At 36.8% G+C, this 144,179-nt stretch overlaps 2 protein-coding genes across 2 annotated transcripts in view; both read right to left on the bottom strand.

The window, feature by feature from the left end:
- Positions 1 to 45,003, bottom strand: part of PPP4R2 (protein phosphatase 4 regulatory subunit 2) — a 48,622-nt gene extending 3,619 nt beyond the window's left edge. Inside the window, exons 1-7 of the mRNA XM_031954026.1 lie at positions 44,897 to 45,003; positions 44,249 to 44,330; positions 12,328 to 12,498; positions 3,423 to 3,516; positions 2,437 to 2,474; positions 379 to 453; positions 7 to 150 (exon numbers count right to left, since the gene is read on the bottom strand). Of these exons, the coding sequence (XP_031809886.1) occupies positions 7 to 150; positions 379 to 453; positions 2,437 to 2,474; positions 3,423 to 3,516; positions 12,328 to 12,498; positions 44,249 to 44,330; positions 44,897 to 44,930 (638 nt within the window). The 5' untranslated portion in view covers positions 44,931 to 45,003. The remainder of the gene's footprint in view (positions 1 to 6; positions 151 to 378; positions 454 to 2,436; positions 2,475 to 3,422; positions 3,517 to 12,327; positions 12,499 to 44,248; positions 44,331 to 44,896) is intronic.
- A 24,629-nt stretch (positions 45,004 to 69,632) lies between these two features.
- GXYLT2 (glucoside xylosyltransferase 2) lies at positions 69,633 to 143,837 on the bottom strand. Its single transcript, XM_031954020.1, has 7 exons — positions 143,366 to 143,837; positions 117,528 to 117,717; positions 114,209 to 114,340; positions 90,575 to 90,826; positions 88,958 to 89,081; positions 75,340 to 75,512; positions 69,633 to 71,319 (listed from the first exon to the last, which is right to left on the bottom strand). Exons 1-7 carry the CDS (start codon positions 143,650 to 143,652, stop codon positions 71,134 to 71,136), a joined length of 1,344 nt encoding a protein of 447 aa, XP_031809880.1. The 5' UTR covers positions 143,653 to 143,837; the 3' UTR covers positions 69,633 to 71,133.
- Between the last annotated feature and the right edge of the window lie 342 nt (positions 143,838 to 144,179).

Below are 144,179 nucleotides of genomic sequence, written 5' to 3'. Positions count from 1 at the left end.
ACAAACCTGTGGTTTTTCTCCTCAGTTAGTTGTAAATTTGACTCTTTACCTTCTGTGTTCTCAGGCAAACCATTTGTTGTCATGGGGGCTGACAAAGAAACCTTTGGTCGATTTACTGGTCTGGGGGTTCCAGGACCATTTATGTTAGACCTACAACAAAGCATCATTATTATTCTGATGAAAATTAGTTCTGCCCCAGATAAACACACATATAAATTCCCAAAAGATAAAATTTTGTCTTCCAAGTCTAAACGTCAAGAAATAATACTTTTTCTGTTTGCTATTTGTACATTCCCATCAGAAGCCTATGTTTTAAAGCATAGGATCCACTTTCCAAGAAGGGAAATGCTGTGCCTTTTGTCACTAAAACCAACTTACCTGTCAGTGTAACTTGGTGAGTTTCCAGGAAACATAACACCATTCATCCGGTTTACGCTGTTAGAACTGTTTTTCCTATGAGAAATGAAAACATTCTGCTATATAACAAAATTCTGAAATTCTTTAGTTTTGGTAATGAAAAAAAAGTAGAGGGTTTTTGTGACAGTCAACATGTGGTTTTAATATACCTAGGAAAAATGTGTCCATATTTCTTCCAAATGTAAATACCTGTACTTAAAATATATGTGCATTTACAAAGAATCATAGCTAAAGTAGAGCATTGACTAAGAGAAGTAATTTTGGGGATGTATTAATAAGGAAAAACTGCATATTTCATAAAGCAAAACTGTTTTACTAAGTCTAAAGTTTAATTTTTTTTCACCTCTTTTTCAAAAATATTCCCCGTTTCATATATTACACATAAAATTCTAACTGAAAAGGTCAAATCAGCAAAATCTTGAGTTACCAAAACACTGAGGTGCCTTGAACTTTTCATCTTCAGACTTAGTCTTATAGTACCAATATAATTACATTACTTAGATTCTAAAGTTAAATAAGCAATGTCATTTATATTATAGACTTGTTTATGCCCTTAACAATGGGTTAAAAAAGATTATTATCTATTTTCTGTAAAGGGCTGAAACTCTTGAGTTAATGCACTGAGGTCAGCCAAAGGAGCACTTAAGGCCAATTACTAATTGGACAATACTCTATAAGAATATGCTTGGAAAATGGCCCTTCCCACTGTTCTGTGGTGGCTCGATAATTGGTGTATACAGAGAATTGTAGGAGGGACTAAAGGGTAGTGTAAGACTAGCCAGAGTCACTTCTGGACAGGAAACTAAGAGGAGAGGTCATGGAGATTCTGCATTCATCCAATTCACTCCTATCCCTAAAGACTTTTGTTTATCCTGACTCTGGCTGATTCTAAGGTATTCAGGGCGCTAAAATGGTCTTCACAATTTTCTAGTTTTTTTGTTTTGTTTTTTCCCAATAAGTACAGTGTTCTATTTAAAGTGTGATTGTATTGGAACATTTTGCTTTAAAACTGCCATGTTCCAGAAAAAACTGTCAAGCAAATTAAAGCTAATCAATTCCTTGACCCTGAGGTAGACCCTCTTATTTACACCAAATCTTAAAAGTTAAGCAATACTGCAGTCATAAAGCACAGAGCTTAAATATATAAGATGTTCATTACTCTAACTATTCATCTCCTGGGAGATGTTCATAAATCCTAAATCAACTTTTATTTAAAATATTTTGATTAGTAAGATTTTGATCTTAAATATTTTGATAACTACATTCCAATAGATTAAGCTTTCTTTGTATCTCATATTTAATGTTACACGTTTAACAATAAGAGCTCTATAACCAAAATAAATAGAAAATAAATATCCTTTGCCTTAAAGATATTTTGAAATGGGGATGCCTAGTGGGCTATTTCTCCCAAGTTTCACAAGCAGTATTTCATCTGTCAACCCTTGAATAAATCAACCATAGGCACTCCATGCTTTATGACGGACAAAGAAAATATTATTCTGCATGCATTGGGCATCTCAACCAAATAAGGGGCAAATTCCATGCAAGAACAACAAGTGAACATTATTGATCCCCTCCTCTCAGAACACTTGTTCAGAAACTAACATGTCCTTCCTACACTAAAATAATCCGAAATCTTAACTCCTTCAATCCCTAAATGAGAATCTTTGTAGGAGTAGATACAGAATAGGGTTTACGTATATATTTTAAAACAAAGAGTTTGTTGAAGAAACTTAAGTAACTTAGGAACATAAAAATTTAAATGATTTAGAAAATATATGCCAGATTTATTTATCTATTCTTTAGATTCATAAATCTGAGATTTTAACATATGTTTAACGCACTGGCACTAAAAATACAAATCTAGTAATGCCCAACTTTCTGGTGGGAGGCACCACAAAACAAAACTATACCAACCAAATTAATGAGGCTAGGAAGAAGCAGTTGATGGAAGCATAAATTCTACAATGCTAAAAGGAAAGAGTACTTTTAAAGCTAATCCAAAAATTTTATACTTACTCTGAAGATGGATATACACAGCTAACAACCATCACATTCTGCAATAACAAAAATTGATAATTTAGTGCTAGAGTAAGACGATACACTGCTGTTTAGCATTCTTACTGTCACAACCATCCTGAGGTAAAGTCTTTATTCCTGCTATTTTACGAATGAAAATACAGTGGTACAAATAAATAATAAAATCAAAACCCTTAAGTCAGGGCCAAAAATCAAGCTTTTCCCCAACCATAAACATTAATTACTATAATTTGTTTCGTGGAAACAAAACCCATCAAATTTTCTTACCCTAAATATTGTCAATTTCTACTAAAGTTCTATTTCAATGTTCCATCATGATGTGAAGGTGAGTCTAGGCTTTCAAAGACTATGCACAGTAGAAGACAATCTCTGGCAGCTCCTACATCAACCTAGAAAGGCATTGATGGAAGGAGTATTCTCAGCAGTAAAATCATGGACCTTTCAATGTAATGAATACTTTGGAAGTCTACACTGGTGGGGAGAAAAATACTGGCAATGAAGTTCCGGAGATGGAGGGCAGGCCCTGTCAATAAAACTTCCCAGGCAGGGCAAGAAAACTGATAGCACTGCTGAGTATAATTCCCAGTTTGGGACCTAGTAAACCATGGAGAAAGAGATGGGATATGAAGATGGATGAAAAAGGGAGAATGAAGTGATCAAAAAAAATTAACATGGAACCCTATAAATCACTAATATCTCAAATCCCTGAGGATCTGGGACTAAAAGAATTTAATTCAAATTTAATCAGAATTTTTAGATTAATTCTAAATATATGTGCTAATATATTCCCAAATAAAGTTAATACAGGTAAGGACTGACATTACAATTAGATATAACTGATAAACAAAATAAAAGGATAATTTTAACAACTTCTAACAAAACAATTATACCAACTATCTCTCAAGGTCTCTCAATCAGTCCTATTTTTCTACAAGTATAATCCAATTCAATTAGGGAAAAAATACCTTTTCTACTCCTCTGAGAAATTTGTCTGTTCCTGTATAGTTCCTCCTTGGGTCTGTTAGCAATTCACAAAGTCGCTGAATAGTAAAAGGAATACTGTAATAGAATACAATTTTATAATTAAGAAATTGTGTTATTAACATGCAAAAGCACTGAGAACATTAAGTTAGGGGCAAAATTTTCACTGATATTATGTCCTAGGGTAATTTAACATAGCTGTGACTTTCAATGATAGCATTCAAAACTGACACATCCTTTCAATACTTCAAAAATCAAACTATTCCCCCCATCTTCCTTAATTAAAAAAAAAAACACAAATTAGCACAAAAATAAAAAATAGTCTAAATTAAAAGTAATTTCAACTCACAAAATTTAAGGATTACATAAAATGTAAGTAATCCTGTACCTACCTCACAGGGTTGTTGTGAGGATCAAATGAGAATATATCTTTAGCATTTAGCACAGCATCTAAATATTTATTCCTTTCTCTTCCCCATACTTGATCAAGGTACCTTAGTATTAAGTTTTATGTTTTAAAGTTTTAAAAAAGAACTTTTAAAATTAGCAACAGAGGTCATAGTCATTTCATTCTATAAATTCAATTTAATCCTTTACCTTAGAGCAAGGTAAAAGTCTTAAGAAACTTGTGACTTTTCATTACAACAGGCTTTAAAGGTGAATTACTCTTGACTGCAAAGAGTGCACCACATGTAATTATAATTTCGAATGAAATTATATCCTTTATATCTAAAAATGCTTTGACCATATTATACGCATAATTGTGTGCATATAACTCCCCCAAATTGACAAGAATCAAATGTGCCCAAATTAGCAAATACATTTTTTTATTATTCGTAATAGAATGATCGTACTAAAATACTTCGGTCCTACACCAACCAAAGAAGGAATTGTCATTAAAATACTGATCTAATACCTCACCAGTGCAGGGTGATATTTCAGGCTTCCTAGAGACTATCCCCAGAAAATACAAGCTTTGGCAAGTCTTATACCAAACTGGAAAAAAAAAAAACAAACGAAAACAGGCTTCCCAACGATACTGTTATTTTTAAAAGACCAACCTAGCTAAAAATATGGAAAGTTCATCATCAGAAAAATGGCCAACAGGGGAGGAATTTGGGAGGCAAAAGCAATTAATGAAGATCATTTGTTAAGGCATAAAATGATGGCCCCTCTGAACCAATAAAAGAAATACCTACATCCATGGAAATAAACATTGATCCACAAACTTATTGTAAATACAATTACACACAAAGAAAATTTTATTTCAACAGAAAAAACAAAACAACTCCCAACATGATGCTAAGATCTGTAACATGACCACATATTTAATTATATGTTCCCTGGGTATACAGGCAAAAATTATAATAGTTACAAAACTCTGTCCTTTGAAAGTATCTGGTACACAAATGTCTACATCTCCAGTACATCTTAAAAGTACATTCTCTTATAAGCATTACAATATGATAAAGAATTTAAATTTTAGTTAAGACATCAAACTTAAGATCAACATTGAGACAGAAATACTTATTCATATAAAATGAAAAGGCAAATTGAAATGTAACAAAGCAGGTTAGACATCTTTAAGACATAAAATTTAGTGTGTGTGTGTGTGTGTGTGTGTGTATAGTATTTAACATAAACTTTTAGTTAGCATATTTAACATGTATGGGACTACCTGCCATCTAGAGAGGGGATGAAGGGAAGGAGAGGAAAAGTTGAAACATAAGTTTTTGCAAAGATCAATGTTGAAAATTACCCATGCATATGTTTTGTATGTAAAAAGCTATAATAAAAATAAATAAAAAACATAAAATTTATACTAATTATTTTCTAAAGGAAATCATTGAATATGTATTCAACTTTTTAAAACTATAAGCACTGCTAACAATACCTGGCATCTAAATTAAACATTTCATAACATATCTTTAAAGGGTATGGTGACTTTAAGCAAATTATTCATCAAAAATTTAAGTATTCTTTTAGTCACTAATGGTAAACATAAATAATGCCAAGAAATGTTCCCAAATTAGCATATTCTGTGAAATCAATACAAGTTAAAATACAGCTATAGTACAAAAGAAGCATATACTAAATTATTTGAGAATTACTCTTTTAATTATCACAAATATAGTGGCCTTAAAAAAAAAAAAGCAGGAATGGAACAAAGATTCATTTTTTGATGAACAAGCCAATCCTTTATTTTTCTCCATTTTATAGAAACTGAAGTAAACTTTAAAAATGAGCTCAGAGGGAAGGAATGGTTAACAAACTAGATGATACATCACTACATTTTCTCTCAAAGCAACATTGTAAGGAGCCAAAGACAAATAACTTTTACATTATAACGAACACAAACTGTTTTCTATTATTCAAAAGGGGAAATGTTACTATTATTTCTTCTTGAAGTCCTCAGGTTCTGTTGTCTACTTTTCTCCCATTTCAAAAGTATTCAGTGTCACTTGTGCCCAGGAGATGGCAGTATATCATTTTTTTTTTCCTCTCCCATCTCTTTTCCCAAAGGCCAAAAGATTTCAAAGAAAAGGTTCTTCTCCCTTTTGGAAAGATGCCTTTAAAAAACTGACTTTGAGAAATCATCCAAGACAGAGAAATAACTATGAAATTATATTACATTCATATAGTTGGCAATTTTCTAACCAGAAATAAATTCAAAGTAAATAGCAATTCATTAGACATTTAATTTTAGAAAAAGGATCTGATACTTGCATCAGAGAAAAAGAGGTGAAGCACAAGTATGAAGGACAGTCTAAGTTATCTAGAAATCATAAGGATTATGCTAGACTAATTTTATATTTTATGAACAAAACTAGCTCATCAACAATTTTAATGATAGAAATCATTAAAATTTTAAAATATTAATTTTGCAATCAAAATGTAGTTCTTTTTTCATCCTTTATTTTCCACTCTCCCTTACCAAAAACAAAAAACAAACCAAAAAATATGTACTTTCAAATATTTGAGAACCTAATAGGCCCTAACAAATTCAGTTACTTAAATTTCCAGGAATATTTGGCTCACAAATGAAAAAATTCCTTAGAATAAGGTCCAGATCTCTCTAAAAACCCCAATGTAACTAATTCAAAAATTACAGCTAAATTTTATTCACATTAAACAATTACAGATCACAGTAAACTACAGAAGAATAAACCTTTTCAGACTCAAACCTATGAAAGCTCTTTATTTCATTAAAGTTCTCCAATGTACAATATATAAAATTGATTTAAGAGTAAAGTGAAATTCAAGATACTAGAAACTTGATTTCAACAATAGAAGTGCAACAGAATGAGAATTAAGCAGATTACTAGGAGTTAAATAAAGTCAGTGTCTAGCTGCTGATCCATAACAAATAAGATTTCACAAAGGGGGGAAAAAACTTCTCCAATGCAGCTACTAATGTTCTTATGTTTTAAAGTTGCAGCATAAATAGTTTAACTGTGTGTCAGTTAAGTTTCAAATCCTAAGCATTCTTAATATATACAATGTATTCAGGTTGAAAGAACTAAAGAAAAAAGCAGAAATATATAATCTCTTTGATACAATTAAAGCTTTGAACTAATTTGCCACTAGGGAATTCAGAACTGTGCTTAAACAACTACCTTTGTAGATAAGCTTAGCAACAGAAATCTCTTAATACTCAGTAGGTAACTACTGTATTCAACCAAATTAAAAAATTAAGAACAAAGTATTTCTACATAAACTATTTAGTTCCCATCATCTTTACAAAAGGTAAAAATGATGAAAATGGTAAATGATTTTGAGGAACGTTGGCTTAATGATAGGAGGGTAAGTCAAGAAGCACTGAATTCAGGTGCTACCTCTGACCCATACCATGAAATCGAAAAAAATCATTTAACTGCCCCCGTAGCATTCGCAAAGCCTCAAAACATTAGGAAAATTGCTAATATGCTAGAAATTTCTTAAACTGATCAAGAAAACACATTTCTGGACAAAGTTCCCTACAACAGAATGAAGTTGGCACTATAATCTATAGAAAGACATGTCCCTTTCTTCTACAGGAAGAGGCGAGATACAGCCCTATTTTAGAGCTATTAGTACTGATTAGAAATAAAAAAGAGAAAAGCAATCTCTGAACCAACTGGGAGCTCATTCTAAAGTTTTTTTATATAGCATTTTATTTTTCCAAATACTTGTAAAAATACTTTAACATTTCTAAATTTTTCTCCCTCCTTCTTTTACTTCTCCCCTTCTCAAGCAAGCAATCTGATATAGGTTAAATATGATTAACACAAACTCTTAAAAACTGGATTATTGCCTAATATTTTTTTTTGACATTGCCTAGTTTTAAGGCAGGTACTACTTAGCATAAGGAAGCATTTAAATTTGAGAACTGCAGAAATATCACTGTAAATAGTTTTCTAAAAACAGGACCTAATTTGTATCTATAATTCTATTAAGTGAGTAGAGACAAAACTTTTCTTTTTTGTGCCCCAAAAATATTTAAATTAAAATAAATTCAGCCCTGTAATTGACTCAGAAAAGCATAAAACAACGGGATATCTTGGAAAATACAGAAGGAATTGAACTCCTCTAATAATCTCAATGAATTCTAAACTACTGGCAGTGACCAGTAACTACATCACAAAAAGCAAAACTAAAAACCTCATGACATTAATCAAAAGCTTTTCAAGTCAAGTCGTTCTTAGGGACTCTACAAAGCTGATATTCTTCTTAATTTGCTCTGTTTAAAAAAAAAAAAAAAACTAAATCAACTTACTGCTTGGTCCACTGTTTTTCCATTTCAAGAATCCTAAAAGTAGAGCAAAATAACCTGTCACATTAAACCACACTAACCAACTAATTAACTTGTCCTAGAGGAATTTGTAAAAATTACATTCTCAGTTATCTATTCTAATGGGGGGAAAAACACAGCAAAAATAAATGGACTGTAAAGCAAATATTTTAGTTGCTATTTATAATGACTTCACCTCCTACCTAATGACTAGGATAAAGGGATAAAGGGGCAAAAGAAATGAGAAAGATACTGAAACAGTTACTGAACAGACTACAGATAACAGAATTTTTAAAAAGATCATTTTCCACTGACAGATTTTTCATTTTTATAAGAAGTATTTACTTCTGGTCTCTTTTTTAATTAAAAAAAAAAACACTTTTTGTACATGCTTCAAATTAATCAGAATTTTTATTCTCAAATATAGTTCCTATAAAGGTTATATATTCCCTTCATGTTTTATTCAATAAATATTTAGTGACTGCTTATAATGTGTAGAGCATTTAGGTAGGCATTACACACATATATACATATCTTATTGGCAAAGAAAAATGCCAAGTCAGCTGGTTACTTAAGTACAATCAGGATTCCTGAATCCCTGTATGAAAAGTACTTTTGGGAAGAAATATAAAGGCATAAGAAAGGACACTTGTAAGACAGCTGTCACTTTTGAAACAGACTAGAATCACTGATTTAGAGTTGGGAAAAATCTTGGAGACTATAGAGTCCAACTCCATCATTTAACACATAAGGAGACTGAGGAAAACGGACAATAAACACTCTACCGAAAATCACCTGGGTAAAGTAACCAAGCCAAGATCCCTGACTCAAAACCACACACTCCTTTTACCATTCTACAGGTCAATTATTGAGGTGTGTGACTGGTTTATAGTTTTAAATAACCACCACAGTAGAACAAGAAACAATACAGATTTGTGGCTCTTTAGAGATGAAGGGATTACATAAATACTATTGTTTCCCATAAAAAATATATGGAGATGCTAGATTATGACTGACATATAGATACACTGCAAACAGCTTAATTCTAATACCTAAAAAAAAATTGTTTTTTTTATTCCCCTAATAGGCGAACCAAAATTAAAGGTTAACCATTTTCATAACTTTTAAATAAATGGTTTTTTTAAAAACTGCTATCAATAAGATCTATGAGTCCTAGCCATTCAGAAAGTACCTTTTTCTATCTATTACCCCAACAAGTATTATGTGCTATTAGCATATCTCAAATAAAAAAGTCTAAGTGTAGAGGCTATGAGTAGATAATTATAAAACTACCTCTCTAAAGTTCTTAACTTGGAGTCCCATCAATTCAGATTCAGGGAATGTATCAAATTGGATGGACGAATTGGTGGAGTGAGTGACATCTTTTATTTCAATATCAGTGGTTCCCTTCAGCAATTCTATATTATTTTATTTTATGCATGTTAAATGATTCAGAGAACAGGCCCCCATATACTTCAACAAAAAAGTTACATACTCCTTACTCCCCTGTTTTGTTTTTCCTATTTAATCTTAAACGAGGAAAGAAAAAAGAGAAGAGAAAGGGAAAGAAATGGAGGGGGGGGGAAGAAATGGAGAGGGGGGAAGAAAGAAAGGGAGAGAAATAGATGGAATATGTACCGCGGGAAGGATAAAAAACTATCATTATTGCCTTAATTTCTTTTAATTTACAATTCTGATACTTTTACCTGAAATGACAGGTAATACAATGAGTGGCAAGTAAAAAAACAAAAGTGACAAAATCATTCTCCTAATGCTCTATTTTTGTCTTATCTGTTTACTTCATTAAAAAGAGCAACCATTAGTTTCTGAACTTATCATAATTTTAAGTGTCCATAAATTAAAACATAAGAAATAAAAGCAGAACTTTAAGTAAAAAAGAGTAATGACCTGCAATACAAATTTACTCAAATATGAAAACAAGTAAAATTTACATTCTCATTTGCAAAGGGAGGGGAAACATTTTTTAAATATACAGACATCAATGTTTTAAAAAACATAGTATTGGATGTTTGTATTTGTTTGTTTCTTTAGAATAGACCAAAATGCTTCTTAGCTGTAATTTCTAAATAATCAGAAAAATAAGCATTTAACCAATGAATGGCTCATTTCTGATAAGTACTAAAAAACACAAAACTCAAAAATAAATAAATCAATCAATCAATCAATCAATCTCAGGCATGAGGTAACTAGACCACAGGAATAAATCTGATTACAATAAAGCATATAAGACAAAAAACTGAAAATTTAAAGTCCTAACAAAAAACAAACAAAACAAACAAACAAAAAAAAAAACCCAAACCTTTAATTTATCAAAGATAAAAGATGTTGAGTTTACCTGGCTAAACAGAAAACAAAGGGGAAAAAAATGTTATATGGTTTATAACTCAAATCAAGTAAGTCCTATATAAAAGTCCAAAATATTTTAGAACCTAGTTACATGTCATTATTTTAAAAGATAAATATTCCTTTTTCTTTCAATATATCCCAGAATTTAATTAAATCAATCAGTATTTTAGACTCATTTTGTGTAACAGTCCAGTTTCATAGTATATATGATATGTGCATGTTTCAGACCTGATTAATTTGACAAATTCAAAAAGCAAATTTGCAATAGCTTATATCTTCACAGTATAACAATAAAGTACCAAATAAAATTTAAATATTTCATCTTATCTCAGTATTTAAAAATCACAATGATATAGTTTGGTGAACTTAAAAATTGAACTGCTATGAAACGTAAATGCTCATTTTTTTTATTTATTTCAGGAGTTCATCTTCTAATTCATAGTTTTAGTTGGTTTTTATTTCTGAAAGTGACATTAAACTATTTTTTTAGTGTAAAAATTCCAGTTTAAAATTCAACTAAGTTTTCTTACTTCTAAAAGGTTCATGAAAATGTTTTTTATAACTTACAACATCTTAAGTTTTCATTTTTTTAAGAATTAAAACTTTGTACCCCCCTTCCCATCTCACCCAAAAGCAATTTATAGTTTTGAAACAAAAAACAACACATGATTAATGACAAATATAAACCAAAATTTTTAACAAACATGAGAGTTCAGAGAAGATCAGTGTTATAATCAAAAGTTCAGGAAGATCAGTGTTATAATCAAAGTCTCAAAATTGTTTATTACCTAAAACACATTAAAGGACATTTATACTCCATCAACCATCCTCACAGATGAAATCTCTTTCAATAACTACCCCCAGGTTTGAATATAACAATTCTATAATTTATCATAATTATATTTTTAAAACATAAAGTGCTGAGTATAGTTCTGTACAATTCAAATTTCTAAATTTTTTATTATTTCACAAGCCTTTAAAATGCTGGTAGAGGAAATTTAAATTTTCAGTACCAAATAAAAGAGAAGACATCCATTTTTTAAAAATCAGCTTTATTTTAACAAAATATGGTTTCAATGAAACTTCTCACAAAGCAACAAATAGTATATGTAATGTGCTTTTTAAAAATGAGATCAAAAGTTGTCGCCTTCCAGAAAAGTTATTCTGGAAAATTTTTAAACACATTTAAAATTTATAATATTAACTCTGTTGTAAGGACGTTTTGCCATTTACAAATATGTCGCTATTAGTTAGCTATAAGTTCTATATAAACTATAAAAACATTAAAGATACAGTACCATTTAAGAACAAAACCCTTTAACTTAAATACAACTTAAATAATTTGTTTATGCTATTGTTTCATGAATACATTTTGTAAAAATCTAACTTCATAAAAAAAGGTCATGATGCATTTTGGAGTAAAATGAGGAGGTAAGTGCAAATATTTTTAAATTAAACGGTCCATTAGCCAGAAACTACTTAATGGAATAGGACTGCATAATGATAGTCCTTAATAGGACTTCCCGCCCCCTCCCCCCAAAAAAAGTCATTAACATTTGTTTTGAAATAAAATTCATACATTTTGATATTCATGTCAGGTCATTTGTGTGAAGCTACTCTAAAGAGCAAAATCTAGAATTCTAAACGACACATATAACTCCCCTACCCCAAAAAATTTAAAACATAGCAAAACTTAACAAAATAGTTAACATGAATTCAATGTTTAAAAATAGTATTTTAAAAATGCATACCCATTGAATCCAGTGACAATTTTCAGAATTCTTTCCTTCATTTCATCAAAGGGAATATATTCAACATTAGGGTTCGGAGGACCTCTTGGTTCAGGAGCTGACGTTCTGAAATCATCCATTACTTTCTCCAATTTAAAAATAAAATAGCCTTTAAATTGGGACCACTGGATCCTATAAAAATTAAAAAAAAAAAAAAAAAAAAAAAAAAAGACCAATTAAAATATATTTCTTTACTAGGGATAAAACTGCATGTTGCCAGTGATTAAATGCAAATGTTTACAAAATAACAAGAAATGATAAAGATTTCTTTAAAGTCAAGTAAAATGTAACAATCCAGTCCAAACCAATTTGGTCAAATCAGACTGCAGCTTCTAGGCTCCCTTTATCTGATAATCCGAAACTTTATCTGACTCAGTGTTCCAAACTTCTTCAAATCAGGTTCATACAGATACAAATATTTTTCAATAACTATAATCTCACCAATGCAAGTATTTAGCAATACTAAGCAACAACAGAATTAGCTAATTTAAAATTTTTATTTAACTAATGTGTGGTAAAGAATTAATGGTAAATTATATAATCCATAAAATAACACATAGCTTCATTACTAACACATACCTTCATTACTAACACATACTTCATTACAAACAAACATGTTTGTTTTATTCAACAAATGTTTCTGAAAATTCATGTATAAGACAAAATGTGAACTCTATAAATTATGGTGTCACTTGCAGTCTTTACTAGCCAAGTAGTTTTACCTCATGCAACATTTTGTTTTTTAAAAAATGGGTATATCCCCTTTGATCCAGCAGTGTTACTACTGGGATTATATCCCAAAGAGATCTTAAAGAAGGGAAAGGGACCTGTATGTGCACGAATGTTTGTGGCAGCCCTTTTTGTAGTGGCTAAAAACTAGAAACTGAATGGATGTCCATCAGTTGGAGAATGGCTGAATAAGTTGTGGTATATGAATATTATGGAATATTACTGTTCTGTAAGAAATGACCAACAGGATGATTTCAGAAAGGCCTGGAGAGACTTACATGAACTGATGCTGAGTGAAATGAGCAGGACCAGGAGATCATTATATACTTCAACAACAATACTATATGATGACCAGTTCTGATGGACCAGGCCATCCTCAGCAACGAGATCAACCAAATCATTTCCAATGGAACAGTAATGAACTGAACCAGCTATGCCCAGAAAAAGAACTCTGGGAGATGACTAAAAACCATTACATTGAATTCCCAATCCCTATATTTATGCACACATGCATTTTGGATTTCCTTCACAAGCTAATTGTACAATATTTCAGAGTCTGATTCTTTTTGTACAGCAAAATAACGTTTTGGTCATGTATACTTATTGTGTAGCTAATTTATATTTTAATGTATTTAACATCTACTGGTCATCCTATCATCTGGGGGAGGGGGTGGGGGGGTAAGAGGTAAAAAACTGGAACAAGAGGTTTGGCAATTGTTAATGCTGTAAAGTTACCCATGCATATATCCTGTAAATAAAAGGCTATTAAATAAAAAAAAAAAAATGGGTATATCACAATGCTAATTATCAGAACTCACCCAGACTCCTCTGCTCAATCTCCCCAACCCCAACTCCAAAGTATAATTAGCTCACTAGACTACAAAAGGCATCAAAGGTGGTTTTGGAGTCCCAGCTCTCACTTGGTTTCCTTTTCCTATTTGCTGTTTCTACATATTCCAATGACCCCAGAACTCCTTTCTCACTTCTTAGAACCACTACCATCACACCTCCTCTTTCTTCATTTCCCCAGCAGTTAATCCCTCTCCTTCGAAAAACAATCAGTTTATCTTCCTGCAGTATATATAAATATATATACTGTATAAATAAATGCATCTCTTCATAAAATATAAACTCCTTGAGGGAAGGATCTTTCTCAGTTTTATTTATAGTTTTTGTGCTTATTTAGCATTGCCAGAAAAAAAGGGCTCTTAAAAAAATTCTTATTGATTTATTTGCTTCAAGAGATGGCATACCACAACCTATACTAAAAGTTGTCAGAATCAAATGAAATATTGCATGAAAACCCATTTCATAATCATAAAGCACTATATAAATGTCAGCAATGATAATTATAATCTAGGATCTTCTTTACAGCACTGAAGATCTATATAAAATTTCAATTGTTACAAATAATTGCCAGTAATTTTCTCCAACTAATAGTTTTTCTCCCTTAGTAATTCTCTTCTTTGTATCTTTGACTTCTTAACCATACTATCACACTGAACCTAGGTCTCCTCTAGCAGGACACTTCACTTCTCAGGCTTTGCACATGAAAATAGCATAATAGCCTAATAATGTCCATTTGGCTGCCTTCCAAGAGTGAACATTTTCTGCTCAAAATTTCAATTCCTTTAAAAATCAACTAAGGTTACTCATCTTACTCATCTTAGCCTATCTCAAAAAGAAGACTGCATTCTTAACTTCCAAAGAACTATCATGCCTACTTTCCCTGAGGGTAAAGGATACTATTTCCTAAAAGGTTGTGTAACTTGTACTTGAAAGCCACCCATTAACTGTTATACTAACATTTATTCCTCCCTACTCCATATGTCTGACATTAAGATGTGTTTTTATTGCTTAAAAAGACTTTATGTCTGTATCAATTATCTTTCCACTTTGCAAATGTATACCTATGTCTTTTTATTTCTTCATTTACTTACACTCCACAGCTGGATTTATGAAGCAAAAAAAAAAAAAAAAAAAAAGTCACTGAATTCTAAAATGAAGGACCATTTCTTAAATCCCTAACTCTACTAATCTCTATTCTTGATATGGAAAATAAGAGTCTGGAAAAATAAACCAAAATCAAGTAAAGGAGCAGTAATGGTATCCACATCTGATAGTTACACATAGTATACATATAGTATACACATATATACACACACACACACACAAAGATGCCTAAAATAAGGAAAATATGCTGTTTATTCTCAACTTGGACAAGATTTTGCATAAGGAGAAAGAAGAATAAGTGTTCTGAATGAAGTGAGCAACAGGAAGATAAACATGCAAAAAGTGTTGATCTATTATATCCAAGAAATCATGATGGGTATTGAGACTACAAAAATCTTTTAACTAAATGTTTACATTCTACCAGGGCTAACAACACAATATATATGGATAAATAAATAAAAGGCAATTTAAAGGAAAGAGAACATTAACTGAAGAGTTAAAGGCTTCTTGGAGGTGAAGTCCCTAGAACTGAAAGTTGATGTTAGATTAAAAACTCTCAAAGCCTCAGAAATGCTATGTGGAAGCAGGAAGTAAAATGCCTAACACTAGGTATAGGCCAAGTCAGCTGCAATGGAGTGTGTGTAATAGGAAGTAATATAATGTTAAGTCTAAAAACACTGGTGGGGGAGGGCGGGGAGGAAGGGAAAACAGAAGGAGAGGAGAGGAGAGGAGGGGAGGAGAGGGGAGGGGAGGGGAGGATTCTTGCAAATCAATGACTTTATAGCATTATAGAAGACAAAAAAGCTTGGACTGGACAGAAAGCAAGCCTTCAAAAATAGGGAGGTATCTGGTCTCACTATGTACAACATCTAGAATCCTGTTTTGTTCTGAGCACTGTGGACTGTTTGTGCTCAATCTGTGAAAGAGTCTTCCAAAATCATATTGGTCTGATCAGGACCACACTATTGCCATGAACCTTATATGTGATGTCATTTTGATCCTCCTTTTAGCACAAAAGACAACAACAAGGAAAAGGATAAACTGAAGGACATCCAGAATGGTCAAAGGCCTTAAATCAGTATCAAGAGAAGTCTAAGAAGAAACTAGGTAGATGCACCCAAGAATCTAAAAAACTAATATAGAAAAGGGATTAATTACACTTATTCTATTTGGCCTCTCCAAGTAAAACCAGGAGTGATCAGCAAAAGCTGCAAAGAAGCCAATTTTAGGCTTGAAGTAAGGAAAAAATTCCTCAGAATCAGAGCTGTGCAAAAGCAGAACTTGATGGAATAATTGGTGAATCCCCACTCACCCTGAGTGGGGATCTGGAAGCAGAGGCTGGTTGTCCACTTAAGGATGGGGATTCTTGTTTAGTATGGACTAATACCAATGATGGCCAATGCCACTTTTCAACTAGAAGTTTTTTGATTCAGAATTTTTCTTTTATCTTAAAAGTAATAATCCATTAGATTTGATGAGGTTAGTGGCAATGCAGAGTTGTGGGAACCCCTCTTGGTCAGCACAGGTTCAACATGAAAAAACTCATGAACCCGAAATATTACACTGGCAAAAGGAGGCTTATTGGCACTGAGAAGTCAGCTTTTGTTAGGAGACTGATTTCTTCAGTGGCAAGGTCCTAGCAGAGAAATCTTGGCAGAGAGATAAAGAAGGGTTAATGCTAAGAAAAGAATGTCTTCCCAGCAGGCAGGGGTCCTGGCAGGCAGCTATGCCAAAAAGAGGTCCCTCGGCATGGCATGATTCCTGCTTTTAGGCCTCTGCAAAGAAATGAGACCCCAAATTGCCTTTTAAATAGGAAATCTGAAACTGAAGTTTCAACTGAATTAAACTGCTTCAATGTTGTCACTGCCCCCAAGCGTAGATTTTGGGTTGAATGAGACCACTTACTAGGAGTAGTCACAGGCCAATTTTCAGCTCAATAGAAGGTGTAGCTAGTCCCACCCAGATAACAGAATGAAACAGCTTTATCTTTTATTATTCCCTGAGGCAGGCCTCTCCCAGAGGAGTTTCTCTAGAGTTCAAGCAGAGTTTTTCCCCCACTCAAAGTCAAGGCAATTTCAGGGTTCCCTCTATCAGATTGAAAGATTCTTGAGGACAGGGAAGAACGAGAAGCATTTCTTTTGCTTTTCTTTTTGTAACCCCCAACATTGAGCAACAGTCCTTAGCAAATAGAAGGCTCTAAATAAATAGTTTTGACATGATCGGATTTATGCATCACGGGACAGCTGGTTTGACATCATCTCTGAAGAATGGATTGGAACTTATAAGGTAAGAGCATTGCTGAATTAGTATAAAAAGGATAATTCTGACTTATTTTAAATTTAAAATTTCGAATAAAACCTATGCAAGCCAAGAATAGAAGGAATGAAGAAACTCAGGGGGAAAAGGTCCCAGACAATTTCGGATAGGATGTTGCAATACTGCTAAGGTAGAGGAAATGATGAGGTGGTTGATTTAGAAAAATATGAAAATACTTGGACTTATGAAGGAAGATGCTATCCCATCCTAAGAAAACAAGATAGGAGGAAATAAGCACAATATGGCCTTAAATATAGATATATATATATATATGTATATGCATGTTTATAAATAAATATATATAATAAGCACAAACACAATATGCTTAATTGTATCCTTCTTTGGGGTGGTGACAGAAAGAAAAGGGGGAAAAGATGAAAAGCAGAGAAGAAAAGAAAACCAAAGAAAAACTGGGCAGCCTTTTTGTAGTGGCTAGAAACTGGAAACTGAATGGATGTCCATCAGTTGGAGAATGGCTGAATAAATTGTGGTATATGAAAATTATGGAATATTACTGTTCTGTAAGAAATGACCAACAGGATGATTTCAGAAAGGCCGAGAGACTGACACGAACTGATGCTGAGTGAAATGAGCAGGACCAGGAGATCATTATATACTTCAACAACAATACTAGATGATGACCAGTTCTGATGGATCAGGCCATCCTCAGCAACGAGATCAACCAAATCATTTCTCATGGAGCAGTAATGAACTGAACTAGCTATGCCCAGAAAAAGAACTCTGGGAGATGACTAAAAACCATTACATTGAATTCCCAATCCCTATATTTATGCACACATGCATTTTTGATTTCCTTCACAAGTTAATTGTACAATAATTGAGTCTGATTCTTTTTGTACAGCAAAATAATGTTTTGGTCATGTATACTTATTGTGTATCTAAGTTATATTTTAATATATTTAACATCTACTGGTCATCCTACCATCTAGGGGAGGGGGTGGGGGTGGGGGGGGTAAGAGGTGAAAAATTGGAACAAGAGGTTTGGCAATTGTTAATCCTGTAAAGTTACCCATGTATATAATCCTGTAAATAAAAGGCTATTAAATTAAAAAAAAAAAAAAAGAAAGAAAAGAAAAACTGGGCAGCTTTGAAAACAATTTATAATATTTATTATATATGTTTTCTTGAAATGGAAATTTATTGTTTTATATTGAATCCTCTCTTGGAGTCTGCTGTGTACATGTTAATTTTTTTTCCTTTTCTCATTTTGTATTTAAGTCTAAAATAAAATCTCCCTCCCCCCAAAAAACAATAATGAAACAGTGAAAATGGAAGAAATTATTACAAATTTTAAAATTCTTTACAGATCATTTTAACTAATTCTATTTAAAAACCAATTTCCCAAAAGACAAAAAAGTTTTGACTGTACTTTTTCTTTTTTCCTGGTCCAAGATACAAGTCACAATCTGTGACAACTTCTTAAAGTTGCCTGAAGTTCAGAAAAGCTATGTTGACTTAGCTATTGTCACATAGTTAATAAATGTCACTAGCAGATTTAAATACGTCTTCCTCAGTTTTTAACAGTTTATATATTAAATGTAATATACTTTCATAAATTCTAATAATTTAAAAATTAACCAGAAATATCTTATCAACTGCTATAATGAAAACTTTCTAAAAATGGATCAGTAAATAAGCAATTCTGTACTCATATATTCCTGATTTACCAGTGTCCCTTATGAACCAATAATACTAAACAGACTTATGAACCACAAACTCTCTTTTCCTCCCATATTACAGCCAACATTGAACAGATACATCCTTCTCCCTTCCTAGAAATAAAACTCTCTTAATATGAATTCCAAAGAAGCAATGTGATATAGTAGATTCCCCCAGATGCCAGTTAATCTCTTACCAATGAGCAACCAAGACAATGGTTGTATATTAACAGAGTAAGTTTCTTTCCAGAATTCCCTAAACCAACTTAACTCTAGATGCGGTCTCTACCAACACTACCAATTCACACACCATTCCCCTTCCACTACTGCCGCCCCAACCATGGTTTCTCAAGTCTTTCACACCTCAGTTTTAAAATCAGAGATCCCTATTAAAGTGATATCAATATCAGCTAGAATTAAGAGAAAATTTGTGACTAGTTTGTATGTAAGAATTTTGTAAACCTTAAAACATTCTATAGATATTAGCTATTGGTGGTATTATGATTACTAACTATACTCTTAAACTCCCAATTCCTCCAGTGTCCTTTTCTGACATTCTTGCTTACCCTGCCAAATGCTATTTTTTTCCCCTATCTCTACTTTCTACAAGCTAGAACTTGTCCTGGCAAACAGGAAAAGAAAAAAGGAAGGAAAAGGTCAAACAACCTGTTTTAACTCTTTGTGACTCATATATAGCTACCCAGAATTCTTATCCCTGGTTTTCATCCCCAGGGTCCCCATCCTCCTTCCATCTTACCACTATTTTCTGCATCCTCCCTCCCTTCAGCTCAATACCAGATTTTTCCACAATATCTTCATTCCCCCTCCCCCCTTTCAAGATTTCCTTTCTCACAGCCTAACCCAAGAGATACTACTATCTCTCTCTTTAGGAGAAGCATCATTCCCACTTGTCCGTAAGATAAAGAAACAAAGAGACGAGTTCTTGTACCAGGGTGACAGAGTGGGGTAAGAGGTAAGAAGGGAATGAAGGAAACTTGTAAGAAGAGCATACAATTTTGCAGTTAAGCCTCAGACTGAAATCCAAAAGTATTGGGGGTACCATTTTGAAAATATAAGCTAAAGTCACAACCTCTTAGGGCTTTAGGTTCTTTGTTTATAAAGATACTGGGCTAGCCCCCCAGCTTCTTAAACTGTGGATCATGACCCATGTGGAATCTCCTACCTGAATGTGGGAGGTCACAAAATTATGATTATTAATAAATGTTTTATTTGTATACCTATTTTATATACCAATGTATCTGGGGTAATGTAAATATTTCTTGGGCAAAATGGAGTCACAAAAGAAAAACCGTAAGAAACCTTGGTCTACATGATTTCTCAAGTCCAAATGGAAATACTGACATTCAAACCTTGTAACTCCAGAGGTACTTGTCCATAGAAACAATCTTATAAATTAATGATGCTTAGATTCTATTGTATTACATTTCAATTATATTATGATAATTTGCATTTTATCTGATAATAGGTACCTTAAAACTATTTACAATTGAGTGAATGAGTAAAATATAGGCTTTCCAAGGTCTGCCCAGGAAATCTCATCTCAAATCATTTCTTTATGAAACATGGTCTTTTAGCAGTTCCCAAACAACCTACTAAGAAGGAAGAAAAACTATTTTTCTACCCTAGTAATAAGACAGATTACAATAAATTTAGAATTTAAGGGTTTTTTGTTTTTAATCATACAGTAGTATCACAGACATTTTGATGACTGAAAGGAACTTTGAGGATCACATAGCCTCACTCACTTAATTTTACAGATGTTTCTTGCCAATCATGAATCTCTATTATATAGTATCTATAAGACAAAAATCACAATTTAATTAGTACCTGATGTTACTGAGCACTATCTTAAAGACAAATGCATATTTGTCAACAAATTTATAATTTATTAAACAAAAAGAGAAACACAACTGAAACAATTAGAAATAAGTTATTTTAATACAATAGTGAAATCAGATACTTGTCTAAAAGTGGGCTTACTGAATAGTCCATAAATGACACAGGGCTTCAGAAGTGTCTTTAAAAAATAAAGGCTGGATATTGAAAGAAATGAAAGCCAAAGCATGAAAATAAACATGCCTGCAGAAAAAGCAGTATGTAGGGAGACTGGACAATAATTTAGTACATACAAGATTATGTCAATATAGACTGGTGTGAAAAACGGACGGGCATTTGGTTTCCACAAATTAGAAAAATGAAACAATTAGAAAATTGAAACCCACAAGGACATCAAAAAATAATCAGGGGTAGAGGTTTTAAGATTTGAACAGGAGCCCTTTGAACTTTGTCTCCTTAAGAATCTAAGTTCCTTGGAGGCAGGGACTGGCTTTTGTAATTAGAGGTGGTGCACTGAGATTTGAAAAAGAATCTTTAGGACTCTGGCCCTACCTGCTTATCTTTCTCCTAAAGAAGGTAAGCTCCTTGGGAACAGAGACTGGATAGAGAAATGGAGATTCACAATCACAAACACCTAATTAATAAAGAATGGAGGTGCGAGTGCTCTTCAATATAGGAAACTATACTGCTCTAAAGATGTGTCTACTAACTTAGGCACCTATTCCTGCAAGAATGTAAAACAAATCTTTCCTGCATTCAGTGAATCAGTGGAATTCTGGGCAAGATACTTTACACTGGCCCACTCCCCCTTTTTGTTAAATATGTCTGAAACTATACTGAGAACATTTCTTTTGCACACATCACTAGTAACATGCTAATAGCCCAATGCCCAAGAGGCATCTTTCAATTCCCTTTTGGTCACTTCTAATTTTGATTGTTCAAAGACATAATTCCATAATTTATAACCATATAAAAGCAAATGGAAAATACAAATATTTAGGAAATGGAATACAAGTCAGTGGAGAGGGATTTAAACACTTAAGAGAACAATTTGAATTTGATCTGGAAACAACATGAATGGAAGGAAGAGGAAAGATTGCTGCCAGGAAACTATTTCAACTGCAGAAATAAGAAAGGAATACAAATCTGAAAACAGTGAACAAAGAGATACTGAACTGGAAAACGAATGCCTACAGAGGAAGGTGAAGTTTTTAACGGGTGACAAAACTGTAGGTCATCTACAAAATAGAATGGCAGAGGTTAAACAATGAGTTGTATCTTCAAGCTGTTGAGCTTTCGATGGATGAATTTCAAGACATTTTAGAATATAAAACCTGAGATCAAGATACAGATGGAGGTGCAGATTTAAAATTATCCAGAGAGAATGTCACAAAAAGCCAAAATGTTGGTATAGAAGGTATATCAGCAAGTACTGAAATTTAACATTTTGTTTTCTTCTACAAATTCAAATGCAGATTATTTTGCTGACCAAATTAGAAAGAATTTCCATCCTTCACTTGTATCTTTTTCAAGCATTTCTACAACAAAGTTCTTGAAACTTTATCTTTCCTCCTAGAAGATAGCCCATAAAAGTCTGTGAAAACTATATAAACACTATGAGGATGCTTTTTTAAATCCTATTTAAATTTGTCAACTTCCAACAGACAGCAACACTATTATTGCATGCCTGTCCAAGGCAGATAGGGTGTAAAAATAACTGTCCACAGAATGAGCCAAAAGGTAAGAAAATAAAGGTTCTTGTCCTAAGTAACAAAGTGCTTAGATTAGCAAACATATTGTCCTCTGATGAAACCAAGTATCTGAATTCAAAAAGACCCTAAAAAATTAAATATAACTTCTCCCAATCCACTAGTATTTCTTGATAAGTACTATATAATAAGTATGCTTACTGTATATAAACAGCACTTACAACAATATGAAAACATATCATGTTAAATAAATAAACCTTTAAGATACAGCTTCAACTGATAATACGGAAAAGTTTTTAACAGAAACCATTGAACAAAACCAATGAAGAAGCTTATAAGTTTTGCAACTTTTTAATGATTCACGTCTTAGCAATTATTCACATCTTTTTAAAAAGTTAAATATTTAATGAAATTCCATAAATAAGATTAGCATTTTATTTTTTTCCTGTCTGTGATTTTAGCCTTGATGCCAATAATATTTACTAATAAAATGATTAATACATCTGTACAGTGGTAAAAATATATATGAATATGATGTGTATTAGAATCTAAAAATAAGAAGCACAAATAATCGGAAACTGCTCAAGCTTTACTAGTTTCCCTTGAAAACCACATGATACTAGTCTCTGAACAGTCTGATAGAAAGAATCCATTCTCCAGCTCAAGACAGATTGGAAGGACTTCAAGAAAGGTCAGTCTCATTGGAATAAAAATGGTGTTCAGCCCAGCTCAGAGATGTCCAGGAAAACCAGTGAGAGGATCTTAATCACAGCAGATCAGCAACTGAGACATGGAGTCCTGGCTCAATAGCAGAACAAAGCAGACGAGTGGAGCAGCCATCCGTCCCAGTGCAAAAGGTAAATTGCTAGACTAGGAAACCTGGCTATTGCCTGGAGAGAGTAGATAGAGCTATCTCCTACTGTGAGCAAGCCAAACGCAAGGGTCCTCTGTGCTCAAAGCCAAGGCGCAGAGTTGCACAGGAAACTTGGGACAGTGCCTCCTTTATCCCAGGAGCAGAGCTCAACCATAAAAGTCACAAAAGAGGAAACAAAAAACAAACAAACAAACAAACGAACAAAACCCAGAAAAGAATTTTAACTAGAAAGCTATTATGATGACAGGGCAGACCAAAAACACCAACCCATAAGAGAACAAAATGACTACATAGGAAATCTGAAAGGGTTATATAAATTGGTCTCAAGCCCAAAGAGCTTCTTGAATTAAAAGAAAAAAAAAGTATGAATGGAAAAGTGGTCAAGTGTCAGAAATAAACTGACTAAATTAAGAGTCACAAACACAAGGAATGATCTGTTTCCATTATTTCGTTTATATTGCACATTTTTCTTCAAGTATTAACATATTATAATTCTGTTATATAATCCATAGATCAAGCACTTATTTCTCAACCCCCTTTTCTAAAAGTGGGGCAGCTAAGTACAGTATAATATAGCCATAGCAATCTCCTACAAAATAGTTTTTAAAAACCTTTAGATTATTGTTTCTCATACTGTGCTGCAAGAAATCCTGAAAAACCCAAGGTGTTGGGGTTTTTTTTAAATGAATTTTCTGTTGACTGTTAATTTTTCTAAATTATTTTTAAATTAACAAATTTTAGGGGGCTTTATTATAAAGCTTTTGGCAGTTTAAAGGATTGAAGGATTCCATCATCAATTAAAAGTTTGAAAACCACTGGCTCTCTTCAAAAATATTGATTTAGAATATATTTTTCATGATTTTTCTTAGTAATAAAATTAAGCACTAAACTTTTGATTGCAAAGGTCATTTAGAGTAGTAAGTATGAAAGGCTAGAATCTAGCATATATGAATGAGAAAGTGTATCTACAGCTTAGCACATAATATATATTTCATTAAAAGTTTAACATGTTCTAAGCACTGGGCACACAAATACAAGACTTCATTTAATTCTTGTTCTCTCACACTAATGAAGCGGAACAACATAAAAGAAAAGGCATTTGTAGGTAGGATGAATGGAATGGTGCAGAAATATTTGAGGTTGTTGAAGGGATCTAAAACTGATCTGTGTATCAGATGATAGGATTGAGGGTCTCCAAAACTAACTAGCAGGCAATGTAATGGTGAGCCTGGTGGTACAAATCTTACTGGATTTGTTTTGTGTCCATCTCATCCAAGTAATGGATCAATTATGCATTGCTCATGGGTTCAAGGCCTAGGAAGTATTAAAGGGGAAAGGAAAACCAGAGGGACAGGAAAAATGGGTGGGTGGGGAGACAAGTTGAACCACAATGCTGACAATAACTGTGGGGCCTAGGCAAATCATTTAGTTTCTCAGTGTCTCAAGAATTTTTCCTAAGACAGTAGAGTTGTAATTTCATAGCTTCATTTGTAGATAACAGTGAAATCATAGGCATCTATCCCTTGCCTCCTTCCTCCCTCTCATTGGAGGGGGGACATTCGAAAACGTTTTTATTTTTCTAGATTATTCTCAGAGCCTCTGTGATCTTGCAGCATTCAAGCAACTTAAAAGTTGCTTGTTCTTACCCTCACAGAATAACACACTTATGGGTATATAGAATTATACAGATTATCTCTCCTTGTCTCCTTAAGAAAAGTTCAGAAATTATCCTAGCTGCTTGTCATTGTGTGGAGAAAGGAATGATAAAAAATTAAAATGACGCAAAAGCATAGTTTATTCACTATTGTAGTGTTATTTCTAGACATTTGTTCAGTCATATGTGACTTTAAAAGCTAGAAAGCAAAGAATATCACCTAAAGATATAAATATTATAATATTTGCATTTAACTTTAATATGAAAGAAATAACAATTTAATAAGAAAGAAAAATATTCTTATCTTTACCCACAATCTTTCTTCAATGAAGGCCTATTTTAATGCCTAGTAATTCAATAAAAAGAACGTAGGTTAAAGTATATGCCAATATTCTGGTTCTTGTAGGACTTGCACAAAGCTCAGAGCTGAGATTACTAGACCAATAATATCTCCTCTGTTACCTAACGACAAGATCATCCTGGTTCAGAGAAGCTCATAACCAGACTGACCCCAAAGTAAAATTCTGGGTCAAAAAATCATAATCATTTAAGTTATAAGAAAGCTACAATCTGTGTCAGTGGAAGTGATATTCACATACTAACACCTTTTAAAAAAATAGCCAACTTAACTACCCAATTATGTTACCACTAAAGATAACAATACTCCACAACCAGTCACTACACAACATAGGATAAATTCATTTCATCACAGCTCTAAAGTAAAAAATATGATGAAAAAAATTTTAATTATGTATTTTAATAATTTTAATAGGAAGAAAAGCTTGATATTACCAGATCTTAAACTATATTTCTAACCAGTAATTCTCAAAACTAAAATTTTACAAAGCAAAAAAGATTCTCCAAATAGAGCAAGACAAGAAAGTAAAAGCTACAAACAACTGTACTCTGCAATCTAATGTCCACTGAAAGAGCAAGAGATTCACTCAACTTAAAAAAAAAAAAGGAAACTGAAGATCAGTTTATAGAAAAATTGGTCTTAGCAAAATAATTGTATGGACATGTATACATATATTGTATTTAACATGTATTGGTTAACCTGCCATCTGGGGGAGGGGGGAGGGGAAGGAGGGGAAAAATTGGAACAAAAGATTTTGCAATTGTCAATGCTGAATAATTACCCATGCACATATCTTGTAAATAAAAAGCTATAATAAAAAAAAAAAATTGGTTTTGAGAAACATCTCTTACCTTATTTCACAACAAATTAATTCTAAATGAGTAATTTATCCAAAGCAACATCATAAAAAAATTCAATAATAGAATGAAATGCACATATATAATATAATTACAGAAAGGGATGAATTCATGACCAAAGGATAGACAAAAGATACATCTGATAATGTAAGAAAACTTTTTTGTACAAGTAAGATCAAAGCAGATGCCATCAACGGATATGAATTAGAAAGAATATGGACCACAAAGTTACCAAAATATAAATTTTTTTGATCCAAGTTTGACATCCAGCAATTAAAACAATGGACCTCCCCCACCCCTTCAAAAAAAAGTAAGAAAATTTAGATCATACAATAAAATTTAATAAATCATTCATATTCCTTGACCTACAAGTCCCACTAAAGGGTCTATATCCAAAAAAGGTCATTGACAACAAGAAAATATATTTATAGAAGCAATTATTTGTGACATAAAAAGTTGGAAATAAAATATATCCACCAATTGGAGAAAGACAATGTATTCTTTGTAAAGCAAAAAGCTCTATATAAATGCTAGATATTAGTAGCAGCAGCAGAAGCATATTCATGTAATGGATTATCAAGCCACAAAAAAATGAGTTATGAAGAAGTCATGAATCCTTGCATTCAAAAAAAGATTTGAATTTAAGTTCAAAAGAGCCCATCACTGAACACAAAGAAAAATAAAACTATTCTTAGTCATAATGAGCCTACATTCCAATGGAGATAATACTAACAAATATAAAATACAAACTAGTCAGACAGACATTTTGGTGGGGACAGAGGAAACAGGCAATTGGAAAGGGATTAGGATAACTGAAAACTAATTACAAGAGTCTTGAACTTTCTACAAAGTGGTACATTCCAAGAATAGGGAAGAATCTGTACAAAGAGATAGAGATGAAAGACAGAAGTCAGAGGAGAACAGCAAAAAGGCAACTTAGATACCAGGAGAGTCAGAATAACATGCTTAAAAGCAATAATTTAAATTGCACTAAAACGTCTCTCAGATAGCCTGTACAGGCTGGAGACAGAACATGACAAGCTTTAAGAGTCCAAGAAGAGAGTTTATATTTTGTCCTAGAAGCTACTGGGAAACACTGGAGCTAAAAGAAAACCATTGATGATGACAGTAACAATTTTAACAAGAAGACACAATAAAACTAATGCCATTTTTAAAATCTCTACTATAAAGTAGACAATAGGTGCTGGGAAAATTAAGAGTCCCTCTCTAACACAAGGATGTTTTAACAGTATTTTTACTGTCCACATTATCAGAGAAAGAATATCTTTCTTTGGAAAAGAAAAGGAAAAAGGATCTGAAGAGGCAAAAGAAAATTTTGCTCCATGTGTTTTGCCTCATGTGGGCAGATGGAATGTTAGAAAGGATTTTTTTTTATAAGGAGGGGTAGCTGGATGGCACCCTGGAAAGCGGACTGGTCCCGAGGACCCGAATTCAAATTTGACCTCAGACCCTTACTAGCTATGTGACACTGGGCAAATCACTAAACTCCAATTGCCTCACCCAAAAATAAACCAAGTTTAAAATAAGGAACATGAGGAATATGAAGAAACCTGGAATACAGACACAAAAACTAATGCAAAATGAAGCAAGCAGAGTTAACAATAACTTTTAATACAAAAAAATGTAAATGAAAAAACACAAAATAATAAAAAATTAATACTAATAAATACAGAGTACAAGCCTGATCACAAAAAGATATATAAGGTTATTCACCACGGGAAATCTTCGTTAAGTGCAGAACACTGCATGTAACATAAAAGTGGGTTTTTTGGTTTTGTTTTGTTTTTGCACTATATACTGATCAAGTTTGCAGAAATGTTTCGTTCTCTTCCTTTAAAATAAAAATTTCTATTCGAAGGGTCACTGGGAAGATTAGGAGGAATAGGGGAAAATCTAGGCAATAAAAAGAAAACAGTAAAAATCTACTTTTGAAAAAAGGAATCAAAAGGACCATTAAACTTTTGGAAATGTATAGTAAGAAAGAAAGGGGATCTTTCTTCAGAAGAGTAAACAAAATTTCAAGAAAAAGTGGTCTCCAGTGTTCCAAGGAATAATAATGTATGTTAATACTGAAGAAGTAGTTGTGGGAGAGTGGTTCAAAATGTGAAAAATTCACAATAGGCATTATCATAATCACAAGGGCCCCTTCCAGTCATAAAAAGGGTCAGGGGCAAAAATCAAAATTATTTTAGCTGTGAAAGAATCTGTTTTTTAAATGTCAAGAGGAAGGGGAGAAAGAGATGAAAAAGAAAAGTAGAAAAGGCTGGCAAATGCCTACTGAAGCAGTTATGACAATTAAGAGGTTTGTTGTCTTCTGGAACACATATCTAAGACAAAACATACAGTGTCACAATAAGTGCCAAATTTGGCAATGAATGGTTATTTGGCTTCAAATAAAATCCTGGAAAAACCATCTTTACTTTCTGAAGGTTATATTACCACGTTAACTCATAAAGCAAAGAAAAAGATAAAATGGCCCTCAGCATTTTTAAGTATCCACAGTGACCATGTTTCAGTGCATAGACAAGAAGTAAGGAGGTGCTCATCATGACTCAAATTTGTTCTCTCATGTTCTCCCCTCAGCACTCTGGGCCATCTCATCCCAGTATATCCTTTATGGACATTTTTCTGATGAATGAGTTCCTTCCAAGGATCTAGCCCAGGTTACCCATACTTCATTATCCTCTCGGTACTTTGCCACTTTTGTGAGATCCGGGTCCTTCACCACACTTTTTAGTTTCCTTTGAATTTTCTTTCCCCCTTCAGAATGTGGTACCTACTTTTAAGGGCAGGAACTGTCTTTTTACTTGTATTTGTATCCTGAGTGCTTAGCCCAGTGCCTAACACATATCTGTTGTTTTGTCTATCACGTGGACTAACAATCTTTCTGGAAGTGTAAGCTCACATAATCTATACCCATATATTTGGATATTGATATTCTATTTGTGAACTCTATATCTACTAATTAATAAGTGAATATATCAGAGGATATATTACCAAAGGAAGTCGATCTCAAAAATGTTGACATTCTCAACATAAACAGAACCAGATAACAGTTGCAACAAAAAGAATGATTGTTTATGGGTTAAGCAAAGAAGCTAATAACAGAATTAAGCTTTTAGCTTGATTGAAAATGCAATGAGGAACAACATTCTATGGAACATTTGACATTTGATCATACTATGTTGTTGGCCAAGTTACTAAGACTGTGAAAAGTCCACCATAGAATAGTGATAGCTTGACTGCAGTTATCCAGACATCTGTTGGAATTTTCTCTATGCTAAAAACAAACTATTTGGCAATGTGTAATTTGCTTTAATTTAATAACTTCATCCTTCAAAAGGTGAAATACCCAAATAGGAAGCTGTGTTGGACCCAAGTTTGATCAACTAGGAGGAATGCTTTTGCTGAAACAGTCATCAAATTTAGAATTCGAAGAACCAATCATTTGCAACCAAAAAGAAATCACTATGATAACATATTTAGTAAATCCAGCCTCTGATTAAAGATCTCCAAACAGGAGGAACAATATACCATGTCTTGGGACAACCCTTTCCATGTGAGGTCAACTCTTAACTTGTAATTTTTTCTTGAGTACCACTAACTATGCCATTTCCTAATATCTTTTTCTTTTTTCTCTTGATTCTGCTCTCTCAGACCAAAGTCTTCTACTTAACAGCCTTTCAAAAACTTGAAAACAGCTTTAATGTTCCTCTGAATCTTGAAGGCAAAAAACCATTTCATAATAGACTCTTACTAGAACAAGAGAAAAAAGTCAGGCATTATCTGACATTCCCACAAAATTTTGGGAAAAACCACTTTGAAAGAGTAAAGCATAAAGAGGATTTGCTGGCCTAATTTGTTGCAGAGGTTAACCCAGGTGGAATAAGAAGTTCTGAAAATGCAATTCTGAAGACACAAGAATCTTGAGAAATAGAGAGAAGAGCTATTATCTAAGGATAACATTGATCTTAGGGACTTGATGGACAAATTAGATATTTAAAAGACAATTGCATAGAATGGAATGGAATTACAAAATAATGGAAAGTAATGGAGGATATATACAAAAGAAGAATAATATGGTCTTTAGAGAACTGTCAAGTTTAATTGTTGTTTAATCATTTAGTCTCATAAATGAAAGATAATGGGAGCACCTGTGCTAAGGATGGATAAAATCAACCAGTGATAATAAAAAGCTGAAATGCTGAACACTTATTTTGCTTCCGTTTTCTTTTACAAGAAGGCTTCTCTGTCTTTGTACTGTGAAAAACAGGACAAAAAAGATTAGCAAGGAATGGACAATCCAGGAAAATGGAAAATCTACAAGAGATATGTAGGAACTGATGATAGAATGAGATGAGCAGAATTTAAAAAGAACTAAACAAAAATTGTAACATAAATGGAAAAAACACCGAAGAAGAAAAAGGAATTACATGATCAAGCTCAGCTCCAGAGAAGACATAAGAAAATGAGCTACACTTCCTTCTCTCTAAAAGAGGGGCATAGACAGCAATTGAACTATAGTTAAGATTTAATTAATGAGCTGCCTTTCTTCCTTTTTGTCAACTATCACTATCATAACACCCATACAGGTGATTCCATACCTCTACTTGAAAGTTATGAAAAGTAGGAAAGGAGATAAAGAAGTAAGCATTTATATGATTAGTTTATAAAAGACACTGCTTAAATGATTTACAAATATTATCTTATTTGATCCTAACAACAACCCTATGAGATAGGTGCTATTATTCATTCCCATTTTACAGTGGGAGACAGTCAGAGATTAAACAACTAGTACATATCTGAAGCTTCATTTGAAGCTTTTTAACTCTTAACACCTTATCGATGAGCCAAATAGCTGCCTCTAGAGAAAAGAATTTTTATTCATTCATTCCTTCATTCATTCATTCATTTATTTATTTATTTTTGCTGGGGCAATTGGGCTTCAGTGACTTGACCAGGGTCACACAGCTAGAAAGTGTTAAGTGTCTAAGGTCAAATTTGAACTCAGGTCCTCCCGACTTGCTCTATTCACTGTGCCCCCTAGCTGCCCCAAGAATTCTTTAAATTACAGGAGTCCTCAAACTTTTTAAATAGGCCAGTTCGCTGTCCCTCAGACTATTAGAGGGCAGAACTATAGTAAAAAACAAAAACTTTGTTTTGTGGGCCTTTAAATAAAGAAACTTCATAGCCCTGGATGAGGGGGGTAATCGTCCTCGGCGCGGGGCCATTGTTTGAGGATCACTGCTTTAAAAGATCAGAAACTCAATGCTACATTTTGATTGTGGCACATTAAGATTTCCAAGAAGAGTACAGACAGAAAGAAAACTACAGACCAATTTTCCTAATGAATACTGATGCAAAAATGTTAATTAAAATACTAGCAAAGGACAGCAATATATCAAAAATGTTGAACTGGAACCAAGAATGGAGGGCTGGTTCAATTTTGAATTATAAACATTACTTACCATATCAAAAAGAACATATCAACAGTCAAAAAAAGATGCTGACAAAAATGTGATGCCTATTTCTATTAAAAACACCTAATCACAGGAATAAATGGGAGTTTTTCTTAAAATGATATAATTAATATCTTTCTTAAACCATGAGCAAACATTATCTGCAATGGGGATGATAAGAAGCCTTTCCAATTTTCAATTTTTACTAAAATGCTAGCTATAGCAATAAGAGAAGAAAAAGAAATCAAAGAAAGTATTTTAAAAAAGAAACAAAACTATCATTTTTTGCATGATATGATTGTATTCATAGAGAATTATAAAAAATCAAGTTAAAACTGAAATAATTATGAATGATAGAAAAGTTGCAGGACATAAAATAAATCCACACAAATCATCTTTTTATTTATTACCAACAAAATCCAGCAGAAAACAGAGATGTCCATTTAAAATGATTGCAGACAGTATAAAATACTTAGAAAGAAGTTTACCTGTCAAGATACTTACAGGAACTATATGAACACATTACAAAACACTCTTCACACAAATATCTTTTGAAATGTGCAGAAATATTAATTGCTCATGGGTATTCTAAGCCAATATAAAACAGACAGCTGAGCCCAATTTATAGGAATAAGAGCCATTCCCAATTGATAAAAGTTAATGTCTATGAACAGTCAATCTCAAAAGACATCAAAGCTAAAAATAGTTATGTGAAAAGATGCTCTAAATCACTAATCAGAAAAATGCAAATTAAAACTCTAAGGTACCACTTCACACCTATCAGACTGGCAAAGATGTCAGAATAAAAAAAAAAAATGGCAAATGCTAGAAAACATAGAGAAAAATAGATAAAATGGAAATAAATTGCTGGCAGAATTGTGAACTGGTCCAACCATTCTGAAGAACAATTTAGTGGATCTATGTCCAAAATTGTGAATACCCTTTGACCCAACAATATTGCCACTATTCTCTATGTGCCAAAGAGATCAAAGAAAAAGAACAAGGATCTATATATTCAAAATTATTTATATTAACTCTTTTTGTGGTGACAAAGAAAAAGAAAGTAAGAGGATGCTCACCAACTAAGGAATGCAATGTGACTTGATGAAGTAACATTGTACTATAAGAACTGATGAAAAAGTTGGTTTAAAAAAAAATCTAAGAGCTATATGAACTCAGCCAGGGAAACAACATATACAGTAAGACCAATATTGTTACAATTATAAAGCAGGGAAAGGCTTAATAGCAATTTTTATCAATGCAATGATCCAAGACAACTCCAAAGGAAACCTCCCCCTAGAGAACTGATGGAGGACTAAGATAGGAGCATATTTTTTCCTCTTTATTATTGTTTGTTTTTCCTCACAACAAGGCTAATGTTGAAATGTTTTTGTATGAATTCATATATATAAAATTGATATCATAGCAATAGTTGGAGAAGAAAAATAATTTAGAACTAAAAAATATTTTTTTTCAAAGATTTCATTTCCATTTTTTCCAAGTCCAGTTTGGAACATTGTTATTAAGTCTGCTATTGTGCTTATTTCACATAGATCACTGAAAAAAGTCCATTTGTAAAGCATTATGAGGCAATTATTTGGGAGGTAAATAGAAAAGGGAAGAAAATTAGAAAAGGATGCCATTTTTTCTTTTCAAAAGTAAAGCTATAGCTTTTAAACAAGGGTTAGGGATAAACAAAGGACAAGCAACTTCAACAACATAAATCGAAATGCTTTTGCACAAACAAAATCAACTCAGGAATTAGAAGGGAAATGCTGGATCAAACTTCTAATAAAGATCTGATATCCAAAATATATACAGAAATAATTTTAAAACAATGAAAACCATTCTCTAATAGACAAAGCATATGAATAGATTTCAAACAAATACAATTTAAAAAAATAAGGAATTCAAAAGAGAACTTATACAACAGTAACTAAATATGTACTTTATGTCACTATTAAGAGGAAAATTAAATTTAAGCAATTTATTGTTTCTACCTGAAACACACCAAACTGGCAAAGATGATTTTCAAAAAGCAAAATAGCAAATGGTGGCAGAGCTCTATGATGAGCATGTTAAAGTGACTTTTCCAGCTCCTTTTCAATTTGATTTCACACTCCCCAGTAAACTCACTACTGGGAAATATCACTCAGCAAGATCCAAAAAACCAGACAGAAGGGGAGTCATGAACTACTCAAATTCTCTTTAAGAAAAGGAGACTGGAGACATCTTTTCATATCCAACTTAATGGCACTCAGAGATTAAGTGACTTGTCCAGGGGTCACATTTGAATTCAAGTCTTCCTGACTACAGTCCTAGTACTCTATTTACTGCACTACCTATGTACACAAAGTACACCTAATGTACACGAATTAAGTCAAATTCATGTATAAAATTTATAGGAACAGGAACAGATTAAAGCAAACGCCCATATAAGGAAATTCCCTCTACCAATGCAGATCAATGATTTTCGCCAGAGTCACAGACCCAAGTATGTGTCAGGTCTTCCTGGCTTCAAGGTAATTACCTCTCCATTCTGTAACAAATCTACCTCCACTTGACCACGTCCTCTTATAAATTTCCTTCTGTAATTTTTCTTTGTTTTATTGACATTCTTTTCTTTCATTTTTGGTAAAGTGTTACTATCACTACCCATGCCACACTGTCTATCATCTTGGTTATAAATCATTTATCTGTTTCAAGAGGGTTTGGAGATAGGAGAAATGACAGTCTAGATTTGCCTTCAACAAAGGCAAATGAGGTGATTAAGATTTCCAGACTTCTTTTGAGATCAAGCCAAGATTATCTGGTTTGCCTAACACAAAGTTACATTTTGATAAAAATTTGGAGCTAACTCAGAATCCATATAATTAAGAAATTTTGAAACTTTTTAAAAATTTTTTTAAATCTTACACTTTTTAAAAAATTACACTAATACCATATATAATAAAGACATGATATGCATATGTACATGTATGGGTATGTGTGTTTACATGTATCTCAAAACATTGCTGATGAATAAATGCTCAACAGTCGATCTCATCACACCCTGAATTCATGAGAATTGTCCTTTTATAGAACATGCTTCCAATTCTGTCCCAAACTTTTGTTTTTCCCTATCATTCCAAATAACTATAATCTAAAAACAAAAAGCATTAATTTCAACTTGTTTTGCACTTGTTTTTTCTACCAATAAAACAAAGAAAAAAGTAGAGAAACAATTGATAAGTTTCCATAATTAAATCAGGCAAAGAATAAAAACAAAACCTAAATTCCATACAATTGGATTTTTTACATTTGTGAATTCAAAATTTATTAAGATTCAAAAAGCACACATTACACTTCTGCCAAGGGAAAAAAAATCTCTTAAATATCTTAATAATAGTAAAACCAAAATGCCCATCTTCCTCATCGGCACTGTATGCTTAAATTACAAGGGCAGCATTAAGCCAAAGTCAACACAAAACCTAAGTAAAGCACTTATATAAAGGAGACTCAGAAAAAAAAAAAAAAGTACTCCATATTTTGTGTTGCTCCTTCAGGTATAACCAACCACCCCAACATGGATATTCAGAAGGGATAGAGCTGTTAAGAGGCAGAAGAGGTTCAATCAAGTGATCTAATGGCTCTAGAAACTTTAATTATTATTTCTCAGGGTTATTTCAGGTCCATAGGTCCATAGATGTTTTGGATTACTATCCAAAAGAGAACTATAAAAAAAAAGGGCTGTAAACTATAAAATCAAGTGAACCATGAAATTCTTCTTATATTATACATAGCTAGTTTTTTTTTGTCTCTTCATACAAAATTCTGGTTTCTAGGTTCACCATCCTTACAAAATATATGGCTATTAAAAGACAGAAAGGTTAAATAAAAATTTTTTTAAAAACTTATGAAACCATGCAAAAGCACTTTGCAAACTTTAAAGCACAACATGTGTAAACAGCTGATGCTAAAGAATAAGTTTTTGCTATTTACACTGAAATATAGTACTCAGCTTAGGTGAAAGTGACTCCTAACAATGACTCTAAATCCAGCAATAAGGACTTCTTTCATTTCTGAGCAACTATCCACATATATCTATCATGTAGTTACATAAAAGACACCTTTTTCCTAGACAGACAGAAAGCAGAAGACAAATCATTTGCAAGCTCATACAAATTACTTGCCTCATAACACTTGCCAGAAAATCTTTCTTTTTATCCCTTCAAAATGCAGAGACAAAACAACAGCCTAACAGGTCCTGTGACATATCCTGGCTAGCATCTATGGACGGTAATGTCAAAGCAAGAGATGTAAGAGTAACAGATATGTGAGCAACTAGGGACAGTGACACAGAGAAACAGTCACAAGTGAAGCAAGTAATAGAGTCTCAAGACTGGTTTCTATGGGGGAAAAAAATCATTGCACAATTCCAAACTGAGCTTCAACGTATTTTGAGCAAATCATTAGGAGGTAAACATGAGAATAAAGAAAAGAGGAGGAGTAAGTCAACACTGAGGATTTCAAAAACAGTACTTCCACCTGAAAATCCCCAAGTAATTAAAAGCACAGGTTAATCAACTGTAGGCTACAATTGTTAAAGCAATCACTCAAAACAGGCAGAACTGAAAATGGAACTTCTGAGAAGCTTTTTAGAAAAGATTACAGTATGCTTAAGAGGCCACAGCACTGAAAGCAAACAAGCCTGGAAGAATCAAAAGAAATCCAAAGGGGGGGGAAAATGGAACTCAGATAGACAAACACACAGAGAGACATGTATACACACACACAAATACATACACACCCATAAATATGTATGTTTACAAATAGAGGTCTGACTAGAAAAAAAAAAATTGCATTATATGCAGCATGAGAAGTTAAACATATATATGGCAGCCTGATAAGATTTGAACAGGTAAGTAGTGACTATATTAGCCTTAATTTTAGAAGCTCCAATTCAGAAATTTTATAGTATTCACATGTACCAAATAAAATGTTTGGTTAAATAAATGGAAATTATTCCACATTAAATGTTTCTCTGTACTATGAAACATAATATTTTTCCACTAGTTTTTTTAAAGCCATATTTGCATTAAAATTTATGTAGGCATTTAAACACAACTTTACTGCTAAAATCTGAGGGAAGTAGAGCTTTTTAACCCTTTTTTATGTCATGGATTCTTTTGGAAATCTAATGAAGCTCATAGACTCCTAAAATTCAAAGGATTTCAAAGGGAAATAAGTATACTGAAATAGTTATTAAAACATTGTAGACCCCAACTTAATAAACTCTGAGCTAGATTAAATTTTTAAAAGATTTAAGAGTTAAAAAGGACCCTGAAAATTACCTGTTCTACCTCTATTTTTCAGATGAGGAAACTGAAACCCAAAGACATAAATGACTTTTCCTAAAGTTACAACATGCAGTAAGCAACAGAGCTGGGATTTGATTTACAGTCATATTTTTCTGAATCTTTGTTGATATTATAAGTTTAATAAAACAAGTGATTGTCTCAGGGACCTCAGAAACCAACTAGTCTAACCCCTTCCTTTTTATAGATGAGGCAACTAGAACTTAAGTTAGTTGGCTACAGAAACTCAAGAGTAGATCAAAGGTGAAATGTGAATTGAGGTTCTTTGAGGGCATAATTTCTCATGCATCTCTACCCTTAGTGTGTTCCACCTAGAGTACTAGATACAAATTAATGGAGGAAGAAACATTTAAGGCTCTACCCTATGCTATATTAAGACAGAAATGAAACAGCTTCTGCCTTCAAGTTTATATTTAATGAGGAAAACAAAACCTCACCTAAAGTTGTACCAGACATACATCTTGGAGGGGAGAGATAAGTTCAGAAGACAGAGTAATCTACCTGTCTAAAGCATAGTATATGTGTAAAAAGGAGTAACCTGAGAATGAAAGTAAAAGGCCTATCCTATAATACAATGCCTGTCCCATACATTCTAGTACTTTATAATAGATTTTACTTTTCTCTTTCACTGTAATCATCTCTCTAACCGTACAATAAAATGAAAGGGGGATAGAATGGGGTCACATAGTTTATTATCTTCTACACATAATCTTTTGTTGTTCAGTTGTGCCTGACTCTTTGAACGCTATTTGGATTTTTGGCAGATAGTAAAGTGATTTTGCCATTTCCTTCTCCGGTTCAATTTACATACAAGGAAACTGAGAAAAACGGGGTTAAATGACTTGCCCAGGTCAAAATAGCTAGATGAATAGAAGATGAATCAGCCTGACAACGAGCACTCTTATCCACTACTCCACTTACCTACCCATAAAATTTATACTGGGCAGTTCAATTGTATTGCAACAAGAATTAAATTGAGAATTTAGAAATACACACTAACAATCCAGTCCAGTTGCACATAATAAAGGAAATATAAATTAAGTAAAATTAAAGTGAGAATTCATAGGAGACCCTATTGTCTTATTTCTGTCTACTAAGTTTTTAAAAATAAAACTCAAACAATCTATCTTCCCCCTAAATTACGATTTGAGATCCTTTTAGGTTAAATCCTTGTGTTAAAATTCCACTCCTTTGTTCTTTCGATTCAATGAACAAGCTTATTTAAGATCCTATGTATATGTTACTAGTCCTTGGGTAGATACAAAATGGAAGAAAAAATTCAGAATATTTCTGTACATTATGGAGATATATGGCTATGCAGATACTGAGATATATTCCTAGATGGAAAGTAAGCATGTACTTTTTGGTCATCAAACATCACTGTGAAGCAGTTAAACCTTTTTTCATTTGAATGAACTTTTAAAATACAGTGTTACAATTCAATTCAATCAATATTTACTATGTTGCCAATCACTGTTACTCATATTTAATAGACCAATCATGTACAGAAATTCTCAATTCTTAAATAATCTATTCATTCAAAGTTTTCTGTTTCATGCGAATAATCTTTATTAAAAGTACCAGAATTGGAAAAATTAAAAGAATTGTCTACCCCATTCCAGTACAGAAAGACATATAGTAAGTTTCTTAAAAACTAATCTAGACCAACTAACATGATGGTATGTTTCCCAGAAAGTCAGAATAATTAATGTACCTCTTCTGAAATCGTAAATATACTCTAATATATAGAGGTCTCCTCCCTAATTTCATACCTTGAATTTGGAAACCATTTTCAATATTCCAGAAGAGAATCCTAACATCTTCCTACAACTATAAAGCACTCTGGGCAAGGGGGACAAGGTTAAATTTGGAAGTCAGAAAGGCCCCAGAGTTTGAATTCAGTTTCACAATATGAACCTGGGCAAGTAAATTAACCTAGTTAAATCTTGACCATAGATGACTACTCATCATTGTGCACCTTTGTTCCTAACACATATGTTGCTGTGCTAAGGTGGAGGAAAAAAAACACACAACTCTTCTGATGTGCTCCATCTAACTTTACATTGCTTATCATCAGCTGGGCCCTCACTACTATTGAACAATTCTGCCTTATCAATTCACTATCCTGTGGTGGTTCTTCCAAATTTTTTCCTCTTTCCCAAATCTCTCTCCCTCTCCCTAAAGACTCACAAATTTTCTACTTTCATTTACTTATTTTAATACATATTGCTTTATGAATCACATTGGGAGAGGAAAAATTAGAAAAGGGAAAAACCATGGGAGAAGGGGGAAAAAAAAAAAAAAAACAAAGTGAACATTCTAGCACCAGCCCTGAGGTCAGGAGGACCTGAGTTCAAATCTGGCATCAGACATTTAACACTTCCTAGGTGTGTGACTCTGGGAAAATCACTTAACCTCAAGTGCCTCAGCAAAAAAAGAAAAAGAAAAAAAAAAAAAAAAAGTGAACATTCTAGCACCAGCCCTGAAGTCAGGAGGACCTGAGTTCAAATCTGGCATCAGACATTTAACACTTCCTAGCTGTGTGACTCTGGGGAAATCACTTAACCTCAAGTGCCTCAGCAAAAAAAGAAAAAGGAAAAAAAAAAAAAACAAGTGAACGTTCTGCTTCATACTCTATACAGAAAAAACCTGGTCATTGACAGTAAGCTCCCTCCTCTTCCTCATCTATCTCTCAGATGCTATCCTTATGCCACTCTCTCCTCCACTATCCCATCTCACATGATAAAAATGGTCTAAAAAAGGCTAACCTCTCTACTTGTTCAAGCAATCCCAATCCATTAGAACTCCTCCAACAGAATGCCTGTCATCCCAACCAGCTTAATCACTTTACTGCCTACAAACACACCTATTTCTCCCTCAAAACCTCCAATGTCTCTTCAATACCCACCTGTTTTATCTATCTTCTACCCTTTGCAACTAAACTCTGAAAAGATTGCCTAAATCAAAGCTAACTATAGTCATATGGAAAAAATGCTTTAAATCACTATTGACTTGAGTAGTGCAAATTAAAACAACTCTTGAGATACCACAGCATATCCATTAAATTCACTAATATGACAGAGAAAAAAAATGACAAATGCTGGAAAGGGTATGGAAAACTTGGGGCACCAAAGCACTATTGGTGGAGTTTTGAACAGATACAACCATATTGAGAGAACAATTAAGCCCAAGGGCTATAAAACTGTCTACCCTTTAACCCAGCAAAATCTGCTTTAAAAAGGCCAGATTCTCCCACTGTATCCAGGGACATCACCAGTCCTCCTGATCTATATCTTACCCAGAGGGACCCATATGGCTCTGAGGAGGGAATAGAACTGGTGACTTTGCACAGCCCACCCTAACTCAGATCCAATTCATTTGTACATATCATGGAATCACCTCCCTGTGTCATGATCCACTCTGTGAAAGGAGGACAAACAACTTACATAGACAAAAATATAGTAGCACTTCTGTGGTGGCAAAGAATTGGAAATTGAGAGGATATTCATTAATTGTGGAACAAGCTATAATGATGCAATGCTACTGTCCCATAAAAAATGGCAAGACAATTTTAGAATTTCAGAAAAACCTGGAAAGACATATAAGCTGATATAAAGTAAAGTGAACAGAACCAGGAGACACTGTACAGAGCAAGTGTAATAATGTCTCACTTTTCTGATCAATATAATGATCCAAGACAATTCTGATGGACTGATACTAAAAAATGCTATCCACCTTCAAAGAGAAAACCAGGGTCTGAATAGAGATGGAAGTAAAAAATTTTTCACCTTATTTTTCTTGTCTTTTTTTTTTTTTTTTGCAACATGGCTAATAGGGAAATGTTTTACAAGATTTCACATGTATAACTGGTGTCACATTTCTTGCCTTCTCAATGCAGGGGTGATAAGGGAAGGAGGGGGATTTGAAGGACAGGAGGGACAGAATTTAGAACTCAATTTTTTTAATACTAAAATGAGGGCCTTTTTTTTTTAAAGGCTGTCTGATCTACAATAAATGCCTCCACTGTCTCTCCTCTCATTCTCTCTTTAATACTTTATAATTTAGCTTCTGATGTTATCATTCCAACAAATATTCTCCCCAAGTTAGAAATGATCTTTTAATTGGCAAAACCAATGATCCTTTCTCCATTCTTATTATCTTCTCAATCTTTTCTTCATACTTTGACACTGTTGATCATCCTCTTTCCCTTGAACACTCTCTTCTAAGTTCTAAGAGTTCAGTATTTTCTCCTGGTTCTATCTATCTAACTTTTCCTTTGCTGGATACTCATCCAGCCGGAACTTGCCTTCTAACAGTAGGTGTTCCACAGAGGGCCCTCTTCTTTTCCTTTATATTACCTCACTTGGTGATCTCACCAGCTCCCCTAGATTTAATTACCATCTCTATGATGAGGAGTCTCAAAATCTACCTATCCAGTACTAACCTGACCTCCAATCTCCAGCTACCTTTCAAATATCTCTAACCAGATGTTCAGTAGACATATTAAACTCATTATGTTCTAAACTGAATTCATCATGTTTCCTCTTAAGCCCGCTAGCCTAACCCCCAATAATGTGCCATATTGTAAAGATCAACACTAACCTCCCAGTGCTTTAGGCCCCTCCCCATTCTCTCCCCACCCCCATTTCCAAGCTGTTGCCAAGGCCTGTTGTTTTCATTTTTGCAACATTTCTAGAATATAACCCCCTTCTTGACTATGAAACTGACCCCGATTTGGTGCAGGTCTTCATCACTTCAAAGTCCTTCATAACCTAGTAATGCCTTTCCTGTCTGGCACATAGTGGGTATTTAACCTCCAAGACTTTGATGATTTCTAAAATGGGAAATAGTAATATTTCACAGGCTTACTTGGAAGTGCAAGTAAGACAATATTGGCAAAAAGTACATTGTAAAATTTTAAAACATGTTTAAAAATGTCAATTATAATAAAAAATGACCTTTAAAGGCTGATATTAAGTAAATCATCTCTGAATTTCACTCTAAGTTTTTTTTTACTATTCTCTTACTTATTTACCTGCATCTTTTTATGTCTTAATGAAAATACTAATGATCAAGTTTGAAATTCTTTTCTCACAAAAACTATGTGCAAAAACATCTGAATTGCTATTTTTGCATTTTTCTTTCCCCAGCTGCAATATCAAAACCCTGACAAACTAAACAATCATAAAAATATGAAGGAAAAAGATGTACAAATATATTAGTTTCCCTTTCACTACTAAAAATTAATCGATAACCGCTTTGGAAAAAAACTAAATGCTACACTAAAAGTATAATAAACATGACTTAGTTGTGTGGCAAGAAGACAAACTAGTGTTCCAAAAACTTAAAACCTTTAAAATAATGATTATTTTAATTCATAAATATTTATTGTGGTAAATAAACTCATTTAGATTTCCCATTAAGACTAAAAATAACTTCCAAGCAAATTAGGCATATTCAACTGTTGAGTCAGTGAAACAAATTTTCAAAGAACTGCCTACTGGCCTCTTTATCATATTTACAAATTTAAAAATTCAAAGATCACCATATATCATTCAAATGGGTTTATTGGTCTGCTTATATATTTACTCACAGACAATGTTGGTACCAATTATTTATTGGAAACTTTCAAAAAGTTTTGAGACCATGAACCAGGCCACTGTTTTCCTCTGAATGTTCTGCTGAGTTAAACATATCATAACTGTTGGTCAATCTTTATAATAATTTAATGATTAAATGTGAGCCTTTACAATGATATTTTTAAAAATCAAAGTAAACAAAACTTTAAAATTTTTTTAGGTTTGTTTGCAACTAAAGCAATAATTTTTTAAAAAATAAAAAACTAATTACTTTATACTTATTTTTCATTACTTCTCAAAATTACAGTACACACAAAGGCCAAAATAGTCATTAGCATTTAACACAAATATTTTTCTAAATAAATAGGTCACTTTTTAATTGATTGGCACATTTTTAGCAGAATATTGGAAAGGTTAACCTTTTAGAACATGTCCATTAATTTAAACAACAGGGCTTTTTCTCTTTAAGATTAAACTTCCTAAACATAGAGCATACAAGTACAAACAAATCCTTTATGAAATCAGAACTTGATAAAAGTAAGACCCTATCACTTGCTGAAGCTTATAATCTTGTACTAGGCCTCAAATCAAGAACTGAGTAGGGAGCCAGAAAGAGAGCTTATTCACTAGTATGGCACCCAAAGAACTCTTTCCCCTTCCTGCCAAAAAGTGAGACAACAAGGAAATCATCAATGTATAGCTCAGCTTTCCAGAGATCAAATCCTTGTCTCACACACCAACACAACACTCGGTGGAGTGACAAAAACGCATTAATTCTTAAGGTGAATATGAAGTTTCTAGGATTCATGAAATGGGAGCAAATGGCACTCATTGGATACCCGTTTCTTCCCCCAACCCAACAAAAAGTCAACAGAAATGGGGCTTCACATATTTATCAAATTACACCAGGTTGGCCACCAAGTCTGAAGAAAAACGATAAACACAAAAGAGAAAATCAGAACCACAACATTTTAAGAACCGGGGTTCAGAGAACGCCGATGCCTTTTTTCTTTTCCTTAACGTCACTTGGAGGTTTTTGTCTCAGGACCTCTAACTCAGTGCTCAGGGGGGAACTGCCTCCCCTCGGGAAAGGAAGCCCCTCCAGGCCGCGGCTCACAGCCTCAGAGTTACAAGTCTGGCTCAGGACCCCACGGACCAATGGAACCGGCTCTGCCCCGGACTCCAAGGCTAGGCTTCTACGCTCCAATAGTCCGACTTAAAACATACAGGACTAAACGCCGAGAACCAGAAATCGGCTTCGAGGGCAGAGGAGAAACGCTCCAGACACCAAACTTAATTCTGAGGCTCAGCCCCGTTTGCCAGGTCAAAGTAAATGCGTTCTAAAAGCTGGGGTAAAGCGAAGAGATGTCCGAGCCTCGCTTTCTGAGCGTTTGGCTTGTACTTCCCCAGCCCTAACTCACGAACAAGGTTCGACGTCCATTCCCTTTTACCAATCAAAAAAAGAACATTTGTCACTCACATCGTCTCTCCGGTCTTGGCTACGTGACAAAGAAACTGATCCAGCACCGGACAAACTTCCTTCTTGCCCCTCTTCTCAAAGTCTGGCAGGGGATTTAAAAAGAGGAGTTAGAAGCGGCCCCCCCGGGAAACCAGGCGGTTTTTTTTTACTTCGGCTCCTCCCAGGGGGTTCCCGTCCGCCCCCCGCCTCGCTCCCCTTCACCGAACAAACTTTTCCCAAGTCCCTGCCACTGTCGCTCGAACCCCGCGGAGGACCCCCGGCCAAAGCAATGGTCCGGGCGGCCGAGGGGCCCCCGGGAGCGACCCCCCACTCCCTAGCAACCCGGATTTCCAGGCTGCGGCTTGGAACGCGAGAAGCCCACGGCTCCCGTGACGCCCCCCACTCTCCGGGTGCGCAGCCGTCCGAAAAGTTCCCGGCCCGGCGTCCAGGAGGAGGTCAACAAGTGGGGGGCGGGGGACGGGCGCCACTTTCCCTCTCCCTCCGTCCGGGTCTCGGGGAGGGGGGGGAGAGCCCGCCCCCCCCCCAGCCCCGACGGCTCCCGACACAAAGCCCCCGGCGGGCGGGGCGGGGCTGCCCCGGGCCGGGGGAGGGGGTACGCGTGGGGGAAGGGAGGGGGCGGCGCTGGGACCCCCCTCCCCCGGCCCCCACCTTTGAGCGCCTCCTGCAGCCTCTCCATGTCCATGGTGGCCCGCGTCCCTGGCCGCCGCCCCCGCCGCCGCCGCCGCCGCCTCCCTCCGCGGAGTCCCGAGTCCCCGGGCCCGGAACGCCGCCGCCGCCCCCCCGCCGCCCGCACACGCGCGCCCCCACGCAGGCCGCACACACGCAGGCACACGCGCGCACCCTCGCGCCGTCCCGGCCCCCTCGCTCTCACGCACACACACGCGCGCACACTCGCCCTCACACTCACGCCCTCAGACACCCTCTCACGCACACCCCCACGCACACACACACCCGCGCGCACACACACACGGAGGCGACGGCGGCACCGGCGGCGAGAGAGGCGAGCGAGCGAGAGAGCACCTCCCGAGCGCCCACAATCAGCTCCCCAACATGGCGCCCGGCACGTCACCGCGCGCACGCTCCCCGGGCCGCCGTCCTCGTCCCCGCCGCCGCCCGGCGCGGCCCCGCGCCCCGGCGCGCCCCCGCAGCCTCTGGGCGGGGCCGCGGCCCCGAGGCGGCCGGAAGCGCACCTGGGAGGCGGGGCCGGGGGCGGGGCCTGGGCGCCGACGCTCCGCCCACGGAGCCGGAGCCAGGCGGAGAGCGCAGGGGGGGGGGAGAGGCTGGGGGTTTGGGGGGCTGGGGCCCCGCCTTCTTGTGGAAACTGAGGCCCAGCAGGGGAGCTCCCACCTCGGATCCCTTCGAGTCCGAGCTCCTCCCGAGCAGGCGCTGTCCTTGCTCTTAGTACAGTGCCTGGCACATAGTAGGGCGCTTAATAAAGGCTGATCAGTGGATCGATTGATTGATGCCTAATCAATTGTTACCCTGTAAACAGAATCCCTCCGGAGTGCCTCTCACGCCATTCGCCCAACGAGGGCACTTTGGACTAGGAGACAGATGGCCCTTGAGGTCCCTTCCCGATCCGTTATTCCTTCCTTCAATAAATATTTGTTAATTGCCTACTGTGTGCTATCACAGAGCCATAGATGCAGAGGGAAAGGGACCTTGCGAGTCCACGCCTTTAGCCAGACACAAGAGGGACCCGTCTTTAGGAAGGGCGCCACGTTCAAATCTCCCCTTTGACTCCTAAGTCTTGTGTGACTCAGTCTTCCTGGGCCTCAGTTTCCCCACCTGTCAAACCAGTGGGTCCGACTAGATGGCTTCCTCCTAGCTCTGGCGGTGCCTAAGTCTATGCTCTGCAGCCAGGTCGGGCACTGACGGCCGCCTGGTCCTCACTGATCCATGAAGGCATCTCTCTCCGAAACCTGATGTTTGTGAGAAGTGCAGAGAGCCAAAAATAGCAAGAATCGCTCATTTAGGGTTTTTAGGTTTCTCTCTCCCCGCTGGAGATGTAGGTGCCATGAGAGTATAATATCCCTTAATCCCCCTTTGTCTCAGTTTCCTCATCTGTAAAATGGGGATCATAAAAGCTCCTACCTCCTAGACTTGTTTTGAGCATCAAATAATATAATACTGATTTAAAAAAAAAAAAAAAAAAGTGCCAGGACAGTAGCTGGTACTCAGTAAATGCTACAATATTAGCAACCATTTCTGTCCTCAATGGGCTCACATTTCAAAACTGGAAGATAAAACACATGAAAAGAAGTTAAAGAGATCATTGTGAACTTCCTCTGCTGGTGACTTGTCTTCTCAGCCTGGACTCACCTCCCATTTATTTAACCATTTCTACAATCTCTGAAGGAAATAAATAAATTCACAATAACTAGAAGAGAGAAATCAGTAACCAAAGGGGGATAATAACCAATAACCAACCTGAGCCGAACCTTGAAGTCAGGGGAATCTAAAAGAAGAAGAACGTATTCCAGCCATGCAGATACAAATGCATGGAGGTGGTAGATGGACTGCAGGCCAGTTTGAGTGGAGACTCCCAGCCATATTATCAATAGATATATTGATACTAGGTGACTTCAGTGGGAACAAGTAAGCCAATCTGGCTGGAACATGGCATGTGTGAAGAAGACTACTGCGAAAGAATTCTAGAAATGTGGTCTTTTTAAATTCATTTATTCAATCAGTATTCATTGAGTGCTTACTCTTTGCACAGTGCCTGTATTCTTTCCTGAGCCAAGATTCAGAATTCATGACAATAAAGGACCAATAAATACCCTTTCACTGTCGTTTGTCCTTGGTTTTTGAAGATCAATGACATCAGGAAGGTGGTGCTTGACTTGCAGGTGAATTGTATTTGAGTGAAACCTTTTTAAAATATTTTCTTTTCTTCAAATCAGACTCCCTCAGCAATTCTAGGAAATATGATTCCAAATCACTGGATTAGACACTCAGGAGGATAATAAAGATGACCAAGACAGAGCTCTTCTACATAAGGACTTTAAACGAGTTTAATGGGATAGATAAGACATGTGACAGAAATAAAAATAATTTAATAATAGTTAACATTCATACAAGCACCCACTATGTGTCAGACACTATGCTACACACTTTTTGGAAATATTATCTGACTTGATTTTCACAACAATCCTAAGAGGTAGGTGCTATTATCCCCATTTTACAAATGAAGCAACTGACACAGACAGCAGATATATTTCAGTCTGCCTTTGAATTCAGGTCTTCATGACTCCAGGCTCTGTCACCTAGTTTCCAGTACAAATGCAAAGTAAAGTGTGACAAGTTTGTCAAAGAGGTTCCTGTTCAGAGCCAAGAAAGATTCCTTCTAGGTGGAGAGGATCGAATTTAATTCAAATTCAAGAAATATGTTTAAGTGATTATTATATTCAAGGAACTCTTGTCACATACAAGAGATATCAAGAAGGAAATTGATGCTCAGTCCTTGTCCACAAGGACCTTTCCATCCAGTATAGGAATTGAGACATGTATACAACCATATTACAAATTAAAATTTAATAAATAGCTAAAACGAGAGGAAGCATCTCAAATAGGCTTTGAATGAGCTGAAGAACAGTGCTACAAGGAGACTAGAGGAAAGGAGATGGCTATTTTCTCAAGTAGGGGATGACAAGTCCAGAGATAGAAGTATTGGTGGGGCAGCTAGGTGGATCACCAACTAACATTCAGAAAGCACAAAAATCAGTCAAAACATGAAATACATTTTGGAAAACTTAAGGTTTGTTACCTTTCTCTAGACAACATAGAAAATGAGACATACAGTTTAGGACAGAGTCCATACATAAGATTTTGTTTTGCTTGACGATGCCTATTTATTATAAGGGCTTTTTTTTTGTGGGAAAAGAGAGAAAGGAAAATTGTTAAACATACTTAAGTGGTAAAATGATAAAGAACAACAACTGAAAGAAAATGAGAAGGAACAGAAAGGCAGGAGAGAGAGCAGATTGCCAAAAATGAGGATTTTTCAAGTAGAAGGGAATCTGTGCAAGTATATGCAAAAACATGCAAATACAGCAGAACTATAACAGAGCACCAAGTGGAAAGGCCATTGGATTTGGCAAATAGGAAGGCCCTAGAGAGATTAGTTGTACTTTCAATTAGGACTTTTTCCATCAAGGAGCAAAAACAACCTTTGTCTTGCGTCCTTTATGAGTCTATAGCACTGGCGGCTACCTTCAAGTGCTTTTGCTGTGAAAGGAGCATCCCCCTTCTCCAAACATGACCATATTGTTGAACTGTCCTCAGAAGCAGTGTGCTACAGTGATTAGGGCACCAGGAAGCCCTTCTTCAGGTACTTCCTGTGTTACCTTATGTTTTCTCCTCAGTTTTTGTATCTATAAAATACTGTCTAGGTTTCACAGAAATACAACAATAGGGTCAACACAATGGCTCTGTCAGTCTAATACTTTGCTTTGGAGCTTCCCAAACACTGAGTTAGCTCTGGCAATACAAGTGTCAATCTCATAAGGTGGATACCTGGAAAGTATACTCCCAAGGTAAGTGAACTCAGCCTCAGCATTCATAACTTCACCATTCACTATAACTGATGGTTCCACATATAAATGGTGTGGTACTGACTGATGGAGGAATGATAGGTATTATCATTTATTGGAAGTTCAGTAATAAAGGCAAAGAATGAGAATAGGATATTTGATGGAATAATGGGGTAAAGGTGAGGCAATTTTTTAATACATCTATAAAATCATGGAGAACTCCCTCCCCTGAGTCTTCTTCCAGACTCATAATGAACATCATCAATATGGCTACTGGGAGCAGGTGTGGTATATAACTCTGTCCCTTATCTGATCACAACATGGCAGAGGCTGAGAATTCACACCTGTCCTCCACCTCTGGTCACAGCCAATACCCTTTGTCTTCTCCTGAAGAAAATTTCCAGAGCCACAGACTTTCTTCTCACAAAGTCAAAAATCAGAAGTTTCCAGTTGGTCTCCAGTGTGTCTACTACACAAATATTCCTTAGAAAGATAAAGTTTTAGCTAAAATCCCACCCAGTCCAATAGGCAAATGAAGCACAGAAATCATGGCAAAGAAGAGTCTTTTTAATGCTCTAATTCTTAACATCAACTCTTTTATAAGCATTTATTGAGCCCCTACTGTATGCCAGGGACTGTGCTAGGCATTAGGAATTCAAAGACTCAAATGAAAGAACCCTTGCCCACAAGTTGCTTACATTCTTTTTTGGGAAACAACAGGAAAAACAAAATTAAGCAAAATTAATACAAGGTAATTTGGGGAGGGAGGTGGTAAAGAATGGGAAGGGAGAAGGGAAGGAATACAAGACAATTGAAAAATCTTCATCTAGTGCCTACAATGGAATTTCTACCCAAAATGATAAGTCCAATCTTTGATTTTTCATTAATCCTGCACACTATTTCTCACTGTCAATGTCTACCTTGATGATTTCCCAAATTACTTGCAAGTACCTTCTAAGGGAGTAAGTAACATTTTGTATAAATAGGAGACCAGTTTGCATTATGCCCACCATCCAAACAGGGAGTATTTGAAAATAGGGAAAGTTGTTGAATAATAGGAGTTTTTTGCAGATGAGGAAAGGTGAAGGTATTTGCTTAAAGTCACATGCAGAATACATAGCAGGCTAAGAATTTGAACTTAAGACCTCTGACTCCAAATCTCTTTTTCTACTACACCACTGATCAGGTTTCATAATCTCTAGTAACCATAGTAACCAGTAGACCTTCTTGGAAATTAGGAAATAGAGTAATATAGTAACAACAGGCGGCTGGGTAGTGCAGTGGATAGAGTGCCAGGCCTAGAGCCAGGAAGATTCATCATCTTGAATTCAAATCTAGCCTTGGACATTTATTGGCTGTATGACCCTGGGCAAGTTATTTAACCTTGTTTGCCTCAATTTCCTCATCTGTAAAATGAGCTGGAAAAAGAAATGGCAAACCATTTCAGAATCTTTGCCAAGAAAATCTAAAATAGGGTCACGACGAGTCAGATACAACTGAAAAAATGAATAAAATGGTAACTGAATGCACTGGCATTGAAGAATTATTCAAAATAAATTAAATATAATGTAATAACACTAATGGCCTAGTTGTGTTCAATGATGTTTTTAGCAGATGAAGAGCGCATTGCTGATGGTATCCCCAAAACATCCAAATGCTCAGCAAATTGAATAGGTCCTACATGGATGATTTATGGAAGCATATAGAGAATAATTGCAAAAAATTAGAGGATATAAAAAGGTTCTGAAGATTCTGAATTTGTTGAACTATTGAAGCATAATTTATTTTGACTTACATTTTTACTTCTAACACTTTTTTTAAGCCCTTCTTCAGCTCCGTGATGGAGGAGTTTTGTGATGGAGGACAATTGTTCAAGCACAGACAAGGATGGCCAGTGTGATGAAATTTTTTATTATAGTGTAGAGGAGACATCCATGGACTATTCATTTCCTTTATTTCTTGAAACTGAAAGGATTTCCTTACTCAGTAGAAGTAATTACCTCAGCTATATATTTTAGATAATCTTTTATGAGCCCATCACATGTAGCATCTGTGACTGTGAACTTGGATGGGGACAATGAAGCTCCACTTTTCAAGCTTTAAAAAACAGCATCATTGGAGCTTGAGCAGTCTTCCAAGATGCAATGTCAGGCAAAAATGGTGTCTATAGGAGAGAAGTGGGCATAAAACAGATTGAGGTTGGCACACTAAAACTCGGGTATCTCTTGAAGACACTGGCTCTGAGAAAAGTCAACACTCTCTAGATTGTTGCACTGAGATGAGATGGAAGTCAATTAAGTGGAGCAAACTTTCATGTTCAACACCAGTGCCATGACCCTCTTACTATATTGGGAGAGTAAGGAATTAATGGAGGATTGACAGATGCTGGAGACATTTGGAGCAACTGCAGAGGACTTCTACAACCTGATTCTATTCCTTGTTTTCATTGAACATATTTAAGTCTACATTTGTTTGTGACATGACCTGGCATAAATATATAATGATAGGGTCTGGAGCTCTGGATTTGAATAGGTAATGTCCAAAATAGTGCCATAAACTTTGTGAGTCATTCAGGGGAATGGGATACTAAAATAGCAGCTCCTGAAAACATTAATTAAGGAATTGTGGTACACATGAATCAAGAAGTACCCACTGATGAAATGAATGCGCTTTTGATACATTGAAGAGAGAAGACCTGAAACAACTGGAAATATGGCTCCATTAGTCAGTCTTTCCATGAAGCCTTTCCAGAGCCCCACAGCTAGAATAAAACAATCTTTTCTCACATTTGATCTTAATGTTTTATTTGTGGCTTTCTCAGGACACTCATCCAATTCTGCCTTGCATTATAATTGTTTGGGTATTTATCATTTTCTCCCCCCAAAAATCATAAACTTGAGAAGGCTGGAAAAAAAATTTAAGTTTCCTGCCAACTCTTCAATTTTATAATTTTGAGTTAGGAAAAGTTTGAAAGTGCTTTGCTTTCAAACATGTAGCCCAGCACCTTGGCACAATATCTATCACCATATGTTATTGAATAAACATTTTTTTTAATCAAGGTACAAATGAAATCTTACTTTCTCTGTGGTATCCTCCTCACCTTCTTTTTGAAATGCCTATTATAATTTACACTACACCATTTAGCCATTCTGTATTATAGTTGGGAAGTCAATAAGGTTTCTTCCTGGCTAGAAAAAAATTTCTGAAGGCAGAGCAAACCTGTGATCATTCATTCATAATTTGTCCTTGAAAATGCCCAATCGCTCAGACCTTATTTGCTTATTGGGTTTTGCATCTTGAGGTTTCATTCCTGAAAGATATTCTTAATAAAGACAGTAATATGAGCCAGATTTGATGAATGATGATGACCTTGACTTCTTTATATGGTTTTTGCTGGGGCCATTAGCTTTACCTACATAGCAATCAAACAAAACCTCGGGACAAGATAAGCCTCTGTACCACAGCTTTCACACAGCTCTTTTTTCTTTTGTTTCCTTTTTTTTTTTAACTTAATAGTATTTTTTTTAATTACATGTAAAGATCATTTTCAACATTAGTTTTTGTAAGATTTTGAATTCCAAATTTTTCTTTTTCTCTCCCTTCCTCCTCCCCAAGACAACAAGCAATCTGATAGAAGTTATACATGTACAATCATGTTAAACATTTCCATATTAGTCATGTTGTGAAAGAAGAATCAGAACAAAAGGGAAAAACCATGACAAAGAAAAAAAAATGAAAACAGTATGCTTTAATCTGTATTTAGAAGCCACAGTTCTTTCCCTTGATGTGTATAACATTTTTTTTTTTTTTGGAAATTTTTTGGAATTGTTTTGGATAGTTGTATTGCTGAGAAGAGCAGTCAGTGATAGTTAATCATCACACAATGTTGCTGTTTTTGTGTATAGTGTTCTGAATTCTGCTCACTTCACTCAGAATCAGTTCATGTAAGTCTTTCCAGACTTTTCTGGAATCAGCCTGCTTATTATTTTTTAGAGAACAATAATATTCCATTACATTCATATACCACAACTTGTTTGTTATTCCCCAATTGATGGGCATCTCCTCAATTTCCAATTCTTTGCCATCACACAAAGAACTGCCCTAAATATTTTTGTACACTTAGGTCCTTTTCCCTTTTTTATGATCTCTTTGGAATATAGATCTACTAGTGGTATTGCTGTTATCAAAGAGTATACAGAATTTTATAGCCTTTTGGGCATATTCAAATTACTCTTCAGAATGTTTGGATCAGTTCACAACTCCACCAACAATGCATTAGTGTTTACATTTTCTCACATTTTCTCCAATATTTATTATTTTTTTCTGTCATATTAGCCAATCTGACAGTTGTGAGGTAGTAGCTTAGAGTTGTTTTAATCGGTATTTCTCTAACCAATAGTTATTTAAAGCATTTTTCTATATGACTACAGATAATTGTTTTCTTCAACTGAAAACTGCCTGTTCATATCCTTTGTCCATTTATCAACTGGGGAATGGCTTATATTCTTACAAATTTGGTTCAATTCTCTATATATTTGAGAAATGAAGCTTTATCAGAAATAGTTGGTGTACAAAAAATTTCCCCAATTTTCTGCTTTTCTTCTAGTCTTGGCTGCATTTGTTTTGTTTGTCACGTGCCTTCTTTTTCAAGGCTCCAAAGATTTTCAGGAATACAAACTCACAAACAGTTCATTAACAGGAATAAAACAGATTTTTTTTCTAAACCAATCAAATAGTTGTCGGAAGGCAAGGACTGTGAGTTTTTAACTGAGAAAAGCAATCCAAAACTGGACAAAAGCCTAAGGGAGTCTGACAGATTTTGTTGGCTGCCTTAATCACAGACTCAGTTAAGTACTAAAAGAACGTTAGCATTGCCCCAGCAGTTTCTAGGCATTCCACCTCAGTCCTGAGCAGTAGCAAATAATTGAATAACACCTAGCAGATGATAGCAAAGAACAGCTTGGCAAACATAATCAATCATTCAAGAAATCAACAAGTATTTTTATTTATATATACTTCATGCTATGCTTAAGACCAGCAGAGACAAAATAGGAGAGAAGGGATGGAACAAAAATGAGGCAATGGCCAGTGGAAAGTTTTGGAAGTAGCATTTCAACGGCATTACTGGAGGATACTGATAGTTCTGCAGTGTGGGAGGTGTGCCTTGAATTGGTCACAAATTATCCTGGTCACGTTTTCCCCTGTGTGCCCTCTAAGTGTATGCTCTGGCCACATGAGTACCCAGTATGTGTGCTTTCCATATTTTTCCTGGGCACAATATTCCCTTCATATGTTACCACTGGTCATATATCTTTTCTCTCTATATATCCTCCTCCATTGATGTGGGTGGGGAATCTTTTTTAAAAAAATCACTTGATTTGTTTTGAATTAATTTGCCAATCTAGTCTACCCAGCCTAAACTTCTTTGCAGATACTAGACCATTTGATTGAAATACTAAAGATAACAAAAGTCCTAAAGACATACTTCCCAATTAGGTGAAGAGCCATCCCATCTTCAAGAGCAATTAGAAGAAATTAATCATCAGGACAAAAGAGAGCTGGGCTTCTGGCCAGGACATGATCTTCAATCTAAAAAGATTTGCCTTATGTTTTCCTCCTCCTAGAACTCTTCTAAACTTTAGGTACTTCAACACTCTTGAGTTCTCCAAGCCTCCACTGTTGTTGGAACAGATATTTCTGGGTAATTTCATGTCATTTGTCCATTAGTTATATTCTTAGAGTGGAGTGGTTTTTAAAGATGAATAGACAAATATAAGTAAAATGGGATATGAAAGTAAGGGAGGTTGAATAAAAATAAAGTGAAACTACATTGGTATTCACAGTTTTGTTTTAGGGAAAGATCATAGAATGTGTCATCATTACTTATTGTGTGCATAATACTGAATTAGATGGTATTTTGATTATAGATCCCTTTCAGATAGGAACTGTGGCTTTTATTCCTACAGTGTGCTCCAGGTTCACTTCTTAGGGGCAGAAATATAAAGTTGTAAGAGGCAGTTTCTGCTTTCCAAAAGCTTATAGTCTTGGATAATATAGCAAGTATTTAGCAAGCAAACTACCTGACACAAAGTAGATGCTTAATAAATGCTTCTTTATTTGATAAAAAGGGTAGTGAGTTGGCCATGATCATATCCTTTTAAGTATGAAATAATTGAGTATGATTCAGTTACAGTTGAGCTTACTATTATGATACATTCTAGTTTATATTAATAAACATTTGAAGAAAAAAGATGAAAAGAAGAAAGAAAAAAGTTATAAAAATGTAAGTTGTTTACTAGATGGGTAAAAGGGGAAAAAAGGAAGGAGAAAAATAGAAAAGAGATTACAAAGGAAAAGGAAGAGAAGGATCATAAGAGTAAATGAGAAGAAAACCGAGATCGAGAAATATGAAGGAATTTATTCCAAATCACAGAGATGGTAAATAAGGAAGACAGAAGGATAGGGAAGGAGACAGAGAGCAAAAGTTGGGGAGGACAAGGAGGAAGGACAGGAGGGGGAGAGAAGAGAAACACAAGAGAGGAAGGTAAGAAGGGAGGGGAGAGAGAAAGGAGAGACAAAAAGAGGAAGAAAAGAGAAAAAAGAAGAGAAGGAAAAGAATGAAGGAGGAAGAGGGATAAAGGAAAAAGCCTGAATCTTTGACCTTTTCTTTTACTCTTTTTCCTATTCTAAGTGAAGAAAGTGGAGTTTCTGATCTGGATCAGGAGTCCAAGCCATACCCATCCGGAAATCCAGATCATGTTTTAGAGTCAGATCAATAGCAATTATCCTCAGGGAAAAAGGTCCAGGGCTAACCCAATAGAAGCTAGTAACCATGTTCTAGGATCATGCTGTATAGGAGGTAAGCTAAATAGTAAACCTAATTCCATCCCTAGAGAACGAAGTGGTATAAAGAAGATTACTTGTGCCCCTTAGTTGTTGAGGCAAATGTTTGTACTTGGACCTGGCTAGATCTCTGAAATAAACAGTCCTTTGTAGGAACTGCACTGTTAGTCAATGGCCCCCCTAAAAATGGGAGGAAGATAGCCGGGGGGTTTGATAGGATATCAGACAAGAGAGACACCCCAACTTCCTCTGACCAGTCCATGTTGATGAGAAATGGTGGGTGTAGTGGGCAGAGAGAAACCGAAGAATTGCTAAAAATTAAATTGTAGCCTGGAAGAAGGCTAAGTTTTGATAGAGATAAGTTTAGTTCTGGGGTCATACCCTCTGTGGACATAATCCAGTCAGACATCCAATTTATATCAAGTCCCTGAGGTTAAGTTTTCCCTTTAAACAACTTAGAGCCCGTGGCTTCAGCTACTGTCTTCAGTTGGGTCAGTCCTTCATTGCCTCTCGGTGTCTTTCCCCTTATACCCCTTTCCCTCCCCAGCCATGTGGTATCTCTCCCAACTCTACTATGCTCCTGACCCCACTTCTCCTTCTAGCTTTCATATTTACCATTCCTGCTGTTTATTCTAACCCATCATTCTGTCTGTAATCTCTTCCCTAAACAAACCTGCCTTTTGCCAAAGAAAATGGTCACTGTGAATTTTTCACACAATGAACCCCAACTTTGGGTGTTTCTCCTAAAGCACATCATCTGGTGCCTAAATAGCAATATTTGGTGCTACATCAGCCATATCAATGACACATTTAGGTGCTTATAGGGAAGAGGGAGAGAATTCCAAAAGGGATCCTAACATAGTAAAGGCTTAGATGGCAGGAGGAGCACTATATACCCAGTGTCCAAGAAGAGACTAGCCATTGGAGTACAGAGTTTATATTAAAAAATAGTGGTATTCAAGTTGGACAGGTGAGATTAAATTGTGTAAATACTGGAGATCCAGAATGAGGGATCTGTGGTAAGACAGAACTAAAACATTCAGGCATAAATGAACCCAAAAGCTACACCAGCTTGTGTATACCATCAGTCAGTAGACATTTATTATGTGCCTATTATGTTCCAGGCTCTGGGGCATGTCCCCACACAGATGCCAGGATCTCTCAGAAGGCTGTGCACAGAATCCGTTAGGTCCTATTCTGCTTTAGATCATGGAGGCACTCCTTCTAGCACAAAAAATTTAAAGACTAGACAGTCTTGAGATGGGCTATGAAGGGGACCAGGTTGGAGAAAGGAGAAAGACTAGAATGAACGGCAACTCCACTGAGACCTTGCTGAGGTGGGAGAGGGTGGACTGCAAGGTCTTAGAGCCAACATGGAAACAGACCAAACTCTGATGGCGGGCCATCATTAAGCATCTGATGGCTAAATCAGAGGGATTCAGTCCCAGAAAGGGAGGTGCCATTGTCTCGGTGGACCAGCACTCTATTCTGTGGGACTAAAAGGAATTAGGCAGTGAGTTTAGCTACCTGTGTGCTTTCTGTGACATAGACAAAGAAACGGAATGTCAGGCTGGCTTCCAATATTCTATTAAGGAATAGGCAGGAACTATTGCTGAGTATGGGGGCCCTGAGTACATGCTTAATTCCTTGTTACTACAAAATTATTGTGAATGGCTTTCCCTCTGAACTCCTCTCTTCTGGTTTACTCTGAGATAAAGTGGGCGACAACCCATGAGCTAAGGATTTTACAAGAGGGTAAGTCTAGCTTTCAGGGGAGACTGCTCTGTTGAGAAGACCACTAAGTCTAAGTTCCATTTTACATTCAAAACGAATCCTCTCTCTCCTTCTTTGTTTCTCTAAATCAGGAATTCTTAGCCCTAAGGGGTAATCTCTCACGGAGAGGACAGAGAGTTCCCTGCCTTCAGAATCCTTTCCTCCTCTGATTGGAGGATAGAGCCATGAACTTCCAACTTGCATTTACAGAGAGTTCTGCTCCAAACAGCCGATTATTCACCTGGAAGCTTCTCCTCCTCTTCTACATGCTTTTTTGTCTTACCTTCCTCCATTAGATTAGAAATCTCTCTTATTTCCTATGGTCTATCCAGTACCTGACACTTAGTGAGTGCTTTATATACATTTGTCAACTGACTGGTTTACTGAGTATTTCCTAGCAGGGAAAAGTGTGAGAGACAACTCTCCTAAGAATTAAATTCCTCTTAAAACATTCTATTGAAGCTTTCCTAGTAAGGATTTAGGAAAAAACACTTGAACTTTTTCAGTATTTTTTAATACGATCCAGTAGAGTTGTTTTCACACACAAGCTATACTTTCTTCCTGTTTTGCTACCAGCCAGCAATACCAGTAGTTTCCAGCTGGACACCCAGACAACCTATTTCTTTCCAAAGTAAAGACATGATGATACAGTTACACAAAAAAGTCATCAGAGGAAAAGAAAATGCCAGCCCAAAAAATAGAACTCAATAAATAAAGTGTGGTTGAAAGGGTGTTTCCCTCCAACACCTGTCCTCAAAACCAGATGTGTTTCCAGTTCAATTCATAGCATCATAGATCAAGAACAGAGCTCAGAGGCCATGCAATAATAGTAACAATCACTAGCATGGACATAGTTTACTATGGACTTGGTTTACAAGTGCTTCATCTATTATCACATTAGATGACATTAATATCTGAGCAGTAGATGCTAATGTCATCTCCGTTTGAGGAAACTGAGACAGATTAAGTGATTTACTCAGGGTCACTAAGTAACTGAGACAGCAATCTGACACCTCATTATTGATTGCAGTAGTGGACATTTATACAGAACTTAAAAGTATACAAAGAGCTTTATGTTCCACAATTCTGTGAGATAGTCACTAAAATGTCATTATCCCCATTTTTCTGATGAGCAAAATAAAGCTCTAAAAAGTTAAATGAGAAAGGAATTAATCCTTGTTCAGTTTGGATCCAAAGGAAAGCTAGAAGAAAACAATTGGGTGGGAGACATAAGAAGGCAGCCTGAGACTGAATTTCATGAAGTTTCTTATTAGAGCTGTCCCCAAATGGACTGGGCTACTCTGGAAGATAATGGGATCCTTCTTCATTGGAGGTCTTCACCAGAGGCTGGATAGATATTTAGGGAATTATGCTGTAGTGGAGATACTTTTTTGGAGAATATAGATTCCTTCCATTTCTAAAATTCTATGATAGTCTGTCATCTGTCCATGCTTACATCTGATAAGCATTAGAAACTGAGGGTTTACCAAGACTAGAAGTACTATAAAATCAAAATAATTTGATTCCCAAGACCCAACATTTATGAACATTTTCACAGGAGCTAATTTAAAAGTTATCTTTTGTATTATGTATTCAAAAATTTGGGAATCAAATCAATTATGTAAATGAAAAAAAAAGGAGAAGTGATCCAATTATTTAAGAGAATATTACTTGTTCAAAAATATTTTTGTATCAATACCACCAAATAACTGATAAATTCTTAACTTTCAATGAGCATTCAAAAGTATACCAAAAAAGTCTGCAAAAACATACATGTGCACAGACACATATACAAACCTAAGCCTTCAAAAAACAAGAAATGGAACCTAAATATTGAAAAAAAAAGCATTTTAATATTATTTTAGATAATTATGTATTTTTATCACTAAAAGAAACAAGCCTATGTATTAACTTATTTTTATTGTCCCTTTTGTATTTCAAAAATGTCACCCTCTTCAGTGTGCCTCTATTCTTAACAAGATTTCAAAAGAAAAGAAAAAAAATTCAAATTTAACTGATCCATTCTGTAGGATCATAAATTCAGAGCTAGAAGGAAGCTTAAAAGCTATTTAATCCAATCCCCTTATGTTCTTGATGAAGAAACTGAGGCCTAGTGATGTCTCAAAGGTAATAAATAGCAAGGAATCAACTAAACAAGCTGACGATATTTTCAATGTTCCAACCCATAGTCTCTTGCCTCTGCAAGTAAGGGAGACACATTTTCTCAATTCTTCTTGGGCCAAGCCTGGTTATTATATTGTTATTACATCCGATTTATTATTCTTATTCTTATTCTTTCCTATCCTAGAGGAAGATGGGTAGTGCAATGAGCCTAAAAGACCTGAGTTCAAATCCAGTCAGATATCTCCTCACTGGGCAAATCATTTGACCTATATCTGCTTCAGTTTCCTCAACTGTAGCTCATAGGGTTATTGTGAAGATTAAATGAAGTATTTGTAGAGTACTTAGCATAGTGCCTGGCAAATAGTAGGTACTTAAATGCTAGTTCCCCTTCCATTTACATTACTTTTGTGCTTCTGCTTACTTTGTCTCTATTCATATAAGTTTTCCCATTTTTCTCTGAATTCTTCATAAAGATCACTTGTGAAGTATTCCATTATCACAATTTGTTTAGTCACACTGACTGGCTAAATGGCTAAAATGGATTTGTTTCCACCCCTTGTTGCCACAAGAATATTGCTATAAATATAATAAAATAGATGAGATCTATCTTTTACCTCCTTGGCGCTGTGAACTGGTCTGGAACCAGCCTCTAACCTGTGGGTGGCAGGAACTGAAACAAAGACTAGAGACAGGAGAGTCAGAACACAAACAGAAACTCTCTCTGCCCCCTTCTCCATTCTCCAAAGGAGGACTTCACATTGCTGATGATGGGGACATACAATCATTCTTAGATCTGGGGACATACAATCATTCTTAGATCTTGAGATAGTTCTCATGGTTAGCATTTCTTGGGACAACACAGGTTTTCTTGGATGCCATGATAACAGCCACTGTCTCAAGTTTTGGGGGAGGGGGTTATGGCCACTCTGAGGGGCACAAAATCAGAGTTCTGTGATGGGAACGGGAGTGTGCTATCTGTCAGTGATAAGGAGCAGAGATTTGTGAATGTGTGATGGATGGCTCTGAGAAATCAGGGGAGCTAAATCCTCAATGAACACCTAGTGCTGGTCCAAGTAATACATTTTGCTTGAATATATCCTAATTGCAAAGGATTATTGTTATTCCAAGCTCATGACACAGCCTGCTTTCTGGGCTTTAGCTCTGGGAAACAGGGTATCTCCAAAATATTTTGACAGGATATATGCCTACAAGTGGGATCTCTAGAGTCAAAGGGTAATTACACTTTAGTCCCTTTTGAAAGCCTAATTCTAAGCTGCTTCCAGAATGGTTAAGCCATATAGTGTACAAAATAGTACCAATGGCATCAAGCTTAGTGATCGATTCATGTCTTTTATCTACAGAGCTATAGGAAGTATGTAAATGCTATAGGAAGTGTGTAAATTTTTCTTTCTTCACTCTCCATCACTTCATATGCTTTCCTATACATTATTCAAGTTATTCATATTTATTATGACACAATCATAATTTGTTATCTCTATAATAATTGAAAGTAATTTTCCAGTTGTTAGGATTTCTTTTCTTTTTTCTTTCTTTCTTTTTTTAAATTTTGCTTTTGGCTATTACAGATAATCCTACAGAATATTTTTGTACAGAGAAGTCATTTTCTTTATGTCAATAACATCCTTAGGTTGTAAATCTACTAGTGGAATTGCTGTGTCCAAGGAGGTGACCATTGTTTTATACCTTTTACTTTGTAAGTCTATTCTTTGTAAATTCCATGCTTTCTATAAAGGTCAAACCAGATCATCTCCATCAGAAAAAAACTTAACATGCCTGTTTTTCTACTATTCTACCAATAATGAATTTTTTTTCATATTTAACTATTTTTGAAATCTGATGCATATAAAGTAAAATGATTATTTTAATTTGATTTTCATAAAAGGAAGCTGGCAAAGAAGATAAGAGATCTGATCTTGATATTAGGACTACCATCTGACTTCTAGACTCACTCCTGACAGATGACCCTGGATAAGGCATTTAATTTCTTAGTGCTCTAGACCAAGAATGCGCAAATGTATATTAGGCTCAAGAGATAATAATGGTTTTTATATCTTAAAATACAACACCTTTTTTTTTTAATGTAAAAAACATTTTTAGCTCATGTGCTGTACAGAAAGAGCTAGCAGCCTTAAATTTGCCAACTCAGTTTCTGGATAACTGTGACCTACATTTAAGGGTGGGGTAGGTGGTAGAGTTCCTCAGGAGTTCTCTATACCAGTGAAATCACAGACCTGGTAAATGCTCTGAATATTAGGGGGTTTGAACACTTTTTCAAGTGATTATTAATAGCTTGTATTTCTTTTTTCAAAAACAGTTTGAAATAACCTTTGGCCATTTCCAAATAGAAAATAGTTCTACAAATGTGTCAATTCCTTATCGATTTTGAATGTTACATTTTTATCAGAAACATTTAATGAGATCTTTCCCCCCAATCTCTACCTCCTTTTTTTATTTTAGTTGCATTGTTTTTAATTTTGTTTTTAAAAAAGTTGTTTTTTTCCGATATAATCCAATTAATCAACTATATCTTTTGTAATTCTCTCAAAGTAAGAGTAGATTGAGTGGTTGAGGATTTTTCAGCCTTTCTACAATTGTAAAAGATTTATATAACTTTACAATCTTTATTTTTTTTAATATTAAAACATGTTATTTTTGAATTACTGTGTCATACATTGTAATATTAGAGTGATGCAACTTTCCAGGACCACAAACTGCAGAACAATTGCTATTGGTACTTATAAAGGAAGTTTATTCCTTTAAAGGGAACTCTCTACTCTGATGAAATTAGTTTGCTCTTCTCATTAACTCTCAGTGCAAGATGCTGGTCTACACCCATTTTCTGCCAAACTGTTACTCAGTTTTCTCAATAGTTTTTGTTAAACAATAATCCTTTCTCCATTAATATATGTTCTTTTCAACGAATATGAAATGCTTATCACTGCTCAATGCATGTGAGTCTCATTGAGTTTGCTGTTGGGCCAACAAATATTGGTGATTAAATTACTATTCTGGTAAGTAATGGTACTCTATGCTGGGGGATAGAAAGGATCTGAATGTGATGTCAAGAAAACTTAAACTAGTCATCAAAACTAGGCTAATACAAGTTTGTTTGCAGATCATTAAAACTGACTTAGAGAGTAGTGGGGAGAATGGCCATTCAGAGAAGAAAAAGGTGGAAAGGGCCAGTCAGAAATCGGAAGGCAAAACTGCATGGAATTCCAGAAAGGAACCATTTATCTGATTCAGCCTGCTTCTCCACAGCCTCAAACCTATGATGGTAGCTGTTTACATTCCTTTCCCAGACCCACTCTCATCCCCATGATGATATATATCCAGGGAAATAAGAGGCAGGTTTTTCTCTAACCTTTCTGCAGAGAAGGATAAGATAATCCACTTTGCTAGGGGTTTAAAACATAGCAATTTATATTGCTTTATAAATACTTTATAAGTACTTCAGTCATGGAACCAACTAACCTGGAAGGAACTTTAAAGATCACCAAGTCCGACTTACTCATTATACAAATGAGGAAACTAAAACTCATTGAGATCATATTCAAGGATGATACTTAGAAGAAAACCAGCTTGGCAATAACCTGTTGTAATGCTATTTTCTCTGTCTCCCAATGGTCTTCTCATCTTTAGCACTAATTTGGAAAGTGATTATTGTACTCCTCATCCTTGGTCCTAACTAGGCCCCAACTATTGTACTTCAACTAAAGCTCACAAAGTTATGGATCCCTTGATTGAGTTTTATTTATATAATTGATTAGTGAAAGATCCAGGTTTCATTTTAGACCATTCAAAACAGCTTAAAATACTGAGAAAATATTTAGTATTACTTTTTCTACATATTATAAAAAGACATATGACTAGGGGAAACACCCAATCTATTTATAATGTGAATCTATACCATTTTACTGGTCAAAAAAATTAAATAGGAAAAAATGAAAAATTCAGCTATATAAAACCAATTTACTCTATTAAAGTCATTTTTTAAAATTATGTTTAACAAATTATTTATCATGTGGAAAACAGAGTCAAAGACCTGGATCTGAGTTCTGTGTAGCTCTATCTTATTATTTCCTGTTTATAGACAGCTCTTTTTTGTTGAAATGTGACTAAATATTGGCTGTTAAATAACTTTAGGTGTCAGTGTTAAGTATTGTTAGTACATTTCCTGTTTGCAATAAAGGCATTCTTCTTTTGCTCATTTGGTAGCCATTCCATGTATGAATGTAGATATGCAAATCTTTGTAACCCCACATAAGACAGAAAAATTAATTTCTTTAACAGGAAGAAAAAAAAACGCGGCACAATTTATACCAGTTATACTTAATTTTTAAAAAGCAAATCAGTTGTAATCAAAATGACTAGCTGAGTAAAACAATTATTTGATCTAAAAGTACATTGTCAATAAACCTTAAAAGTGCACTAAGACTTTAGGGACATTCTATGAACCTCAACTTTTAAAGTTTGTGAGGTTATAAAAGGAAAGAAACTTTCCCAGAAAAAGAAAAAGCTTTCAAAAGCTTTTAATAAAAATTTAATTAGATGCCATTCTATTTCCCAAGGAGAGTAGGGGAAAAGGAAAAGAACCTATGTGTTCTAAAATGTTTTTAGCAGCTCTTTTTGGCGGCAAAGAACTAGATACTGAGGAGATATCCATCAGTTGAAGAATGGCTGAAAAGTTATGATATGATTGTGATGAAATACTACTGTGCTATAAGAAATGATGAATAAGCTGATTTTAGAAAAAATAAGATACATGAAATAATGAAAAGTGAAATGAGCAGAACTAAGACAACGTTGTAATCAGTAACAGCAATATTGTTCAAAGAATATTTGTGAACAACTTATTCAGAGTATTCAATACTCAAATCAACTATAAAGGATCTATGAGGGAAGATGCATACATCTCCAGAAAAAGAACAGATAAATAAAAATATGTATAGTTTGGTTTTACATATATTTGTAAATCTTTGTCAAATCGTGTAATGTGGGATGAGGTGGGAGAAAGGGACACAATTCAAAACTTAAAATGTAATAATAAATTAAAATGTAAGATAGTATCTAAAGAGAGGGACACAATTCAAAACTTAAAATGTTATAATAAATTAAAATGTAAGATAGTATCTAAAGAGATCCAGAATACTAATTATTTTGTAGTATTTAATAACAATAATTCCATTCTTTTCAATTTGCTATAGTAACAAAAACCCAAGACATTGGAAGTTTCTTTAAAAGTTCATTTATTCACAATGTAAGCAGAAAAATTTTCACACATAAAAATGCACTGTAATAGTCTCCTTGGGAGCGATAAACAAGTGGTGCATTTGTCAAGTGAGAACAAATGAGATATTTTCAAATAATGATGTTGTAATGGGTTCTAATTTTTACACACACACACATACACACACATACTCTCTCTCTCTCTCTCTCTCTCTCTCTCACTCACTCTCTTTTTCTCTCTGGAAGACTCAAAAGGTGATTTCCAGTTAGCTCTATAAAAAGTAAAACTATTACCATAAACCTTGGCCAAATCAACCTTATTTCAAGGAATCATGTGTTATGAAATCATGGAACTGAATGCTAGCTACATAATATTTTGTATTGCACAGAGTACAATCAAATTACAATGCCTCATTTAGAGCTCCAGATCCCTCCCCTGCTTTTTTCTAACTTTTTTTTTAATCCCTAGCAACATTATAACAGGAAATATGCATTAATATGAACTTCTTTTACATTGCATGTCACTGAATACTATCCATAAACTTCTCTGCCAGAAAGAAGTAGATAAATGTAAGCTCCTTGAGGGCAGGATTTTTCCATTCCATTTTTGAATGTACTTCCCGAGTGCTTAGCACAATGCCTGGCATATGTAAGGTGCTTAATAAATACCTATTGACTTGAATTTAATGAAATCAAGGAATGAAGGGGAAGAAAATAAAAAGAATGGGGTATATGAGATAGGAACTGACCAGCAACCCCACCACCATTTCCCTAGGTTATCCTCAACTAATATTATTAATGCCACAAGTTACTGACCTTTGCTAGCACTTAAATCTGAGGCCAAATCCATTCCCTACTTCCCAAGAAGCACAATTCAATATTTTTATGAATGTAAATAATGTATTACATTCAGTCTTTCGGTTGAATATATGTAATTTTTCATTACTTCCACGTATAATGATTTCTTGAGGTAAGGGGGTTTTGATGGTGCTGTTATTCCACTTCTTGTCCATTCTTTCAGAACTCTGTGACAAGGTTACAATTGCATTCATATATTGAGTTATCAACACTATAACTGTATCATGAAATATTATATATTTATGACTCACATATTCCCATTGTCAAAATAAGTGCCAGATAACTTACAAGCAACTTGAAAGTGAGTGCACTGAATATGAAGTATGCATGACTTCAAATGAGAAATGAAATATATCACACTAAAATAGAAATCACTAACTTTTTTGAAATGGAGAAAAATAATGTCCTAGATTTGCATTGTTTTAAAATGTTGGAGTTTTCCACTTAAATTACAATAGGGGAGGATAGAGAGAAAAATCTCACTAGAAAAATACTCAAACTGGAGCTCAGTTTCCTCATCTGCAAAATAAGGTGGTTAAATCTGATGGCTTCCTTTCTTGCTCTAAATAGCTAATTTCATGATTTCTAGTTACATTTGCTGAAAATCTCAGGTCCAATGAGTAAAACATATCTCAGGATACTTGGGCTTAGAGATATTTAGGATACTTGGAGATTGCCTAGTCTCATTACCTTCATTTTTTCATTATTACTATTATTATTACTTTTTTTTTTAAAGAAATAAAGAAACAGAATTAAAGATGCTTCCCCAAAGTCATATAAGTAGTAAAAGATCGGATTCTATATTCCTCAGAATCAAAACTCAGTGGATTGTGGTTTTTTTTAATTATTCCAGAATACCTCTATCTTTCTAACAGTAACTGTTTAGATGTTAAATGAAATACTAATTAATCCCAAATGTTTTACAATGTAAAAAGCAAACACTACTCTACTATTTTCTTTCTTGATCAAAATTCAATTGTGGCTTTAGAATAGCTGACAGCCAGTTGGAGCTCAGATGGCATATTAATGACAGGACATTTGTAGTTCTAAGATTCTGAGGTTTTACAATGAAACAGCTTGATTGGAAATTAGACTAATCCCATTAAATAGGGGTGGCAGTAAAGGAAGAGGGTAAATACTGCCCTTTGATAACTTCCTGGCCTTCAGAGACAAGCTGGATTGATTGGAAAAAGATGACTCTATAGTATAATATGACAAGAATAGACACACTGAAATTATGAGTCCCTCTGTGCTTTGCAAATCAAAGCTTCTCCATCCCTTTTCATCTTTTTGGATTCTCATCCATATGATAGAGCCTGACTAAAGTGTGGAATAATTAATAGATAGTTCAAATACTCATTGCTGGGCAGCAAGGGAAAGGGAACAGAATGTGAGGGTGAGCAGTTGGATATAGGAAATACAGGTAGATTTTTTTTTGGATCTGGTAGAGAAAGGGAAGGTGCAGTAGAGTATCAGCCCTGATGTTGGGAAGTCTCATCTTTGTGAGCTTAAATCTAGCCTCAGATACTTTCTAGTTGTGTGGCAAGTCACTTAACTCTGCCTCAGTTTCCTCATTTGTAAAACGAGCTGTGATGAGGTGAGAGGTGACTTTTCTTTTACCACTGGACTTTGATGACTGGAGGAGAGAGTGAGGCTGGTTAGCTCTGCCTAGTTTAATTAATAAACAAGTCTAAGACATCACCCTCATAATGTCATTTTTCCTCTTCAAGAACAAAGGATCATCAACAATTTTTGGTAGGTTATATTTCCTAAGACATATTGGGGCTTAGGGCCTAGATTTTTTAAACATTATTTTTAATTTTAAAAATTTACTTCTATTTATTATTGTTATTAATTTCCCCCTCTTTTTTCAAAAAGCTGGGACATTTGGTTCTACGGAATTTTCATTTATGACTTCTTGAAATATAGCTCTGAAAAAATAGGCTTAAAAAAAGCCTCATTGTGTTTCATTTGCATTTACTTGACCAACCCTTAAAGCCAAATCACTCCACAACCCAAGCCATTGTGGCCCACTATTTAGGTTTTGACTGCTTAGAATGAGTGTAAATAGCAATTTTCTGTTCTGGTCATAAGCTCTAAGGGTTTTCCCCTTCCAGATGAATGGTTTTGGGCGGGTGAACTGGCCCATCTTTTGCCTCATTTCTCCTAATTCTTAATCACTGAATGCACCTGGGAAAGGCCTTAATTTAGAAAAGCTAGGGTCCCCACTAAATCCTGAGTTCTGCAATGATTCTGGAGGTAACAGTGAGCTGAGTATTCTGCCCAGTAAGCCAAGAAATCACCTTCAGATACCATTGGTCCTCTTCAAGAAAGAAGGATGGACAATAACAACAAAATGAACCGGGGAAGGAAATGGCAAACTACTGCCATATCCTTGCCAACAAAATCCCAAACAGGATCATGAAGAGTGAGACATAACTGAAACCACTAAACTGCAAACTGAATGGCAGCCTAAAGGATCAAGCAGAATCCAGAGAAGCTTTTTTTTCAGAGGCTGAGGGATGTCTACAGAGTGGAAAGGGAGAGCCAGTGGATAGAGATTAGAGAGCTCTGTGCAAAGTCAAGAGAATTGGAGCATGACATCCAATAGACTGGGTGGCTTTATGGAAGCCATGAGCTGTATAAGGTAAGAAGACATGGATTCATCCAAGATTTTTGTGAGTATTTTCCTGCACATTTTCCACAGTGGAATATACCAACATCTCTTCTATTCTCCATTGTTTGCCACCATCCTTTCCTTACCTGAGTAATTCTCAAAGTCTATTACTCTCTACAACCCCTGCTTTACTTATATTATGTCTCTTGAGGCCATACATCAAAGACAACATTTGAATATGGGTCCTAGGATGCTGAAGTTAATGATTTTCTTACTTCCCTATTTGTTCAGTCATATTCAGTCTTCATGACTTTATCCTGGCAGAGATACTGGCCTGATTTGCCATTTCCTTCTCCAGTTCATTTTACAGATGAGGAAACTGAGGCAAACAAGGTTACGTGATTTGCCTAGCTACTAAGTGTCTGAGGTCAGATGTGAACTCTAAGCTAAGCTAGGTGCTCTATCCATTGCATCACCCAACTGCTCACACCCAGTATCTTCCTAACATACCCTTCCAGAATCACACTTCAGTTTACTCCTGATGCTACTAAGTCTCTGCAGTAGCATAAGGTCAAATTTCCATGCCCAATACTTGCAGGTGTTTCTTTGGTTATTTTTTCACTTTGGGGCTCTTCAGTCAAATTAGGTACAGCCAAAAGCAAATGTATTCTGATGCAGAAAGTCACAAAAGGATTCATAATATTTACATTTTTATATTTTTTCTAGGGGTGGAGTCTTGGACTCCTGGGCAGTTCTGAATCCTACCTACTACACAGCAAACAATTTTTGGTAGGTTATATTTTGTAAGACATATTGGGGTTGAAAGCCTAGACTTTTTAAAAAATTATTTTTAATTTTAAAAATTTACTTCTATTTATTATTGTTATTAATTTTCCCCTCTTTTTTCAAAAAGCAACACAGCAAAAGTTGGGTATTTCTCTTGTTAGCTGTTCAAGTCTCTTATGGAGAGAAGTATCAAAGATTGTGAACTAATTATATTTATCACAACAAAAAGTCACTGCTTTTACAGTTCCATAGTGAAAAAGATTATATAGTTATCTAGTTCAGGGTTTAGAAACAATTTTTTTTAATTTTTTGGCCCTGAATGCTATCACCATCAGATCTTAAAAGAGGTCTTTGGAGCCAGTGAAAGTAATAGTGGATGAAGGGACAGAAAATATGGGTTACAGCTTTAGTTTTTTCAGAGGTGTCCCTGTTCATAAGTAATTGAATTACTTATTGAATTGAACTGAATACTCAATTACTTATGTGGAACCTTTGGCAAGTAGCAATAAACCCTTTTACATTAACTTTCCTACTTGCTGAATATTATCTGCCCCCACATCCCTCAAAGAACTGTCTTGGGAGAACCATAGATTTGGAGTTCCTTAGAAACTATCTGTTCCAACCTCATTTTTATAAATGGGAAACTACAGCCCAGAGGGTATCAAACTCAGGTTCCCAGACTCCAAAGCATTTCTATTGCTTCTGTAGCCCAGTGGAAATCCAGTTTACTTAATCAATCAATCAATCAAACTTTTAGGTACCAGGTACCTAAGTACTAAAGATCTGAAAAGAGGCTAAAGAGAATCCTTGTCCTCCAAGAGCTTACAGTCTAATTGGGGAGATTCCCTCATTTACTGGTAAAGAAAAGAATGCTTGAATAACTTACTTAAAAGTGGCAGGGCCAGGATTTAAATACTGAACTTCTGGTTTCACATCCAAACTGCCTCTAAAAACACCTTTGAAAAGTACAGACCTACAGAATCTCTAAATGATTATTGTTTCATGGTACCAAATGGAGATGAGATGAGATCCCTGTGTAAAAGGTAAACTTCCTCTATCCTGCACAGGGCTTGGCCATTAGTAGTTTCTTGGTAAAAGCATAAACTTAAAACAAAATATAAAATAAGAGAGTTTCTGTGGCCAGGAAAAAGTTAAATTTTCTGCCAATTCAATTGGCTAAATTCTTTGGTGTCCATTACAACAGGATGGAGTTGCCTTTCCATTTTCTATTCTTGTCAAAGTGCTTAAAGATATCAGATACCTAAAGGCTGAGACTCCTGAAGAAGGAAGCTAGAGAATACCTCTGTGTGTGTATGTATAAATACATCTCTGGAGCTTTAGCTCAATAAGCTCCTCAGGGGGTTGAACAAGATTACCGTATTTCCTTTTTGAGTCTATTGTTGCTCAGTAAGTCCTTCTGGTCTAGCCTCCAAATGACATGGAAAAACTTCTCATGAGAAGCACCCTGAGAAATCTTCAGGACTGCCACATTGCTTAATAAACCCTAATTAATGGGAATCCAGAATTGCTCTAGAGTTCTATCAGGAGGCTTTCGACAGAGCTCTGTAAACAGAAAATTCACCTTGTATGTATTTATTCTAAAATCACTATCGACAATTTTGGCATATATACCCAGGTTTACTTACACTATCTCTAACAGATGCGTTGTCATGGAAAAGACAATTGATCAGAAATTGTCTCCCTCAGGAGCCCAGATGGCATTAAGTTGCCAATCAACCCTTAATATTTTTGTGCAGTTAATAGGAGTCAGAAGGTTGCAGAGACTTCTTTTCACAGCTATTCATATGGTTGCAGCAACGTTTTATGACCAATAACACGAAAACCTACCAATAAAGTTTTTTTTAAAAAAAATCCTTTAACAAAAAGCATACTCCGTTGAAGCAAAATCAATACTGCAAAATTTTCACCATTTCATTTTTAACTGATAGTCTGAGAGCATCATGAAATCATAAGACTATGAAAGAGGATCCAGCCTGCTTCAAGCTTTTTTTAGCTCCTTGATCATGAGCAATACAACGAAAAACCAAATTTAGAGGTTTTTGGTTTTGTTTTGTTTTTTTAAAGACCATGAGGTGTATTTAATAATACATCCTGTTGGATCTGAGGTGGACAATGACGTGCTTCTCATACACTCTCTTCATTGTTTTCTCGATCTGCTTCAGAAAAACTTGTGGAATTCGCCCGCATAAAGTATGTACAGTTTCCAAAAACTTCAACTGGAGAGGGTAATACATGGATTGAAAAAGATTGTCTTGAAAGGGAAACTGAAAGACAGAAAACATATAAACACAAAAGAAAACAAATTAATGTTGGCAACTAAAAATGCTAGTTGAAGAAAGAAATGTATATCATCCTTAAAACAAAAAAGGTTAAGTAGGGGTTTCATGTAATGGGCTGAGGTTTGAGTTGATGCACTGAGGTCCCAAGTACGTGAGGCTAACTAGTAATTGGGCTATACTCTATTAATATACATGATTGGATAAAGAATGGTCCCTGCCCACTCTCCATGCAAGTCCTGATGTGTTGTATAGGAAATGACGATTTTGGTGGGTGGAGACAGGGAGACAGGAAGAGAAGCTGGGAGAGATTGGGCCTGGGTTCCATCTCCTGGCTGCTGGTCAGATGGCTGGTGATCTAGCTAGCTTCTTGACTCAGCTGCACACATTGCTATCGCCGATTCTCTTCCACTCCGATCCTTCACTGAGAATAAAGACTGACGATATTCTCCTAACCTGAATTCCTGCCTCCTGCTGATTTAAAAATACACGGTCTTCACAGTTTCAGAAAATGGATTTGAATTCATGTCTCCCTGGCTCAGTTACTTTTTCACTTCAGGGCTCTCAAAACTTCAGCAAAATTAGGTATAGCCAAAACATATAGAATATAGAATCATGTTGTATTCTACTGTGGGTGAGGAAATGATTTTTCCTTTTAATTTTAAGCTCATAATTAAATACATTTTTAAATGTAAAAAGGACTTTTAAGAAAGAAATGAAATTTTTATTAGAAATTCATAAAAGGTAAAAGGGGGCAAATATTGCTAGAGAAGGGAGACCAGTTTCAGGCCTGTTTTGCAAGCATGGTATGGTAGAAAGAGTGCTGGGTAAGTACTAATTTGGCCTGGTTTCTACTTCTAGCCTCTTCCTTAAAAATGTTGGACTTGGAATCATATGGCCATAATTCAAATCCTGGCATGTAATTTGTGTGACATTAAAGAAGTAAATTTACTTCACTTTATTTCTCAGAGCTATTATCTTCTGGGTCTAAGTTGTCATCTTTATGTAAAAGAAATAAATAGTAGTAGACCATTTCAAAGTAATCTTAAATTAAATCTAAAATTCAGATTCTCTAAAGATGGCTTCAGTTTGAATAAGAAATCCTGATTAAGGTTTCTGCTTAGTGGAAACTGCTTTTTAGGCATTTTTGTTTGTGCTTATTACAAATTCTGTCCATAAAAATGGGATGTAGAAGGCATAGAGAACCTAGATTATGGCTTATTTTAATTTCAGGTTCCTCCATGAAGAAGGTATCAGAGCTAATAAAACATAATCTGGAAATATTCCATAAAATAAAAATACAAAAGAACATAAATAATGTTAATACATGGCTTTCTAGATTAATGTGTTACCTACAGAGTAGCTTACATGTTTCAATGGTCAGTGTTTCTATTTGAATTTGCTACCATCAATCCATAATATCCACTGTGAAAAGATGCTAACTCATACTGATATCTACTTTTTTTTTTTTGAAAATTGTTTCGGGTAGTTATTATTTTAATTTTTCAAATAGTAAGCATTTAAAAACTTTAATCTGCCCTTCCCACTGCCACCTACCCCAATGAGAAAATACAAATAACCCTAAAAAGAAAATCCCCCAATCACATGTTTAAAAAAAAAAGTCTGTATTTTCAAGTTCATCATCTTTCTGTTAGAAGGTGACTAGAGTGTTGCACTTTAATTTTTATTTTTGGACATGGTTTACATTATAATAACTAGTCTTTATATAATGCTCTAAGATTTGCAAAATGCTTTATAAATATTCTCTTATTTTATTTTCATAACAACTCTAGAAGGTAGATGCTGTTATTCCCATTTTACAGATGAGAAAATTGAGTCAGGCAATAGTAACATGATTTGCCTATGTGAAGCTAATTTTGAATTCAGGCCTTTCTGATTCCAAGTCTAGCAACCTATAGTGTCATCTAGCTATATACATATTACCTCAATTGAAGTTCTCAATTCTTTTAAAAGGAGCTTCCTTTTAATGTTGTATAATTGCTCACCTAGTTCTATATCAATCCATAGTGATCTTCCTGATCTCCTCTAAAATTGTGCATCTGGTTATTTCTTATGGCTCAATAATATTTCATTATATTAAAATATCAACACCCACTTAGATTTCAATTTCTAATCACCATGAAAAAAAGATAGATATGATCCATCTTTATTTGATTTTTTTTTTACATACGTAATAAATAAAATATTTATTTAAAAAATAAATAAATAAAAGGAGCAGGGCTGATATTGATACCCAGATCCTCAGATTCTAAAGTAAATGTGCTTTCCAATGGGCCACACTGTCTCTCAGTGAAGGGATTTTAAGTCTGTTTCAAGTATCAAGTATCAATCAATCTTCAAGCACTTAAGAAGCACCTACCCTGTGCTAGGTATTGGGCCAGGAAGACAAGAAAAAAAAAAAAACAACTAGTCTGTTCTTAAGAAGCTTATACAACTTAAAGGGTATAACAAGTCCGTATAAAGATATCTAGAATAGGGGTAGGGGACAGAAATAGATATCATATTATAAATCAATAATTGTTAAAACATTTAATCAATATTTAATGGAATTTTAAAATTTGTACTTCTTAAACTTTTTGACTTTTTATTTATTGTCAAGGCGTGCCTTAAAAAACAAAAACAAAAACAAAAATAAACCAAACCAAAAAAAAAATGCACTATTGTTACTCTGGTTTATTTCCTGGGGCTGTTTTCCTGTAGAATGTGCTTATCCTAGCCCTTCTCCAATTAAATTGGTCATGGAAAACTTTGGGCATTGAAATATCTTCCCCAAACCCATAAAATGCTTGTCCAGGTGGTCTGAGACAACCAAGTGAGGGAAAATGAATACATCAGCTTTGTGACTGTGGGCAAAGCATATAAGCCATCAGAGCTTTCGTTCTTCATCTGTGAAAGGAGAATAATACTTCCTCTCCCTACCTTGAAGGGTCATTATGTGAAAATTATTCAGAAGAGGAACTGACACTAATATTTTCTCAGGGAGCTTCTGTTGACACTGCAGGAAATGATCCTAGGGGCTGCAAGGAAGACAATTTGGGATGGAAAGTCTACTTTCAGCCAACCTATCTGTGTGACAGACAATGGCAATGGGTATGCAGTCAACATCCTTACAGAGATGAGGGATGGATGCTGGAAATGAGGCTGGGAGAGAAAGTTGACAAGCACTGGCTCTCTACAAGGTAGGGACATAACTCCTTTGGGACAATCCATTTTAATTAGCCTTTTCTTCAAGTGGTCAAAGTTTTGCTCCTGAATAACTGACTCAACAATGCTCCTCTGTAGAACCAGTCCAAGCATGATCTTAAAGGTTTTATGTGTGACCAGGAAGGAAACACCATTTGTTCACATGCTAGACATCATAATTCAACTACAATGTCAGATCAATGGGAAAGTAAAATTGTCATTTATCCAAAGACACAGACAATTTTTGTACACTTTGGTTTACTTGTGTATTCCAGCAGGATCTTGCTTCACCCCTTGATTATCTGAATGTGTTAGTTATTACCCAAACTAGAAATTTCCCATGTCCTTTCCCTAACTGAGTTTCCCAGGTTTTAAAAACTCTGGAAAAGAAAATATTTGAAGGGGAAAGGAGAAGGAAATAGTATTTATAAGGAGTCTACTACATGTCAGACACTTTGCTAAATTCTTTTTAAAAAACAAATATCTCACTTATTAATATTTGAGAGAGAGAAAAGAGAAAGAATAAAGGAGCACAACTGTGTAAAATCTGCTCTACTCCTATCATCTTTGTCCATATCAACACTAGATTATCCAAGAACCTAACTTTTAAACTCAGCTGGAAGTTAAGCAGATCCAACTTTAGCATAAGTGCCAGAGGAACCTTATTTGTGTCATATTTCCTTTTCAAATGTGTGATAAATAGACTAGAAATAACCTCTGGGAGTTTTCAGCAGTGCACTCTGGGTCTTCAAGCACAAGCCATTTCTATCTGGAAACAAGTTTCTCCCCAGAACTAGAACTTACATCACGCATTACTTCATATAAGGCTTTGAAAGTTGGTTGCTTGTCGTCATGATAGACCCCTCGATTGCCATGAAGAACAGACACGCCTTCTTGTTCTGCTCCTTTACAATTACTGCCATACATGCAGTGGTCGGGCCTGTAATTCCACTGGCATGGAAACACATAGAGACACTCTGGAGGAAAAAACAAGACAAAAACAAATATGGATACACACACACACACACACACACACACACACACACAAACACACCCCCGAAATTGGCTCAGTAGGGTCCTGTATTTTTAATATTTTAAAACAGTAGTTCCTTTTTTAATGTGTTTCCAAATCTCCATAATTTAGGAACATTCTCATAATCCAGTTTCACTGAAATCTGCCAAAAGTGATGGAATAACAAACTTTTATTTTTTTGTTTTAATATACAGACTGAACCAAAAATTGTATGGGAAGGGGGATGGACTATCTTGATACCCTTTAGGAATATAGCCTAATTCATCAGAATTACTAATAACAGTACCTACCTATAATTTTTTTATAATCATAACTTTTTATTGACAGAACCCTTGCCTGGGTAATTTTTTACATTATCCCTTGCATTCACTTCTTTTCCGACTTTTCCCTTCCCTCTCTCCACCCCCTCCCCTAGATGGCAAACAGTCCTATACATGTTAAATATGTCACGGTATATCCTAGATACAATATATATGTGCAGAACTGAACAGTTCTCTTGTTGCACAGGAAGAATTGGATTCAGAAAGTACCTACCTATAATAACAATACCAGGTGGTGGTTAAGATAAAATGAGATGATATTTGCTAAATGTTTTGCAAACCATAAAGTGCTAGGTAAATTCTGGCTCTAATCATAATCATAATAATTCCAGTCTGGACATGGTATAGGGTGCATGAAGGGGCGAAAGGAAAGGCAAAGCTAGAAGTGTCATCCATCAGATTACACTTTGGTCCAAGCATGCATGTCAAATTGAGTCAAAGGATACTGGAACCCAAAATCTAAATTTTTGTAAGTCACTTTACAATCCACTATTTCCCTTGTGGTCACAACATAAAGGTGAAACGATTTATTCAGCAGAAAAGTAACATATGAAATGCACAAATTATGTATTAAAAAAGACAGCATAGTGAATTTATTACATAGGTGACCTCATTGGGGTCTTAGCTTTCTATATTCATAAAATAAGTAGGTTAGACAAAGTAATCCTTAAGGTCCTATTCTAGCTCTGAATCCTATTAAACTTTCAGTTTGTACTTGCTGTCCTCATGGAAACCATAATACAATATACAGTTTTGACATTTTAGCTCAAAATTGCTATAATTTTTTTTAAAAAATGACTCTTAGATAATATTTGTCTTTTGAATCTCTGTCCCTAATTTACTCCATAATTGGCAGAAGTAAAGAGGCCTTTTAGTACAGTGACTGGCACACAAAAAGTGTTTAATGAATGCTCATTGATTCATTTATTCACTCATTCACTCACTCATTCATTCATTAAATTGATTGTACTTAGGACCTTCGATTTTCCTGGAAAGGCCTATATTCATTTCCAAAGCCTCTTGAGCACTTAAACAATACCCTGAGAATGGATTCTTCTTCCCATTTATGTTCTCAAGTTCTTGTAATCTGTTTATACCAAATCCATTCTACCCCTCACCTAGCACCTTCCCTGTGGAACGAGGCAGAATGAGTTAATGAGTTGCCAGCAACAAAGGTTTTCCACTACTCTGCTAATAGTTTTGGAAACCTGACTCATCCTGGGACTTCACTTCCCTCAGACTCCTTTTCATTCTTCTCCCTAAAGACTCACTATAAAAACAACAATGACTCATATTTATAGATCATGTTGGAGCTCACAAAGAAAGCCTTCCCTACCATGTAAAACTCTGTGAGCTATTCTAGTGTCAGAACCATCACCCCCATTTTACAGGTGGGGGATCTGAACCTCAGAGACATTAAGTGACCTGTCCAAAGAGACAAGTTGGGTTATATATCCCAGGGGTGTTGGGTTACATAGACCAGTCACCTCAAAGAGTATTTTAATTCATGAGGTTCTTTTATTCAGTCAAGAAGCATTTAGTAAGCATCTACTGTGTGCTAGGCAAATGCTAAGAGCTGGGGATATAAAGATAATTAAACCTAAGAAGCTTATATTCTGCAAATACATGTATAGTTATATGTTATACATGTGTGTATGTATATGTAAGAGAAAATGAAAATATATGTCTTAAATACTTATTTTGGGCCAGACATTATGCTGAAACCTGGGAGTAGAAAACCAAAAGAATGAAATGCCCCCAAAGTCTACTTTGATACAGCACTTCCTGACAAGATCTTGCCTTATATACTTAACACCTTCTGGGTCTTAATTTTTTTCATCTGTAAAATGAGGGTGGGATTAGACTTGTAAGGCATTTTTTAGCTCTAAATTTATGATATTAAAAGCTTAAATTCTAGGGAGAGGAAAGGAAGAGAGTTTTAGCCCAGGAAGCCATAGAAGGCAGTGAATGGACACATCCCTTCTGGGAGCAATGGCCCCACTGATTTGATTATTATGCTCTTGGGATAAGATGGAAAGGAGAGAGAGCAAGGATGGCCAAAGAGAGGGCAGGTACATAAAGGGAAGACAGATGGCTAAATGATCTAAGTAGAAAGCTAGCTAGGATGTGAACATGAAGCATTGCCTGGGGTCTGGGCCGGCTACTCAATCTAGTTTACTCTAACCACTTAATCTTAAACTTCTGAATGAGATGAGATCTTTCAAGACAGTTGTGAAAATCGAGTAAAGCTTCATCTACTTCAGAGTTTGAGTAGGCCTGAAGGACTTTAAGCATTGAGTCAAGGGCATACCTAAGTCCCCTTCCTGCTATCCTCCCATGACATCAGTGTCTCCCTATTTCAGTCAAATATGGGCAACCATGTACTTATTGGTCAAGTTCAATTTCTTGGGTAGTTCCTTCGTTTAGAATGTAAGATCCTTAGCCAATAAGGATGAGGGTCAGTGGTGGGAGGGGGTATTTGTGTTAGGGATTAAAAGTGTTGACCCTGCTCCCCCCACGGGGCTTCCTCCCTTCGATTGTCTGCTTGGGTAGGATGCCCTTCTCTGGAGAATGTATAATAAACTTTGCTTTCCTTCTAGAGATCTCTCCAACTTTATTGAGGTGACCCCTCACCATTTCTGAACCACACATTTCTATCTGATCAACAGACAAAAGGCAAATATGACTAACTGTCCTTAATCAGGAGAGCTGGCCTCTGGAATACCCAAAGGTGAGTGGATTAATTTCTTTTTATTATCATTATTATTATTAAAGCTTTTTATTTTCAAAACATATGCATGGATAGTTTTCAATATTAACTCCTACAAAACCTTGTTTTCCAAAATTTTTCCCTACCTTCTCCCCACCCCCTTCCCTAAATGGCAAGCAATCCAATATATATTAAATATGTACAATTCTTCTATATATATTTCCACAATTATGCTATACAAGAAAAATCAGATCAAAAAGGAGAAAAAAATGAGAAAGAAAATAAAGTGTAAGCCAACAACAACAAAAAGAGTGAGAATACTATGTTGTGATCCACCCTCAGTTCCCATAGGCCTCTCTCTGGGTGGGAATGGCTCTCTCCATCACAAGATCATTGAAACTGAATCACGTCATTGTTGAAGAGAGCCACGTCCATCAGAATTGATCATCTTATGATCTTGTTGACATATACAATCTCCTGGTCCTGCTCATTTCACTCGGCATTCATGTAAGTCTCTCCAGGCCTCTCTGAAATCATCCTGCTGATCGTTTCTTACAGAATTATAATATTCCTTAACATTCATATACCATAACTTATTCAGCCATTCTCCAAATGATGGGCATTGAGTAGAATACCATGAATGAGTCCTAGAGGAAGATCTCTTTGGCTGGACCACAGGAGATGTGGAGACCACAAAAACAAGATGGGGCTGAAGGAGAAAATATTTGATCCTAGATGCCACAGAGAATCACTAGAGATCAGTGAGTCCAGGAGAGAGTGTCTTTTATTCCCCTTTATCTCTTCCTTTCCTCAGAATCACATTTCCACCCTGTAGCATTCCATTTAGGCTTCCTTTGCCTTCTCTACATCGCCCTCAGGCAACTCATCACTGGGAAGGATCATCTTGCAAGATCCAGTCAGCTTTATTATTATTCCCCATGTCCTCAGAACCCTCTGCCCCTCTAACTGGAGACAGTGCCATAAACTTCCACTAAGGAAGGACATCTCACTTGCTTGTCAGCCACCATGATTTTGGCCCTTTGTCTTCTCCACCGGGCCCACTCCTGCTATCTCTCTCTCTTTCCCTTGAAAAGGGACTTTGATTAAATTATAAACTCCTAGAGGGGAAGAACTGGTTTTTTCCTATTTATAGCCTCAATGTTTAGCATGATGGTGGGCACAGAGTAAGTGCTTAAATATTTACTAAATATTGACTTTCTTCACTCTTTCTTTTCCTTTTCCTCTTGCTTTCCCCCATTTCCTTTTCTCTCCTTTTGTTCTTGACTGTAGAAAGGAAGCTTGGTCTATTGGAGGTCAGATTTGGAGAGGGAGCTGACTTGAATGCAAATCTTCCTTTAGATTCTTATCTCCTATGTAATCCTGGGAGAATCAGTTCATTTAGTTTCAGTTTTCTCATTTGCTAAGTGGGGATAATAGTAGTATATATTTCACTAGGTTGTTGGGAGGATCAAGCAAGATAATATATATGTAAATTACAGTAATATTATTATTATTATTACAATTTGCAGCAAATAGAGCATTGGGCCTGAAGTTAGAAGATTTGAGTTCAAATCCAGACTAGATACTTTTTAGCTATGTGACACTTCCTCAGTTTCCTCATCTGTGAAATGAGGATCATAATAGAATCTACCTTCCAGTGTTGTTCTGAGAATCAAATAGGATATTGATAAAATTTAGCACAGTGCCTGGCACTTAATAAATACTTATTTCTTTCCTTATTGTTATGCTCGCTAGACACAGCTAGGGGCAAAGCCCTCACTGGGGGATGCTGCAAATTGAAAAGGATATAAATCCTTACTTTCTAGTGCCCGTAAAGTGGGTTACAGGATGTTCTGTTTTTTATGTTGAGCTTCTAAAAGAGGATTTTCAACATGCTTTTAAAATCACATTCAAATGAATGCTTTTGGCTCCATGAAGCAAGGATTACTTGAAAAGCAGCAGTCCTGTGAAATCACTCTGGATAATAATAGATATTACAATCTGATGGTATTTACGATAAGCCCAAGGGTAGGGGGAAGCCTGATTGACTCCTGTCATGCTCTGCTCTCTTAGGCTCAGTGTGACAAGCTTTCCTACAGGGTTTCCTAGGTCGCTCTCCAACCTGGAACATTTAGGAACTGTGCTGGCCAGTAACCTGAAACCTCTTTAGGAATTAATTTTCCCTCCCCATAGGTCACTGATGTGACATGTTTTTCTTTTTATTCAAACACATTGAAAAAGAATGTTTCTATTTTTATATAAAAGGAAGGTTTTTGTGAAGGCAGTTTAAGAGTCCCTGTGCCTATTGCCATTTCTAAGCAGATTCACCCATACTCTCAGCAAGGTCCTGGGTTAAGTGCTAGGGATGGAAAAGAAAGCAAGGGCTAAGTGGTGAAGGGCTTCGAGTCAGGAATCCCTGTGTTCAAATCTGTCCTCAGATATTTACTAGCTGTGTGACCCTAGGCAAATCATTTAACCTGGTTTACCTCCATTTCCCCATTAGCAAAATGAATTGGAGAAGGAAATGGCAAACCACTCTAGTATCTTTGCCATTTGGGGTCACAAAAAGTCAGACAAGACTGAAAAATGACCGAACAACAAAAATACAGACAAAACAAAGATTGGTCTCGGCTTTTATAGATCTTGATTCTACTAGAGAGATACAACCCGTAAACAGGTGATAGTCTATGGTAAAATCTAGGAAAGCTACAAGAAAAAGAGAAGGAATGAGGAAGAAGAGAGGAGACAGGCCAGACAAGAGAGAGCAGAAAGAGGGGAGACTGAGAGATCAAAGGGGGAAAAGAATTTTGAGAGCAAGGACTTATTTTTCCTTTTCTTTGGTAACCCCAGTACTTAGTACAGTGGCTGGAAAATAGTAATCCCTTAATAAATGCTCAGATTGATGAGATCAAAAGCACCAGTAGAGAGGCTGACCTTAGTGAGGGAACAACTTCTTCCTAAGAGACTAGATAACAGGAGATAATGTTGAGGACTTTTGAAGTATATATTAAGGCACTGGTGAAGTTTATGACAAATGGCCTCTTATGGCAGTGAAGTAATAAATCAAGGTCATCTGTTGAAAGGGAGATAAGAGAGCATTGGTGTGGGAGGCTTGAGGGAAAATGAGAAAATCTAGAACAGTCATCATGAGGAATGTAATAGAGTCAATAAGGCAGAATAAAAGGATTGCTTTGCTGCAGTGAGGGCCCACCTGGGATTAGATATTTAAAATGGACCTTAGCCCACAAGCCAAGAAGTTATATTAAATGGATAGGTTCTATGACTCCCTGGAGCCTTGTTCCAAACAAATGAATAGTAGCACAGAAGGTTGAGATAAAGGGAATTTCTTCTTTAACAGTCAATGGTTATTGACCTGTTATTGAAAGTCCAAAATGTAAAGAATTGTAAAAGGTGTTTATTCCCTTAGTCCTTTTTGAATCAACATTTTTTATTGTGAGTCTATTACATGCAAGGTGTTGTACTATGTGGGGTACAAAGCAACATAAGCCATGACACTGTCCTGAAGGAGTCTCAAAATCCATTTAGGGAAAAAGACATTTATGAGTGAAAAATTAAAATGGGAGATTTGAATTGTAGCTCAAAAAAATAACAACTGTCACATGGCAGCACATGAATTATATAGACAATAATTACCACAGTTTAAGGGAGGGACGGGTCACTTTTATGAATTAAAGAGGTCTGAGAAGCTTAGAGGAAGACATGAATAAAATGAGTATCTACCACAGACAAAACCATAAGGATGAAGCCTTAAACATTTAATCATTTCTAATCTTATCAACAGACAAAAGGCTGTAACAAGCCTTCTTACTACTATTCTATCTCGGTCCTAGGGATATAGTAGGCACTTAAAAAAAAATCTGCTGATTTGAGTTCATCAACCCATCTCTTTCGACTTCGTTTGGGAACAGAGCATTCTTTCTATTAACAGAATTTCCTGATTCACTCATTCACAGTTGCATTAATGAGCTCCTGTTGACAACCATTCTCTAGGCAGACATTTCCAACTGCCTACTAGACACCTCCACTTAGGTGTTCTGGGGGTATCTGGAACACAATGTTTGAAATAAAACTTGTCATCTTTCTTCCAAAATAACATTCCACCTCCACCTTCTTCTTTTGACTTCCTGTTTCTGTCAATAGCACCAGCTGACTCAATCATCCCCTGCTTGGAACCCTAAATTGTCTTTCCTCATTTACCCTATCCAATTACTTGTCCTTTAATTTGCTTACAACTCCAGAAATCTGATTTGACTAGAGCATTAGAAAAAAATGTCCATCATCCCTGGGGGTCTTCATTCCTTCTGCTATTATAGCCTCTTCTAGGTACCTGGACACAATCACTCTCCTTCCTCCAAATGACCCCAAACACCATTTCCACGAGTTTTTTGGTCCAAAACATTCTTCCTTGGCCAAAATTTTGCACATGTTGTCTACTGGAAGGTAAGTTCCTTAAGGACAGGAATCAAATTTGGTACAGTAAGATCTAAACAAATGTTCATTCATTTATTCATTACTACTCTGAGCTCAGGAGATAAGTCAATACAACCATTTTCTCTGCAAAAATAGTAAATGAAATGTCTTTTGCCTCATTCCTAAGACTCCTTTCTCTGACCATCATTACTCTTTTTTTCCCCCTGAGACAATTGGGATTAAGTGACTTGTCCAGGGTGACACAGGAAGTATTAAGTGTCTGAGGTCACATTTGAACTCCGGTCCTCCTTACTTGAGGGCCAGTGCTCTATCCCCTGTGCCATCTAGTTGCCCCCATCACTACTCTTTTGAATAATAGGGAGATCATATCATTCCCCCCCCTTTTTTTTTTGAAAGGTAATGAAAACTGATGTAATACATATGACATGGAAAAATATCAGGAAAAAGTCTGAAAGTCTCTAGTTCTTTTGGGGCAGAATCTTAGAACCCTCTCAAAACTGACATCTTTTATAGATTACAAGAATATTTAAGAGATAAATGTCAGATCTGTGATTTCTTCCTAAAAAGAGAATTCTCTTCCCTAATGCAGATTTCCATCCATCTATAATTTAATAGATAAGAATTGCTTGAGGCATAGAAAGATTAAAGTACTAATCTAAAGGTCCTATAGTTGGGAAGTGTCCCAGGCAGGATTTGGCTCCTGATCCTATTCTAACTATTCCATCCAAATTTTTTGGTCAAGAAAAAGATCTTATTTTTATTTAAAAGCAAATTATTCTTTAATAGAAAATGGGTCTGATGAGGTATGGATCGTGGCAGGAATATGGTTTGTTCTCCTAGTTCTCTAAAATACCAGGTTCTGGTGGGCTCAAAGTGAGAAATTCGCTAATTCCAAAGGCTGTGATAAGAAAAGGCTTTTATTATTAGAAAGACACCAAGATAATGCTCTCTTGGTGGGCAATATCAAGTGATTTTGCAAAGAGACATTTTCTAAGGACTTATTTTATACAGAAACAGAACAATAGAAGGGAATAGGCAAGGCCACTTAAGTTTTGTTTCCGGAAGAGGTACATACTTTAGATAATGTTTCTTCCTGCTTCCAGAGGATGTGGGACCATATAGGTTTGTGTATGAAAAGAGTCTTTCTCTAGAGTTTCTTCCAGAGAATGTTTGCATCACTTTACTGGAACAGGCTGTCCGGTTTCGCCCTCATCAGGTCCAGCTAGAGTTAACATCAATTCAATAAACATTTATTAATAATCCCACCTTCTACAAGAAACCTTTTCTGTTTTTCCTTAATGTTAGGGCTGATTATCTACAACTTATGCTGTCTGGAGCTTGCTTGTACCCAATTGTTAACCCTCATCAAACTATAAGCTCCTTGAAAGCAGGAATTGTTTTTTAATTTTCTTTATATTTCCAAAGTTTAGTTCCTGGCACATGGTGGATCTTAATAAATGTTTACTGACTGAAAGAGAAACTATGGGGAAATGAGGGGAAGAGGGAGGAAGGAAGGAAGGAAGGAAACAATGAATGAGGGAAGAAGGAATGAAGGAAGGACCCAGGAAAAACAGCCTGCCCTCAAGGAGTTTACATTCTACTAAGGAAAGAAATGAAGACATTTATAGTTACTGAAACTTGATACCACTAACTCATATGCCAAATAGAGATTATATAATGAACAAATAAGGAGAACCATATAACAGTCTTAAAATATATTTTTTTTTGTCAGTTATTTAATGCTGCTAGGAATCAGTTCTTTGAATTATTCAATTATTTCAAAATAATTTACAGCAAAGTATCTGGATGCAATATAGCAAAGTCAAGCATGGCCAACAATTGAGGGAAGACTGAATTCTAGAGCTTACTTGTAGAAAGTCAACAAAGTCTCCCTTTTCATGGAGATAGAGACCTTAGGAAGATAATCATCTCTGCTCTCCCAGGAGCCAAATATGTCTGAACTGCCTTAAAAAGTCTGTCAAGCCAAGAATAAACTATATTTTGAGACAAAGAAATTGTAGAAAGAACACCAGCAGAGTGACTCGTCGGGGTTTCTCATGTACTCCCAAACTTATTTATTCGATAAACTTTTAATAAGCACCTACCACGGGGCAGGCCTCTTGCTAATCTCTGGAGAACTTAAAAAAAAAAAAAAAAAAAAAAGGCAGAGGACATTCCCTGCCTTCAGAGAATTTACAACCTGTAGTTGTTGTTTTTGTTCTTCCTTCTAGAAGACCAAGACCCCAGGGAAGTGATACAGGACATCAAAGGAATTGGATTTAAGTGTGGAAGGGCTGTGCAAAATCAGTAGCCTCACTTTCTCCCCTGGAGCCATCTGGGTCCAGTGGCAAGATACAGATCAGAAGAACAGGCCTTTTTAAGCTAAAATCTTTTCAGATTGACCTAGGCAACACCCATTCAGTGATTAAGGCACCTGGGAAGAAACAATTGCTATTAACAATTCATTCTGAGTCAATTAAAAGTACAAACTTCCAAGAAACTCTATATAGATCTTCAGACAGTTGGTATTACAAAAAAAGCAAAAGAACTTTCTTGCCCTTAAGGAGTTTACAATCTAATTGGATTAAAAGCACAAATACTTCCAAGAAGCTTATTTCAGATTGTCTTTGGTTTAGAGGATTTTTCATTCTTCTGAAGTCAACAAAGATTAAGCCATTGCTGAGTTTTGCTCAGAGGGACATTAATCATTTGGATTAAGTATATTTTCTGGTCCAAGAGCACTAACATAAAGCAGAAGCTGTAGAACCAAAACTTTAAAAATGAGACTGAAAAAAAAAGTGTTTTTTGTAAACATCTTTCTGAAAGATAAACTACACACACACACACACACACACACACACACACACACACACACGTGCTGATGCAGATACTAAATAAATAAGAGTTAGGAGCTCATTTACCAGATGTGAGTAAAAGAAAAGGAAGGAAAATTCATTAGCTTCATGTGGGAATCTGATAATAACTTGAATCCCCAAATTCTAATTGTTTCCATCTCCTCAAAGCATTGTCTTGAATGCAAATAAAGAGTTCTCTTTGCCTGGCTCATTCTTTTACCCTAGATAATGAGAGGGGGAAAGTGGCTGATCAGAAAGAGCATTGTGGATTACAAGCTAGCAAGGAACTTTTTTCCTCCCACACTGCATGAATCCTATTTATAACACCCAGGAGAAGCCCCCCTCCAGCCTCTGTCAGAAGACCCTTCAGGAAGAGAGGACCCTGCCCCAAGGTAGCCCCCGTCATTTTTGATTCTGCTCTAGTGGTTAATGTTTCCTTAAATTCACCCCAAATTTGGCTTCTTGACAGGTTCATCCACTGGATCTAGTACTGCCCTTCAGGGCCAAGTACAGAAGGGTTAATTCTCTTCACCTTGACAACCCAGTAAAAATCTGAATGCTACTCTCTTGCCATCACCCCCAAGTCTTTCCTTATCTAGACTAAACATTCCTAGTTCCCACAACCAATCCTCATGTGGACCACTCTTCCAATAGAACTTGGCTTGAACAGGTTTTCATTATTAATGAACTTGGGGATGTAGGGGATTCCTTCGCCAATGAGGACATAATACTCTTCTAAGTTTCTACATTACTTTACCAAACCAATCATCCCTCCTGTTCAGATGCTCTAATTTATTATCCCTTTTAAACTATGATACCCAAAATTAGATATAACACTCCAGACATGATCTGACCTGGACAAAATAATAATGGGAAAGGGAGAAGAGAAGGAAAGAGAATAATTGTGTGTCTATGTATACACATGTGTATATAGGCAAATACACACACATAGATAGATCCATATACATAATTTGTGGTTTAATATAAATAAAATGGACTTTTTTCTATGTGTCAGACACTGTGCCTTTAAGTGCTTTTAACAAATATCATCTCATTTGATCCTCTTCACAACTATCCTGGCTGGAAAGTGCTATTATTATCCCCATTTTACAGATAAAGAAACTGAGGTACAAAGATTCAGTGATCTGCCCCCAGGATAACAAAACTATTGTATATGTGAGAAAGGAATTGAAGTGAGGTTTTCCTGATGTCCAAGACCACAGTTCTATCCACTGCCTCCAATGCAATAGAAATCTCATCTCCCTTGCTCTCTACACCATACTATTAATGCAGCCTAAATTATCCACATTAGTTTTTTGAATTATCATATATCACTATTAACTAGTATTGAGCACCAGTATCCACTTATCAACAAATTTAGTTAATTTTTTGGATCCTAAAGCTAGGGCTTTATATTTAACTTTAGGAAATAATATCTTGTTTAAAAAAAAAAAAAAGCCAAAAATAACATTCAAATCCATTTGGAAGGGGATTTAGAACAATTTCTTTTTTGTTGTTTTTAAACTTTCTTTTTTCTGCTTTAAGTGCTGAAGGTTTTGTTATTCCTTATTACATATGTCTACTGGATTGTTTTTGTGAACAATTATTAAGTTTGTGATAATGTAGGTTTTTAACAATTATTATTTTCAGCTGGCTGAACATTTTTGTGCATATGTGATAAGCACTTCATCTCTCTCTAGTCATCCAATTCTAGTGATAAGAATTTCTGAGTCCTAAATAAAAATCAAGCATTTATAAGTGTTTACGTGAGAGGCACTCATTGGGGATACAAAGATGGTTCCCGATTTCAAGAAGCTTTCTAACAGAAGAGACAATGGGCAAAAAACTGGCTTCTAGTACAAGCAAGTTATACTCGGGGAAAAGAGAAGGTTAATTTGAGGAAGAAAACACTGAGGGCAGAGGAAAAAGGCCTGTTATAAACAATCTGAACTGAGACTTTAAGGAGGCTGAGATGGAGTGGGGGAGCACTCCAAGCATAGGGGGACAGACCATGATAAAGCAGAGTTGGAGATGGAGTAGTTTTCAAGGAATAATCAATGAGAGGATCAGTGTAAGAAAACAAGAAAATAATTTGTGAAGTTACACTTTTTAAAAGTGATGAAGAATCTCATGTTATATATGCTTTCCTAAGTTACAAAGAGCTTTAAATGCCAAATAAAGGCCTTATATTTGATCTTAGAAGTCACAGGAGTTTAATGAATAAGGAGATGACTTGGATTGGAGCAGGAGGATTTGAGTAAGGGAGAACAACTCAAAAGCTAGAAAGGTAATAGATCCTGTACTGGGTTGAAAGCTGTATTTATAGAATTATTTTCTTTTTCTCTACTAAGTTTTCTTTTTTGTGGAGTTTTTGTTTCGTTTTGTTTTAAATCCTAATTGAGGCCCTCCGTAGCGTCACATGTCTGTAAATCCTGGGAATGTTGATGTTTTGGATGTCCTGAGCTACAGTGAGCTATGAAGACTGTGTTCATATAATGAATGTCAGGGAGGACTGCTAAAGTTTCCTAAGAAGGGGTAAACCTGAACAAGTGAGAAATGGAGCACTTCAAAGGGAGTGAGAACAGGTCTGACTAGTGACCCCTAGGCTTCTAGTCTGGATGAGATAGAATGACCCAATCTTTAAAACAAACAAACAAAAAACCTTGTTTATAGAAATTTATAGGCTCAAAAATCCCAAGAATCAAACACCATCAATCTACATTTATATATATTTGGTTTGTGGTCCAAATCAATTTTCACTAAGCTTCCTGGGTGCAAAGTATTCACACTTGGAAAGAGATTATCTCCACAATTAGTCCAGCGATGGATTCTTCAGGATTTTGCCTTTTGTGCTGGCAGTAGCAAGGACACGCCTACACAGCTTGGGGGGTGGGGGGGAGAAAGAAGGGGGAGACACATTTGCCAGAACACACAGGCTGCCACTGTGTACAATGTGAGCCTATTCAGTGATGGAGCCGAGCTCTGGAATGTGCTCTTTGGGGTTCACGTGGGAATCCTCCTACACACACTGCCCTCCCAATGGGTGACCTACCTGGGTTAAAGTAAAAAATAATATTCAGTAAATCCTGGTCTCCCCACGTGATGTAATTCTTGTACTTCTGGTACAGAGGGTACAGCATGTCCTCCCAAGCCAAGCCCGTTGGAATCATGCTATTCTGTAGATGAGAAAAAGCACAGGAATAATGGATCAAAGGCCACCAGGTTTTCCCTATTAACAGAAAGTAGAGAAAGGCCATTTTCATGCTTGAAAGGAAATCGGACCAAAACAGTATGGAAGACATTCTTCTTAGCCTATGGGTTCTTAACCTAGAGTCCATTAACTTTTCTTTTAATAAAATATAAGTATTTACATATCCTTTTAAAGTTGTAAAAGATGCTATATGTTAATTCATTTGATTCTTACAACAATCCTGTGAAGCAGGTGCCATTCATTTTCCTATTTTATAGATGAGGAAACTGAAAAAGTTAATAACTTACCCAGTCATCAAGGTGTCTTAGTATCTTAAGATTTTTTGATTACCGTAATTCAGTATAATTGGTTTCTTTTGTAATCTTAAGTATTTTTTTTCCCCAGGAATTTGAGAAAATTTATTCTGAGAAGGGTTCCACAGGCCTCATGAAATGGGCAAAGAAATCCATATCACAAAAAAATATACATATAAGAGCCCCAATTTCAACCTCAGCACATGAGACAATATTGGCCCATGAGGAAGGGAGTTTTACAGAATAAGCCATGAAAAGGTTATTGGGTCTTATGTCAGCAGTCATGGCAGATGCTGCTGCTATATTATGGCCCGTGGAGTCTCCTAATCATAATCTATTTTCTATTACAAAGCTGGTTCTTGACATTAAAAATGATAACACAAAAAATTAAAATACAGATAGAAGAATCATAGTCATTCCTTATTGGACTCTGGAGAACCTGCAGTTGAAGCAATTTGATTCACAGAAACAAGATTCTAGTGCTAAACTGAATTTTTGAATACATAAAGTTAACTCTGAGCCTCAGTTTCTCCATTTGTCAAAAGAGGAAGATATCTGTAATATCTATGCCCCAGGCTGTTGTAAATAACACGATATATGTGAAACACTTTATAAATCTCAAAGCTCTGAACAAATGACCAATGTTGTTGTTATTGTGATTATGATTTTGGAAGATTAGAAAACCTCCACTTTGGAAACTTCCTATACCCACCCAACCATAGATCATAACCCACCTCTGCCTTTATAAGTTAGTACTAGGGCACTATGTGAGAGAAAGGAGAATAAGTGGCTTGCTCAGGATCACAAAGCTAGTGTCAGAATCAAGATTTTAACCAAAATTTTCCTCAAATTTCCCAACTCTGCCTCTAACCAAATATGACTAAAGGGCTTAAAAATGAACCCTGATATTTTTGAATGCCAACTATGATTATACTCCTAGCTCAATAATACCACAGACTGAAAATTCAAACAATAAAGCTCCTTTCTTCACCCAACAGCCTTACTCAATCCATGGAACTAAGTCAATACGCTATTCATCCAAGGAAATGTCACTGTAGAAACATGAAAGTCAGTTCAGTTTCCTAAAAAGTGAATGGGGAATAGGGAATGGGAGGGTGGGTAAGTGGTAGGAGAGCTTTTCTTATATAATGTTACATTATCTTACCTTGAACTGTGTATTTCTTATTCGAGTTAAATTCATTAGCATCACTCCTGAATTAACTCCAGTCATTCCGTAGTAAGGATGCCGAGCAAAACGACTATACCATCCAATTTTGGGGATCTCGTGCTCGGGGGCCATGGCTGCAAGCTGGGTGGAATTAAATTGCTTCAGAAGCCTCCAGATATCATCAATGGGACGAAGAAAGAGAACATCTGTGTCTACATAGAGAAGTGAGTCCACATCCTTCAAGATCACCTTGGGGAAGGAGCCATTAGGAAAAAGAAAAAAAAAGGGTTAAAAATTATAAAACACACCACTTTTACTGTTAAATTCTAAAGTCTGTGTGTAAATAAAAATACGAATTAGAAAAGGCATGTACTGCTGATGTCATTGGATTCATTTTTGAATGAATAAATGCCCAGTTTTCTTTCCTTCTATTCATTTCAATTAGACAAACTTTTATTGAGCCCTTACCATGAGTCAGATACTTTGAAGACAAGAACAAAACAATACTTACTATAAGAGACCTTATTTTCACCTGTGGGTGGGAAGATAGATATATGTGTATATTTTTAAATTATTTATTTAGATATAATTGTTTTTATATAAATTATTTAAATTTTTAATTCAAATGTATTTTTTAAAAATTAAAAATGTATATAAATTTTAAAAGATTTTTGTTATTTTTATATAGCCCAGATTTTATTCATCTCTGCCTTATTTCTCAGAGTGCTATTCCTTATAATAAAGATTTTTACAAAAGAAAGTGGGAAGAAGTTCCACAAAATTGAAACCATATTATAAATATGTAACATTCTATGCAACATTTCATACCTGTGGAACACAATTTCACAAAGCAATGGAAGTGTTGTGGGAAGGATATCTTTGGGGTTTCAATTGCATACATGTAATCTGTGCCCTAGAATCCATCTCTGGGCATGTATAAAATGGGTTCAATGTTAGGCTTCCTACAAATCATGTTCTTTGGCTTGTGCCCCCACTAAAAGTTTCCTCTAGAAATCTCTAAATATGGCTCTTACCTATCTCTGAGACAAATACAAAAGGAAGCAACAACAAAAAATTTTGAAGAGCCATCTATATCAAAGCTTTTTAAACTGGGTCGTGACTTCATACGGGGTTGTGAAAATCTTGCCAACAAGGAAAAGGTATTAAACATTCTGCCAAGATTTAATTCTTTATGTAAAATAAATAAGCAATCCATCTCAGTATGCAAATTTGTTTTTGTCTTTAATAAATGGAAAAATTATATTTATGCCAAAGAATTGTTTTAAGAGAAATTTCTTTATGATTTGTTATCAGTAAATGTTTTATATGTATATTTATTTTATACGCCTATATGCCCAGGTAGAAAAGGCAAAAAAAGGCCATGAATGGAAAAAGTTTAAAAATCCATATATGTATATATGGACTCAAACCAACAATACTCAAAACGGAAGATGGGCTTTCTTGTCACTTAACAAAATACAAAGCACAACAGATACACACATGAGCCCGTAAACCCTTTACCTCACTAGTGAGCCTGACTCATCCGAAGAATTATATAGCCCTCTAAACTTATATAATCCTGCAATTGAAGCTCCAAGTAAGTGTTAGAACAGAGATGAGCACAGATCCCTGGGACACTCTGTTAGAGACCTCCAAGTTAACATTCAGCCAGACTTGCATCCAGGCATTTGTCCAGTTTTAAATTAATTTAACTATATGATCATCCAACCCATATCCTTTCATTTTCTCCCCATACTAGAGCAGCTTGAAAGACTTTTATCAAAAATCTTGTTCGAATCTGAAGAAATTCTATCTACTGTATTCTCTTGATATGTCAGTTTAGTAACACCATTGACAAATAATGAACCTTAGTCTTTATCTGTTATGAGCCAGAACTGGACAGAAGGGCAGTGTCCAGTGCCAGCAGCTCCAATATAATCTCCATGTGATGAGGAGAAACCCCAAAAGTGGTAAATGGAAGAGACCAGATACGTTAATTGCTTGGGGGAGAGGGTTTGCTTGTATCTCTACAGGTGGAGAAGGAACCAGATGGGTGCCAATGAGCCGTATTTGCCTCATCCATCAGAGAGAGACAGAAAAAGAGAAAAATTCCAGATTCTTTTAAACAAAGAAGACCTAAGAAATATCTGACACTGAAAGAGCATGGCTAATAATGAGACTGTTGCAGAACTTCAAAACCCGCAAGAATCATTGGATTCTCTGAGACATGATAAGATTGTTGCAGGGCTTGAAAATCATCAGGAATCTTTGGATTCCCTAACACATGGTAAGACTGATGCAAGACTTCAAAATTTGCAAGAATTATTGTATTCCTGGCACATGAAGTAATGGACAAGAAATTGGTTTGGGATTATCTCTAGGATTTATGGACATGTACAATTCCTCATGTTGATTCATGTTGTTACATCACTACTAGCCTGTGTTACTATGTGCTTGTGTAATGACTCTGTTTCAAGTGAGACCCTTCAGAAACCTGCTAATCTGATTTGATTCCCCATTTTCCTTTGGTATTTTTATCTCTCTTTCTGAGATGTCAGGGAGGGCATGATCACCTCCTTTTTGGATTCTCATCTTGAGAAGACAGGTAGGGTATGACCACCTACATTCCAAAACAAAAGAAAGCAGGAGATGTTATGGGCCAGAACTCTGTACTTAAAACAAGGATTCTTACAAGGTGCTAAGTGGAATTGATAAGACAATGGTTATCTGGTTTAGCATGGTAATTAATAGTTCTCTAGTTCAATATGATTGATTTAATCTTACAACACATAATGGTTTCCTAGTGATATAATGATTGGTTTATGCTCAGTATACTGCAAACGATCTAAAATAGAGCATATAAACTGGGACAAACTCAGCCAGGGTGGGACTAAGAGATTCATTCCATTGTCCACCTTTGTGGTGGCTGGAGGCTGGAGCACAAGTCCTTGGACATCAATCCTTGGATGGATTCATTCCATCTTCATCAGCCTCGTGGTGTCTGGCCTGTCCCCCTGCTCCTCCCCTTCCCCCGCCCCCCCACCCCCCCCAGACCAAGGTCTGTCTGAAGAGCCTCAAGAAAGCTAGCTGAGCTCCAGGCAAGGAGACAATAAAGAATTTGGACTTTATCCCTGGCTATTCTTGTCATGATTAAACTACTGAAACAAAGGCTGCCCCAAGATCTCCAGAAAACCAACCAGAACACTACATTTTAGAGTCCGAATATGGGGCTAAGGATTTATAATCAGCAGTCCAGACTGACACGATCCTAATTTCAGTGGGAAAAGTCTCTGATCTTGCATTCAGTGGAAACATCTCCATGACCCAGAAATTAGGGTGAATACAAAAACAGACAAGAAGGAAACTTTGTAAAGGGCTAAACTAATATTTGAGGTGAAATGGGACAAATGTTTAGAAAGGAGCCTTTTCCACGTCAAGGAAAATGTGTCAAAAGCATAGTTAAAAACTGATAAAAAAAAAAAAAAAAACAAGGTTTGATTGTAACTTGGGAGCAGATCATTGAACTCTTTGAAGTAATAAAATACACATCTCCTTGGTTCTCTAAGGAAAAAGAATTAGATCCAGATGAGTGGAAATTAGTAGGAGAGCAACTACGTGAATATTACAATGATAATGGCCCTGATTCAATTCCTAAAGAAACATTTTCTACATATAATTTAATACAATTGGCTTTAAGGAATTATATAAATATTAGAAAAAGGAAAAAGAAAAAAGAACAGGAAGGGGAGAATACTAACTAGATGAAAAGGATGAATTAGACAAGAAAGGAGTTAAGCACAATTCTGATGAAATTAAGGGGTGTGGTGCTTCACAGCAGGAGCTATTAGGGCATTCCCCATCCCCTGTCCTACCCTCCTCAATTAACCCTTCATGGGTAGAGGGAGAAGGAGGAGAGGAAGGGGCAGTGACACAATCAGCATTACCTATGAAGTAGCATATGACAAGATTACAAAAGGCACTGGTTAAGGCTAAAATAGGACAACATATATCTGATAATAATAAAAGCATATCCTGTTACTGAAGAGTTTGAAGAGTTACCTGAAGAGTTCAGGTCAAGAAAGAAGAAGATACACTCCTTTTGATCTGGAAAAAATCAAAGATTTGAAAAAGGGTTGCACTCTTTATGGGGCTACATCATCTTATATTAAGATGGTATTAGAGAATTTGGCTTAGGAAATTTTAACCCTGGTGACTGGAAATCTATAGCAAGGACATGTTCAGAACCTGAACAACACTTGTGGGTTTTGGAATATAGTGAACTATGTAGGATACAAGCCCATCGAAATAGGCAAAATGGAGTTAACATGCAAATCACCTTTGACCAACTAGCAGGTGAAGGTCAGGACACAGATGCTTTAGCACAGATTAATTACCTTTTGATAGCGTATGAGCAAATTGCTGCTGCTGTTAAAAAAGCATGGGGCACCCTCCCAGGAAGACAAGATAGAGGGGAAGCCTTCATGAAAATAGAGCAAGGTCCCAATAAACCCTTTGCTGATTTTGTGAGACAACTGCAGACAGTTGTTATACGAATGACTGGAGAAAATACAGCAACAGGAATAATGATCAAACAATTCGCTAAAGAAAATGCTAATGAGGTTTGTAGAATTATTCTGGGACTACACAAGGATGCTCCTTTAGAGGAGATCATAAGACACTGTGCCACAGTGGGCACAAATGCCTTTTATACTCAGGCTATGATGCAGAACTTGGGAAGACAGGGTCCCTTTTGGCAGAGAGACTCGTCAATGCTTTTAGTGTGGTAAAGTAGGGACCTAAAAGCTCAATGTAGGTATAGAGATAGAGTGAGAAGACAGGATGAGAGAACAAGACCCAAAACCCCATGTACAAAATGCAACCAGGGCTTCCACTGGGCCTCAGAATGTAGACTGACCCAGGGAAACGAGAGGTGGGGCCCAGTTCCCAGACAAAAAACAAACAAACAAACAGGTGGGGCATGATGGCAGACGAGGTAACACCCAGAAAGTCTTTAGAAGTTCAGGACTCTGATATGATCAATCAGCAGAGAAGCAATATGATGGGAGAAAGGGATTACAATTGGGGAGAATATAGGCTTTTTAACCTGACAGAAGGGCAGTAGCCAGTGAGAAGAGATCCAATATAATTGCCAGGTGATAAGGAGAGATCTAGGAAGTGGTGAATGAAGGGACCAGATAGGCTAATTTTTTGGGGTCCAGGCTAGCTTGGTCTCAGGGAAGGAAATGCAGGAGGACAGGCCAGCCACCATGGTGGCGTGAGAAGGAGTGAATCTGTCTGGCTGAGTTTGTCCCAGCTTATATGCCCTATTATAATTACATTATCCTGGTGTGAATCTTGTAGAACTATATTAAGTACTAAGTACATGTACTGAACTAGAGAACTATCAAGCACTGTGCTAAACTAGATAACCACTGTGTTTTGTTTTGTTTTGTTTTTTTTTTAATCAATTCCACTGAGTTAGCACCTTGTAAGAATCCTTGTTTCAATTACAGAGTTCTGGCCCATAACATTTATCTTGAGTCAAAACAACAGGATGATGATGATGGTGGTGGTGGTGGTGCTGGTGATGATGATGAGAATGATAAACTCACTCTAGCAACTATAGTTTGACACATACTTTTCAAAATAGGGTTTTAGAGCAAGAGATTTTAATCTCTCTTAGATCAAGGGTCTTTTTGACAGTCTGGTGAAATCAATGGAGCCCTTCTCAGAAGCATGTTTCAAAATAAAATACAGGGGAAGCTGGATGGTACAGTGTTAGAGCTACAATCCTGAAGTCAGGAGGACCTGAGTTCAAATCTGGTCTCAGACACTTAGTACTTCCTGGCTGTGTGACCCTGAGCAAGTCATTTAACCCCAATGGCCTCAGCAAAAAAAGAAAATAAGCAAAACCAAAATGCTGAAGATAACAAAGGAAACCATACTGAAATCATGTGATTTCCCCCTTCCATCCAAGTTCACAGGCTCCAGTCTGAGTTAACATGGGAGACTGGGAGGTTAAGTGATGATCATACAAGCAGTTATTTACCAAAAAGTGAATTTTGAATCCTGATCTTCTTGATTCCAAGGCTGGTTCTCTACCCATTAGGCAAATGCCTCTCAACAGTAGTAATTCAAATTTCCTTTAAGGCTTGTTAAGTCCTTCATTGCCATTATCTTGCTTGCTAAGAAAGCTCAAGACATCTCAGGCTGTATGTTGACAGAAGTGTAGTTTGGCTACATTCTGCTCTGGGCAGAACTCTCCCCCCTATTGTGTTCAGTTTTGGATATCCCATTTTGGGGAAAGGCATTGATAAGCTGGAGACCAAGGCAAAAAGGAAGGTAAGCCCAATGGTGACTGCCTGAAGCTCAAGGCTTAGGAGAACTGGCTGAAGAAAGTGGTGGGTGTGTATCTTGGCTGAGACAAGACTTGAGTTGGAGAAGAGGAGGGAGATAGAGCTTGTCCCCAAGGATCTGAAAGGCTGTCAAGGGGAAGATGAATTCGAGTTGTTCTATGTGGCTCCAGGGCAGAATTAGAAGCAATTAGGAAATTACAGGGATAGATTCTGGGTTGACAAGAGGAAAAACTTCTTAACATGAAGTATTCTCTAAAAATGAATGAGCTTCTTCTGCCTCAGGAGGTAAGTTAGTTGCATCAAGATACTAGAGGACCATTTATTGGGGAAATAATAGAAGAACTTCTTAGTCAGTTATAGATCAGGCCAGATTGCTCCACCACACTTCCCCAACCCCCTCACCCCCAACCCAGCTCTGTCCTTTCCAGGTCTCACATTCTGTGACTCAGTGACATTCTAGCCATCAAAGAAATGAGAAGACATAAACTGAATTTAAAAGGATCCCTCTCAGAAAAGCAAATTAAACAAGCTGGCATACATGGTTTAGTGAAGGGCACCGAAACAACAGGAAATGTTTCATGGGACAATTGCCGTGATTACAATGAGTATAAGCAGAGAGTCCACCATAAAGATAATTGTAGCTTATATACTAACATCTGTTACAGAGAATAAAATACACAAATTTTCCAAAGAAGTTGACAATTTTCTCCAAACGAGGTCAACACGTACCTTGATCACTGGTGATTTAAACAGAAAGGAAGACGGTAAAAACTAAATTGGAAAATATAAACAAGCTGAAAATATTTATGTGGTTTCACATTTATAAACCAAAGAGGTCAAAGTGGATACACTGCGCAGAAGCCTCAAACCAGACCACATGAAGACATTCTTCAAGAACTGAGTGTGAAGATACTAGACATCACAGTCGCCAAATATCAAAAAAACAAATTTGACGAAATAGGAACAGACAGGAAACAATTGTAAGAGTCATTTCAGAACCTCCTATCTCCTGTTCTGATCACTGAATGATTAAAGGTCAAAGTTAACACCAAATAACATTGATAGTTAAAGAAGAAGACTTTGTGGGTAAACGGCTGAACCAGCTACTGATTGTGAAAAGCAGAAAATGGACCAAAGATTTTAAAATAATTCCCAAAATGAGGTCAAAACTGCCCCAGTTAAACACTGATTCTCTTTGCCAAGTAAAGAGGTGACAAAACCGATTTGTAATAATAATAAACAACATTGAATTAGAGATTTAAGGTTTGCAAAGCACTTTATAGACATTCTCAAATAATGAATTCTTATCCCAAAAGCTGGGGTCTTTGGCTTTGTCAAATACTAGATTGCTATTGTTATTGACTATTTTGTCCTGTGAACCTAACCTATTCCACTGATCAACTAATCTATTTCTTAGCCAATACCAAATGATTTTGGTGACTGCTGCTTTATAATATAGTTTTAGATCTGGTACAGCTAGGCCTTCATTTGATTTTTTTTTTTCATTAGTTCCCTTGAAATTCTTGACCTTTTGTTCTTTCAGATGAATTTTGTTATTTTTTCTAGGTCATTAAAATAGTTTCTTGGGAGTCTGATTGCTATAGCACTAAATAAATAGATTAGTTTAGATAATATTGTACAGACATTCTCTCATTTGCTCCTTACAACAGATGATAGATGTTATTATTAGCCCCATTTGGAAAATTGAGGCTGGGAAGCTAAGTGATTTGGCCAGCATTCAAACTCAAGTCTTCCTGAGTTCAAGCCCAGCACTCCATCCACTGGGCCATTTATCCACACTCCAGTGTTATGGAGGACATCTTACATGAAGTCCAAAGGAAAGAGTTGCCAGATGCTCCTGTTGGTGGATGACATTGTATTGGTTGAATTTAGTCCTGGAAGACAATCAAGCCTCTTCAAAAAAAGATGTTTGATTATTTGAAAGAATAGGAATCTGTGTGGGATGAAGTGGATGAAGAATATATATTGTTCATCCCATGGAGGTAGTCCATCAATGCATGTACCATGGAGAGTCACTGCCCGTGGATGATGAGTTGAAGTGAGAGTGGGCTGGGGGAAAGCACAGACTTTTTCCTCCAATAATAACCTATCTTTTACCTCTATGATGTGTGGAACAGCACAACCTCCGAAGAAATTGTATGGCAGGTGACTCAAGGGACAATGTAAAGAAATACTTCCCTCTTCTCAGTTCTGTGATGTGGTGAATTGTGGGCAGAATATTGCAGATACGGTCAGATGTAGTCTCTGTCACACTGCTTTGATGAGCTGTTTGCTTTGTTATTGGGGAGTGGGTTGCTGGGAAGTGACTTGTATAAAAACCAAAAAACATCATCAAAACATGTTTTTTGAAAAGAAGACATATGGTAGGTATAAGGAGAATGCAGCACACTGCCAAAAACAATCCCGTGGGTGAGAAGTGGACTAAAAAATATTTTTAAGGACACAGATGATTAGAAAAGGCTACCAGTGACAAATGGACAGATCAAGTCTTACAATACTATTCACAAAATATTAAGGGTTTTGGAAGATGACCAGCACACTGAATATATCTTATATGGAGGAGCAAGGGAAAGAATTGGGGAAAAAAATTGCCCAGGTGGAGAAAATATGTACAATATGCTACCTGCACTGGAAAAAGACATTTCAAGCTCTTGAATCCATCCAATTCTGGGTCATTGTTGTGAGAATGAAGGTTTCAGAGAAGACTAAATCTTAATAAAGATCATCATAAACCCAGACTCAAATATTGTACTCCTGTCTAAAAAAATCTGAGGGAAGTGGGTAAATCTGATGAATTACAGAAAATGCTAACCCATCACTGAAATGAGCAATAGAAACAAACAAAAAAAAATGGTCAAGATGAGAGAGGACCTCTCAAATATGTTCAGCAGGGGCGGAGAGAACAGAGGGAGAAGCGCAAAAATGGCTGATAATTGGAGGCAACAGCTGGACGCAGCCTTCTGTTTGCAAGGGAATTTTGGCAAGAAGCTGTCTCCTGTCAATCAAAGGCAGTTGAGCAAGCCAGTGGGAAAAGGCAGGAAAAACTGCCATAAATAAAGATCCATCAGGAGATCCCAAAGACTATGGCCTCAGTAAAGTAAACTAGGATGTTGTGATGGCAAGATCAGTTAGCTCCAATGACAACAAGTATAGCACTGAGGATCTGTATTCTAGCTAATGGCAGCTAGGTGGTGCAGTGGAGAGACCACTGGTCCTGGAGACAGCAAGACTCATCTTCCTGAGTTCAAATAGTACACTAACTACCTGAGTAACCCTGGGCAAGCTCTTTAACCTTCATTGCCTCAATTTCTTTTTTTTTCTTTTTTAATTATAATTTTTTATTTTTAACCTTAATTGCCTCAATTTCTTTTTTCTTTTTTTAATTCTAGCTTTTTATTTTCAAAATATATATTTGGATATTTTTCGACATTCACTCTAATAAAATCCTATATTCTATTTTTTTCCCTCCCTTCCCCCTCAATTTCTTTATTTGTAAAATAGACTGGATAAGGAAAGAGCAAACACTTCAGTATATTTACCAAGAGAATCCCAGATGGGTCATAGAGTCAGGCATGAGAAAGCAACATAAAGACAAGGGATTTATTCATTTTGATTTGTTCCCCCCCCCCCCCAATTAACAAGCATTTGTTTTATTTCCTTCCTATCTCCTTTCCCTCTCTCTAAAAAAAAAAAAAAAAAAAAAAAAAAAAAAAAAAAAAAAAAGCAAAAAACATGCAAAACAAATAAACAACAACAAAACCTTGTACAAATATACATGGTCAAGCAACCCAAGTCACCACGTTGACCATATCCAACATGTATATCTCATTCTGCATCTTGGGTTTATCTTTGCCTGCCTAACAGAAACATTCGTCATTATTTCTCTGTACCATGGTCATTACATTGATCAGAATTTTTAAATTTTCAAAGTTCTTTAAAACATTATATATAATGCTAGCTGTTGATTGTTTTATAATGTTGTTGTTATCAAATAAGTGATTCTACTGATTTTGCTTTCTTCATTCTGCTTAAGTTTATATAAACCCACAAGAGTGGACTTGAAGTCAGGAAGACCAGATTTCAAATCCTCCCTCAGATATTCACTAGTTCGCATTACAGTCATATACCACCATATGTTCAACCACCCCTAAATTGGTGGGTATTTCAACGAGGAGAATTTTGCATTGATTTGTAGCAAATGTGGCTACAACTATATTTTTTCAAGTGTCAAGTAACAATAATGCATGTAAGAAGTTCAAGTTTCCCTCTCTCAGAAGGAGGTAAAGAGGAGGAGGAAGAAGAAGAGGAAAATAGAGTTCTTTCCACTTTTTAATTTATTTATCAGGGGGAATAAAGAACATTACTTAAATGAATAGAACAAACATTCCAATACACTTTGGGTAAAAAAACCAAGGAAGCTGACAAAAAGAACAAAAACCTAGGACAGGAATTGTAAGTTGAAAAAAATGTGGCAGGGGAAGAAGAAAAGAAGCTGCCAAAAAACTTTAAGCTAAATGCTAATGGTGAAGCTCAGCTGATAAAAACTATTAGAGCTCTTCAGGTTTTGGGGAGCCAATGAATAATAACACAGTTGCCATCAAGAGAGTGGATATATAGAAAGAATCAGAGGAAGAAGAAATGGGAGATGGTGGCTGGTAATTCCCAGATGAGGTAGTATAGGACCAGAGAGTTAGGGCTGGAAAGGACTTTGGGAGCCATTGAGTCCAATGCCCCCATTTTACAGATTTCAAAACAAAACCAAGTCACAGAGAAATAAAGTTACTCAGCAAAGGTAAAGATCTGAGTGAGGACTTGAAATCTGATTTCCTGACCCCCAAGCCCACTCTTTCACTCACTAAGTGGAGCTTCTGGCCACAAATGAAGAATATTGAATGAGGAAATATATTCCCCAGAATTATTATTACAAATGTTTATTTTATTTTGCTTAGTTGAAATCTAACTTTCCCCTTCCCTAACTGAAAGGAAAAAAGAAAGAAAAACAAAATTGACCATGTCCAAAAATTAATTACTGCAAATCAGATAAAGAATGCTTTAAAATGAAAGAGGAAGGAGAGAAAAAAAAATTCATGGATATGTATATATGCAGAAAGAGAGACAGTGAGAAAGAGAGAAAGGAGAAGAATGGAGAGGGAGAAGAAGAAAGACAGACAAAGAGAAAAGCAAGAAAAGCAAATGAAAAATAGCAATATAAAGGAGACGTGGTAATTCACTAGATACAAAATCCAAAAAAGATAATCAACAGAAATAAACTAGTAAAGGCAAGGGGAAAATTTGTTTTCACAGGTATTGAGATTTGTTTTGTTTTGTTTTCATTTTATTTTTTCAGTTATCAAGCATTTATTTTCTTTATCTCCTGCTTCTCTCATCAACTTAAAAAAAGGAAAAAAATGAGGACACTTGTAATATGAGCTAAGGCAAACAAATTTCCACATTGATCACATTCAAAAATATGTGCATCATTCAGACATTGAAACTTGTTGGGTTGGGATTCAGTTATGGAAAATGGCCTTGGATGGTCATACCTTATTCAGAAGAAGCAGAGATAACAGTTTATGGATCAGAATGGCAATGCATATGAACAATAAATCCTCAAGGGAGTAAATCTAAGGAAAGAAATGAGATACCCAGTGGACAGTGGAGAATATTTGGATGAGAATCGATGGCAGAAAAAATAGAAACAAGAGTGTCATGAGAGTATATGACAGACCACCTGGGCATAGACAAGAAGGAGATGAAAAGTTTGATATATAAACTGACAGGGAAGCATGATATAACAAGAATGGAGAGCTTTAATTATCCAAACAATCATTGGAACTCTCTTTTCTTGGCCAATAGTGAAAAGGCTGATAGATTCTTATTTGCCTAAAGATGATTTCATTCTTCAGATGATAGAAAAGTTGACTGGTGTGACTGATATTCTAAGAATTAATTATTGGGGCAGAAATGGTAAGGATTTTGGGAAGAAGGGAGGAGCAGCTGGGGAATTCCACATGAGAATTTATGATAGAAAAGAGGAAATCTAAGATTAGTTTATTAGAAACCACAGTGGAGAAGAACAGATTTCAAGCTTTTCCAAGGAAAAATAATTTAGAGGACATGGCTAAAATTCAACAAAGGGAAATTGGCCCAAGAGCTCTCAAGAAAATTCTGAGGCTGCAGACAGCATCAGTTCCAAAAAGGAAAAAAGTGGGGAGTCACCCAGACGTTTCATTATGAATGTGTAAGGAAGTAATTTAACAATTTCAATTTTAAGATGACAAGTATTTGCAAAATCCATAGGGAACTGATATAAACTAATCTCCAATAGAAAAGTATTTAAATTATATCAGGACTCATTTTTCTTAGCCTGTTTAGTATTCTATCTTTAGATGGTGAGTTTCTTGAAGGCAGAGGCTATTTTTTCCCTTCTTTGTTGTCCCCAGGACAGTATCCAGCACATAAGTGCTTATCTGATACTTGCTAATGTGACTCTACCAATTATTCCATGCTATTTTTTCAGAGATCTTGCTGAGTTTATAAGCCAAGAAAGTTAATGACATCAAGAAAAGACCCTCATGAAAGACCTATATGCAAAAGAATATGAAAAGCAGCTTTTATTTGTATTAAAGAAAAAAAATCTAGAAACAAAATGTCCCAGGGTTATGGCTGAACCAACTGTTGTACATGAACGTAATGTAAATAAAGACTGCTGGGTCTTTATTTATCTTTATTTATCTATCTATAGATAGAAAGTGTCAGGCCTAAAGTTAGGAAGATTCATTTTCATGAGTTCAAATCTAGCCTCAAACATTTAGTTTTGTGACCCTGGGAAAGTCACTTAATCCCGTTTGCTTCAGTATCTTTATCTTGAAAATAATTTGGAGAAGGAAATAGAGAAACTGCTCCAATATCCTTTCCAAGAAAACCCAAATAGGGTCATGAGAAGTTTGACACCATTGAAAAATGACTGAATGAATTCTGATGGACGTGGCCCTCTTCAAGAATGTGATGAATCAAATCAGTTCCAATAGAGCAGGAATGAATTGAACCAGCTACACCCAGCAAAAGAACTCTGGGTGATGACTATGAACCACTACATAGAATTCCCAATCCCTCTATTTTTGTCCGCCTGCATTTTTGGTTTCCTTCATAGGCTAATTGTATACTATTTCAAAGTCCAATTCTTTTTCTACAGCAAAATAACTGTATGTTTTTGTATACATATGTTGTATTTAACTTATACTTTAACATATTTAACATGTATTGGTCAACCTGCCATCTGGGGGAGGGGTGGGGAGAAGAAGGGGGAAAATTAGAACAAAAGGTTTTGCAATTGTCAATGCTGAAAAATTATCCATGCATATATCTTGTAAATAAAAAGCTATAATAATAACAAAAAAAGAAAAATGACTGAATGAGAACAAATATAGTCCAAAGAACAATAAAGGCTCAGAACAATTAGCATAATGTCAGCCACAAATGTGAACATCAGGAAATTTCACTCTATCTTCATGGAATTCCTCTTTCTTCTAGACTTTGTGGAGCTCTCGATACATCATGATCCCTTTGGAGGGAAGTGAGATGCAGTCCAGAAGAGCGTCGAACTTAAATTCAGGAAAATTTAGGTTCAAATTTTATCCAAGACACCTAACTTGCTGTGTGGCACTGAGAAAATCCCTTAACCTCTATGGACACTGGTTTCCTCATTTATAAGTTAACAAGACTACATTCAATGACCTCTAAAGTCGCTGCCAGCTGGAAATCTATATACAACGAGAATCACAGTGTAAAAGAATGCAACACAAAAAAAACTCATGTCAAATTCAATGGCCAATGTGAAGACCAAATTATCAAAGTTAACCACATCTCCTTCCTTTCTGTGGTCATCAACATGTGGGTTCATTGTTTGGGGTAACATACTTGGGGGGTATATTCTTTTTTAAAAAAAGAAAATAACATGTAGAAGATAGTAGCCAGGACAGAGAAGAGCAGATGAGAGCAACCGAGTAGTATCATCCTGCAGGAATAATTCTAGCATTGCTAAAGCCCAGAAGTAATTGAAGCTAGTGATAAATGCTAAGATTTTGCTAAAAAGGCTTTAAAAATGTGCTGAGTTTCAAAAGGGAATTAACTATGGGATGGGAAGAAAAAAGCAGAGGCACTTGATTCCCATTTCTATTTTGCTTTTCTCTGCCAAAGAGAGATGGAATAAAAATGATTCAATATGGTACTTACAAATCCCAGAAACGATCTTAAGAGAGTACCTGACTACCTTCAGAACTCAAGTCATCAATCGCAGAAAGACTCCACTTTAAGGTGTTAAAGAACTAAGGGATAGTGATGGCCTCCCAACTAATCTCACAAAGATGACTGAACTAGCCTCCTTATTGATCTTAGTAATTCCAGTCTCCCCATTTGAGACTCCATCATTAATAAAGCTATACATCACCTTCCTATGGCATAGATCTGATCCGATCTTCCCCCGTTCCAAAGCCATCACTGGCTCCCTATTCTCTAGGATCAAATATAAATTCCTAAGCCTGGCAGTTAAGACTCTCCACAACGTAGCTCCCTTCTACCTACCTTTCTTGACTTGGTCCCACATTTCTTTCATATGCTTCATATACTCTGTATTCCTTTCCAAAGGGAAGGTCAACTGACTTACCCTTAACTTAGCATTTGAATTTCCTAAAAGCTATCACTTATACCAACTCTGCCTCTTGGAATTGTTTTTTTTTGTTTGTTTCTCACTTGAGAAGTTAGTTACCTCTTCTTTCAATCAATCAATCAATATTGATTAAGTACCTATTATTTGCCAGGCAGTGTACTAAGAGCTAGAGGTAAAAAACAAAACTTTTTTTAAAGGACCTTGACCTTAAGAAGTTAGGAATCCTTTCTCAATCCTTCCAGTTAGTTGTTAGTTCATTCTTAATCCTCAAATTATCTTCAATTAAATTCAACAAACCTGTATTAATTACTTACTATGTACAGGACATTATGGGCCTTGCCCTCAAGAAATTTAAATTCTGCTGGGGAGGAGAGGAAGAGATATAACATATATTCAGATAAATAAATGCAAGCTAGCTGGTAAGCTTCCCTAGAGTAGGACTGTTTCTGTGGTTTATGTGGACTCAGAGCCTAGCACAATTCTTGGCACACAGAAGCCCAAGAAGTAATCTGTTGAAATTAATTGAATAACACAAGATTAGGAGAGTCAGCTAACACATTGGATGAAAGAGACCATGGCAATAGTTCTCTTTCCTATAAGCATTTCCACAATTATTTAACATACAAGAGGCAGGATAGGATAGCATGCGCTGATCTTAGAAGCAAGAAGACCTGGATTCAAGTTCTGCCTTTGACATACTGGCATGGGGTTCATGGACAATTTCTTTATCTCCCAGTGACCTGATGGCTTTCTAAATTAAAAGTTGATGACTCTGCATGAGGAGATAGAGTTTCCACACTGGGAATTCCTTACATTTACGGGATCATAATTCTCAAATGACAACAAAAGACAGCACATTCAAAGACACATGGGGGAAACCCTTTGAAATTATAGGAAGTATTTTAAAGAAATAGGAAGAGACTACCCTGAATACATGGTAATTGTTGTCTTCATGACATGCTTTTTTTAAAAAATAGAAATATTAAGAAAATATTGTTTCTTTAGGAAATTGTTTCTTTAACAAAAACCCACATTAGTGCTTTTTAAAGTTGTAAGCTGATTTTGTGATATTAATTCCACAATTCCAAACTGCAACACTGCTGACAGTAAAAGTCTGGAGATATATGTATTTAATTTTATTTTTGCTTCAACTGTGCCCCCTTGTGGAACTCCACATTCATAATTTGAGCAGGGATTTACTATAGACCTTTTTGGAGGCAAATGAATATTTTTAGGATAATAAACTTAGAGGTATAGGGGCCTCTCTAGTACATTTAGTTCAACTCTACCATTTTACAGATGACGATACAAAGGTTAAATGATTTGTTAATGGTCATAGCTCATGAGTGGGAAAGTCAAGACATGAACTTTCTACTTTCCATGAAACCAGAGAAATGTTGGTTTCTATCCCTTAATATCCACTGGAGCAAATTTGTGGAGTATTTGGATCATTATATGATCCAAAGAGAGCTTAGCCTGGTTAAATTGATGGTCCATGAATGAGAAAAAAGAGAAAGAAAAAAGGAGAGAGAGAAAAAAAAGGGAAAGAGAGAAAAAAGGAGGGAAGAAGTAAGTGAAGGAGGGAGGGAGAAATGTGCACAATATATACATATCCACATACATGTATACATGTACACACACACATAGCTTTACTCTGACTACCACTGCTGGTGTGGGTTTACAGCAATTTTTCCACAGTGACTTAAATACAGAATCTCTACTTTCTGTTACAATTTTAATTGACTCTACACAGGTCTTCTCAAGGAATCTCCAAAGAAGAAGGTGTCTAGATTTCACTTGTAATTCTTTCTACATTTCCCTGGCTCGCTTGGGCAGACATGGCAATCATGTTGGCTGTGGTCTTATAAGCATCCAGGCTGAAACAGAGTGATCAATGCATACTGACTTATACAAGACAGTTTTCCTATGTTTCTGCCATGTCAGCTTGGGTTTAGTGTTTGATTTCACCATTTAAATCATGATGCCAGCTGTCCCATCCAGAGACTCTTACATTTTAAGGCATCCGGTTTTTGTGTGTTCAGATAATAACGAGCACATAATCTTCTACTTGCTTTAATTCTTCCTTGGGTTTGCCTCCCTCTCTTTTCACCCCTCACCTTAAAACAAGTGTTGCCAGACAGAAAATATATCCATTTTTTTTATACCGACTTTAGAGATCCCTTCTTTTTTTATGTGAATTTATCCAAAACAGAATCCATAGATGGAATCCTATGTACACATAACCTGTCATGAAGAGGAATATGGCAGAATCAGTGGATCATGATTAGCTGCCAGACAACCCTGAAGGAACTACCTTTGTTTCTAGTCCTGATTTTCATTTTCTTTTTTAATATTTTAAAAGAAAGTATCGCATTAAAGACATCCTACATGCCCACGCGCGCGCACGCACACACACACACACACTCCTGCCTCTGCAAGTCAATTCAGGCAAAGCTTTTTTAACTTAAACTTTTTAATTCACAAGAATACATTTTCCTCTTGCCTCCCTCTCCTACAATGGATTTTTTAAAGAGGAAAAGAAAAACAAACTTTTTAGAACAAATGTGTATGATCAAGCAAAACAAATTCACACAATGACTACATCCAAAAAACATATGTCTGGTTCTTTGCTCTGAGTCTATCATCTGACAGGAGGTAGCTAATATGCTTCATTACAGGGGTTTTCTGGAACTATATTTAGTCATTCATCAAATCAGAGTTCTTAAAGTGTTTTCAAGTTATCTGTTTATAAAACGTTATTATCATCTAAATTTTTTTCCTGGTTCTGTTCACTTCATCCTGCATCAGTTCATTTAAGTCTTCCCAAGTTTTTCTAAAGTCATCTCATCATTTGTAGAGCACATTAGTATTCTATCACATTCATATGCCATCATTTGTCCAATCATTCCCCAACTGATGGGCAGCACTTTAATTGCCAGTTCTTTGCCATCACAAAGACCTGATACAAATATTTTTTGCACATATAGGTACTTTTTCTTCTTTTAAAAGATCTCTTTTGGATACAAAATCTGATTCTAAATATTTAATTTCCAATTAGCTTCTTGTCAATGAAAATCTGTCACTTGTGGTTTGGTTGGTATGAACTGAACACAAGTCTCCTTGCTAAATGTCAGATGAGCAAATTCTCCAGGGATATGTTATGTCACTGAGATAGATGAGTGTTTTTCAAACAAGGATAGGTTTGTTGCACACAAATCAGTTTTTCTAGAAGTTAAAACCTCTTACCACCTCCCCTAAAAAAAACCTGATGGAAGAAAGCAGCTGCCAGTAAGTAATATCAAGTCTGACTGTTTTTCTCATTAACTGTATGACTTATGTTGGCACTAAGTTCACCTAATGTTTATGGAGTGTTAAAATCATGCTTGTTCTACTTGGTTTGCAGCCTGATGACTATTTCAGGAACCAGATTTGGAGTTAAGATTGTAATTCTAACTGATGGGTTTTCAGGAATGTCTAATTCTGGACCCAGACTCCTTCCCACTCTCTCTTTGCCAAGATCAGGTGCAAATGATGATTCTGTTCCAGTACTCTATTGCCAACGCCTTAGACCAGCTGGGTACATTTACTCAAGTCCATATGGGTATCCAACCTTCACCACAGTCTGGATATCTTGGGATCAGTCCATATGAGTCAACTAAAGGAGGAGAAACGTATAACATTAGTTTGTCTGACTAGTTCCCAATTCCCAAACCATGGTTCAGCTGAGGAAAAATTTTGTAATACTTATTTTACTTTGACCTAGTCTAGTCTTGGTTTTTATGAGGCCTTATGGTTTTCTTGGATTCAGAGACTGGTGAGGAGCCTGTAAATCTGAAAGGAAACCATACCTGGTTGTCACAAAAACCAAATTGCTGGAACTGGAATGAAAGATAATTATACTTGAGAATGAAAATAACTTCATAATGTGAATTTTTTTTGTTGTCACTTTATTCCAGTAATAAGAATCCATCCACAGAGTATTCAAAGAGGATGCCTTTCGTTTAAAAAAAAATCATCATCAAACTGCAAGAAGCCCAATATCTGGCATGCAGTAAGGGCTTAACAAATGCTTACCCTCTGTCTGCTCAATTGCCTGTCTGACCAGAGAAGAGTCACTAGGAAAGTGAAGGGCCACGAGTCTAAGTCATATGAGAACTATTTGAAATAACTATGCAGGCTTAGCCTAGTGAAGAGGACTTTGGCTATAATAGCTATATATTATATATAATAGCTATCTTTAAGTATTTGAAGAGCCATCCTTGGAAGGAGGGTTTAGACTCCTTTTTGGCCCCAGAGCTAGGAACAACAGCTGGCAAGTTCCAAAGAGCTAGATTTAGGCAGAGAGAGGGTGGGGGGAGGGAGAAAGAAGGGGAGAAGGGGAGGGAGAGGGAGAGGGAGAGAAAAAAAGGGAGAGGAAGAGAAAGAAAAGGAGAAGAGGAGAGGGAGAGAAGGAAAAGGAGAGGGAGAAAAGGAGAGGGGGAGAGGGAGGAGGGAGAGAAAAGGAGAGGGAGAGGGAGAAAAGAAGGAGAGGGAGAGGAAAAGAAAGAGAAGGGGAGAGGGAGAGAAAAGGAGAGGAAGAGGAAGAGAAGGAAAGGGAGAGAGAGAGGAAGAGGAAGAGGGAGAGGAGGAGTGCTTTCCAAAAACTGAATGGGGTCCATGAAGAGGTGGTGGTTTCCTTCCCTTTGAGTTTTTCAAGCAAAGACTGGATGACCTCTTGTCAGGGATGCTACACTGACAATACCTTTCACGTATGGATTAGACTGAAAGGCCAATGAGGTTTCTTCCAACTCCCAAATTCTGTGATTCTGAATGCTGAACACCAAAGCTCTACTCCAGTTCTGTTTAGGCAGCAGCCTAAAGTGGATTCTCTACCTAGTGGCTAAGAATAGCTCCCTGTGGCTCCTTCCCAACCAACTCCACCCGGATGCTTATATTTTAAGATTCTTTGTCTGAGCCTATTGTCGGAGCTATACCTCAGCAGTATATCGGACTTGGTTTTTTTAAAGAGATGGATTACAAGGGAAAATTCCACCTTGACTTGATTTAAAATTACCTCAAGGCTCAATACATCTCTATTATGCCTCTGAAATGCCAAGTTTGTAAGTTGATGCCAGGCTACACTGCTGAAAAAAGGTAAATGCACTGCCAACTGTAATCGACCTTTATTGTTTGAAATAAGGACTGTTCTTTATTATCAACAGAAGATAAGTAATGGCAGCATCCATTTGTCATTCAAAAAGGAACATTCAGTCAGCAGAGAATGAATGGAAACCAACAGCAAGAGATTTTGTTCTTTCAGTGGTGAAAAGGAAATCACGATTCTAGGTCAGGGTATGATCATGTGCAGTTTCCATTGATTTGAGAACACAAAATACTACATTATTCTCTCTCTGTGTGTACATACATACATATACTCACTGTGTGTATATGTATATTATGTGTATGCATGTATGTATATATAGGTTTGGTGGTGTGTGTATACACATTCAGATACATACATACCAAAGAAGAGATGTTTCTTATAATGTAGTTTTTTATATATTTGATACTTGGTAGATTTTATGTATGTGTGTCCATACATACCACATATACAAAAAAATCATTCTTTGGGGTATATATATATACATATATTTGTTTATAAATAAATAAATATAAATATATATATAGAGAGAGGAGAGAGAGAGAGGATAAAGACAGAGAGAGAGAGAGAAGAGAGAGAGAGGAGAAAGAGAGAGAGAGAAGAGAGAGAGAGACAGAGAGAGAGGAGAAAGAGAGAGAGAGACAGAGAGAGGGAAGAAAGAGAGAGAGCGACAGAGACAGAGAGAGAGAGAGGAGAAAGAGAGAGAGAGAGAGAGAGAGAGAGAGAGGAGAAAGAAAGAGAGAGGAGAAAGAGAAAGAGACAGAGACAGAGAGAGAGAAGAGAAAGAGAGAGAGAGAGAAAGAGAGAGAGAAGAGAAAGAGAGAGAGAGAAAGAGAGAGAAGAGAAAGAGAGAGAGAGAAGAAAGACAGAGAGGAGAAAGAGAGAGAGAGAGAAGAGAGAAGAGAAAGAGAGAGAGAGAGAGAGAAGAGAAAGAGAGAGAGAGGAGAAAGACAGAGAGGAGAAAGAAGAAAGAGAGAGAGAGAGAGAGAGAGAGAGAGAGAGAGAGAGAGAGAGAGAGAAAGAGAGAGATAGAAAGTGTCTCCATTTCTATGGCTTCATCCATGTGTTAACTTAGGATCTTAGGGTCACTTGGAGACATTGGGAGGTTAGACATAAAGATTTCATGTACTCCCAAATCAGGAAATGACCTTTGTCAATGCAGGTGAGCATTTTCTCTGCTGTTTAATCTGAGAGAGCTGTTTAGAAAGCATCTAGGTGACTTGCCCAGGATCACATAGGTCAGGATTTGAATTTTAGGTTTTTTTGGCTCAAAGGCCAACTACACACCACTATCTTTAAGTCTGATATTGGCTATATAAAATAAATAACAAGCATTGACGGAGCAGGGTAGAATGGGGAGCACCTGTCAAATAGAAGGTATTTCATGTGTGTAAAATTGCATTAAAGGAGCTCACGACCTAATCATGGCCAGAAACAGTCACTTTCTTTGATACTTTCTCCAGTAGTCATCCAAACACTGGCTTCTACATGAGATCAGCTACTCATGTTCCATTAGAATATAAGTTCTTCAAGAGCTTATCAGGTTTTTGCTATGTGTGTGCAGTATCTCCCTAGCATTTGGAGTACCGACCACTATTAGCCATGTTTTCTGACTGATTAATTGCTGCATATCCATGTCATCTTCCCTACTAGAACTCGAGCTCTCTGACTTACACGAACTGATGCTGAGTGAAATGAGCAGGGCCAGGAGATCATTATATACTTCAACAACAATACTCTATGATGATCAATTCTGATGAACCTGGCCATCCTCAGCAATGAGATCAACCAAATCATTTCCAATAGAGCAGTAATGAACTGAACCAGCTACGCCCAGTGAAAGAACTCTGGGAGATGACTAAGAACCATTATATACAATTCCCAATCCCTATATTTTTGCCTGCCTGCATTTTGAATTTCCTTCACAGACTAATTGTACAATATTTCAGAGTCCGATTCTTTTTGTACAGCAAAATAACAGTTTGATCATGTATACTTATTGTGTATCTAATTTATATTTAATATATTTAACATCTACTGGTCATCCTGCCATCTAGGGGAAGGGGTGGGAGGAAGGAAGGGAAAAATTGGAATAAAAGCTTTGGCAATTGTCAATGCTATAAAATTACCTATACATATAACTTGGTTTTTTTTTTTTTTTTAACTTATTTAATAGCTTTTTATTTACAGGTTATATGTATGGGTAACTTTACAGCATTAACAATTGCCAAACCTCTTGTTCCAATTTTTTCACCTTCTTCCCCCCCCTCCCCAGATGGGGGGATGCCAAAGATGTTAAATATTTAAAATATAAATTAGAACAAATAAAACATGACAAACTTTATTTTGTGTACAAAAAAATCGACTTGAAATATTTAAATTTGCTTGTGAAGGAAATCAAAATCGGTGGGATAAATATAGGGATTGGGAATTAATATAATGGTTTTGTTCCCAGAGTTCTTTCTCTGGGTGCTGGTTAGTTCATTATTGCTCCATTGAAATGATTTGGGATCTCTTCTGGGATGGCCAGGTCCATCAGTGGTCATCATATAGTACTGTTGGTATAATGATCTCCTGGGTCCTTATTTACCGCATCATTCATGTAATCTCCGGCCTTTCTGAAATCATCCTGTTGGTCATTTCTTCAGAACAGTAATATTCCAAATATTCAATACCACAATTTATTCAGCCATTCTCCAACTGTGGACACCATTCAGTTTTAGCCACTACAAAAGGGCTGCCCAAAATTCGTCAACGGTCCCTTTCCTTCTTTATAACTTTTGGGATATAATCCCAGTAGTAACACTGCTGGATCAAAGGGTATGCAAGTTTGATAACTTTTGACATAGTTCCAAACATTCCAGAATGGTTGATTGTTTCAACTCCCCAACAATGCATCAATGTCCCACATACATATAACTTGTAAATAAAAAGTTATTTAAAAAAAAAAAAAAAGAGGGGCAGCTAGGTGAAGCAGTGGATAGAGCACTAGCCCTGGATTCAGGAGGACCTGAGTTCAAATCTGGTCTCAGACACTTTGACACTTCCTAGTTGTGTGACCCTGGGCAAGTCACTTAATCCTAATTGCCTCAGGAAAAAAAAAAAAAAAAAAAAAGAACTCGAGCTCTCTGAGATCAAGAGCTCTTTCACTGATTTCTCTGGATCCCTAATGCCCGACAGAGCAGATATGGAATAATGCTGCTATAAGACTGACAGTCTCACTTAGCTCTATTTAATCAAAAAATTTTAAAAACAAAAGTGATTAACACTTGTATCGTGAAGAATATTTCAGAATACAAGCAGATAATGGCCTAATTGTGGACAGGTTGTGGACAACCTGAAAGAAATAAGATTTTTGTCTAAGACAGTGATTTCCCAACACACTTAGACCAACTTAGTCCTACTCCATTGCCAAACTGCCTTTGATGAAAACCAGGTGTCCCTACCGGAAGAAAGAGTCTCTGGGCAGCACAAGGCTTGAAGAGCTTCTTCCATTCCTGAGCATTTCCAACAGAAAACGTGATCGGGTAGATGCTGTGTTCAAACTTCTTTGTGTATGAGGAAGGCCACTGTCGCAACTGAAAAATAGGGAAGCAAAAGAGGGGAGATCAAAACTCGAGAAAGAGTGAAAGGACTTGTAGGTGATGCTATTAAAGGCAGGAGGGAATTTAACAGGCAATCCAGAAGGTGGGTGTCCATTAACATCTGGTTGGAGTTCTGCTCCGTGTCATCACCAAACTGTCCATCCCGTTGCATCACCATCATAACCAGCAAGGTACTGGTATATATCTGCTGGAGGGGTAGGGGTGATTATTAATTAATCCTACTAATCACAATCCTACTAGGTGAGATCATCAAAAAAAAAAATACACTTAGAAATCAGCCAACTTTAAAAGTGTTATATAAATGTGAGTTATGATTATTGTTATTATCCTTATCGTTATTATTCTCTAGCTCCCTGTATCACCCTAAATACCCTCAAGCTTTGCCACCCACATTGCCACTTTGTTCTTAGGATCTCTGAACCTTTTCACCCACCCTGCAGTTGAACTCTTTGATATGTGTGGTCTCCCCCAGTTGAAGTAAGAGTTCCTTCAGGAAAGTTCCCTTTTTGTTCTATTATATCCTTAGTGCTCTGTACATGTTTGGCACATAGTAAATACTTATTAAATGTGATTTCACTAATTCGTTAATTATCCTGTGCTATAACACATCATATTTTATAATAAAAACCTTTAATGGGCAGTAGTCTTTTTTATAAACTACTTTGTCACTTTAGTTAGCAAGATAATAATGGAATGAAACCTAGAACACAGAAGTTCTGACAGAGTGGAAAGTTGTCAGAAAATCTGAACAAGAGAAATTGAAAACATGAAGCCAAAGGTAAATGGTGGCAGGAGTGCTGGCCTTTGAAACTTTCTCCCATTCCGGCCAAATCCTCTAGCCGTCAGATAGGTTATCTTTGATAACATATAACATGTGTTTTGGTCTTTTATTTTCCCCCTGCCCCAATACTTCCCCTTAAACTCAACATAGTTAAGCACAGATGATGACTTTTGAGGTACCAAACATCTGCAAACCAAGTGGGTGCCAATGGATTGGAGAAGAGCTGAATAGAGATATAAAGCAAGGACATATTATTATGCTCTAAAAAATGATGACCATGAAGATGTCAAGTTGACAAGCATTTATTATATGGCTACGATGTGCTAGTGCTGCTCTAAATGCTGTGGATACAAAGAAAGACAAAAACAGCCCCTGCTCTCAAGGAGCTCATGATCTAATAATGGTAGAGACAACATGGAACCAGCCACAAACAAGACACATCCTGGAATCCTCTCATTCATTTCTGCCTCTTGGGCTCCCAAGACCTTCTTCAAGTCCTTGCTAACATATTATCTTCTATAAATAAGGTTCACCTGATGCTCTTTAATGCTAGGGTCTTTCCTCTTTCAATTACCTCTCAATTTATTCTCGTGTTTGAAAGTAGGGACTGTCTTTTGGCATTTTTTTGTATCCCCCAAGATCTAGCACAGTGCTTGGCACATTGCACAAGCAATCAATACTTGTTAACTGACTAATAAATTAGAGATAACTTGAGAGGGAAAGCATTAGCATTAAGGAGGAATTCACAAGGAGAAATTCGGAAGATGAGACATCAGGGAAGCAGGAGGCAGAGCTCCAAGAATGGGGGAAGACATCCAGTAAGATCCAGGGGTCCTCAAACTACGCCCGTGGGCCAGATGTAGCAGCTGAGGACATTTATCCCCCTTACCCAGGGCTATGAAGTTTTTTTATTTAAAGGCCCACAAAACAAAGTTTTTGTTTTTACTACAGTCTGGCCCTCCAACAGTCTGAGAGACAGTGAACTGGCCCCCTATTTAAAAATTACCCCTGGTAATCTCTTGCCCAGATCAACGAGAGAGTGTGTTATATGTCAATGGATCAAAGAATATGGAGAATGGGGGGGGTGAAAAGTCTGGAGGAGTCAGGTTGTGAGGTAATTTCTCTTTATCTATCTATCTACCTACCTATTTATTTATTATTTTTTTTGGTGAGGGACTTTCAAAGACAAACAGAACTATGGAAACATTTGTACAAATTGATGAATGAAGCAAAACCAAAAAAGGATATAATCTTGGTTGTTGTTCAGTCATGTTTGACTGTTCATGACCCCATCTGGAGGTTTTCTTGGCAGAGAGAATGGAATGGTTTGCCAGTTCTTTTTCCAGTTCATTTTACAGATGAGGCAATTGAGGCAAACAGGATTAAGTGACTTGCCCCGGGAGGTCATACAAGACTCCATTTAAATTCTACTTTCTCCATTAAAGTTAGAGCCTTTCCCTTAAGACTAATTCCAATGTAACTAAGATTAACACTGTACATATCTTGTTGTTATGCAGTTATCTCCTTCATCACAATGTAGGGTCCAGGAGGACAGGGACAGATTTTGCCTTTCTTTGTATAATCTCAGCAAATTAGTACAGTTCTTAGTACAAAACACACAATAAATATTTGTAGCTGACAATATATGGGGCCCTACTTAAAAGCTTTTCTCTGTTATAAAGAAAGGTTCAATTAGGGGATAGGGGAAAATCATGGGGAAATATCTATTGTAAAAGCAGAAAGGACCAACAAAACTTTTAAAAAATGACAATAATGCTAGTACTTAAATTAACTAGAAGATATTTAAGTGGTGGCTGACAGATTAGAGGTCACCCCTTTTCTTTCGCCTCCCCTCACCGGCTGATTCCAGCTCTTCCTCTGGCATTTTCAAACCAATTCATGATCTCGATTTATTCCAAATATTCCTCAGGCTACTCCTGATGAAGACATTAAACCCATTTTTTTTTTTTTTTTTTTGGCTCAGAAAATGTAATATTTCCTAGCTTTCTTATCATTAACCTTCTACTCAACTTACTCCTCTTAGATATTTCTCATTACTCTAACTAGCCCAGAGGCAGGATATAAGACAGGAGGATGGAGAAGATAGGTATGAAACAAGAAAGGTTCTTTGTTCTCCCCCAAGGGAAAAACCTCAGGACTTATCAAATTAAGGGGAAGTGAAAAGGGAGAAAATAAAGTATTTATAAATAGATTTGATCTCAGAATCAAGTGATGGTCTCCATGATTGGTGCATGGAACTAAGACAGAAAATCTAAGCTCTCCTCCCCTATCAGGAACAGACACTTCCATTTGGCTCAAGTTCAAGTTTTCTTTAGCCTGGGCCTTATTTACAGTTACTACGGTTTCCTATCAATTCACCTTCTTATCAAACTCAGGCTTCAGTGAATCTTCAGCAAAGATGTGAAATCGAATCTTGCGATAGCTGAAGAGGATGGCCGATTTGAGCATAATGAGCGTCTCTTCCAGACGGTCCCCACATGCCACAACGGCCAGGTGCATCCATTGTTCTGCTGGCAAGGCTGGGGAATGTTTTGGCTCCCCATGCTTTCTGGGAAGAGAAAATAAAAACATGATTGGGTAAAATACAAAAATAAAAACATTCCAAGATGGTGAGATCAGTCAGTCAACAAGCATTTAAGTGCTAAGTAAGTTATCTCCAATTAAAAACACATCAACAGACAAAATCTGTTATATCTTCCGACATGATAAACATTGTGACAATTCTATTTATATGAAAAGAACGAATTTAAACCTATATTTATTCCATTTGATTCAACATGCATTTATTAAGCAAATACTATGTACCAGGCCTGTACTGTACTAGGCTCTGGGACACAAAGATATTCTGAAAACACTTGCTGCCCTCAACTCACTGATTGTTATTGGTGATACAACATGTAGATAGATGGGCAAATGGAAAGTAGACATGTTATTTCAAGAAGGATTGAGTCTTAATATCCGAAGGGAGATCAAGAAAGACCACACAGAATGTGTGTGTGTGTGTATATATATAGTATATATTCTGCATACATTTTTATTTTATATACATGTGTGTTTATATGTATACATTGTATATATGTGCGTGTATTTATGTATATATCCCAGTATGTATACACTTGGGCTGAGATATCTTTTTTTTTTTCTGAGGCAATCAGGATTAAGTGACTTGCCCAGGGTCACACAGCCGGAGTGTGTTAAGTGTCTGAGATCAGATTTGAACTCAAGTCCTCCTGATTTCAGGGCTGGTGCTCTATCCAATGCACCACCCAGCTGCCCCTTGGGCTGTGATTTCAATGAAGTTAAGAGATTCTAAGAAGTGGGGATGAGAAGACTCTTTTGGACAAGGGAACAGTTACAAGAGATGGACTTTCATATAAGATAGAATTTCCTATATAAATTCACATATATAATATATACATAAACATGCACATACTATGTATATGTGTATAATATATACATGCATATATGTGTGTGGATGTATAATATAGATAAGTGTATATTATATATATATATAATTTTATAATATATATGTATATATTATATGTCTGAGGCAGCTGGGTAGTTCCGTGGCTAGAGCTTTAGGCTTGGAGCCAGGAAAACCTGATTCAAATTCTGCCTCCGACACTAACTGGGCAAATCATTTAACTTCTGGGGGCTTTAACCCACTGGAAAAGGAAATGGCCAACTACTCCAGTATCTTTGCCAAGAAAACCACACGGACAGTACTGGCATAATATGGCTTATGTGGCCAGAAAGAATCGGATTAAATAACAATATTTATATATAATGTATATATTCTGCCTGTATTTATATATTATATCCATGTGTGTTTATATGTATACATTGTATATGTGTGTGTATTTAGTATCCATCCCAGTATGTATACCCTGTATATGTATAAGGTAGATATCGGACTGTTGAGGGTGTCTGAACTGTTTCTGCCTCCACTAAGGGCCGGCTAGTACACTACAGCTCCAAACTTAATCCAGCCTATTTTGAAATGTCACAGCTGATTTTTAACAACTGATCCTGTCTTCCTGATGGCTGAAGAGGCTTCTATTTCCACAAGCCATGGAAATCTGATTTGGGCGCAACCCCAACAAGAAGTTGGGAGGAGGACCCTTCGCAACTTTCCCACATAATATGAGCAATACGATATCTCCCACCTCCCATCTGGATGTTTTTATTTTAAGAGTGGAATGCATGACCACAGCATAAAAGGAGAATGTGCAAGTCAGAGAGAATGGGAGGAGGTGAGGACAAAACATTTGGATCTCTAAGCCTGGTGAGAGCCCCGAGCCCTGGTGCACGCAAACCGGACACTGGCTGTGTCTCGCTGCAGGTTCGGTGAACTGATGAGTATTAAGTTGAACGTGGGGAGAAACGTGGGGAGAGGCAGAGAGAGCCTCTGGGTGATCTGCAACCCCAAGGTATCAGGTACTGAGTCTGAGTATCAGGCACCCCCTGGGTGATCTGCAACCCCAAGGTATCAGGTACTGGCTGAGTAGCCAGTGGCTACTGGCCCGAGAACACCGCCAGGGAGGCCAGAATCGCCCAACAGACATTTCCTCCCCATAAAAGATCCGTTCCAAACGAGGAGAGGGAGCCAATTCTCCAAATCGTTGACTGCTGAGAAGAGTTTTCAAGAGAGTGGAAGAGGTCAGGAAGGGGCACTTTGAGACAACTGAAATTAATTTGAGAATTGGATGCCTCCTTCCCACCTGCTTTCCAAAAGTGCACAGGCAAATTGGCATGTTACTTATTCAGCTAATAGAGGGCTTGCTCCTGGCTTCCTTCACAATCACACGAGTCGAAGAGCTGGGTGGGGTCATTTGGCAAGCTTTGCAATTTGATTATCTCAGACTGTAACTGGTACAAGAAAAGCCTGCTCAGAAACTCCAGGCACTAAGTCACTCTGAGAATTAGCATTACATTCATCCCATCTCTTTTTGAGACCACATTTCTCTCACAGTGCACCTAAAAATTAACCCTCTGTGGCAACTGTGGCAAACTGACTCCTCTTCCCCAGATCCCAACAGTTGTCTCTTCCTAAAGGTTTCACCCTCACCCACTTCTCTATCACAATAATCAATTGATAATAACAGCTGGCATTTATTTAAAACTCCCAAAGCTTTTGTAGACAAGTTCTCATCTAGTTCTCACAACCTTGACAGCTGTTGTTTCCATTTTACAGATAAGGAAACTGAGGTTTCTGTCAGAGAGGCCAAATGACTTACTTCTAGACACAGAGCTATGGCACTGGATCCATTTCTGCTTCGTTTGGGGCCTTGGCAAATCCATTCCACTACTCCCTCCTCATGCCCTTCCCATCTCCTATGCCAGCTGCTGCAAGCTCCCCTGCAATTAACCTGGGGTTTCCATAGCCCTGCATGTGCTTGGGAAAGCCATGCCATTTACTTCCCTTGGGTCAGAATTAGAAGCCAATTGGCCTGCTTCAGCTGTTCCCTAGCCTTTCAGCCACATACGAGCCAGGGATTACCGCCTATCTTGGTGTCCGGTGACAAACACCTTTAAAACCCAAGAGGGGCCAGGAGGAATAACAGCCCCTAGGGACAGAGCAGCCCCCCTCCGTCTACCTCTCACATTACACCACCCGTCTCAGGCTTCAGGTAATGAATCTGTCTTGTGCAGGCACAATGGATGGTGAAACTTTAGATCACAGAAGTGGGCACCTTTCCCATTCTTCTATTAGAGGCAAACTTAGCTGGCTAATATTACTGGCTAGTGCTATTTAATGATGGCAGAGAATCTGGCTTTGAAAGCTGAAGTCCCCCCCCCCCCCCCCACCCCCCACCAGATCTATAGACTTTGGGAAGAAATCTATTTACTTCATTCTTTTGACCATTTAATTTTTTTTTTTTTACAATTTTTTCTTTATTAGATAAGACTCAGAGGATGTTTCTAATTCTCTCTGTCTGTCTCTCTCCCCTGTCTCTGATCTCTCTGTGTATATATTTCTCTCTGTGTCTTTGTCTCTCATTGTCTGTCAATTGCTCTCTCATCTTTGTCTCTCTCTGTGTGTATAAATGTCTCTCTCCCATATTTCTGTCTCTGTGTCTCTTTCTCTGTGTGTCTCTGTCTTTGTGTGTATGTGTCTGTCTCTGTCTTTCATTTGTCTCTGTCTCTATGTGTCTCTTATCTCTGTCTTTCATCTGTCTCTCTGTGTCTCTGTCTTTGTGTGTATGTGTATCTGTCTGTCTCTCATCTGTCTCTGTCTCTTATCTCTGTCTTTCATCTGTCTCTCTGTCTTTGTGTGTATGTGTATCTGTCTGTCTCTCATCTGTCTCTGTCTCTTATTTCTGTCTTTCATCTGTCTCTCTGTGTCTCTGTCTTTGTGTCTCTTATCTCTGTCTTCTGTCTCTGTCTCTGTGTCTCTTATCTCTGTCTTTCATCCGTCTCTCTGTATTTCTCATCTGTCTCTGTCTCTCTCTCTGTGTTTCACTCTCTGCCTTTTCCTCCATATATAAGCAATCACCACAGCTTAAAGATATATCTATTAAAAGGCTTCTCACACCCATGCTTTCTAGTCCCCCTATTGCCACAATATGTGATGAACTAGGATTGGACACGTTCAGAGTCATGTGGGATTTTAGAGAATACCTAGTCCATTTTCCTTATTCTCCAGATGAGGAAACTCAGGTTCAGATGTATTATCCAAGATCACGTCCTCCTGCAAGTGGCAGAAAAACCATTTGAACAAGAGACCTCCTTATTCCTGGACAGCATGGTATGATGTATAGAGCAAAGGACTTGGGTTCAAATCCTGCCTCATATACTTACTCACTGGACATGTGTGCCTGGATAAGCTGCTTCATATCTCAGGGTCTCAGTTTCCCATCTGTAAAGTGAAGGAGTTGGATCTGAGATCCTCTCCAGCTCTAACCAATCCAGTCCATTGTTGGTCCCACTACAACATCCTCCAAAACTGAGCGATTCAATTCAGTAGATACTTACTTCCCACTAAAAGACACAGATTTCCCCCTTACCAACTAGATCTGATAACAATACAAGGAAACTAGAATTTTTGTAGCCTCGGGAATCACACAAGCTTTATTCTATCTCTTGCTCCAGACACGTGGACCGCAAATCCCATTCCTTCGCTCGCTTTTAACTCTTCTTCTTGACTTGGGTGATCCTAGAGAGGACCCTAATCCATTCTACTAGAACTCCAGCAAACCTTCCTTTCCCCTTCTCACACATCCAGTCTGCTCCTCTGATCCGGGTCCACCATTGTGGCACATTGTTACTCAAAGTTAAAAAGTTCCAATCTTGGGGACACAAAAAAACAATGTCTTTGACACTTTATAGGGCAGTTAGGTGGTGCAATGGACAGAGCGCCAGGCTCGGAGTCAGAAAGATTCATCTTCCTGAGTTCAAATCTGGCCTCAGACACTTACTGGCTATATGCCATTTGACCCCGTTTGCTCAGTTTCCTCATTTTATAAAAGCTGGAGAGGGAAATGGCAAGCCACTCCAGTATGTCTGCCAGAAGACACAAAATGGTGTCACAAGGAGTCAGACTAAAACAACAGAACAACACTTTACAACCTGGTTTATCCCCCTATGGCTTGTAGAACTCCTTTGCAAAGAGAAGATGTCTTCTTCAACTAGTACTGTCACAATCCAATTCCTAAACAAGTCCCTCCCATAAAAATCTCCCATTTATTCTTTCTTTCCATTCCCACCATGAAATACTGCTAGCTATAAGAACAGGGGCAGGGGCAGACCCTGAGCAAGAAGGCCACAGGCCTCCTCCCTTCCTGCCAGGCCTCCACTCTCTGAGGTGCCATTCATTAATCCCCTCAAGCCTGGATTGAATTAGGACTCTTGAGAAATATGCAAGCAAAGGCATTTTTTACAGCGATTCCCATTCAGAGGATGAGGGACTCTTACTCTGAAAACACTGACCAGAGACATCACTGGTGAATCATCCGTACCTTCTTATGCCATTTCCAAGTGCCTATTATGAGTATCCCCATAAAGCATTTATTAACTGACTGCTAGCAGGTGGAGCCATGCCAGTTGCTGAATCAAGACTACCCGGAGTGACTGCCTAGAAAGAAGCTTATAATATAATAATACACACTTACAGAAAGACTGGATCAAAGGCAAGTTATGAAGCTCCATGGCCTTGTGCCAGATGTCATTGCTTTTGCTATTTGTTTTTATATAACTCCAAGAAAGAGCATTTCTGCACACACAGAGCCAACAACAAAGAGGATTCTAAATGGAAATCACGAATTTAAATTTCACACTCTCTGCTTTTTGCTCCAGTGTTAATACCAACCCCTAAGAGCAGCATCTGGGGTGTTAACAATTCAAAGCACAAATCTTTCCGATGTCACTTTGTAATTAAATTAAAGTCAGTGTAACAAGCATTCACAAAACACCTACTATGTACTAGAAAAAAACAATGTAGTATAGAGAGAACTAGCAAGGGCCCTTGCTTCTTGTTTTCCCTCCTCTTCTTCCTCCTCTTGTTTTCCCCTCCTCTTCTTTCTCCTCCTCCTTTCTTCCTCCTCTTCCCTCTTCCTCCCCCCTCCTCTTCATTTCTCCTCCTCCTCTTTCCTCAGATATTGATCCACCCTGTCACCAGCTCCAGTGGCTTGGAAGGAATTTATAACTGCTCTGCAGCTGCTTCTGTGGTCCCCAACCCCATGTTCAGGGCTTCCTTCCTGCCAAGGTAAAGAAATGCAGGAAACCAATAACCCCAAATCTTCCCTTCAAAAGGCAGAAGCTTCTTCCTTTCGCTCCCGAAAGACTAGATATTTTCACAGCTGGCAGCAGCTGCCCCAGAATTTCCCCCCAAATTTTCCTGGGGCAGTTCAGCCCAGCTCAAGGCTCCCTACCCATGCTGGCTCTGCTCAGCTCAGCCCAGCCCTTGAATTCCTTATTATAGCTGCAGATCTTCGTAAAGACCTTTTAAAAGTTTTTGTCTTGCTAATTCTGGCTACTCAAGGATGTGGGTAACCAAAAACTGGACATTTTAACACTGTGCTTACAGATCTAATTATCCCCCTGAAACGAACCTTTGCCAAATGGAAGGAAGTAAAAATGTTAAGGTATATAGTGGTAGACTCAATTCCAGTCTGAGGTGGTATCATGTATGGAGTGCTGGACCAAAGCCTGCCTCAGATACCAGCTATGTGACTCCAGTCCAGACCATTTATTCTCACTGGGTCCTTGTTTTCTTATCTACACAAATGTTGGTGTTGGACTTAATCTCCAAGGTCACTTTTGGCTGCAAATTCATGATCCTAAGGCAACCTCCTGTTCAAAAAGTACTACTGTTTCTAAAAAACAAATACTGAGAAGTGTGCGACCAAGATATAACATCACAAAACCCTATGGATCTTACTGAATTCTATTGGTTCACATGGGAACAAAGTCAGAAGACATCTGGAACACATCTGGAGAAAAGAAATGGAGTTCAAGGCCTTGGATGTTGCTGGGTAATGCATTCCTTTGTCTATTGCCTGACAAAGAAATCCTTCAGCCCGTCGCTCTCTTCTCTTAAATGATCAGGACTCGCCCTCATACCCTGTCACTCTTTACATGTTAAAAAAGAAAAAAGAAAGTAAAGAAACGGAGACCTAGGGATTAAAAGATTCTTCTGTGCAGACTCTCAGAGGCAGAGGCAAGACTAGAACTCAGAGCTCCTGCTCTCACACTCAATAACATTTCAAATATATCAGTGAACTCAGTGGAAATTGTTGATTATAAGAGAAAGGTCCCACCCTCCTACAGATTCTATAATCCTGTGATTGCAAAAAGCAGAAATTTTGAAACAAGTTCATTTAATTTACCACAAAAACCAGTTAAACTTTTATTAAATGTGTTCTGTAAACAGAAACATAAATGAAATCTTCCCTACCTTTAAGCTCATTCTATTGGAGAAGATGACATTCACATAGGTAAGCATTTCTTAAAAGGAAGAACAAGGGATAGAACTGTGATTTCCCAGGTGTAGGGAAGTTTCAGGTGAAGAAATGTTCCCCTACCACTGTACGGTGGCACTTTCTCTGTAACTTATAGTTCTTACAGAGTTGATTAAAATAATGGTTCTCAACGTTGGTCTAGGGACCACTGGGGATATCCAAGACCCTTTCTAGGTGTCTATGAGATAAAAGCTCTTTAAAAAGTAATACTAGGATATTTTAATTCTGAAGATGATAAATATCTCATTTTATTTTATTTATTTATTTTTGGTGAGGCAACTGGGCTTGGGTGACTTGCCTAGTTTCACATAGCTAGTAAGTGAGCCTGGATTTAAACTCAGGTCTGGTGCTCTATCACTGTACTATCTAGCTGCCCTATTATAAGTATTATATTTAAATTATATATTATTATATATATTATATGATATTATAAATATCAACAGATATAACCCACATAAACAAAAGCTCTTGGGGGTCCTCAATGATGTTTAAGGGGTCCCGAGGCCAAAAAGTTTGAGAATCACTGACTTAGCGTAGGAAGATCAGAGGGACAGTAGGGATATATTATACAAAATCCGTGTGAAATAAATATAAGACAATCTGAAGGGAGGAGAGACTAGCATCTGGGGTGAGCAGGAAGAGGCTCATGTAGGAGATGGCATTTGAGGTAAGCTTTGAAGTAAACTAGGGATTTGAAGAATACCATTATAAGTACCAAGGAGAAATCCTTCAGGAAACTAACAGATTAAAGAGAAAAGATAATAGCATCTACAAGGACTCAATACTAGCTTTCTTTCCCATTCCACTTACAGAGCTATCTATGGAGTAGACTTTGGAAACAAGAAAGACTTGCTTTTAGACAGATCCAAAAGAAAGCAACAAATTATATCTACTCTGATTCAAGCCCTCTGCTCACAAGAACCCCAAACAAAAATTCTATTTGGGATGGAAACTAACATTCAGCATGACGAAATGGCAAAGGGTGCTTTTGAGGGAGAATCTGGGTTCTGCTCCTAAATCATTATGGGACCTCAGGCACACCTTCCCCTCCCCACCAGTACTCAATTTCAAAATAAAGGTTAAGGGCCCCTCCCAACTTTGAAAAAAGAAATCGAGGAATTCCAGATTATCTGAAAAATTGCCATTACTTGTTTTCCCGGCTGCTGGAGATGTAACATTTTCTTAATAGCTTAAAAAGTCTCAGGCGTTAGAGTTAATTAAACCTCAATTTCTAGAGATTATAAATAATGAAATACGGCATTTATGTGAAGTGGTATTTACTTTCCAGCCCATTAGTGCAAAAAACACTGAATTATTAAGGTGAATAATTGACTCTACACACAGACTCTTTCTTCTTGTCTTCTAGCTCCCTTTTAATTGCTCCCTTTCGATCAATGAGCTAAATTTCTTCATCCATTCCAATCTATGATCTGATACCTACTATGTGGAACCTACTATGTGCAAGGCAGTGAACTGGATAGACAAAGACAATACAGGAAATACAGCTGCTACCTTTAAAGAGCTTGCTCGTGTATAAATGTGATGCTTTACAACTGGCCAGTAAATAAGATTGTAGGTGCATAACTGGAGTCTAGAATGCCCTGAGTTCAAATCACATTCTAGATCCTTCCTAATCGGGGAACTCTGAACAAGCCACTAAACCTCTCTTGGCCTCAGTCCCCTCATCTGTAAAATGGGAATGATAATACCTCATGGAGCTTTGTATGCCAAAGTGCCACACAAAAATCTTAAAGTGCTCGATAAATGCTAGTGATTATTGTTAGTAAAGCAACCAGCTCCGAAAGTAAGACTTAAGTCAGGACTGTCCATAAGCAGTCAGAGGAAAATAACTCCACAATTGAAAAAAAAAAAAAAAAAAAAAAAAAAAAAAAAAAAAGAGAGAGAGAGACAAGGGGAATGGATGCTTATAGTTTAAAGGATGATATGCTACACTTATAGGAACATTACATGTGCCCAGGTCTTTCTCCTCAGTTGAATGTCTGTCTGTCTGTCTGTCTCTGTCTGTCTCTCCTTCCCTTCTCTCTGTCTCTCACTCTCTATCTCTGTCTCTCTTTCTCTTTCATCCTTCCAATTTCAAGGCTGATGCTTTATCCACTGCTCCATCTAGCTGCTCTCCCCCCAAACCCCACCCAGTTGAATCTCTGTAAAATTGCCTTTGTAACTATCTTTGCATTTAGGACACATTGTCTTACTCTTAAAAGAAAATACATACACCAGAAAAGCAGCATCTGCTCCAACTAAGAGTCACCTGCAGAATAAGGGGGTTGGACCGAGAGCTTCCAAGGACCTTTCTAACTCCAAACCTAGGATCTTGCCATTTTACAATCACATAATCTTATAGCTCCAGGGGCCCTTGGAGGCCATGTGGGCCAGTACAGACTAGGGCAAAAATGGGTCCTACAATATATCTGATAAGACATCACCTTGCTTTTGTTAAATGAAAGGTGAATAACTCTTCCATTTAATTCCTAGAGGTAATTCAGAATGGCTGATTAGGACCACATTTACTTTTCTTAGACAAGTGTTCAATCTTGACATCTGGGTTTGGAGCCTCAGGTATAGCAATATGTTGAACACACCAGCACCAGATAGGGCAATTCGATGAAATAGAACAAACATTTATTAATATATGTGGGAAGAAAAAAAAAAAAGAAAACTGAATGTTGTACAATTAAGTTCAACTCAGCAAGCATTTATTAAGCACCTACTATATGCCAGATACTGTGTTAAGCCTTTCTTTGTACATATTTAGTTGCTTGTTGTGTCCTCCCTCAAGACTGTGAATTCCTTGAATGAAGGGGCTGTTTTTTTGCTTCTTTGTATCCCCAGCAATTAGGTGCAGCAATCAGCACAGTGCCCAGGCATAGTAGGTATATAATAAATGCTTTTTGAAATGGCTTGCTTTCTTGAGAAAGGGAAAGGAGAGAAAAAAAAAATGTAACTCAGAACCTTATAAAAATGAGTATTGAAAATTGTCTTTATATGTAATTGGAAAAAAATACTATTTTTTATTGTGCTTGGTTTTTTTTTAACTAAATATTTTATTTTTTCAAATTATATGTAAAGTTTTCAATATTCATCTTCATGAGATTTTTTAAAATTCCAACTCTTATTCCCTATTTCCCTTCCTTTCTCCTCCCCAAGACAGCAAACAGTCTGATATAGGTTATACATGTACAATCATATTAATCATATTTCCACATATAGTCATTTTGTGAAGAAGACTTAGAACAAAAGGGGAAAAAAACATGAAAAAGAAAAAAAAAGCAAAATGAAACCTAAAAGATTTTGGCAAAGTGCAGAAACAGTAACCAAGTTTGGCCCTGAAGAAGAAAAAAAAAAAAAAAAGCCTTCATTTTCCTTTCTAGCAGAATTTGGGGGACTCTGGGTGTCAGACATTGAGTATATTGTAGGCCCAATTGAAATGTTTGGTTAATTTTGTTAGACTGCTTTTTTGGGTCTCTTTCTTATTCTTTGTTATGAAGGATGATCTTCTGGTAAGAAGGAAGATATGTATTTAGAAATGAAGGTGATGAAGTATGTAAGGGAAGAGAGTCATATTAGGCCATTTCAAAAACATTTTAATAGTCTCTGCCCTCAAAGAGCAAAGAGGGGTTGGGAGGTGGGAAGAGGGTTTGATAAAAGCACATCCTGATACAAATAAGTATGATAATTGAACAAATGTAACAAAGGCAAGAAAATATCTAGAAAAAAATGCTCTATGTAAATTTGAGTTGGAAGAGATGATTTTCTTCTGGGTGAAGGGAAGGTATCAGAGAAGGATTTGTGAAGAATGCTCCACTGTGGCTTTGAACACAGAGGATTTCAACAGGAGAGAGTATTTCAGGTATGGGACCCGGGATATAGGTAGGAAATAATCCCATCCTACTTCCACTTAGGTGGGAAGAAAGAATGTTAATGAGATGAAGAGTTCTCCAAAGAAATTGGCCAGAAAAGCTATTAGAATTACAAAGAGATGGAGCTTTTCCTTCCAGAAAATATGGAGAAACCAAGGAAATTTCACGCTTAATGTGCAATGATTACCTTTCTGGCAAAATCAAGCAATGGTTATCTACTGTGCACTCTCAGTGCAAGCTGGTCCCCTTTCTAGAAACAGGCAGTTGAGATGCTTCAAAGCCCATCTCTCCATTGTCTAGTTTATTGGAGACAATAAAAGCATTTTTTTTAAACAGAGGAGATTCAAGATGAAAATAAAGGAAGAAGAGCTCTGAAGAGGCAGAGAGGAATCTTATATATATCAGGAAATGAGTGGTAGGAGATTTTACACAGAGAAGGGGAAAAAAAAAAAACCACTAAACACTTCTGAAAGAGGAAAAGTTGGCCCCTCGGTCCATCAATTAACAAGCATTTATTAAGTCCTTACTTTGTGCCAGATACTGTGCTAAGTTCTGAAGGTATAAAGAAAGGCAAAAACACTTCTGATCTTATGCAGCTCATGTTAATGAATGATGAGTGATCAAGTTTTCACCATACATAAAATGGGGAGACAGAATGTAAGTAACTACGAGATAAATTGCAAAGTAGATGGGACATAGTCTTAGAGTGGAAAACATTAGTGGCTGAGGGGAGCAGCAGAGGTTTCATATACAAGGTGAGAGCTGAACTGAGTCCAGAGTGAAGTTAGGAAAATGATGAGATGATGGAGAGAAGGAAGGATGAGAGACAATCTGTATCAAAGCAGGGAAGAAAGTGCCATGTTTGGGGAACTTCAGGTGGAACAGTATCGCTAGAAAGGGAGTGAAGTGCAAGAAGATTGGAAAGGTGGGAGGGGCACTGGATATGAAGAAGTATAAATGTCTAACATAGGATTTTTTGGTCTGGGCTTGGAAGGCATAGAGAGCCACCAGTTTTTTGTTTTGTTTTGTTTTGAACCACCAGTTTTTACCAGTTTTATTAGTAAGCGGGTGGCAAGGTCAGATGACCACTTTAGGAAAATCATTTTCTTTCCCCCCACCACTTTAATAGATTTTACTTTTTCCAATTACATTCAAAGATAGTCTTCAATATTCATTGCTATAAGATTCTGAGTTCCAAATTCCTCTCCTGCTCCTTCTGTTTTCTCTCCCTCCTTCCCAAGACAGCAAGCAATCCGATTCAGGTAATACAAGTATATGTTTATAAACATACGGAAGTATGTTTAGTCATTTTGTGAAAGAAGAATGAGAACAAAATGAAAAACCACAAGAAAGAAAAAACAAAAAAATAACATGCATGGCTTAATCAGCAGATTCCATAGCTCTTTTTCTGGATGTGGATAGCATTCTCCATCACGAGTCTTTTGGAATTATCTTGGATCACTACATTGGCGAGAAGAGCTACATTTATCAAAGTTGACAATGGCATGTTGTTGTCACTATGTACAATATTTTCCTGGTTCTGTTGACCTCACTCAGCATCAGTTCATGGAAATCCCTCCAGGTCTTTCTGAAATCTGCCTGCTAATCATTTCTCACAGCACAACAGTATTCCATTACATTCATATACCATAATCTGTTCAGCTACTACCCAATCAATGGGCATAGGAAAATCATTTTCACGGGGGAGTAGAGGATGGATTGGAGTAGCAGAGAGACTAATGCTATAGATGGACAGGTGTTGTCAGGATCCAGTCAGGATCAAAGATGAACAGAATGACAGAGAGAATACCATCTTGGTGATAGGTACTAGGGCAGTTATTTCTCCACCTGGCATTAACAAAAATGATATTTACCTTCTTTTCTCTATGTGTTATATGAAAGACTTATCAAGTTTAGTGGATATAATAGAGATTTACTATAAAAGTAATAAGAACAACCTTAAAAACTTACAGAAATTCATAGGTTGCAAGTATAAAAAGGAGTAAGAAAAAAAACATAAAACCCCATAGCACCCTATTTCTATATGCATACCTAGAATATGGATGACAAGCAAGAAGAAACAGAAATAAGAGAAAAAGAGGCAAATTTGACTTCATAGATATTACTGAAACTTGGCGAAATAAGCCCTATGATAGGAGTTCTTTTTCCATAAAAAAAAGTCTGAACCTAAATAACAAATAAAATGAGCATATCTGTGTATACTGTAGGACAGAAGAAGCAGTTTGTACATGAAACTATAAAACTATCACACAGAGTCTACTTTCTTTTTAAATATACATAATGGAAACTGGCCAATGAAAGCCCAGCCCTTTTAATCATGTACAGTATACTTGGCTTTATGCAATCCCATGTGTGGACTTCAGAACACACGCAGATATTGTATTACTGTTTTCCTGTCTGCTTAGCATGTGGTGAAGAAAAAGGCCTTGTGGCTGGCTGCTGAGCTGGAACTGAGTGTTTATTCAGAAAAGCCAAAGAAAGCCCTCTCTTTCCTGGTGGCAAGAGAGGCAAAGAGTGCTGTAAGAACCTGAAATCTATGTTAGAAACAGCATCAGACAGAGCCTCCTCCTTTTGCTCAAAAGGACCAGGTTCTCATTGGTCATTCACCTGTTACATATATAAAAAATTCAATATGTAACTTTCAAAATTGACCTGCTTATCTCTGATTCCTTTTGGTCTTCTTTCCATTCGATTTTCCTTTTTGGAGGAAGGAATACTGTCCCCAGACCTTCTTTCCACATCTAATGTTACATAACCAGGAAAACTGGACATAGAGAATTGGTTAGTCAATAATTAAAAGCTCCATTAAGTTCCTACTATGTGTAAATGTTGGGATTAGAAATGCAAAAACAAAAAACAAAGGAGTTCATATATTAATAAAATAATCTATGAATCATTACACTCTGAAAACTAAGATTAAAAAAAAATTGGAGACTATATTCTAAGAAATTTTACATTGAAATTGTACATACTTATTAGAACCAGGAAGCAAAGACAGAAAGAAGTGATCCAGTTCTGAAAGGAAGCCCTAAAATAAAAGTCCCAAAAATATCCAAAGCTTCGGTTTCAGGAAAAAAAAAAAAAAAAGACTGTAAGCATCGGGGGTGGGGGTGGGGGGTTGGGGGGAAAGCCAGCTTTCCAAGGAGTCACAGTAAAGCTCATATAAGATCAGAGAACTTAACACTAGAAATAAGGAGAGCCTGAATAACAATATTCCAAAAGGCAAAAACAAACAGGCTTGAAACAAAAAAACAATTTACCCTACAAAGCTGAGTATCATTCAACAAAGAGGGAAATGACCCTTTAATGGAAGGGACAACTTTCAAGCACTTCTAATGAAAAAAACAGAGCTGAGGAGGAACTTTTAAATACAAACAGAAGAGGCCAGAGAAACCTAAAAGATAAATTTATTTATGTAATTAGAAAGAGCCATATAATGATATAGCATTAGCATTTAATGGGGAGAAGAAACAGATGTCTCTTCAGAATCTTAATATCTTCAAAGGCTATTGATGGAGTGAAATAAGAAAAACAGAAGTTTAGGGGAGCAGATTGCTTCTGTTTTGAAGATTAAAAGAGAAGGGGCAAACAGAAGGAATATACTACTTAGAAAAGAGGAAGAAGAGGGTACAACTTGCTATTTTTCATAATTGGGATATCTGAAGAGTACTGTGAGTTGTTGAGGTTCAGAAACAATTGACATTTGGGGTTTTCTTGGTAAAGATGCTGGAGTGGTTTGACATTTCCTTCTTCAGTTTATTATTCCTCAAATAAGGAAACTGGGGTAAATGGAGTTAAGTAACTTATCCAGTGTCACACAGCACATGGAAAAAGGGTGAGGAAGTGCCTATGTCAGCTGAACTTTATCTCAATCTGAAACAATCAAGACATTAATGCAGCTTTTAAGAAGAAAGTTTTTGTTATCTTTATCTTTTTCCATCAGCCTCAACTCATTCTGAGCCTTAATATTCCTGACAGTATTCTTTGTGGATTGTACCATGTTTTTTAATGTTTATCTTCCATTATCTGCTTTTGCTTCTGTCTCTAAAAAAACCCCATACAATTATTTTGGATTCATTCAAAACAAACTTCCGAATACTAGAGGAGGGAATTAAGAAGGAGAAAAAAACAATCTTTAACTAGAAACTAAGAAATATTTTAGCTACCTCTTATTCATTTGAAGAATGGCTCCTCAAATTGTGGTATATGAATATAATGGAATATTAATGTTCTATAAGACTTCAGAGTGGTGTGAACAAATGCAGAATGAACATACAAAGAGGGCAACATTGTAATGAAAAGTGAATTTGAGAAACTTCTGAATTTAGGTTACTGAGTGTCTTCAGAGTGCCAGAGATGAAGCTTGTTCTCATCTTCTGTCCGCAGGATAATAAGCACAAGATAAAGAAACATACATTTTCAGACATGGTGTGGATTCATTTGCTCTAGTATGTTTATTTGTTACAAGAGAGTATTTTTCCTTTCATTTTTTAATGAGCTAAGAAGCTTTGGGGGTTAATTTAAGCTGTGGCTAGATAACTACTGGCTGGAGTTATCAGAGAGTGGATTTTTGCTTATATGAGATTGCCTCTCGGGTCCTTCTAACTTGGACTCTAAGGCCAGAACAGACCCTGAGAGAACAGGGGCGCGATCAAAGAACTGCAGGTCACAATGAAGGAAAACTAAAGTCAGGTTGAACATTTGGCAAAAAAACCAATTAGGAGACCTATTAGAGAAGAGACTCATTCAGAATCCAAGGTCTTGGATACGGGCAGTTTTTAATGATGGTAAGCTCTTTCTGGGTTCCACTCATGGATGGGTATTTGTGGCTGAAGTAGAGTGGGAATGAGGAAGTACAGATCAGGGAAACTGAAGAGATCAGAGTGTCAGAGGGTCAGGAATATGAAGAAAAAAGTCATCAAAATGACTTCAGAAGCAAGGTAGGAAAGTAAGACTGACAGCCAGGTGATGAAGTTACTGAAGAAGGTGGCAAGAGTTTCCTGGAGGTTGACAGATGGCAAACAACAAGGATGCATCCTGGGTGATATAATTGGATGCCTAAAACATCAAAGGAGGATGGACTGTTGAGTGAAGGCACTCAGGGCTTTACTAATTGGTTAAATCTGTTGTGGTAGCCAATGTCTAGGCCTCTGCAGTTACATAAAGCATAATTGGCTTGGTCTGACTGATGGGAAATTTGATACTTGACTCTGATGCGAATATTACTTTCTGCATCAAGTACCATGCCAAGAGGAGTCATATGTCTGAAACTACTCAAGGATAAAGTCAAAATGTCTCTTCTGTAAATATTAGAGGAATCATCATAGATCAATCCATCATACTGAGTTTAGTTCGTAAATTTTAAAGGGAAAAAAAAAATTACATACAAAGCCTAGGCCTCCCAAACAATGGACATTCAATAAACGTTCAGTGCTGATAATGATGATAATGACAAAGAGGCCGATTCCAACAAATGTGTAGTAATTGATTCATGCTGTAAGTAATCCCTTCTCATTTCATTTTTTAAAAATAATTTTATTTGTATCTTTTGTTTTTTGTATCTTATTTTATATCTTTGTTTTTATATCATCAACATTTCCAAGTTCAATTCCTCTTTCTATCCAAGAGCCATTCCTTATAACAGAATAAAAGGAGAGGGAAGAGGGAACCAATTGAGCAAATCTAACCAACACATGAAAAAAGTCTAATGTTATCTATGCTGTTTCATTCACACAATTTCCCATCTCTTCAAAGCAATGAGAGAGATCGCTTCTCTCCTTTTTGTCTGACCATTAGATTTATCATTTATATATTCATTTTATATGTATCATTTATATATTCATTTTATATGTATTTATCATTTATATATTTACATATTTATCATTTTTACATTTCATTTACATATATCATTTTTCCTTTCATTGGATTTATGCCCATTTCATCCCTCCTCCCTCTATCATAAGACTTCATCCCAATTCATTTTCTATCCTCTATTCTTCTTTTATTATGGAGATGTGAAATGTGAACTAGCAGCATTGACCTATTAAGGAAGAGAAATTGACTATTTCCCTTTCTTGCTTGAAAATTCTAAGACTCCATATGGCCTGTAAATAGACAATACCTATTTTCTTTCACAGCAAGGCCCAAGTATTTAGGAATGACAGTAGGAGGAGAGGAAAAACCATGTCTTCCACAAAATTACAACCACCTGAATTTCACAGATGGGACTTTATTAAGAGGATATATTTCAAAGGCATGACTTATATCACAAAGTTTCTAACTATGAAGTTTTAATCTCATAGAGTATTACTTAAAATAACTCAGAAAACTAAAACTCCCTTCCACAAGCAGTCTTTATGCCTGAATTTGGTACATCTATGCTTAAAAGGGCAGACTTCAAATCCAAGAGATTTTGTTATCAGCTCCCATTACCTCATCCCTGAAGAGTAAATGAAGAGCCTCATGTTTCCAGATTGTGGGGTTTTATCATTTGAGGTCATATGTTTGAGAGCTCTGTTTGACTCCCTGTAGCCCAAATCTGCCACTAGACCTTAACTAAACCCTAATTTCATTTAGGTACCCTAAACCTAGACCTCAACAGCATCACCAGAAAAATATTGCAGTTAAAAAGGTGATTGTGCATCAGAGAGTAGCTTATACTCATTTAAACACTGCACAGTATCTAAAATACAATCTGCTTACACTCTTCCTCTGTTCACTATATATTTACTTTTCTTCCTCCAAAAAAAAAAAAATTAGGAAAGTCTAGGAAAGGCAACACTAAATGTAGTGCTTTTTTTTTTGGGGGGGGGGCAAGGCAATTAGGGTTAAGTGACTTGCCTAGAGTCACACAGCTAGTAAATGTTAAGTTTCTGAGTCTACATTTGAACTCAGCTCCTCCTGACTTCAAGTCCAATGTTCTATCCACTATCTGATCTAGCTGTCCCAGTTTGGAATCAGAGAGTTGAGTTTAAATTCTAGTTCTTCTATGTATTGATGAGTCAGTCACAGACAGTGTGATAAGTATGAAGTCAGGAAGAATTGGGTTTAAATCTTAGCTGTGTGTGGCCCTCTGATCCTTAGGCTTCTCAGCTGTAAAATAAGGAGTTGAACTCAATGGTGCTTCTTAGGTTCCTCCAGCTCAAAACCTATCACTGTAAGTGGACACAAAATCTAACCTCTCTCTCTCTCTCTCTTTTTTTTTTTTTTTTCACTCAGATACACAATATACAACTGGAAACATGAAAACATGAAGCCAAAGCTAAGCCTTTAGCTGTGATATAGCCAAAACACTCAGGCCCCGGAATCAGCAGGGTCTTTGAGAGACAATGAATTTGGTTTCTTGGGAAACTTCATGACTCATGGTAAACTAAACTTACTCCAAGCTTTTCCAAGCTGGGCAATCATAGCTCTTGGCTGTTGGAGAGACAGCAAAACTAAAAATTCAATGAGAGGGATAAGATTCCGATTCAATAAATATCCAAACCTTGTATTTCAACCCAATGGTTCTAGTCACTTTTTCAAGTCTTAAATTGTGAAACAAAATACTGCATAATTTTTAGTGTATTAGCCCATCACATTTCCCACTTCATTCCCTTTTTCAATCCTCTCATGAATCTTTTCCAGAAAGGACATTGTCTTATTGCCTCATAGCTCAAAAGATTTCTAACTTGGAAGGAAAGAGATTTAGGGAGAAAGAGACTAAGTGAAAAGGGAGCTTAGTGTGGTGGAAAGAGCCAGAGGCCCTTGGTTCACATCCCAACTCTGTTCCTTACTCCCTGTGTAACTTTTCCACATCTGTAAAAGTAGAGGGCTGGAGGAGATAATCTCTACAATTCCTTTTAGATTTAAGTCTATGACTTGTGTGCATGTGTTCTTCCTCATTAGATTGTAAGCTCCTTGAGGGCAGGGACTGTTTTGCCTCTTTTTGTATTCTCAGCTTGATACCTGGAATATGGTAGGCACTTAAGTACTGATGAACTGACTAAACCTAAAAGTCACTTGGTTAAAATCACACTGTTCTCAGTCAGTGCACAAGCATTTATTGAGTGTTTACTATGTGTTAGACACTGTGCTAAATGCTAAGGATAGGTTCAAAGAAAGGCAAAAGGTCCCTACCCTCAAGGAACTTCACTAGCTGGTCCCTTGACCAAATCAATCCATAAACCTCCTGGGATCAGAGGTTTCAAGCTGGAAGGGATTTTAGAAGGCAATCTGGTTCAACCTTCTCAATCACAGATTGACCAATGAGTCACTTGGGACTCAGTTTCCTCAAGATCATGGAGAAAGTAGGTGGCAGAGTCAGGATTTGAACCCAGCTACAAATCCAGTACTCTTTCCATTCTACCTGGCTGATTGTGCCTAAGATTCCATTTCCAAGAAGGTCAAATTAGATGATCTCCAAGATTTCTACCAATTCGAAGATCCAACAGGTCTACTATGCTTATTTTCCTTTGAAAGATTACAAGGACATACTTTATCTTTTTCAATCAAAAGATCTCAAAAATCTACAAAACTCATTTCCTAAGTCAATCCTTCCTGGGGAATGAAAGCCTAGAAATTGCATTTTTTTGGCAGGTTTGCAAAGGAAGTCTCTTCTAAGCTTATATCTTCTGACAACCAACAGTAGACCATGTAACAGACTCATTCCACCACCATTTTCCTGCCAGGACAGTTTGTCACTGCAACAATAAAACAGCTAGGAGTCTTCTGTGAAGGCTTCTCTCAGAATGAAATGAATGGAGATTGGCCAGTGACAGAAAATGAAGTATTTGTCAAAAGGAAAAGTGTAGGTCACAATGAAGGAAAACCCTGGTCAGGTTGAGGAGTAGAGAAGCATTTGGCAATGACTAGGAAACTTATCAGAGAAGGGGATTTCAGAATCCAAGATCTTGGATGAAAAATGCAATCCATATCCAGAGAAAGAATCTGTGGAGCTCGAATACAAATCGAAGCACACTATTTTCACTTCTAAAATTTTTTGTTTTTTGTTTGTTCTTTCTCACGGTTTTCCCCCTTTGTTCTGATTCTTCTTTCACAACATGACTAAGAGTGAAATTGTTTAAAACTACTGTATATGGATAGCCTATATTGGATAGCTTGCTGTTTTGAGGGGTGAAGGGAAGAGAGAAAAAATTGGGGCTCAAAATCTTACAAAAATGAATGTTGAAACCTTTATATATAATTGGAAAAATACTTTTAAGTGAAAATTTAAAAAAAAAAGGAAAGGAAAAAATGAGGTAATAGAGGCAGGAGTAGAATGTAAAAGATAGCTTCCAAGTGACTCTGACCTTTAAAGAGAAAGCATGAAGGGAAGACAGATGATGATGATGATGATGAAGAAGAACATGATGACGACAGTGATAATGATGGTGGCAGCAGCTAGCATTTCTGTATTACTTTATGGTTTATCAAATGCTTAATATATGTTATTTCGATTGATCCTAAAAACAACTCCACGAGGTTGGTGCTATTATTATCATCTCTCTTTTTTTTTTTTTTTTTTTTTTTTTTTTTTTTTTTTTTTTTTTTTTTTTTTACAGATGAAGGAACCGAGGCTAAAAGATCTTAGACCCAAAGATTAGAGAGTTCTAAAAATTTAAAGAATTGCTTGGGAGACCAAGAGGAGACTTACCAAGAGTCATAAAGTTATCAAGTGGCTGAGAAAGAGTTTGAACTCAGGATTTCCTGACCCAAGTCCAGCACTCTATCTACTATATGATCCAGATGCTGCTTCTGGTGAATAGAGAGCACAGTTTCAAATACTACCCCTGACATGTACTATGTGACCCTCGGAAAACCCGCTTATTCTCTCAGTACTCCAAGAAAGTCTCTCAAGTTACAGATGGCAAAACAAGTAATGATCTAGATTGGTAGAGGATGTTTCCTCATTGGGAATTTGCTATGTCAGTGAAATCAAGGGACTGGTCTAAAAACAAGTGCTCTCACATACACAGTGATTTGAAGACATATTCTCTTGGGTGATCTTCACTTCTCTCCTTTTCTGATAGGTGTAGTCCCTCCTTAATTTCAACTCATTATAAAATGCTTTCCTGTTTAGGACGATGGAAGAAAGGAAGATTGACATCAAAATATTCTATGATTTAAAAAAATGATGATAGATTAAAGTCATATTAGCAAATGAACCTCCAAATACAACCCATAAAACATTTATCACATTCTAAATTCACACTCCTTGCATACCTGTGCCCATATATCTAGCCTTCGGAATAGGTCTGCAAATTGTAAATAAACAACAACAACAAAAAAAGAGTAGAAGCTTTTTAATAACGAAAATTGCATTTATAAATGATCTGAGTTAGAATATAAGAAATCTCCAGTATAGTCAACTACTGCCTATGTAGTACAGCAGATATTTTCTATTTTAATTGTTAATAAAGGGCTACACAATTCAAAAAATCAAACCAAAACCAAAACAATCTTTGGGGAAATTCTTACTATTGTCATTTTTCAGTCAAGTCCAACTAAGGATTTTCTTGGCAAAGAACTCTTGAAGTGATTTGCTTGTCCTTTTCCAGCTCATTTTACAGATGAGGAAACTGAGGCAAACAAGGGTAAGTAGCTGGGTCAGAATCACACAGCTAGTGTCTGAGGCCACATTTGAACTCAGTCCTCCAAACTTCAGGCCAGGTACTTTGGATCCACTACACTACCTAGTTTCACAGAGGAAGTAACTGAAGCTCAGAAAGGCTTAAGTGAAAACATTTAATCCATTATGAAACTGGGAAGATAAAATACAGCAAGAGCTCTAGTCTGGCACCATGGTTGGCATAAAGTTTTGGAAGAAGGAGCTGGAAGCTACAGCTGTTTGAATTTTCCCATCACTGTAGATAGGCAGTCAATCACCATCTCACTATAAGAGAAGCACCAGAAGAATGTCAGGCCTAGATGCAAATTCTTAATATCATCCAGTTCTCATAGCTGCAGGAGTCCAGAGAAGGCTATAGGCCCCTTCTCAGCTAATTGAAAGAAATGCTAAATTTCAGTGAGAAACTAGTGAAAATAAAAGTAATCTTTCTCAGTCTATGTTTATCTCTCCTTGATGCTCTTGGATCCATCCAATTTTGGGTCATTGTTGTGAGAATGAAGGTTTCAGAGAGGACTGAATCTTAATAAAGATAACCATGGTCCATTAATGCTCCATTTTTAGTCAAACCTCCTCATTGTACAAACAGGGAAACTGAGCCTGGGGGAAGTAAAGTGGAAGAGCTGGGACTAGATCTCAGACCTCCTGACTCATTACTCAATCTATTACATAGTTCTGCTGCCTCTTCATTCACATGGCCTTTCCCTTTTAGATCTGACATTAAGTGTTCATTTTCTTGTTTTTCTGCATGAATGACATTGTGGTCTCATTTCACAGACCCCACCAAGAAAGATCCCAGCGCTCTCTCTCTCTCTCTCTCTCTCTCTCTCTCTCTCTCTCTCTCTCTCTCTCTTCCTCCCTCCCTCCCTCTCTCTCTCTAATAGAGTCTACGCCTATTGAGAGTAACATTACAATCAAATGACTAGTTGTAAAATTGTAGGGTCTGGATGAGCCTAAGCAATCATTGGAACCTTAATTAAAATGAAAACAAGATGTTGGAAGAACTAGAGCATTGTGTTTCACGAATTGACGTGGCAGGACTCCACCTCCCCCCAGTATCCCTGGGGAATAGCCTGCTGTGTCTCGGATGGTGGGCAGGTGGTGATCTGCATCTTATCCAACTCCAAACTTTTTTTGCTCACCACAATCACAAGTCTGACCTTCCTTAGGCCAGAAATAATGAGGTCACTCATATTGCTCCACATCTCTTTTGGGTTCTGGCCACTTAAAGGGATTGAAGCATTTGTATTCCAAAACACATGTAGCCTTTTATTTTCCCCAAAGGTGAAATTTTTACTTAAGTATAGCAATATAACCTGATCCAGAAAAGGTGGAAAAATACTTCATGCAGTGGTCCTTGACTAGGCTGCATTTGGCACCATGACTGTCAAGGTGGCTCAAGAAACAATGAATAAATAAGGTCCTGAAAACTCTCAACTTTCCCAAAGAATATGAAAATGAATTTCATCTTTATTCATTTGAGCAAGAGACTTCCTGGCTCTTATTTACCCTGGGCAAAGTTTTCTCATTTTATTCCTTATTCCTCCTGTTGGTCACGATTTCCATGATAATCTAAGCGATATGTTCAAAAGAAAAATGACTTTGGGAGGTACTGTTGTTCATGGAAGTAATCCTACTTTAAAACATCAATTTATATTCTGTTTATGACCCACTCCCTGTCAGAGCAAACTTGGCCAGCTGGACAATAAGATGCCACCCAAATTCTGCTTCACAATTTCTTTAAACCAAGTCTGAAAGTCTCTCATTACATCATCTTCTTTATAAAAATGTCTGTTAAATTATGAGCTAGTGTTTTTCATGTCTTGATTCATTCTCTTCAGTCAGTCAATAAAATGTGATCGAAGAGAAACTCTTAAGATACTTAAGTGTCTGAGGTGTGTTTACACATTAAGCACAATTAAAATAGTGTGTTTTCTATTGAAATAAATATGACTTTTTAAATCTCCCAAATTCTAATGAACTTGCATTTCAGCTCAACATAGGAAATTATAGGAATCAGGGGATATATTTTCTGAAATCTGAATAATTTTCTACTAGAAATTTCTCAAAAAAAAAATCTTAATTCTTCTTAACTTTGAAGGCTATAGTCAGAAGAGGTAAAAGTGCTACAGTTATACTTAGAATACCACTCCAGCCTACTCAGAGGTTCAGAGAAAAAGGAAACCTCAGAAATGATCCAACCCTCTCATTTTACAGATGGGCCACTGGGCACATAGCAAATATCAGAAAAAAACAAGATGAAAACCCAGTTCCTCTGACATGAAAACTTGGGCATTTTCCAATAAATTATGCTGTGCAATATTAATCCTCACCTCCTCTAGCCAACTAATCATTCAGTAAGTACCTAAGTTGTTCTGGGTACAGAGGAGACAAATATACAAGTTACAGTTCTAATTCTCTCATGTTTCCAACACATAACACACCCACATAATATCAATGGAATGCATGTTTCTTGAAGGAAGGGATTGGGCTCCTCTGTTTCTCTATCTCTCCCTGTATCATTATAGTCCTAATTTGTCAAAATTCCTGCACTAAATATGGGCTTGGTAAGTGCTTGTGGAATGAGTAAACAACTATAAAGAAAGGCGGACTCATCAAGATTTACTTTCTTTTGCTTCATAATAATCTCTCATATTTATAAAGTATCAAACCTTCTACAGAGTAGTTTTCCTCATATAGTTGATCCTCAGGAAATAGGCTCCGATAGGCAGGGCACGAGCTGTTATTCCCATTTTAAAGATAAGAAAGGAGACTCAAAGAGCTTCAATGAGTTGTTCAAGGTCATCCAGTGAGTCAGAAACCAAGACTCTGATTTTCTGACTCCAAGCCTAGTGCTTTTTCTCTACACCTGGCTGCATTCCATTTATCTCCAGCTAGTTTCTGCCAAAACACTAGAACAGATTTCGTAGTTTCAGCTGGGGGAAAAAAAGTTCTTCAATTATTCGCAAGCTATTAAAGACTCCAACAAATGTGTGCTTTGCATCTGAAGTGCGGCAAGTTATAAACATCAAAAGCTCTAATCAGACTAAAGGGAAAAGGTCCAACTGACAGGAGATTGTAAAAAGCTGTTCACAACAAAGGAAATGAACACAAATACCTAAACTGCAAAAGAATGGGAAAGCACGGTTAAGGTCAGGGACAGAAAGAACCCTTTGATGAATACCAACAACATTTATTATCTCGCATCAAGAAAAAACATACATATTTAAAAGTAACCACAGCTTCTTGCGATACAAAGTTGCCAGCCCCAGGACCTTTAAAGAATATTGTTTAAACAGCTTTCTCTCCCTTCCTTGCCACAGTTCCCCCCCCCCCCCCAAAGTAAAGGGGAAAAACTCCAAAACACAGACTGATGATTAGAATTGCAAGAACAAACACAAATGGTTCGGGTGCCACAAGGAAAAGGGGCTGCCAGCTGGGTAAAACTTGAAACCAAAAATGTATGGCAGGATCTGGTGAAGGGCTTCTTCCTAGCTTCTCAGTAGAAACTGACAACAATCTCAGTCAATACAGAGCAAGGCTCGGATTCCAGGGCTGTCGCCCGGGCAAACTGGAGGGGGAAAGGAAAGTGGGGGGGGGGGAGTGACTGGGGGGCGGGAAATCTGGGCTTAGGGCGGCCCCGACCACCCGGGGCCCTTCAACAGGAGGGCAGGCTCCCGCCGACGTCTCCCCCCGCCCCCGATCTCTCCCCATCTCCCTGCAGAGACTCACCTAACGCCGGCAAACTTGTCCTGCCTCCCCGCGATCCTCTTGCCCGGCTTCGTGTGGAGACGTGGCTGCCGGAGCCGCTTAGAAACTTGAGCCGCTCCCAGGGGTCGGACCAGAGCGAAGGGAGAGGGCGCGCTGGCTCCCCCGGGGCCGGAGAGCGCAGAGCGCAGCCAACTCTTGCCCGGAGGCGCTTTGGGGGGCGCTTCGTCCGCGCTGCCCCCGAGCAGATAAAGAAGCAGGAGACTGCCCAGGCACAGCAGGACGGCCACGACCTTGCAGGAGAGCCTCATGGTGCGGCGGAGCAGCCCCGGCGCGCCGCGGCCGCCCCACTGCTCATGGCAGCGCCAAGGAGCGCCCGGACTGGCTGCTTCGGCCGCTGCGGCCGCGGGCGAGGGGGGAAGCCAGGCAGCACGCGCGCCAACGCGGCTCCTCCGGCCAGCAGCGGGGCTCCGCTGGAAGAGGAGGAGGGGAGAGAGCCAGGGGAAGGGGGGCCCCGGGGGAGGGGCTGCGAGCCTCTACCGTACTGTATGGAATAGCCGCTCTCCCGGCCAGGGAGCCGAAGGGGGCCGGGAGGGGCGGCCGAAGTTTCCCGGCCGCGGGGGTTCCGGTGTGGGGGAGTCTCTCCTATCTTGGTGCCTGCTGTATGCACAGCACAGCACTTACCACCCTGTACCGATGCTAACGATCGCTATATCCGCCAAGTAATTGGAGCAGAAGCAACGATGAATGAATAAACAAGGATTTATTAAGCTCTTTGTAAGAGGGCTGTTGGAAGAGGTTTAGAACTGAAAGGAACCTTAGTTTTTCCATTGTTTTC

Source organism: Sarcophilus harrisii, chromosome 1, assembly GCF_902635505.1.
Source record: "Sarcophilus harrisii chromosome 1, mSarHar1.11, whole genome shotgun sequence".
NCBI lineage: Eukaryota > Metazoa > Chordata > Mammalia > Dasyuromorphia > Dasyuridae > Sarcophilus > Sarcophilus harrisii.
This window is presented reverse-complemented; position numbering and strand designations above follow the sequence as displayed.

What these genes read in the sequence shown, in the direction of transcription:
- GXYLT2 (XM_031954020.1), bottom strand. Translation starts at nt 143,652, where the DNA reads ATGAGGCTCTCCTGCAAGGTCGTGGCCGTCCTGCTGTGCCTGGGCAGT. An exon ending in GACAAGTTTGCCGGCGTTAG is followed by an intron (nt 117,718 to 143,365) that starts GTGAGTCTCTGC and finishes TTCTCTTCCCAG; the next exon opens with AAAGCATGGGGAGCCAAAAC. An exon ending in TATATGAAGTAATGCGTGAT is followed by an intron (nt 71,320 to 75,339) that starts GTAAGTTCTAGT and finishes TCTGTCTTTCAG; the next exon opens with TTTCCCTTTCAAGACAATCT.